Below are 131,931 nucleotides of genomic sequence, written 5' to 3' on the forward strand. Positions count from 1 at the left end.
GCACTCTCCTGGGGGGTATTGACTCGCACAGCTCGTAGGAGTTTCTTTGTGTGTAGAATTACCCCTTTCACCAGCACACAAAGGTCTCTTGATAATAATTATATAAGCTTTCTGAGCCTTTGGTGTTTTTCCCTCCTGGCTTGACAGCCAAATGGTTTTTAATCATTCTGAGGCGTGGATACGCTGGTGCTTGGGGAAATTTGACACAAGCCCTGCCCAGAGGTCCGTCTCTCAGGCGATTGCAGATCACACCCTGCCTGCCTTGGTCAGCTCTCTCAGGCCTTCCCTCGGGCAGCCCCTGGCCTCCCTCCCTGCTTAGAGTCTGCCTCTGTTCAGCGCCATGCTCTCCTGTGCTTATCCATCTGGACACCAGAATCCCAAACATGCCGGCACAGCCTGCCAGTCACAGACACTGCGGTGGTTTGCTCTGGATGTGTGACGGGGGAGCCAAGTCCACGTGGGTCTGCTCGGAGGTGTTACTGCTGCTGGTGCTGTGTACTCACGCGGGCTCCCTCTGTCTTTTGGTGTAGAGTGCTCACCAAGGAACCAAGTCAATTTCTATCTGTCACTAAAGTACCTTCCCTAGGAAGGTAAGCCCCTGCAGTCTTCAAATTCCAAGACCTCTCCCCTCTGTTGACTCATAAACTCGGTGGACATCCAGATTCAGTGCAACAGCCTGGGGCTGTGCGCAGGACTTTGTGCAGGGCTGTGGCAGGCCAGCCCTCCCCTGGGGTGGAGCCACACCTGTGTCCAGCACTTAAACCCTTGCAGCCCAGCGGGAGCCGGAGTTTGGGCACAGTTCGTGGAGACTTCAAAGGAAAGTCTCCTCGGCTCGCAGTCCCTGGCGGATAGATCCCAGCGCCCCTGGCCATGGCACCGCAGGGACGACTTCTCATCCGCGGGGGTCGCGTGGTCAATGATGACTTCTCACAGGTGGCCGACGTGCTCGTGGAGGACGGAGTGGTCCGGGCGCTGGGGCGGGACCTGCTGCCTCTCGGGGAAGCAACCCCGGGACTGCGCATCCTGGACGCAGCCGGCAAACTGGTCCTACCGGGAGGCATCGACACACACACGCACATGCAGTTCCCGTTCATGGGCTCTCAGTCAGTAGACGACTTCTACCAGGGCACCAAGGTACCCAGCTCACAGGCCTATAACCCGGGGTCTCTAGCGGGCCCACCTCACTCGCTCCTGCGCAGCGCTAGGGACTGGAGTGGAGTGAGACCCCTGAAATAGCTGTGGGCGCAAAGGACGCCCATCTGGGGTGAAGAAGCTGTATGCTGTGGTCTGTGGTGCAAGCCCAGCATAGGGCCCCTCTACTCCTGGGTAACCTGGCACTCTGGAAGCTATCTCTCCCCTTGCATTCTTTTCTCTGGGCACCATCTCCTGGTGTCTGAAATCCCTCTTGGTCATGATAGTCCATGGAGGTTTCGAAAGCGCCTACCGTCTCTATGATTGGCTTGTTTTTCAAATAGGCCCTACCAGCATTTTCTCCCTGTTCTCCAGCCCTCCAGCCCTAAACAAGGGAAAACTCCATTCACCTAGAACAGTGGTTCTCTACTTTCCTAATGCTGCGACCCTTTAATACAGTTCCTAAAGTTGTGGTGACCCCCAACCATAACATTATTTTTGTTGCTACTTCATAACTGTAATTTTTGCTACTGCTATGAATTGTAATGTAAATATCCGATATGCATGATATATTATATGCGACCCCTGTGAAAGGGTCATTGGACCCCCAAAGGGATTGCAACCCACAGGTTGAGAACCACTGACCTTGAAGTTACTGTTGTGGCTGGAGAGGCCTGGGTGAATTGGAAGCCCATAGCGTCTACATTGGACCCAGCCCAACCCTGCAGAAAATCCTGACCAGGATTTTGAAACTAAGCCTTCTAGGCGTGCTCTCCAACCTCACTCACTCCAGGGTGACCTCTCTAACACTCTCCCACCCACTTGCTCCAGACAACAGTTAACTGGATTCTTGCTGCTTAAGTACCTGCCCTTAGGGATGTGCAGGACGCAGCCAAATCTGGATTCCAGGAGAGGAAGGCTTGGGGGGGTCTCTAAAGGAAGACCCAGAAGCTCCAAACAACGAAATGGATCAGAAAGGTTTCCTCCGAGCTTCGGAAGCCAACAGGGGGATAGCAAGGTTACAGGAAATGAAAACTGAGTCCTCAGCACCTAGGCGGAAGATGTCAAACCCACGCGGTTTTTAAGTCTTGCCCCAAGCTGCCTTGAGAGAAGAGGCTTCTTCCGAAGGGGAGATACACTGATTTCCTCAAAGGCGAGGTTTTTCACTGGATTCCTCTCTGGACTGTGTCTCAGGGTGTCCAGCCATAGGGGCCTAGTATAGATCAACAGGCTCTCAGAGGTGTCCACAAGTTGTTTATTTCAGTTACTAACCTGGTTTGTGACCCTTGACCCTCCTCACACCTGCCCCCATCCAACTTCCCCAGTCCTTCAGGACTAACCAGAACAGTTCACAGAAAGGAGGAAGGCCGGCAGATTTGACCCGGGGAGAAGGGGCGGGGAGGGGGGCGGTGCAGTCTGCCTAATGCAACATTTGGAAAGCTTCTTCTTAGTTACTTATTACCAATGTCTATCAACACGATAATAAATATCTCTTTTGCAGGGAAAGCTGTTGCCTTTCAAAATTAGAGTACTGTATTTTGACTGTATCTTTTTCCTTTTTTACAAAATGTCATGAACTCATTTTTACATTTGGAATGAATCTGTCAGCTATTGGAACAAGTCATGATTATGGATAAGTAGAATAATAACAGATAAGTTTTTTAGAAAGGGGGGAGGTTGGGGGATTTAGCTCAGTGGTAGAGCTCATGCCTAGCAAGTACAAGGCCCTGGGTTCAGTCCTCAGCTCTGAAAAAGAAAAGAAAAATATCTCCAAGCATCTTCTCAACACCCACCCATGTTTTGGTGTATTCTCTTATGCTTCTTAATTTTGTTATACTGTAGATTCTTTTCTTTCTTTCTTTCTTTTTGTTTGTTTGTTGTTGTTTTTTGTTTCTTGAGACAGGGTTTCTCTGTGTAGTTTTGGTGCCTGTCCTGTAGACCAGGCTGGCCTCAAACCCACAGAAGTCCGCCTGGCTCTGCCTCCCAAGTGCTGAGATTAAAGACGTGCGCCACCCACTGCCAGGCCCCATACTGTAGATTCTTGATACCATTTGGGGCAGATGTGTGTGTGTGTGTGTGTGTGTGTGTGCGTGTGCGTGTGCGTGTGCGTGTGCGTGTGCGTGTGTGTGTGTGTGTGTGTGTGTGTGTGTGTGACTGTGGGCACGTAACCTGCAAATGAAGCTTTGTGACCAGCTGTTGTCATTGGCACTGTTATCCTTTTCTGTTATCTCAGACTCATCATTGTCAACAAGTCGCTAACGTCAGGCATGACTTCGAGAACCCCGTCTGCAGGGCAGGGAGCAGCTGCCTGTCCGCCGCTTTCCAGACTCGCTTCAGCACCTCTTGAAGGCCAGGCAGTAACTTTCCAGCCTTTGTTTCTGGTCAGGGTTCCGGATGAAGCAGCTACACAGGGGAGTTTGGAATGCCGAGGACAAGGGACACATCCTGCCTTCCTTGGGGTCAGCTGTGTGTGTCTTAGACCCATGCCTTGGACATTCGGGAATTTTTATCGCAAAGAGGTTTATAGCTCCTCCTGAGACGCTGTCTCCTCGCAGCATGTGATAGAATGCTGCCAGAGCAGGAAGGGACTTACCCAGCAGCTGCCTCTTTAGATATTTCTACATTTAAAGATTGTCAAATGTTAAACAAAACATATTTCTTAATGAGCCGAGTACGTTAAGCAGGAATTGATATGAGCAGAGAGAGTAAGGTCGAAGGTTTTGTAAGTACACAATGCCAAGGAGTACTCACAGAGGGTCTGAATTGCCAATGTTGACCTTGAAAATGTTTGATGGATCTCAGGATAGAAGTTCAGAATGGCCTAGAAAGAGACAAGGCTCCATAAGGGGACCAGGTAGGGATGGGCCAGAGGCACACAAGCAGCTGTGCACGCAGGGGCCTGAGTTCTGGGAGGAGATGCCAGGAGGTCCTTTTGTCTTCCCGCCCAGTCTTCACAACAGCTCTCAAGGTAGTGTTGATGAGCCCTTGGTTTGTGAAATTAGGAACAAAGAGATCATTTGTAGAGAACAAATGTATTACATATTTCAGGTCTAGAGAAACACCATTTTAGTGCTGTTTAACTGGCATTTATCCCATGGAGACCACACTGTATACCAATTGGGCTAAATTATGCATTTTCCTTTACAATCATAGGTGTCCTTATCTACATTTTTAACAACTGAATAAAGAAGTGAAACAAGTTATCTTCTTAAGGTGGCACACCTCAGAAGTGTCCAAGTTAATGGCTTTTCAAAATTCAGCGCAGCTGGACCCCCGTCTCTAGAGCTCTGCTCTGGTAGGCTCTGTGCTTTGGGGGAACATCCAATGTTCTGGTCTATCAGAGTGGCCAATGATGGATGAGAGGGCTGTGCAGCTGATGTGTTAATGGGAGCTGCAATTCTCAGAAATAAAGCACAGTCATCCTGAGGAGCTACAGCTGCCCTGCTCTTCACCTCCCCAATGCCGGAGGCAGTTAAAGTTATCAAAAGGAATACTTATCACAGGTATTATATTCGTAGGGCATCTGAATATACATTTATAGCCATGCCATCTTTGAGGGTATAGGAAGAAGTAAGTGCCTTATGCACAGAAAGTCATAAAGTAAATATGATCTATTATGCTTTCAGAAGATGGACCCAAAGGTTAGAGTAATACTTCTTGCTTTCTGCAGCCACGGGGATGATCAATTATAATATCTGACAAATAGGAGGGATACTGTTTGTGGTATTCTTTTTACTGATCACTTGATTGTGATGGGGCCCAATTTAAAGAATGAAAGAGGCCAACTAAAGGTGATGTGCTTTGTGACTCTAATTCATGTCAGGTCAGGCATTGGTTTAAAGCCGGTAATGGGCTTACTTAATTACAGGTAAAAGCTTTCTGTCCGATGTAACCAGTGGACACGGTGTCCTGCTGGGAGGGAGTTTTTTTCATTTTGTCATCGCTCCGCACTAGATGTAGAGTGATCTTCCGAGAACCCAGTAGCTGCAGAGAAGAACAATGTGATTTTTAATTTAGTGGATACTGTGAATTCAATAAACCTGAAGGAATTACATCTTGGCTCTTAACTACGTTCTGCAAGGGTTCAAATATATGTATTTATACTGAGACAAAGGCCCAGGTTGGGTGGGTGAACACGTATTCAAATGCAAACAGACTAAGCAGCTGCCAGTGGACCCCCTCTTCTAATAACTAGGGAAGTATCCCAGCATGCTTTTATTCTTTTTCTTCCTTTCTGATTTCTTCTGTTGCTTTCTTTTTCTTTTCTTCCTTCCTCTTTTTCTAAAGGACAGAAAGTTCTGCTTCGCTTTGGAATGTCTTGGTGAAATGCCAGGAGAGCGCTCACTTCCAAGGGGTGTGATTAAGCATCTTTACAGTTGTATTTATAGAGCTTCCTCACCTTGTAGAAGAAACCTTGAAATCCCCTTTTCTATTGTTTGCCTGAATTAGACTTTGCCAAAGAGCTGGGAGGCTGACCCAGTGACCTCTGCATATCACCTCCTCCTTTGGGGTGTTAGCATTCCCTAGGTAAATAATTCAACTAACAAAAATTGTTTAATGTCTGTTATAAACCAAATATATACTTATCATCCAGCTCTTAGAAAGTTGCTGGAGATTTTATAGACACTCAATATGTATTAATATAATAAACTGCATTTAAAAATAAAAATATGCAATAGAATAAAGAAAAATAGTATTTAGATGACCTACAATCTTAAGATTTTCTACTTATCCGTTCAGACTTTTCTTTGTAGAGAGACATAAACGCACATGTTTATTCTATGGACTTAACAGAGTTAGCGGTGTGCATTAAATGCTTCCCTATGTCATTAAACGTCACAGGTATATACAACTTTGTGGCCCATCGTTCTTGTTCAGACTGTCTCAATTTTTTCTGTTTAACCTCCATATTTCTTGAATATCAAGGTGTATTTCTACCAGTCTTCAGAAGTCACACCTTGGAAATCTCAGAAGCACTTCCAAGTCAGGGCATTGTACCCATCTTTCAGGCTTTTCTTTCTGTTTTTCCAGCTATGGATGGCTACAGTCTCTTCTTCTCCATGGTGGGTCCGGGGTGGTTACTAAGGACTTCATTGTTGTTATTGTTGTTTGCTAGTATGTAACAGCTAGCCAGATAGGCCAGCCATTGTTCACATGCTCGCTAGTTGCCTGGGAAGTCGTTCTCAGGAGGCCTTGCCAGGACAAGTAAACGTTAGACACATCTTAAAGGAGCTTGATACACCCAGAATATTCATCTTTGTGGCTCTTTTATAGGCCTCGCTCTACATCCTGGCCATTCCCACATATTGGCTTTATTTTTTTTTTTAATTTATTTATTTATTATGTATACAGTATGCCTTCAGGCCAGATGAGGGCACCAGATCTCATTACGGATGGTTGTGAGCCACCATGTGGTTGCTGGGAATTGAACTCAGGACCTCTGGAAGAGCAGCCAGTGCTCTTAACCTCTGAGCCATCTCTCCAGCCCTTGGCTTTATTTTTAAAATTACCTTATTTCTTTAATTACTAGACAGGCTAAGCATTGAATGTTTGTATTGTGTTAATGTTTGGTTGTCCCAGCTCAGAGCATTTGTAATTTTGTGCTTTTTAAAAATGTCTATTTAATGATCACAGTTAGTTTTTGACTACTCAAAATAAAGAGAAATAACATCTCAAAGATGAACTTGGAACTCTGATGTTGAATAGGGCTTTGTCCTATTTCTGTGTGTGTGTGTGTGTGTGTGTGTGTGTGTGTGTGTGTGTGTTAGTAACCCTCCTTTGCCGTCTTGGGGAGTAATTGGGAACGTGAAAGTTAAAACGGCAAACGTTAGTTTGGTCAGAGAAGACAGATTTTGGTTTAAGAAAATCCATGCATGTAGGTGGGAATTCGTGGAGAAATGTGTTTCCAGCAAGTGTTTAGAACTTGGGGCTTATGTAGCATCTGAAAAGAATGCACTGACCAGAATACAAATGACTTCCTGATAAGGGTAGATGAGGAGGAAGGACACATGCATGGAAAAACAAATGAATTTTAGGAAAGAGAACTGGACCTAAGGAAGCAGATGAGGAAAAGAACAGTCTTGCCGGGATGTCTATTTAGGCTTCTAGGCCAGTGATGAGTCATCCATCCCTGGATGCAAAACTCTTGAAGAGGGTATTCAAAATAGTTGGGTTCTTTGGAATGGCTCTATTTGACAGCAGAGGTGGGAGTGCAGAAAATACCTATCCTGAAGTGTCTTTGGCTCAAAATAATTTTTGTGCTGCTGTAGCATATTTTTGATACCTAGCTGCCAACTAATAATATTAACAATTTCTTCAGATATATTTAGAAATTATATTGGTTTAGCAAAATGGCAGTAGTAGGTTTTTTTCTCTTGGGTCTATGATTTCTCCAGCCATGAGTAGTTAGTTGGCTTGGTTTACAGTCCCAAGCATGAATTCCCTCCTTTTGAGCGGCCCTAAGTCCGATTAAACAGCAGGTGGTTACCCCCAAGACCAAAGTACCACTATTGCCCACCCAGTCATTCTCATTGTGGAGGTCCATTTGTTTACACTGTCTGGGACTACCGATTGCTCTTCTCTCTTTGCAGCTTTCATAGAACCTTCTGATACTGTAAGAGACAGTCTTTAAGGAGGAGGAGGTTCAGCTTGATTCTTCCAAGTCCTGTATCCAAAGTGTGTGGCATCTTCAACAACAGGGTCTCACCTTCAAGTACTAGGAGGCAACCAGGACGGGGAGGGGAAACAGACAGTGCTGTGGCATCCTTAGAGCCCTGGTGCACATTGATCTGGGAAACTTTACACAACACTGAGCATCCAGACCTTCCACGTTCACACAAAAGGATCCAGGACTAGGGATAGCCATAGTTTTGGGAGATGGCGTTTCCTGCTATCTTGCAACATGCGTAAGTTTCCCAATTTGTGAATGGAAATTCAACCATCGTTCTTCCATCCCAAAACTTTTGAGCAGCTTGGTCCCTCTTTTTCTTCTTCCTTAAACACTTCAGAGTACATTTGTGAGCCCAGCACTGTAATGGGCACAGGGCATACAGGAATGAAGCAACATCAATAATTCTCAAGGATGGGGTCAAAGTTCCCTGGAGGTCTCTAGACTGTGACCAAGGCTGAGAATCAATCAGTAGATCAGGTAGAGAAGGGGTCAGGGGAGGGAGGAAAATGAACGGCCTTTCTCTCTGTGTCTCAGAGAAAGAAGGACAGCCCTGGTAGGGAGGCGTGGATAGGTTGGGAGGAGACGACAGCAGGAAGCTGGGGAAACAGGTAAGACATGAGACCCACCAGGACCTTTAGGGCTGTGCAACAGCTGCTCTTTCTCCATCTTAAGAGCAGAGCAAGGTCAAGGAAAGACGAGGCCCCTGTCTCAGGGGCAGGAATATGGCAGGGAGACCCCTTATCTTCCAGTTGAGAGTCCATTGTCTCCTGAGCACTCCCGGGGGGTGGGGGTGGGGGTGGAGGATCTCAAACTGCTCACAGCCCATGTGTTGCTCTTTTCCTTCCTCTCCCCCCCACTTCTCTTTCTGCTCTAGTTCATCTAGTTAGGCCAAGGAACCGGTGACACAGAGCATGGGCGGTGACAGTGCAGAGGGACACCTGGAACTTTTCAGAGTGGCCTTGTTGGGGGGTTGTTTAGGGACTGGATTAAGAATTTAGAGAAGAGGCCGGGCGGTGGTGGCGCACGCCTTTAGTCCCAGCACTCGGGAGGCAGAGCCAGGCGGATCTCTGTGAGTTCGAGGCCAGCCTGGGCTACCAAGTGAGTCCCAGGAAAGGTGCAAAGCTACACAGAGAGACCCTGTCTCGAAAAACCAAAAAAAAAAAAAAAAAAAGAATTTAGGGAAGAAGGATGATAGGTCTCAAGTGAGACACCCGAGTGTCTGGTGCACAGGGATAAATACTGTCCTCAGTGTTTCAAACATGTAGAGTTAGGAAGGCGAGGATGTGCAGGACACCTTCAAAACCCCAAACAGACGTGTGGGGTTGAGACTTAAATTGAGATTATAAAATCTGTTCTCGTACATCTTAGCTACCGATTCAGCCCAGAGCTTTCCTCCCTAAGGCCCAGCTGGACTGTGAGGTCTCCTTTTGTTTTATTTGGGTCCTGTAGTAGATTTTAGGGAACCAAAGTCACACATTTTTCAGGATGAGTTTAGACAGGGAAAATGGCTGACACCATAAAACAGAAGACGATGCTTTGGGGACTTTTCAGCAGTGGTTTACAACCTAATACATTCTTCAATAAGAACTTGGGTTATGTGACATTATGACCCAGTGTGAGATAGTTTATCTCTAGGTAAGTTCTATTGTATTTACGTTGGCAACATGGTAGGTTCTTTTATCCCCCAAACAGGGGTTTAGATAAATTGGAAGGCTTTCCAGGGCAACCGGCCGAAGAAGTTAGGAGCTGGGAGAATTGACTTATGAGCCAAGATTAGAAAAGGTTAAAGCAAAGCTGGGCGGTGGTGGCGCACGCCTTTAATCCCAGCACTCGGGAGGCAGAGGCAGGGGGAATCTCTGTGAGTTCGAGGCCAGCCTGGTCTACCAAGTGAGTTCCAGGAAAGGCGCAAAGCTACACAGAGAAACCCTGTCTCGAAAAAACCAAAAAAAAAAAAAAAAAAAAAAAGGTTAAAGCATTTTGCTTGGCTGACAAGTAAAGGTGCTGTCGATGAGGAGTAAGGACAAAAGAAATGATGGTCCCCCAGCGAGAGACTGTGCTCCCCGTTCACTGGAGTCTCCCTGTCTAGGGGGAGGAGGCAGGAGAGGGAGGGAGAGGGGAGGAGAAACAGAGTGGAGAAGAAACAGGAGATTGCTCCTCTCCGTTCTCTTTCCTGCTTCTAGTTAATTAGAGAATGTGCCATTATCCCTGGAAGCTGAGATCTGCTTTAGTTTTCCAGGAGTGGAGGATCCTCTGCCTTCTATGACCATCAGCCACATCCCTGCCTATGATTTATATATCATAAACCTGTCTGTTTGCCTCTGTGTCATATAAGTGCAAAACGTTTTTTCTAAAGACAGTTAGGCTTTTAATAGAAAGTTTAGCAGACATTAAAAATAATGTTTGACTAGAGGAAGTGGGAACTGACCCATCCCCATACCACCCAGAAATCCCCACTGGAGACAATTGTCTTGGCTGGGGCTCTGGTGCTCACTCTCTTGGGGACTTCTGTTCTTGGTTCCTGCACGTCTCTCCCAGAGCCTCTCTAGCATCTGCTACAAGATGATTTCCCTTCCTGTCTCCTGCACCTCACATTCAGGGTGCTCCATCCTGAACAAGTGCTTCTCCAAAGTGCCTGGTGGTGCTCCTCCCCTGCCCTGCCAGTGCTTGTATTCTGAGTGTCACCATCAAGTCCCATTTTAGCCCCCCTTTGCCCTATGAACAACCATTGTCCTGTCTTCCTCCTCTGGACACTGCCATTTTCTATGGTCCTGGATGGCCTTGATTCTGTCCTTTACCGCAGCCTGATGAGTTTCTGACTCTTCTTCCGGGTGCCTACCTCTTCTCCCCATTCGCTTCCTCCAGGAACATGCATGCATTCTGGAGCACAATGGCTCTTCCCTACCTCCCCCCTCATTGCCAAGTATTCTAATTAGTGTTCTCTGCTCAGTCTCCTCTATCTGTAATGAGGTTAGCAATGCTGGAGAGCTGGAGAGATGATTGAGAGGAGCACATGGCAAGCATGTGCTGTGTGCTAGATACCATCATAATTATTGACAGCTTCCATATGTACGTCCTACTCTAATTTAGATCCAAACTTGCCCAGATCTCTGATTTGAATCCCCCCCTCTGAATTTCCAATAGCCTTTTCTGTAACTCTTCCAGATAATTTTGTAAAATTTTCCCACACTTAGGATTTTCTGTAGTACCATTGATGATAGAAGTGGATCCGCTATCTGTTCTTAGAGTATATTGTATTATAATTACATACTTGTATTTCTGTCTCTCCCTCTAGACCAGCAGTTCTCAACCTGTGGGTTGTGACCCCTTTGGCAACCCTCTGTCTCCAAAAATATGACTCATAATAGTAGAAAATTATAGCTATGAAGTAGCAATAAAAATAATTTTATGGCTAGGGGGTCACCACAACATGAGAAACTGTATTAAAGGGTCACAGCATTAGGCAGGTTGAGAACCACTGCCCTAGACTATCCACACCCTGAGAGCAGAAGAAAGAATGTATGGTTATTTGCGTGGCCCTTCCTGGCTCCCTCCATTCCACATAACGGCTATGTGTGATAGTGTCTTTTTAATAACATTTTTATTAGGAAATAATTCAGATACAATACAACTCAGCCTTTAACTGTGCGGTGCCATGGTTTCTGGAATATGGACAGAATCGTGGAGATAGCACCAGTCTCTTTTAGAACATTCCTATTGTCTCTGTCTCTCCACCTGCCAAACTGTATCTTAGGACCATCCTCCTCTCCACTATGTCCTTCAGCCCAGTCAACCTCTGTCCTCCTGTCTGTCCCCATGGACTCTTCTCTCCGGAACATTTTCCACAAATTGCCCAATGTGAGCTCTTTCGTGACTGGCTCCTTTCATTCGGCATCATGGTTTTGAGAGTTCATCTGTGTTTTGTGGCAGAGGTCACTATTTCATCCCTTTTTAAGGTCAAATACCGGCCCATTGTTTATCTATTCATCAACCGATGGGTATTTGGGAACTTTCTGCTGTTGACTTGACTCTTAGTGTACAGGTCTTGAGATAGACACGTTTTCACGGATCTTGTGTATGTACTGAAGAGTAGACGCGCTGGGTCATGGTCGCTATGTTTAACTTTTTAAAAACTCCCGAAGTGTCCACAGCATTTTATCTTCTCACCACATGGAACCATTGTTGTACACCCTGACAACACTTTATAGTGGATTCATGGTGAACATATGCTGAGATCATACAGTAAAACAATTATTTACAGACCATTTGCACTGTATGAGACGATGTGAACGATCTAGGTGTATACACAGGAGGGTGTGCCTGCAATGTGTACCATCACCATGCCATTGTATATAAAGGAATTAAGCACACACCAATCTTCTCTAACCCACTATGAGTGGCGGCACCAATTCCCCAGGTTCTGAGGGAGCGCTGTATCTAATTTCTGTACATTCCACATGTGGTGGGTTTTCTCTATCTGTAGACTTAGAAAAGGTTTTTTTCTAACACTTTAATGAACTGTTTTCTACTTGAAAAATGCTCCCCATCCCTGAGGGACACTTTCTTGTATTGGAAAGGCATTTGAGAAAGGAAGAAGGTGACAAGATTAATCTCTAGTCAAATAAAAATACAAAACCTGAATTTTTTTTCCAAGTCTTGTCATTGTACCAAAAGGAGTTTCTTAGGAAATGCAAATATGTATTTTCTGCGTGAATAAGGACAATGTTATTTAAAGGTGGTAACAAAGTGTAGACTCTTATATAAAGAAGTAAGGCAGTTAAAAGTAGAAAGAAGTGGAAATGCACCAAGTGACTTCAGGAAGAATAAAAATATTACATAAAGTAAAGAGAGAGACAGAGAGAGAGAGAGAGAGAGAGAGAGACAGAGAGACAGAGAGACAGAGAGACAGAGAGGACAGAGCTGACATCCCAGGCCATGAGAGCCCTGGCTGCACCGGGGTGCAGTGTGGGAATGGGGCGGAGCTGAGGTTGGAAAGCCACGGTCCCTCTTGGATTGCCATCATCAGGAAATGAGATGTGACACGTGTAAGAAAAGTGGAACAACTCCTAATTCTAAACAAATGCTGCAAAGGCTCCTGGCGGGTCGTAGAGTGGTTCTCAGGAGGCAACTGTGCTGAAGCCTTGTCCTGGCCGAGTCCCCTCACTAGCCCAGGGTTCAGGTGCGGGCATTGCCCTCCCTTCTGGGATAAAGAGTCAAAGGATACGGAGGAAACTGCTCAAGAGAGCCAGGTAGCCGTAGAATCTGAGTGGAGTGCTGTAGAGCAGTGAACCCCCAGAGTCCCGGCTCTGACACGGGGCCACCATTCTTCTGTGATTGTGTTTGTTTTCTTCACCTACATTGTTTGAGTACAGCAATTAAAAATACATTAACCACCTTGTGATTTTCATTTAAATTAAATCTATTTAAATAATGAGTCAAAGGCATTTGTTTTTGTAATAGTTTTTAAATTACTTGTAATGTAGTGTAATATGCCACCAGGTCTATCGAGGGTTGAGGCAGGATACAGGGACTTGAGGACCAAGTTTATGAAGATTGAACCTCATTCCAGAGGCAACAAGAAGCATTAACTTTCTAAAAATTTCAGTTGGCACAGAATAACCAATGCTTACGGAGTGCAGAGCGTTGCCTGTGTAAACAGTGTGTAGTGGTCAAAACAGGCCAATTAGCATATCCATTGCCTCAAATACTTAGCATCTGTTTGTGGTGAGGACATTCCACACCTTCCCTTCTAGTTAGCAGGAAACACACACTACAATTGTTACTGATGTCCGCTCTCCTGTGCTATGGAAACCTGAATGTGTTCCCCTCCGTCACTCTACTGTGCTGTCAAAACCAGAGGGTCGTCCCCTTATCTAATTGCAGCTGTGATCCACACCCTGGTCCTTAACCTTCCGAGCCAAGCGGCTCATCTGCAGGCTGGAAATGCCCTCCGCACTGAGGGTCCCTGAGTGGATGTTTAGGGCAGAACTAGAGAGAGAAAGACCAAATAGGAACCTGCTAAAATAGTCCACAGTTAGAGATGAAAAGGTTCTGAGCTAAAACCAGAGCAGGCAGTGACCACAGACGTAAATCAAAGAAAGATGAAAGTGTCCCCAGCAGTTTCAGGGTGCAGAGGCTTTAGCCCTGACAGTTTTCCAGGGTTCTTTGGGTGCATCATAGGACTGCAGGAGATGTAACTCCCTAAAACAGACCCCAAGGAAATGGGATTTCCAACAGGGAGTATAACTGGGTTTTTTGTTTTGTTTTGTTTTGTTTTTAATTGCTTGTATCTTTCCTACTTTTCCCATCTGAAGGTTTCTGCTTGGTTGTTTTTTGAGAAATAGTCTCATAGCCCAGGCTGGACACCCACTCACAGCAACCATTCTGCTTCACCCAGGGACGGGGATTGGGGGCATGAGCCAGCACACCCATCCGTTGCCATTTTTCCTTACAGCCATGTTTTCTTTTTCAGAAGGGGCTCCAGACATTTTCAGACTTTGAATTTTAGTTTCTGGGGAATCTCTTCATGCCTCTTGGGTCTTTTTAAAAGCAACATCTTTGGCATTTCCTGGACCCATCAGATAGGCTCCGGGGCTTACTGATGTGCAGCTTTCACAGAGTGACGGATGACCTAACCAGAGATGGATGACTAATTGGCCAGAACCCTCTTGTGATTGCAGGCCGCTTTGGCTGGAGGTACCACCATGATCATCGACTTCGCCATTCCTCAGAAGGGCAGCTCCCTCATCGAGGCCTTTGAGACCTGGCGTGGCTGGGCGGACCCCAAAGTCTGCTGTGACTACAGCCTGCATGTGGCAGTGACATGGTGGAGTGACAAGGTGAGGCAGCTGGCTTCCAACGTGTCCCATTTAGTCCCCTTCTCCTTTGCTCTGCATGAGAGCAAGAAGCTGGCAATATCAATAGCAAACCCCAGTGATGCCCGTCTCAAGGGTGACAAGGGACTGGAGGAGTGAGGTTCCATTGCACGTTCTTCTGAATCTGTTGAATTCTGAGTACTGTGGAGGATTACAATCAAAACACTGAAATGTAAAAACATCATATAAAGCACACAAGGAAACCCCACCCTGCTTGTTCACAGATCCAGGAATCGTCGATGTTTCCTCTAATTTCCACAGTGCCTATACCTCTTATTCCCAACTTCAACATGCCTAGAATCTTTTTAAAATGTATTAGAAAATTTTAATGTATGAGAAAAACATCAAAGAAATTCTAAGTTTAGAATTCCTTCAAATGGAAGACCTCCATGCCTGTTCCTGACAGGGGAGGCAAGCTGGGATTCTTTCCAAGGCCCCCGAGCTGTGTCCAGGGGTGACTTGAGCTCTCCCAACACAACTCCCTACTAGATACTCAGCTCCTGTTGTCCTGAGAACCATTTACAACAGACCTCAAAACACCCTTCCGTGCCCGATTGTTATTTAGGCCATGATGAAAACAGTAAGATTTAGATAGAAAAGATCACTTTGACAGCCATTAAAATAGGTTGGTTTTCCACTGAAAACTTGTGTGTATGCCTTGGAAGAAATTTTCCTTGGGATTTAAACCCTAACTCATTTCTTCACGTTGGACTTCGTTCGGAAATTTGAGAGGGAGGAGGTGGGAGTGAATCAAGGTGATACTATTTGAGTAACTCATACACCAACCTCCCTTTTAAAACTTGCTTCGGACACCAACTGAATACAAAACAAGTGTTCAGTCTGTAACGAGTAACCCAGCAAACATCATTTCAAGGGTCATAGTCCATGGCTCAAGTGGATTTCTCTCCCCAAACAATATTCTAATCTAGGAAGGAGTTGAATCTACTTCATACCTTTAAAGGCAAGCCCTGTCTTCCTTCCTTCCTTCCTTTCTTCCTTCCTTCCTTCCTTCCTTCCTTCCTTCCTTCCTTCCTTCCTTCCTTCCTTCCCTCCCTCCCTCCCACCCTCCCTCCCTCCTTCCTTCCTTCCTTCCTTCCTTCCTTCCTTCCTTCCTTCCTTCCTTCCTTCCTTCCCTCCTTCCCTCCCTTTTCCTTCTTTTCTTCCTCCTCCTCTTCTTTCCTCCCTCTCTTATTTTGTGAGAGAGCAGAGGCAATGGTAGTAGCTTTGACCAGTCCCTGTCATACTTTAAACAGTGCAAAGATCCCCCAATACAGGCTCCGTTGCATTCCTATGACCAAGCGCTCAGTACATCCTCCAATGACAGAAACTTATTGTCTCTCAGTCTTGAAGGTTAGAAGGACAAGGTATCTTGTGATTGGTTTGTCCTAAGGGTGAAAGGCTCTGTCCCATGCTTTTCTAGGAGCTTCTAGCTCTCTGTGGTAATCTTCTGTGACCCTTGCCTTGAAGAAGGATCATTCTGACTTCTGCTTCCGTCTCCTTGTACAAGCCTGCATTTCAGGTTCCTCTTTTTCAAGGTCAGCAATCTTTGGGGATTAGAATGCACATCAATGACATCATTATAGCTAACCACACCTGTGGTGAGCCTGCTTCTAAATAAGGGCTTAGGACTTTGTGTTTTTTTTGTTTTTTGTTTTTTTTTGTTTTTTGTTTTTTCGAGACAAGGTTTCTCTGTGTAGTTTTGGTGCCTGTCCTGGATCTCACTCTGTAGACCAGGCTGGCCTCGAACTGACAGAGATCCTCCTGTCTCTGCCTCCTGAGTGTGCTGGGATTAAAGGCGTGCTCCACTGCCACCTGGCTAGGCTTAGGACTTTTAACATAAGGGTTAGGGGTCACGCAAGGCAATTTACTAAAACTTTTTCCCCCTTTTATGAAGATTCTTTGTAGTCTTCTTTTTTCCCTTTTATTGAAAATAGTTTTTTCTCACATAATATATCCTGATTACGGTTTCCCCTCCCCCTCCTCCCAGTTCCTCCCCACCTCCCCTCCCTTCTGCTCCACTCCCTTTCTGTCTCATTAGAAAAGAACAGGCTTCTAAGAGATAATAATAAAATACAACAAAATAAAGTATAATAAAATAAAACAAAAACTACTATCAAACTGAAGTCGGACAAGACAAACCAAAAGAAGGAAACGTGCCCAAGAGAAGGCACAAGAATCAGAGACCCTCTTGTTTGCACACTCAGGAATCCCATAAAAACTAACCTGGAAGCCAGAACATGCCCACAGAGGACCCAGCCCTGTGCATGTTGCTTCAGTCTCTGTGAGATCACATGATCTCTGCTCATGTTGGTTTAGAGAGCTTTATTGTCCTGGCATCTCCATCCCCTCTTTCTGTCTGTCTGTCTCCTGCAGGGCTCTCTAAGCTCTGAGGGGAGGAATTTGATGGAGACATCCAATTTAAGGCTGACTATTCCAAGGTCCCTCATTCTCTGTGTAATGTCCGGCTGTGAATCACTGTATTTGTTCCCATTTGCTGAAGGAGGAAGCTTCTCTGTTGATGGCTGAACAACCATATCTATCTGTCTGAGTCAGGGAAGTCAGTTTGTAATAGTAGGCAGGAGTATCATTCACACTGCTATGTTTAATATAGAGAGGCACTGTAGTCACATGCTGGCCTTGAACTTGCCTCCTGCCTATACCTCTGAGAGGTGAGATTACGGAGTGTGTGGACATGCCCGGGTTGGTGCTTTTTTTTTTTCATTGTTTTCTTTTTGTTTCTTTGAGACAGGATCTCTCTATATAGCCCTGACTCTCCTGGAACTCATAATATATAGACAAGGCTGGCCTGGAGCTCACATAGATCTGCCTGCCTCTGCCTCCCAAGTGCTAGGATTGAAGGTGTGTGCCACCACTGCCCAGCTGTGCTTTTTAATGAGTAGAAAGTTAACCTTTGTCTATGTACTTACTCCACGAATTGTTGATATTTTCTACCTCAGTTAATAAGGTTTCTCTTTGTGGGTGGAGAAGTGTTCTCTTTTTCTGTTACATTATAGGTGTATATAGTTGTCTGGATAGTTTAAAGAGCAATTTTTTAAAGAGATAAACCAAGTTTATTGTTTGTCCAAAAGAAAGGCTCTTGCTAGACTCTAAACTTTTAGCAAAAATGTCCATTTTTCAAAAACTAGATGGCTGGAGTCAGGCAGCTGGTCCACCTTCTCTTCACCCATTGGGCACCTCATGTTCTGAGAACTAGACCTATAGAAGAAGTGGATCTCACTAATCACCAGGGTGAGGATGAAGGAGCAGATGGACATGTGTGTTTGTCAACTCTGGCTACCATAACAGTGTGCTGTAGGTTGATGGGTTAATAACAGAACTTACATCTCGAAGCCTGAAGGCAGAAGTCCAGTCTCAATGCACCGGAAGAGCCAGCTTCCCGTGAGGCTTCTCTTTCTGGCTGTGGACAGCTGTCTTGTCTCTTCATCCTCTCTGAGCCTCCCCTCTGTGCCAAGGCTTGCTGCCCTACCCCACCCCCCACCAAGTTGGAAGAGATTTTATTAGCTATGAGCAACACTCCTGCTATGTGTAGCTAAAGTTTTCTCTGGTCCTGCCCAGCCCCATGAACCCTGCAGCTGCTTATAAAATAATCACTCAGAAGCTTATATTAATTAAAACTGCTAGGCCATTAGCTCAGGCCTACCACTGAATAGCTCGTACAACTAAACTCAGCCCATTTCTGTTAATCTATATGTTGCCACGTGTTCCGTGGCTTTACCTGTGTGCCATTACATGCTGCTCCCTAGATGGCGGGCTGGTGTCTACTGACTCAGTCTTCCTCTTCCCAGAATTCTCCTTGTTTGTTTATCCCACCTATACTTCCTGCATGGCTACTGGCCAATCAGCATTTTATTTATCAACCAATCAGAGCAACACATTCACAGCATACAGAACATCCCACAGCACCTATGCTTGTTGTACTTTTGGGTGTGTGTGCGTGTGTGTGTGTGTGTGTGTGTGTGTGTGTATGTGTGTGCATGTGTGCTCATGTGTATATGTGTATATGTAAATGGAGGCTTTTCTCTGTCCCGTCCCATCCCATAGGCATTTTCAAATAATCATTCGGAGGCTTATATTAATTCTTATCTGTGTTTAGCCATGTGGCTTGGTACCTTTTCTCAGTACAGCATTCTCATCTTGCTTCTCTCTGTATCTGGCTGGCGACTCCTGACTCCACTCTTCTCCTTCCCATCATCCTCAGTTTGGCTTTCCTGCCTAACTTCATGCCTAACTACCAGCCTATCAGCTTTTTATTAACCAATGAGGGTAATACATATTGATAGTATAGAAAAGGATTGTTCTACAGCATGTGTATGTGTGCGTGTATGTGTGTGCATGTGCATGTGAGTTTGTGTATGTATGTTTGTGCATCTGTGTGTGCATGTGTGTGTATGTATGTGTGTATTAACCTATAGACGGTCAAACCACTTTCCTTTCCAAGTCTTAGTCTATTTTGAGACTTGAGTTTGGCCTTCAAAGTCTGTTACTGGGTAGTTTTGATCTCAGTTCGCCTCTGATATTTGACAACCCTGAAGATCCCCCAAGCTGTGGCTGGTCCAGAGTCTTACCAACAGTGACCTCTCACCTCCCACGCACGCACGCACGCTGTCAGGGCACAACACTCAGTTTGTGCTTCCTCAGGCAAACCTGGTCTGTCCACGACCTTCCTCCGAGAACTCAACCTACAGATTTTCATTTGAGCCCCAGCCCTTACCGCACAGGAGCTTTGGTTCCCTCTAGATCCATAGCTGCTCCTCTGGCTGCCATGTGGTTTCATCTTCTGTTTCTGGAACAACCTCCTTACTGTAAGATAGATGCAGAGAATTTTATAATCGAGAACAGTAATGAAGTACTTTGGGGGGCGCTGTTAATTTCCCGTGATTTAAGGGGATCACAGCAGCAGTTTATCAGGTAAAATGGACTGTGACCTGGGAGGAAGTTTGTGGATTTAACTGCGTGTTTCCGAAAGAAGCTGTCACCCTCGGGTCGCCTGTTCCTTTTCTGAATACAATCTTTGGAGGAGACGTTAAAATTACCGTTTACGACAGTGAGGGATGTGCTGTTGTACCTGTCGCCCCTCCCCCAGGTGAAAGAAGAAATGAAAACCCTTGCCCAAGACAAAGGAGTTAACTCTTTCAAGATGTTCATGGCCTACAAGGGTGTGTACATGGTGCAAGATGAGCAGATGTATGCAGCCTTCTCCCAGTGCAAGGAGATCGGAGCAATCGCTCAGGTGCATGCCGAAAACGGAGACTTGATTGCAGAGGTGCGCATCCCCCCTCCCAACCCTTCTGCAGACAGGAAAATAGCTGTGCCTTAAAGCGAGGACATTCGGCCCTGCAGTGGTATTTGCTCTGCCCATGACATTGGGCTATCGGGGCCCAAAGGAGGCGGTGCTTCCTGAGGTTGTACAGTGACCTCTTATAAAGAGAGGAGAGAGGGGTCATGTGGTCCTTTCTTCTTTTTATTTGTTTATTTACTTTTATCCTGGCATGATTGCACTCCCGACAGCCTGAGAATTGAACCTGGTTACCCAGTTCCTCTGGAACATCAGTCAGTGCTCTTAACCTCTCTTTATAAGAGGTCATGTACAAGGGCAGGAAGCACTGCCTCCTTTGGGCCTCATAGCCCAAGGTCATGGGCAGAGCAAATATCACTACAGGGCCCTAAGAAGGTAGATTCAGCACTTGGAAGGGCAGAAACCAAGTCGCTCTCTGTCTGTGTCGCACACATACCTGACTTCCTGATTTTCTTGACCACTGCCTTTGATTTTATGCAGTGGGTCTACATGGTTGGGTGAAGAAGTCCCCTTTTCCAACCAGCTACCTATACTAAATTTTTAAAACGTGCTGTCATAAAAAGATGAGTTATTTTCTTTTAGACTTATGTATTATTTATGTGCATGTGTGCCTGCATGAGTTTATGTGTGCCCTGTACATGTAGATGCCTGTAGAGGTCAGAAGACGTTGGATCCTCTGGAACTGGAGTTACAGACAGCTGTGAGCTGCCTTGTGGGTGCTGGGAACTGAACCTGAGTCCTCTGGAAGAACAGCCAGTGCTCTTCACTGCTAAGCCGCCTCTCCAGACACTGTAAATCATTTTCTTCCCATCCCTGAGCACTGGTCTGGGTTTTCAGAGGCTCCGGCGGCTGGTACGGTATGCTAGTGTGTGGACCTCAGTGCGGTCTGATGAAGTGAGCAGATGGTACTTTAAAGCTTTACACTTTCCAGAGACTGGGTATTAAAATGTGCTCTGGAGGAATCTAGAGGATATTTATTTCTCATGTTAGTTCCATTACTAATGCCCAAAGGGTATGCCATCTGCAAGATTTAAGGAGCTGCTTCTAACCCTTTGTATTAGCTGATTTTTTTTTTCTTTTCCCCAGGCTTAGCTCCCATTAAAGCAAGTAAGATTGCAGCCCAGCAGCCGGGAGGCAGTGGGAGGAAGGAGAAGGGAGTGTGAGCCACAGACCCAAACAAACCAGAGTTTAAACTTGACAATGTGACTTCCTCACTGTGTGACATGGGAAAGTGGTTTCATCCCTCTGAAACTTGACTTGCAGCCCTTTTTGTGAAAGAAAGAAAGACAAATTTGAAGAAATAATGGATCTAATATTATTAGCGGATTGACTTGGGAGCAGTGGAGACTTCGATTCAGAAAACAAAACTAATTAAACAATACATTACAAGGACTCACTTCAGCAAGGGTCTGGAGTAGTTCTATTTTGTTTGACTGAATTAAGATATTAAGGCTCAAGTATGGACAGTGCTGGGCAGTGCTTCTTACAGAATGTGAGAACAAACTTCATCTTTTTCAGGGGTGGGATAGACAGAGAGACAGACAGACTGTGGAGACTAAAGGACAAACTCAAATGCCGTTCTTCAGGAGCCAGTCTACTTTATTTTAGAGACAAGTCTCTAAATTGGGAATTCACTAATAAGGCCAGACTGGCCGGCGGTGGGTCCCATGGTTCCACCGGTCTCTGCCTCCCCAGCATTACAGTCGCACTCCCCACCATGTTTGGCTTTTTCACACGGGTTCTGTGGATTGAACTCAGATTCTCATGGTTACACACACACAGCAAGCACTTAACTGGGCCGTCTCCTCGGCCCCTCCCTTCCCCCACCTTTTCAAATCAAAAGATGCTAACGGTAAAAGGATGCACAGGGGATACTATTAATGTATACCAAACGCATATGTGCACTCTGCCCCTACACACCTACAGCTGACAGATCTAAAAGTCTATCAGAACTTTTAATTTCCAAAAAGATAATCACACTTGCCATTAGCAATCCTTCCTGCTATCTTTTTACATCTTTTTTTTTTTTTAAGATTTATTTATTTATTATGTATACAGTGTTCTGTCTGCACATATCCCTGCAGGCCAGAAGAGGGCACCAGATCTCATTACAGATGGTTGTGAGCCACCATATGGTTGCTGGGAATTGAACTCAGGACCTCTGGAAGAACAGCCAGTGCTCTTAACCGCTGAGCCATCTCTCCAGCCCCTCTTTTTATATCTTTGCTGCCTTTTTAGGGGGCAAAGAAGATGCTGGCGTTGGGGATAACCGGCCCCGAGGGGCACGAGCTGTGCCGTCCCGAAGCAGTGGAGGCGGAGGCCACGTTGAGGGCCATCACCATAGCGAGCGCCGTGAACTGTCCTCTCTACGTGGTGCACGTGATGAGCAAGTCCGCGGCGAAGGTGGTAGCCGATGCAAAGAGAGAAGGTGATCCTCAGTGGAACCCCGCCACCTCGGGCTAATGAGCTAGCAGGACACACATGCTTCTCCAGCCTAGCGCATGAGGAAGTTGTGTTTCTGTCTGCCATCCTCATCCTTACACACATCTATTTCTTTCATCCTTTCTATTATCTTCAGGGCTCATTCGCTCCCTTCCGGTTACTTCTTCCTTATGCTCAGGACTTCAAACTACTTCAAACCCATAATCTGTCCCTCAATACCATAAGCAGCCGCTTTTTAAAACATGGTAGTGAATTTCAATGTTAAAGCTAATTTTGCAGCAATTTCCATATCTCCTGATCATCTAGCTCACCCTTGATAGCACCTGATAGGGCCAGGGCAGAGTCCATGCTCAAAAACTTGTTTTTGAATCGAATCAATTTGTCTGACGGCACCTTGGATGTTGGGTCAACTGAAGCAGTAATCCCCCAAAGCATTTTAATGATTACTGTTTTGAAGGTTATTTTTTAACCTTAAATTGATTGCTGCCTCAATTCTCTGGTTCAGTCTGAATACAATCTGTCCCTGCACCAAGAAAAAAAAGTCATTTGTTTGCTAGTACTGGACAGAGCTGGGTGAAAGCCACGCATGTGCGTTTCCTTCCGCGACTTTAGGTCTCTCTGGAGCCTCCATCTTCCCGGCAGAAACACAGGTAATCCTACATCAGGAGTCATCCTGTTGATTTCCCGCCTGTGAGTGACAGCAGGTGGATAATGTACCGTTTTTAAAACCATGGATCGGATTTGGTAGGTTTGGAATAGGCACCAAAATAAGTTTTGTCAAAACTACTTGCTGCAAGAAGGTTTAGAAAGGGTTTTGTGAATCGTGTTCATTTCTAAAATGTAATCTGCCATATCATGTGTTAGGAATAAGGTTAATTTCAAATGAGCTCACAAAGTCTTACTACCAAGTACTGCTGGCCTTCCGTGCCACACCCCACCTGTACCGATTGCGGTGAACCCCCTCCCGCCCCTCCCGCCCCTCACCAAAACAAGAACAGTAAGTAGCGGAAAAACCCAGCTGCAGTTCCCACTTTTCTCCACCAGATGGTGATGTTGCCAGCTCCGTGGACCGGTTTTTCTGTGTCGCACCAGGCACACAGTGTTAGGCTAGCGTGAACACTAAAATCTGCAGAAATGCCGGTCTTAACCCACCATCAAGACATGATTTTGAAAGTTCAGGCTGGAATCTGTTTCTTGACAGTGTGTATTTGTTCTATCTGCGGACAAAATTCAATTAGGAGCCTAGCTTATAAAGACCTAGGGACCAAAGACAGCTATTCATCATAAGTAATGGGGATTTTGATTTTATTTTAAATTAGTTTTAAATACAATTTTACTTCTTGAGTGTGGGAACTGTTTACCATTTTTACATTAGTCCAAGTTTCAAAATTATATACAAAAAAACTTCCAAGAAGTTTTACTTCCTTCTAGCTCCTCATCATACCCCATAAGAAATTTTTTTTTGTACATTTATTTCTGGCTCAAGTGGACAGTTTCTCTTTAAAAAGTAAAATTATCTATATCTTCTGGGTTTTTTCTTCTTCTTTCCTTCGTAAAAATAAAAAAAAAAAAACCCACCGTGTTAGTATTTGCCTCTTGCTGATTTTTCTGTTAGAAATATGTCCTGTCCTTGAGGTTAGCCCTTCGAGGATGATGGACTTTCATCCTTCTCATTTGAAGGTCTGGAATATGCCACTGTGTTTATTCAAATAAACCTCCACTGATGGTCTGTTGAGGCCACCACAGAGGTCACCTTCTGCAGAGACCATTCAGTATTTGCAGAAGGTGTGGCTTCTCTATTGTCTCTGTAAGAAATTGCTACGAACTAGTGACTTAAAACATGACCTTGTTATCTGGCTGTTCTAGAGGACAGAGTACCCATTGTCTGGAAAGCCATGCCCCTTCCTTACCTTTCCCAGAGGTAGAGCCTGCTCAGCTTCCTCAGCTCAGGGCTCCTACCTTCTGGAATTTTTAAGGCCAACCATGCTGGATTGAGCACTGTTCATGTCATCCTGTCTGGATGGCCTCTTGTCTTTCTCCTCCACTTTAAGGGTCTTTGTATAACATTGAGCCAACTCCATCAAGTTAGAATGGCCTCCGGTCTAGAGGCTCTTAGCCACATCTGTAAGGTCCCTTTTACTACATCAGGTAGCGTATGAACAAACTGTGGATTGGCATGTGAATATCTTTATGGTTCCATTATGTGCCTAATATAAAAGAGTATCTTCTAGAAGTAAGATTGCTGGTGCAAAGATTAAATGGGCATGTAACTTTTTAGATACTGCTAGATTCATTTCCAAAGGAGCTATAAGCAACCTGTAAAAACACCCTAGTACCCAACTGTCAAAGAGACAGCAGAGCTCCAGAATGACTCAGCATGAGCTAGCCCATTCCGTGACAGTAACCCCTCCTGGGGCGTGGAGGGTGTGTGATTCAGGGGGAACCAAAAGGAAGAAGAGAGAGACTAACAGACCCAGACTTTTCCATGGTGACTGCATGTACCTGGAGAATTTTCTCTCCGGGTAATGCCAAGCCCCAGCAGTCCGACAGCCCACTTATAAAATAAAAACACAGATGCTTATATTAGTTAAACTGTTTGGCCTACTGGCTCAGGCTTCTAGCTATTAATCCATTTCTATAAATCTATACCTTGCCACGTGGCTCGTGGCTTACTGGCATCTTCACATGCTGTTTGTCATGGCGGCGGCTGGCAGTGTCTCCTTCCTCCTTCCTGTTCTTTCTTTTCTCCTCTCTGTTAGTCCCGCCTATATTTCCTACCTGGCCACTGGCCAATCAGTGTTTTATTTATTGACCAATCAGAGCAATTTGACATACAGACCATCCCACAGCAACTGCATCAATAAACTCAAGGACAGACCCTGAAAGTGCTAATGGCTAGGAGCCCATGGACCACACTGAACTTCTGTGAAGGATTCAGGTACCTTATCTGTAATTCATCCTCCTCCATCAGCATTCCTGAACACCAAAGTATAATAGAGACCTGTTATTTGCAACTTTATTTAAATGAGAAAAATTTGTCTTATGAATTTATAATATGAAAATATATAAATACTTTTATAACCCATTTCTTTCTTCCTGGGCCCTGATACTAACAGTAGGTCCCAGAATGCAGTGCTGATGTTGCCTAGAAGCAACACGCAGAGCCTTGGCGCCCATCCCAGACCCACTGAATCTAATGTGCACACCAAGCTGAGACTTCAGGCAGCTCATATGCTTAGTAAGTCAGAATCCAGGCACAAGAGTTGTCCAATCATTGATTGCCTCTATTGTCACTTAGGGATACAATGATGTTAAATTTGACTTTATACCTCAATTGCCAAATGTATACCCAGAAGAGACGGGCTGTGGTCCTAACAGCTAACACAGTATGTGCTGCACAGAGTAGGATTCTGTTTGTTTGTTTTTTTAATCACTCCAGGTTTTATTCATTTTATTTTAGTATAGTATTGTTGTTGTTTTTTTTCCAGAGCTGAGAACTGAACCCAGGGCCTTGTGCTTGCTAGGCAAGCACTCTACCACTGAGCTAAATCCCCAACCCCAGTATAGTATTGTTTTAAAACGTCACCAGACTATTTCAATTTCAACTTTACGACTGTTTTGTGACTGATGACATTGAGGCTTGGGAAAGATTGGTAAGCAAAGCTCAAGATGACTTCAATGGCAAGTGCTAGGTCTAGAGGTCCAGTCCAAGTCCGCCAACCCAAAACCAAATCTTCTCGTCTTATTAAAGAGTGCAGTCTAGCGCTCGGGTGTGTACGTACCGTGTTTTATAACTAGTTGGACATTTAAAAAAATTACCTGGTTTGGGGGGTTTGTAATTAGGTTTGAAAATTGTATTGGCGACATTATCATTATCTTAGCATTTTGGCATTGCTGGAAGGATAGAAGTGCCAGAATGGGTTTGCTAATGCGTTCCCTGGAGAGTTAGGTAGCTTGCATTTCTCTCAGCCATTCTTTGGGGCTAGTGATTATGGCCGCGTCTGCTTTTAGCTTTAAGTAGGCACCTTCAAAATTCTGGACTGTAAGTATGTAATAGTGGCTCGAGATTTGGAGCGGTATTAATTGTCTTCCAATCATGAAAAATGAGGATCTCAGCTCCTGCAAATCTTATCTGCCACCCGAGGTTTGTCCGTAATAACTGTCACTTCAAATGGCATGAGTTTTGGTGCCTAGCTAGTGCTTCTAGTGAAACCCCAGAAATGTCTTTGCCAGCCGCTTCTCCTCCCCGAGGGTGAAGACGGACCTCGGGGGCTGTCGCTGCCAGTGCGTTCTCGTCATCTTGGTATGGCAGGGTCCTCCACAGCGTTCATCTCCTTCCCATAACTTCCCTGCTTTGTCTATAGGCTAAGCCCAACATTCAGACACAGTGTAGGAGTGCGACACTAGTCTTCCCTGGCGAAGCCATCCGTGTGAAGAGAAGCTTACCCACTCAGTGAGGCGCGAGCCGGAGCTATTCACATCAACTCATGGAGAGGCAATTTCAGGCACCAGGGTCAAGTGCGTTTCCTTCACGCCAACAAGGTTCCAAAGCACACCTAATTTTAGATGGCTACATAGTTAGACCATGGTTGTCTTATAAAGTTTCTTGGTTTTCCTGGAATTTTTCCAGTTAGCTCTTTTTTCAATAGGTTTAGAAAAGAAACGTAGGCCTTCTGGACCGTGGCCAGCAGTTCCAGCTTTTTCTCCTGCCTCCCATTAGAGATAAGCAGCTCCAAGGAGGGGTTTTTTGGGGAGGGGGGGTAATCTCTCCCCCCACTCCCTGCCTGACTCACTTTCTCTTTCCCCTCCTTCTGTCCTTTTGTCTGTGGTTGTTTTGTCTGTCTATCTGTCTGTTTGTTTGTTTTGCTCTGGCGGGGATGGAACCAGGGCCCTGTGCACAGAACGCAAGCACCGCTGAGCTGTGGTGGATGTGTCCACAGTCCCTCCCTCGGTTTGATAGATATGGAAATCTGCTATGTGGATCATACCGTTTGATATCCTAGGCTCAATGCATGACTTCTTGTGCTCTTATTTCTACTTTCTTGAATCCTTTGAGAATTCTCCGGTGATTTTTTTTTTTTAAGTAAAGTGTGTAGAAGGTGGATTTTCAAATTTTCCCCTTGCTTGTTCAGTGATGTGAATGAGCACAGAACTCTATGTCACAAACACTCCTTCTGGAAAATGACAGTGCAATTTTATTCCAGCACTGTTACCAATACAGTACAGTTTTTTCCCTTTTCTCTCTAACCAGTCTTACCATCTGGAATATTCTCATTTTTTCTCGTCATTGAGATACAGAAATTTCATTAAACCCACATTTTACGAAATGTCACAAGTGTGAAATAATCCCTTTCATGTTTAGGGCATATTTCAACCTGAAGGCTGATTTTTGATTCTGAATTTTCTTCTGCTGGTATTTCTTCCATACTTATTGTTCCTATTTACTTATTTACTGTCCCCAGAATCAGCCCCCACCAGCATCGTTGTGGCCTTCCACTTTTTTCTTCTGTTTCTTAAAAAATGTCAAGGTTTTGCTTCATATTTTACAAGCTGTCTTTGTTTGCTTTCTCTGCCCTGTTAATGGGTTTGTCTTGCTAATCTTCTGTTTGTTCATTCCCTCCTAGTTACTGCCTCTCTCTCTTTTAATGTTCTTCTTTTAATTAGAGACATCATCTTGATATCTCTAAGAATATTAATGAGACTCTAAAATTCTCTTTCATTTCCTGTTTTTTGGTTTTGTTGTTGTTGTTGTTTTTAAATAAATTCTTTGCCTTTTTCTTCATGGTTAGGAAGATGGTTCAGTGGGTAAGAGCATTTGCTGGACAAGCGTAAGGATCTGAGTCCAAATCCCCAGCACCCACATAAAGAGCCAGGAATAGAGGTCTATGCATGTAACCCCAGCATTGGGGGTTGGGGTTGGGGAGCAGAGACCAGTGGATCTCAAGAGCTCCCTGGCCAGCTAGCCTAGCAGAAAAGGCCAGGTGAGCTCCTGGCACAGTGAGACACCCTTGTCTAGAGGCGTAAGGGGGGGAGCACAGTGGAAGACACCAGACTTCTTCCTCTGACGACCACATCTGCACAAATGGGTGTACACACTTGCAAACCCATGTGCATGCACCACGTACACACGTACCACACATACACAAGAGACACATTCTAGTCTTCCTTTTTGTTGATTCGTGTTCTTAATAATTTTCATTTATTATAGTGTGTGTGTGTGTGTGTGTGTGTGTGTGTGTGTGTGTGTACACATGCCATGGTACACATGTGGAAATCAGAAGACACTGTTGGCCCCACTCAGAAGTCAAGGTCAGCACAGCCCAGACCTGACCTACTCTCTATCGCCCAGTTTTCCTTTTGTTTTGTTTTTGTTTTTGTGGTTTTTTTTTTTTTTTTTTTTTTTTTTTGAGATGGGATTTCTCTGTATAGCCCATGCTAGCCTTGATTTCAGGGTCCTCCTGCTTCAGTCTCTGGAGTTCTGGGATTACGGTGCAAGCGACCACTTCCAGCTGTAGCCTAGTCCTTATCCAAACAGTGTGTGTGCCGGTGTGAGCCGCTGCCATCAGGGACTGTTCTAATCTCACGAGCTTTGGCCATGAGCGTAGTACCTTTTTCAGCCACAATGCTGCACGTGGGGTTCTCAGTGACCCTTTAGAAAATACGTTGTGCTCTCCTCACCACCCACCAACAGAACTTGCACACGCCTGGGTTCCGGTGCTTTGCTTTAGCTTAGAGTGGAGACGTCGCCGCTCAGTAGCTTAGCTCAGTGATCTGCTCGGATCTGCCTGTTATGGTTTCCCATCTGTGACTGAGACGTTCAACCATTCCCCCACCCTTAACTTGTTTTAACATGTCTTATTAGAATTCAACCTTATTTTATATCCAAGTTCCTGTCTTTAGGGGGCAAGTATGCCTCTTGTCTGAACATATTGATGGAACATTTTCTTTATGCTTTTCATAAAAACCAAATTACGGGATACAAATGTGCTGACGGCGCTGTGCTCTGGATTGGATTTCAAAACTGGATTGAAATCCTGTTAGTTCTTAAACCATTCACTGGGAGCTGGACCTTGTGGTGGGTCTGCTATTAGTTTGGTTGCTCGTCTGACTGGTCTTCGTTTTCCTACAGTACAAAGCTTCCTAGTTAAGCTTACTGTCATAGGACAGAAAGTTCTCACACAGAGGTTTGGGGGGATCCGCCACTTTCCAACTCCATCCTCCACATGGTCCTCTTGTTTTCAAAAGACTGAAGAGAGATGCACAAAAGGCCACATCCTCTCAAGCGGTCTTGCCTGTTGCTGCTGAAGAGCAGTAAGCTGAATCTTGTCTCTTCTACACTTACAATGCACTGACCCTCCATGACCAGGCTTGGGGAGGGTGGTGTGTGACTGAGTCCAGGGGGATCTGAATCCCTCCTTGTATCTTTTCTTCTGTGGTTTTGCACATCTGAATATCTCACTGTCTTTTAAATTTAGGAAAAAAAAAAGATCTACTTTAAAGCAGTTGAAACTGGCCTTTTAAGAACATTTCAAAAACTGGAATCATGTGTCTCTAAGGAAAACAGCACCTATGGGGTGTGTAAACATCTTAAGGCTATGATCACAAAATACTACCGCCCTTTACAGAAGCAGCAAGGATTTGTTTTCCGAAAGTCCTGGAGATGGGCGATCTGAGAGGAAAGAGCCAGTAGTGCCAGTGTCTTCTGAGATGTAGAGGAAGCCATATCCCAGATCGTGTTCCAGGCCTGTCTCCTTGGCTCCATCAGGAGGTCTTTCTCCTCTGCTTTCAATGTGTTCCTTCTATTGGCAACTGTGTTCCAACCCCTTTTTCTTACAGGACCCCCGTCTTATTAGATCAGGCTCTACCCAAGTGGCCTCACTTCAACGTCTTTATCTTCATCTAGATTTTCCTATACTTGAGGACTTCAAGACTTGAATTCTGGTGTGTGGTTGCTTGAATGAGAATGGTCCCCATAGGCTTATGTGCCCTAATACTTGGGTCCCAGTTGGTGGAACTGTTTGGGAAGGATTAGAAGGTGTGGCCTTGTTGGAGGAGGTGTGTCACTGGAGCCAGGCTTTGAGGCTTCAAGTGACCCATGCTGTTCCCAATACACTCTCTGCTTCCTGCCTGTGGCTCAAGATGTCAGTTGTTCCTACTGCCAGGCCTTTGTTCTGCCATCATGGACTCTAACCCTCTGGAACCGTAAGCCCAATTAAACATCCTCTTCTATAAGGTTCCTTAGTCATGGTGTTTTATCACAGCAATGGAAATGTAACTACTACACAGTGGGACACACAGTACAATTTACAAACATGAAGAGACCCCAGGCTTCCAGGGACATGCTTTTGTATACATCAGGCTGTTGGTTTTATTTTGTTGTTGTTTGTTTGTGTGTTTGAGGTTTGTTTGTTTTGTTTTTGTTTGTTTTTTAGCCTTCACAAATTTACCATACACATTGTAATCCCATTTCCTAGATAGGAAAACCAAGACAAAAAAAATTCACTCGTATGCAAAGCTAAAATATACAACAACAGGATTTGAACTCAAGTCTGCATAAACTGTTCTACCATCCTGCGTCTTGTGATTTTCTCCTCAAATATTTTCTTCTTTCTAAAGGAATAAGATTTTGAACCGATGCAGCCCGGCAGAGCTTCACCCTATTACTTTGTAGGAAAGTTACTTTGAAAAGTGAAGCTGTTGTCAGACTTTGCAGTCAAAGCACACCTGCACTGCCTCCCCCTACCTTTTCACTTCCTCTCGTAGATCTCAGGCCACCAGGCTCCATACAGGCAGGAGCATCCACTTCATCACTTCCCTCCCTTAAAGCTGCCTGGTGACTGAGAGTCCTACTGGTCTAGCCTGCTTCTCGACTCAGAAATCTTTAGAGTCTCTCAGAGATGTAAAGTGCAGTTAAGTGGGAGATTGCAGTGTGATGATGGAGTCCTTTCAGTTTCGGTTTTGTGTCAAAGGGTAGAAAAAGACTACAGAGAGTATCTATGGATGGGGAGCCTACAGCCTAACAAGAAAGCTGTTAGAGAGGAAACTGATGTTGGACATGTCTTTCAATCCCAAGAGTTACTGGAACACAATCAGAAGACAGACACAAGCATTGCTCACAGCCACCTGCAAAGCAGAGCAAAGGAAACCAGGAAGGGAGAGGGGACAGTTGCTTGGTCACGTCTACAGATAGCTTGTGGTTGGCTGAAACTATTTAAAAATACATGCTCTTCTCCAGGGAATAGAGATGATGCTTCTCTTTGTAACAGTGGGTATGCTCTCATATCAGAGGAGGAAGGTTTTAATTCTGCCTATGCCACTACCCACGAGTGTATCTCCGGCAAATCAATTGGTTTCACTGAGCATCAACGTCTTCATTTATCAAACCAGCATGAGGTGTCGCTGTGAGGCCAAGTGAGGTCATGGGCAAGAGTTTTGAAAGTTACACAGACTATCCCTAGGTTAGTGATTTCTCTTGCCTTATTATTAACTCAAATCTACCAGGACTTGTAATTAGGTTGGATTTTGTAGTTTGAGTCTCCAGTTTTTGGACTACCAGACTTGTTGGTTTCCTCCTCCTTTATACTTCTTTCATGTGTTTTGGTCTTTTCAAACTTGTGGAAGGGAACAACGACCCATTAGGAATTTTTAATTTTTTTTATGTTCATAAATATGTAATGGGAATAAAGATGAAAATAGACCCCTTAATGAAGAGCTTGTGTACACTAAAAAAGTTGCCTGTCACATTTGAAAGGAGCTTAGCCCTTCTGAGGAAATTACCTGTCATCTGCTTTTAGAGCAGCCTGGCAGACTCCCGACAGATACTGACATTTAATTTTTCCCGAGAGCTATTAAGATGGGAGACGCTTGGGAGCCGCACTCCCGTATCATCTCGATGTGCCAAGTGATTGAACAGAACATGTGACAAGGACCTCTCCTTGATGATGAAGCACCGTGGAAAATCCTGAGTTGGCACCTCATGTCCAAGCAACTGGGAGAAGTGCTCTTGGGACAGCAAGTTCTCCTTGGAGTTGCAAACAGACATTGTGTCTGTCTTGGTCCCTCGCAGTGGAGACTGACACCTCTTAATTCTCTCCACACGACTGCTCTTTATCCTGCGTGCCACTGAGAGATACTAAAGTTGTTCCTTTTTTCAGCAAGCAGGGTAGGAAGGACGGAGTGGTGTGGGGTTGTGTGTATCACGGAAGCAAAGTGTATCAGCAACGTTTCGGTTCCTGGGGGACCACTTGCACAGGCCCCGGTGTGGAACTTGGTTGCTTAAGAAGTCAAATTCCTAGGCTGTCTCTCTATTTCCTGGGCTAACTGGAGGAAGAGGGTAGTTTAGAGGAGGGATGGATCTGTGAGATAATAGGGTGCTACATTTCCATTTAGAAGACTTGGGCAGCTGGTGGCCATCCACTGCGTGTGCTCTCTAAGGAAATCAGTTAATTTCAGCTATATATCTGGATTGTAACTAAAATTTAGCATCTGGTTAACCAGAGTGAGCTCATTTGGCATGCTAGAATCTCCTCACCATGCACTCTTTTTTTTTGATTGCTTGCATGTGATGAGGTTGATGCCAGTGAATCTATTATTCTGACAAATGCTAATCAGATAGGAACCTGATTTTAAATTCAAATTCATTGTGCACTATTAAGTTTTCTAACATTGTGTGCTTTGGATGGCCTCATTTGCATGATTTTTTAAGTGTGCATTTCGGCTACAATTTTATTATCTGAGTGTTCTTTTATTGAATATAAGTCTTCTGCTGAGAAAGTTCCTTGTGAGGATGTGAAAAGGATATCAATTAATCTGCAGTGGAGATACACCATGGTTGGAGTCTGTATGGCTATATTGGTGGTAGTTTGTCATCTAGCTACAAGGCATAGAAGTTGAGACCACTGACTCAGAATTCCTGGGTTCAAATCCTACCTCCTCCACTCCACCTATGTACCATGTATATAAAGTAGCTGCAGAGAAATCATGTAATCCTGTAGCTTTATCTTTAATTCAAGGTAGTGAAGAGCATTCACCCAGAGGATTCTCCGATTGCATTATCAATCACAAGCAGTCTTCTGGGTTATGCCTCAATAACAGTGGGGCCCAAATAGGAGCGACTTACAACTAGAGGTTTGTTTCCTCTTCCCATTCGTGTTCATGTCCATCGTGGGTTGGCTCTGTCTTCACTAGATAACCTCTTTGCTCGGTGGCACTCCCAGCATCACGACAAAGAAGAAAAAGACATAACAGAATCAAAGACGGTTTTAATAGCCTACGCTTGGAGGCAGAACATGCCATTCTTGATCAATCTAATTGATCAAAACAAAGCAAGTAGTCAACCTGATGTCAAGTGACTAGGAGGATGAACACAGCACATGTTCAGTAGTTGTCAGTTGTTAACTATTGAGTCCTGTTCACAAAACGATTGAGCCGTAGTACCATCCCCTACTGGGACAGAGAAGACGATCCGTGTGTTTGTCAGATGGTTTTCTTAAAAGTGCGTTAAGGGGCTGAGTCCTGCCTTTGGACATTCCAGGAAAGGTGGTCTATGGAGAACCCATTGCGGCGGGTCTCGGTACCGATGGCACACACTATTGGAGCAAAGAATGGCGCCATGCAGCCCACCATGTCATGGGACCTCCGCTGAGACCTGATCCTTCAACACCTGGCTTTCTCATGAATCTGTTGGCTAAGTAATAATTTTTCAGATGACGGTAAAGTATTTGGGCGAAAGATAATCCTTTATAAGTCTCATCTTTGGGTGGAGGAAAGCTGGCCCTATACCTCCAGCTTCCACAGACCCTTCTGGTCCTCTGTTCTGTTTGACCCATGCTATCTGGGGAGCAGAAAACACTGGACTTACGATGATTTAAGCTGATACAATCTAGAGACTACACTGTTATATGGACAATAGCCCTTTCTAGTCATTCTGAACATTCTAGCATGTCCCATTCACATGTCCCCAGATTTGAGTTAATGGGGAGCTTTATACAACAACAAAAAGTACTTACCCTTTTCTAACCTCCTTCCTCCTTCACACTTCTGTATCCCAGAGTTTATTAATAACCCAAAGTGGTATTCAGCTGTTCTCAGCCAGTCTTACACCTGTGTTCAAACGGTATGGACATCTGGACCTGCCTCCATTGCCGTAGATCACCATTATGACATCTTGCATGGCATTTTACTCGTAAAGAACTTCTACCTGCATTGTTCCTGGTGACCCTGTTGTTAGTTAGCATTGTGGAGTCCATGCAACTATCAATTTCTATGTGGGACAAGCTCACAGCCATGAGCTCATCAGTCTTGGTGCAGAGTCTGGCATGCACCCTATAATCTCACAGACCATTCCTTCCTCAAACTAGCCATCTTCCTCCAGCTAGCCTGGGAAATTGAAAAGCAGTTAAAAAACGGGCTTGCTGAGGATTCTGCACGGTAATCCTTATGAGCATGTTCTTGAAAAGTGCTTCCCATGACAAACCCAGAAGAGAGGTGAGATGTGTGCCCAGAAATTCTACTCACACCCCCTCCCACTGCTTGGTGTCCCATGGAGGAGGCAGTCTGGTCAGAGGCTAAGAAACACCAAGGAGTTTCCCCCTACGTGTGCTACCTATTAGCTTCCTCATTGTTCTCTTCTTTCTCATCCTTTACAGTGGCGATCTGAGCACCACAGGGAGTGATAACTGTACCTTCAACACCTGCCAGAAAGCTCTTGGGAAAGACGACTTCACTAAGATTCCCAATGGGGTGAACGGTGTTGAGGACCGGATGTCGGTGATATGGGAGAAGGGTGTGGTGAGTTTCACAGGAGTGAGCCTGGTTCACTCAGGATCATGACCTTCATAGAAACACACCCCCCCAGAATAAACTGGGAATCACACCATCACTATCAACTCCATCCCTTCCCTCCTCCAGGACGTTATCAGCAAACAAGCAGTTGATCTTTCCTCATAGTTTAGCTCAGAAAAGGTGTTACGTCACTGTCACTGGGCAGAGACATTGGGGGCTAATTTACACTGGGTCCAGATAGGGTTATTCTTTGTATCATTGATGTAAATATTTGAACTGATGAAGAATATATGAAGGATATTGAATTCACTGTCTGAAGTTATATAGATGATAAAGTCTATGGGCATAATGATTTATAAAACTAATAATAAATGAAGAATGAATAAAATGTTTTTTTTTCCCAAGGATGGAGCAGAATCACACAGACAGGTGTTAGGTGTTAAGCCAACTATCCTTGTGACATGTGTAGTTATAAAGATCTATAGGAAAACTAGGTAGACTCCGGGTTCCCACTGTCACACTTTTCAAAGACCCCTCTCTTAGATGATACATTAATCATATTTCATACTTGAGAATTCTCTTTGATGAGTTTCTCTGACATCTACTATCGTTTCTAATTCTCATTGTCCTACTTAGAGTTTCTATTGCTGTGATGAAACACCATGACCAAAAGCAAGTTGGGAAGGAAAGGGTTTATTTGGCTTACAATTCCACATCATAGTCCATCACTGAAGGAAGTCAAACAGGGCAGGAACCTGGAGGCAGGAGCTGATGCAGATGCTGTGGAGGGGAGCTGCTTACAGGTGTGCTCATGATGGCTTGCTCAGTCTGCTTTTTTTTTTTTTTTATAGAACCCAGGACCACCAGGCCAGAATGGCACCACCCACAATGGGCTGGGCCCTCCCTCATCAATCACTAATTAAGAAAACGCCCTACATCCAGATCTAATGGAGGAATTTTCTCAATTGAAGCTCCCTCCTTTCAGATAATTCTAGCTTGTGTCAAGTTGACATAAAACTAATCAGCGCACTCGTTATTCACGGAGTCCCATTGATTTTGTTTTCAGAATGCCTCCTCATTTCTACGTTCATGGATACCGTCTAATGGAGGCTCACATTTTGTTTGGACCATTCTTATAGTCTCAAAGCTGCTTTCCTTATTCCCAGGGACCAATTGTTCCGGCTGTTCTAACCTGGAGTTGCCGCTCATAATGAAGCTCTGTTCATGTTGTTTCCTTCTCCAAAGCACTTCGGTGTTGTCCATGACCAAACGGCAGTGTAGAAGCAATCAGTTTAGTGCCAGGGTCTTCAAAACCTCTCTCTAGTTCTAACTTCTGTTGACCCCCCCTTTCTCCATCTACTCCTACCTCTAACATCCCCGATGACTCCCCCTCTTTCTCCTTGCTTAAATATTCTAGATTATAATCCAACTTTCCTCCTTAAACTTGTGTTGTTACAGTAAATATCTTTAAAACAGCAGATTTTCATAATCCATTAGAGTTCCCATCATACATAAAGGTATAGTTACATACATCTTTAAATATGATCTTTAAAATAGTTGAGTATTTCCCTAACATGTATGAAACTGTATAATTTTCTGAAACAGTAAGATGATTTACTTCTGGGATTATTATAAATAATTAAATAAATCTTAGAAAAAGTCTTTCCATATACATATATAAGCCCTATAAGGGTTCTATATTAAAATTTCTTAAAATAGACTTTCCAACATTTCTGTTTCACATAAATTTAAATTGAACAAAATTGTACCTCTTATGCTTATCTTTTATCTTCTCAAGGCATTGTCACCTAATTTATAGGCATCATAACCTATTTTCTTTTGAGTATTTGGTATTTTATCTAATATTTACATGATCATTTCACAAATCTTAGGTCTGCAATAAATAAGGCAGATCATAAGTATTGTAGGTGCTAGCAGAAAGCTTTAAATGGGAATGGAAAATGGCGGTGTCAGTATTTATACCATTGTGGGTAGTAATCTTGGGTGATGGGGGTAGATGTTGAGGAAGTACAAGGTTTGTCTTTTAATGTGATGGGATTTTTGAAAAGTCATCTTCAGGCTTCTATGTGCCATCATCTTCATCAGTGATGATGCAGCTGGTTTATACTGAGCATGCACAGATGTAGCTCCTTGATGCAAGAAATGGGATACAGTTCTAGTTGGGTTAATAGAGATGTCTTTCTGTTTGGGTTAATAGATATAAGTCGTTCACTTTGATCCCCAGAGGAGGCTTAAGTGTTTGATCATCACAGCAAATGCATCTTCTTTGAATTGGTTTACAGCACAGTGGTAAAATGGATGAAAACAGATTTGTGGCAGTTACCAGCACAAATGCAGCCAAAATCTTTAATCTTTATCCAAAAAAAGGAAGGATAGCTGTCGGCTCAGATGCTGACATTGTGATCTGGGACCCAGAAGCCACAAGGTAAGTCTGAGATCCTGCATTACCTGGTTTTACCCTGGAAGAAAGGCACTAGCTTGCAAAGAAACTTTGCCTGGGCTGTTACCAGCCTTTGCTTAATAGGTGATTTATTTCGCTGTGCTCAGGGAATTCTAAGCCTGTGCACAAGATAAAGGTTTTGATGTACAAATGTTTCTTTGTTTTTCTTGGCATGGAGGGTCCAAAAGCTGTGTAGAACTCGCTAGGAATGGATATGTTGAGAAAACCAATATGAATTTGCCATTCCGGTGCCTGGCAAGTGCCCGAGTTCACACGGAGGGAATGTGCGGAGCCCTGAAGAAAATAAAAGGCTTAATTTGAAAAGAGCTGAATTGGAAACTCAAAATAATCACAGCCTTTTAAACACTTTTAGATAGAAAGATTCCAGCACAAAAGACATCACTTTTAGTTAGCCAAACTTTCCAGATGAGCTCAGACTCAGCCTGTCATTCCCAGAAAGCTTAAGCCCTTTGTTCTCAATTTCCATAATTCTATGTTAATATTGTGGGTCCGACAAATTCCACCAAATCAAAAAAGCATTTGATGGAGGTTGAGTTTCTGCTGAATTCTTCCTGTAGAACGTTGTCCTCAACAGCACTTGCTTGCTTGTTTGTGCTTGTGCTAAACACTGGTAAGGAAGGCAATGTCACACACTTCAACATTTTGTGTGCATACACGGGAATTTCATGGGCCTCTGTCTTCACTACATGGCATTTATGCAAGGTCTAGTATGTTTGTTTCTACCATAGTTACTAAAAGAGCACAGTTTCTGGGAAGCGGTATTGTTACAGAGCTTCAACAGAAGTGCCCTTGGGCCACCTTCTGGGAAAAAGATGGCCATTTGGAATTTGGAACATGAAGGAAGCTACTATGGCTGAGAGCCTAGAAACAAGCCCCAGATGGTCTTTTTGTGGTTGGCACTATCCTCAGGACACTCATTGTTCCTACCTAGGGACCAGGTCGTGGGATTGGCAGGCCATGGTCACAGCAGGTAGCCTTTGGCCAACACTCCAGCATTACACCTTGCTGCTTTCAAATTCATGCAAAGCAATAAAAAGCTGTGTGAGAACCTTAGGTCAGGAAATACCCTGAGATAACAGGGCCTTTGCTGCTGTATTAACACAGATTTACATTTAAAGAATCAATACCTGATAAAGCTACATGTAGACAGGCTTTCTACTAGTCTGGGAATGGGAGTGGGAAAACATTGCTTGTCTTTCTGGACTCTGGATGACCTGGGTTGGCTGCAGGTTGGAGAACTCCTGATTCTGTAAGCTCTGCAGGGGCTGCTACTGCCCAGTAGTGGTCTGCAATTTAGGCCATTGCTCCAAGGCTGGAACCAGGTAGGTCTTTTGAAATACCTTGTGGCTTATGAAGATCACAAGGTTTAATTAGAAAACCCAGAAATTCTCAACGTTCTTCTCTGATGGAAGGACTATGTGGAGAGCGATGAATCCCGTTTGAGTCATCAGGATGATAATTAGTAGTAGTTTGTGCAAGTCAGTGGGGCCAAAGATACTTTGATGTCTAAGACCAAGAATGGTGATGAGAAAACTGTGAACAGTGTGTGAGGTTTACCTGCGGGCTGTGAGTCCACGGCTTTGACTTACACACCTGTGTTTAATACTTCATTCTTCATGTTCTAGTTCTTTTATCCAATGGAGAGGGGGCAGTTTAATGCTGTTCTGTGTTTTTCTGTGTCAGAGTGGAAGGAAATGAAAGATGTTCTGTTGAGCTATGAAACTCTCCGATCTACTTCCTAACCCCACGGAGAGCACCAAGAGGCCACTTCCATACCTCTTCTCCTTCCTCTTCTCCTCTTCCTCCTCCTCCTCCTTCTTCTTTTGTTGAGGGTGGTGGGATTGAGACATGGTTTCTCTATGTAGCCCTGGCTGTCCTAGAACTTGCTTTATAGACCAGGTTGGCCTTGAACTCACAGAGATCCGCCTGCCTCTGCCTCCCAAGTGCTGGGACTAAAGGTGTGCACCATCACAGTCTAGTCCTCTATGGCTCTTCTTTTTACTTTTTTTTTTTTTGCAAGTCATTCCATTTTTTTAATTGAAAATAGATTTAGATTTCTCCATATTATATATTCTAATTATGGTTTCCTCTCCCAGATCCCCCATTCCCCACCCACCTAAATCCACACCCTTTTATCTCACGCTCTCATTAGAATCCACACAGGCGTTTAAAAATAATAATAAAATAAGATAAAATAAAAACAAAGAAGCTGGAGTAGTGGGAAGCAAACAAACTACCAGGAGAAAGGGAGCCCCCCCCAAGTGAATTATGCATGTGGGGGGACCCAAGGCTGTCCAGACCAGGGCTCATGCCTGAGGGAAACACGCTGGGCAGATGGGGGAAAGTCATTTACACCCAGGCATTGCATCCACATAGAGAGTTTATTATAATAGAGAGATGAAGAGAAAGATAGGAAAGAGAGAGAGAAGAGAGATAAAGGGGGGAGGGAGAGAGAGAGAGAGAGAGAGAGAGAGAGAGAGAGAGAGAGAGAGAGAGGCCTCAGGCACACACCTCCTGGGAATAGAGAGAGAGTGTGGATGAGAGGGAGGAAGGGGAGGGGGTTTTTCCTTTAGATCAGGACCAGGATGCAGGGAGGGCTCAAGGGGTGAGGATTCAAGGGGCGGATCAAAATAGTAACACCCTCTCACCTCCAAAAAAGCACAAGAAACACAAAGATGCAGAGACACATTCACACACACATAAAACCCATAAAAACACAATGCTGGAGGCCATAATATATGTACAAAAGACCTGGAAGGGGAAAAAAGGAAGGAAGGAGGGAGGGAGGGGGGATAAAAGGAGGGAAGAAAAAGAAAGGAGACATCCAGACAAAGAATTACGAAACAAGGAACCTCTAAAATGCCATAGAATTTGTTCTGAGTTGTTGGGGCCCTCTTTTTTAAGCCTCCACCTGGGTGACTCCAGCAGGGCCGGAGTTGAGAGTCCTTGGCTGTTTGAGTTCTGCGGATCACATCAGCTCAGGTACAAAGTGTTGTCTTCCTCAGACAACTGGACAAAGAGAAATGACCGGAATGCAAGGTTGTGACTAATTCCCTCGCTTTCTTTTCCACATTTTGCTGCTTGGAGGGTATTTATAGGCTGTGATTATGTCCCCTGAGTCATGCCTTAGGCTATACAGATTTAAATCACTTTCTCCCAAGCTCCAGTTACTAATCTCTGTAACACTCTTGTCTCTCCTCTTCTAGTTACTTGCTTCAGCACAGTGCATAATGATCCAGATGTGTGGCTATTTTTTTTTATCGTCTATATGTTACTTACTTCATTTCCCTCTGCTCAGTCTAAGAATGACTAATATAAGGTCAAACTCAAAGGTGGCTTTCTATACTACATAGGCGTTTATTCATAACCGGTTAGGCATAACTATTCAGGTGTTCGTCTTCCCTGTTTGTTCTTTACCATTTTTTTTTTTTACATAACAACTGCTCTTTATATAATAATGACGAAAGAAAGCTAAATATCTAAAATCTTTTTTGGTATTGAATATATGTATTCAGCCTTTAATTTTGAGTGCTACGTCTTCATTAGTATAGCACGTATCCTTTAGCACGACCAAGAACTCTCATGCTTTCGCTCCAGGTCTGCTCATCATAAATACCCCAGGGCCAGAAATAATGAAAACCAGCACAGGCCTGTGCGACTGGCACTAGACCTGAGGTCCAGCAAGGGCCACTTAAAGTCTCTGCAGAGCTCAGTGGCAGAGAGCTTGCTGAAGTTCTGGGCTCCATCCCTGACACCCTGCACACCACATAAAGAGCAGAAGAAAGTAGGTCATTGTATGTCTGCTCCTCTTTTACAAAACAAGGTAACTAAAAATGACTACATCTACCACAAGATTACCATGAACCGACATATGTAAACATATTTTGTAAGCTAAGATTGCCCTTATAGGGTGCTTGTTTTATGTAGGAATCCGCAGGTTCAAGTCCCAGCACTGCATAAACCAGATGTGATGTCACATACCTGTAATTCCAGAACTTGGGAGATGGAGACAGGAGAATCAGAAACTCAAGGTCGTCTTGGGATATATAATGAGTTTAAAATCAGCCTGCTAAAAAAATGAGGGGGGGAGGGGGGTGCAATTAGCATACGTTGTTATTGTGACCTTACCCGTTTCTACTTTGGCTGTGATTTACTTTGCCCGGTATTTCGGCTAATTTGCCTGTGTTGACCAAGCAGGCAGGTGAACCAAGGGGTTCCATTGTGCTGATGCCCACATCCTCTCAGAAACCTACAGAGCTTCTCATTTTCTCTGCCTCTGTTATCCGATCACAGGTAGAAAAATACCATCAGGCTAATGAACGAGCTGAGTCCCCTTTGGAACCTGACTTTTTAAATCTGTCCGATTTTTCTCTAATTCATCATAGTAATATTTTGCACTTACATGAAATTTGTAGAGTGTGGAGAAAAGTGAGAGGGGGTTGTTGAGGGGGAGGCTTCATGGGATGAAGGATTAGATGAACATTTAAACAATGAGAAAGAGTGTTTTTCATAGTTCGCATTTAAAGGGAGAAACCACGCTGTGTATCTGGGTCGATGACAACACCCGCTTTCTCTATTCTTGGCCTGCTTATTGTGAGAAAGGTACTCAGTTGGGCTCTCTGTTCCAACCAAAGTTTATGCAGATGACCTCAACTGGAACATTTCTAATGCACCACAGTATTCTTAGCCTCTCTGCACTCATCATCCACAGCTTTCTGCTGTCCTTCAAGGTGGAGAATGGTCACCATCGTCGCTGCCTACCTCTCCCCACCCTGCACCCTGAATCCTAGTGATCCTGCACACCGGCTCACAATGCTGCACCATGGTCTTGCATCACTTTCTGAACCTTTGCTATATTCTTGAGGTGTAGGTGCATTTTAAAAAAGGAATAAGGAGTCACAGTGATGGTGGAGAGGACCCCTCTGAGCCCCCCAGCTCTTCTCCACTATTATTACCTGACAGAATGGCATGGTTGTCACAGTTAATGAGCTGATACTGGTTGTTAGAGCCTGTTCTTCATTCAGGCTTGCTTAGCGCTTACCCAGCATCCATTTCTGCTCCAGAATCTCACCCAGGATCCCATATTACTTTTAGTCCATGTGTGTCCTGAGGCTGGTCTGAGGTGTGGCAGTTTCCCCCTTCATTTCTCATTGCTTTGCTGTTTTTGAGGAATGATGCTCAAGTATCTTGGAGAATGTCTCTCTATTGTGTTTTTCCTCCCGATGTTTTACCCTTACTAGCTCAGGTTTGGGGAAAGAATAATTCAAAAGCCAAGTCTTCCTTTCCATAAGCCATAAAGAGTAAATGAGGTGATGTGATGCCACAAGGCCGGGGCTGAGCTGGGGTTCCTGGCTGAGGCAGTCTTTGCCGAGTTTCCCTAGAGTCCTGCGTCCTCTGCGTCCTCTGCGTCCTCTGCGTCCTCAGGAGAGGAAGTTGCTGCACGCAACCCTAGCTTAAAGAGTGAGGTGTTGTGCTCTAGACTTCTGTTTGAACTGATACTTTAAAACCAAGGCTTGGTCCAGCTCAGCCCAGAGTAGAATCTCAGCGAAAGCTGCTGAGCGAAGTGGACGACGGTGGTAACCTTCCACACTGCCCAGGGGGCTGCTGTGACGAGGCGGTGGCTCCAGGGACCCTGGGAAGATTGCCTTCAGCTACAGCTGTGGCCTGGAGGAAGTCAGGGGTAGCATCCCTCACTTGGGCTCTTAACTTACTAAAGAATGAAGGGATGCAGACAAATACCAGTAAAAATAAGGTTTTCTAAGTGCAGAAGGGTGCCCCATTTTACCCTTTCGTTCTCTTGAAGCAACCTTTTGACTTTCGTGTTGAGAGCGGTTTGTTCAGCAGAAGTAGATGGGCTAGAAGAGAACGGCTTTTGTGTGCTCACAAATTCACTCTGAGCCATTTCCCCTTGGGAGTCAGGCTCTGAGAGCCGAGGATGTACAGGGTCAGTCCATGGAGAGGAGATATAAACTGGAATAGTCTCAGTCTCAGAAAAGAAGTGCTTAGGATATCGTATGAGAGGCAAAAGTGTGATGTCATAGAAGTTCAAAGCATAGAGATCCTGTGTGAGAGCAGACAGGGGCGTAACATCGCATGACATAAGGGTGGGTAAGCCATTCGTCCTGAGAGTCAAGACTGAAGCACAAGCAAAGTAAACTGAGGCACCCAGGGAGGAGTCCGGAGTGAAACCATTAAAGCTGAGGACTGTCTGAGAGAGAAGGCCGTCCAGGCTGCAGAGAAAGGGAAGATGAGGCCGTCTCAGACTGCCTCATTTGCCATAGAGTGAGGTGATTTTTCACAAAGTTAACCTTGGGAAAAGCGTGATTTAATCAAGGGAAGAAATGGACTGGTCAGAAAGGTGATACTCTGTCTTGCAAGAAAATACCCCCCTTTATCCTATGAATGTGATTTTACCTACCACCACATGTTGTGTATGCTTTCTGTTTGATCCTATCATTAGACACTCGATGTTTTCCTGCACAATTCCTCAAATGGTTTTAGCAAAAATGTTTGCCGGCATTGATTAGTTATTGCAGATGACAGCAATGTGCATTGAGCCCTGTATCCTGAAGGGGGCGCCCACAGCCCACACTGGGCCATCTGAGCTGCTGATTACATAAGCCCAGGGCAGTCTCTCCTGGGTGGGGGTGCATTTGCTAATGATCTGGGGACGTCCTGGTACCTAGATGCTTCCGCTTGTTTTGGGTTGGTTATTAATGGCATGTTGAAATAAGTGTGCTTGTCACATTATCTGCTGCCATTAAAAATGAGCTTTACTAAAGGCACCAAGGGAGATCAGTAGAAAGAAAAGCAGGGAATCCGTACTTTTCTCTTTCCTTTCTTGCTTTGTAAGTCTATAAAGAAGCTGCATGCCTCCAGAGTGAGGCATTTGGCTCGCAGTGATGGATAGTGAGAGAGGATTGGAGTGGGTGTGTGAGGGCAAGGGTTAGATATTCCCGTGAGAGATTGATTACCTCAGACATAACTGGCCTGTAAAAAAGTTCCTACAAAATCAACTGCAATACTTCTTCTGTGTCATTGCACAATAATATATTAAAAAAAAAGAGAGAGATAGTGCAAAAGAGCATCAACCTTTTATTTTGAAAATGAAGCGTTCCCTGTATTCAGCTTGACAGCTCATTGAGCCAATGTCTATCCCTTGTGACAGGAGTATATGTCCTAACGCTTCACTACTCAGGTCAAAGCTGTAAATCTAAGGACACAGTCCTTATCTGGTTGTTTGACCTATTTTTGTAGAATATTCTGGTTCTTCGATTATGAGGAAGAAATCAGGAGTGTGATTTTCATATGGTATGGAGACAGACTCTTATGGTGTCATATGGTCAAAACAGAGATCAGCGGAAGTGGCCAACCTGTTAAAAATCTGATTAGGGAGAAGGGCATGTAAGCTGCTTGGAGGCCTGCAGGAGCAGCAGTAACTCATGCTCAGGCAATTGAAGGCTATCCTCTGAGCTCCCGTTCTTCGGCATTCATTAAAGAGCACTTAGTTACCATGGCAACTGTCCCCTTTCAGTATTTATGAGCGACAGGGTATCTCACAGCATCTCAGGCACACAGGCACACAGCTGACTACCGTGTGCACTGAAACATTTGATGAAGACTTCTAGCTGCTCTGTATGCTGCAGAGGAGGCATATTTTTGTTTCCAGTTATTTTGGGTTTATTATTTTTTTTAAAAAACACAATTACAGCAAGCTTTGACCCTGAATACACGATCCTTGAAGGCACTGTGCTGCCTCTCCCGCTTAATTTCCTTCCCTTTCTCATGGAAGATGGAGATAAACGAATTGAACTTTATATTCGGGGAAGAGCAGCGACTTGAAGATTGTGAATATGCCCCTGGCATCTACTGGGGAGCTTTGTAGGAAACTGAGCTGGAGAGGAATGCTTTCCACCCTAGTGAGCGGGGATTTTAGGGGAAATGAAGCAATGGGCAGTGAATAGCAACGAGACTCAGTGGTGCCTAGGGTGTGTGACTCCTGCCATGTCATCAGGGGGCACTTTAAAGAAGCTACTGGGCATTTTCCTTGAAGTGGCGCACTGTGTGCCATCTAATTTCAGAACCATAATCCTCTCTTCTCCCTCTATACACACACATACATACACACACACACACACACACACACACACACACACACACACACAGCAGCCCAGCAATCGGTGATTCTGGTTTGAAAAGCTGGTCAGCATAAAGACCGCTTTCCATGCCTGTTGCTAAGAGAATCTATGAGGAGCTCCTCTCCCGAGCTCATGTTATCCCAGCACACATGGGAAGGGACGGGGAGTGGGCACATGGGGCTCGTGTAGGTGCCTAAGTAGGAGCAAGGGTGGGGGGCACCTTGCTGTGTTGTCATGGAGACAGCATGGTGTTGGGCACTGCTAGGGGGCCTGCTTGTGTTCTTGCATGTCTGCAGGGCCGTCCTCCACACACTTGTTACTACAGATGCACATGGTTCCTGGGACAGCTTCTTAGCAAATGATAATTTATAGTGATGTATGTTGAGGTGTGAGGGTTTTGTTTTGTTGTTTTGTTTTGTTTTTTGGTTTTTCGAGACAGGGTTTCTCTGTGTAGTTTTGGTGCCTTTCCTGGATCTTGCTCTGTAGACCAGGCTGGCCTCGAACTCACAGAGATCCACCTGGCTCTGCCGAGTGCTGGGATTAAAGACGTGCGCCACCACCACCTGGCTTGTTTTTTGTTTGTTTGTTTGTTTGTTTGTTTGTTTGTTTGTTTTTAATTGTTAAGCCACACAAAATCCAGCCCACTATCCAGGCAAATGTGGAAGTAATAATGTGGTGGGAGAAAGAAAAAAACCTTTCTGGTAAAACCTCCTCATTAGAAAGACTGGAGGCTAAACAACTTCTTTGCCTTTTCTGAGCTGGGTGTGACATTGGGAATGCTGCTTGGCTTAAAACAGCATTAATGTTGTTGTTGTTGTTGTTGTTGTTGTTGTTGTTGTTGTTGTCGGCCACCCTGCTGGGCTTAGGACCCTGTACACAAATCCTCCTGGGCATGTAAGTGATGCTGGAAGCACTTGGTCCACAGCAGTGCTCACTCATCAGCAGGGGGTCAGTTGTTGAATAAGTGGGAGCTGTACCTAGCCAGAGTTGTGATTCAGAACTCGGTTGTGTGATGACTTCACCCAGGCAGGGACTGGAGAATGCTATTTCACGTAAGACAGCTCACCTTTCATAGACACCTTCAGCTTTCACCAAGATAGGCTAAAACTGAGAAGATTGCTGGGTCCTCCTGGCTAAGACAGCCCGATGAAATCAGAATTCTTCGGTGTCCCCAAGAGCTGACCTCTTTAAGATTAGTTCCAGGGAAGCCGCTCAAACACACTACCTAGGATTATTTTAAGGCCTTCAGAAGGCAGTTGCTTAAAAAGAAGTTTGTACTGCATGAAACAAAAGTTTCACACACACACACACACACACACACACACACACACACACACACACGCATGCACACATGGGTAAATTATCAACCGCTATTCACTGCACATTGTTTATTTCAGTGTGTTCTTGTGCAGCTGAACCTTTCACGTGAACTAGAAATGATCTGAGGACTTTGCTAGCTGTACTCTTCGCCGTGTGCTGAAGGAAACACAACTTAGCCAGGAGTCACAGAGACCCACCCTGTCCCGAGCGTTTTCCTGTGCAGAGTTTATGTTCAGCACTAAAATAAAACACATCAGCCCCAAACAGAGGCCGCAGAAGGGGGTGAATGAACACTTGTCTTGTTATCCTCCCTGCCCAGTACACATTCGTGTTTTCTTGTCTCCATACTGGCCTCCATCCCGCTGCAGTTCCGGGAAAATACGGGAGCTCAATAATTATTTGTTGAGTGAATGAAGGAGATTTTAGTGCCCTCAGACCGGTGAACAAATATGTGCTTCTAAATGTTTTTGTTTGTTTGTTTGTGGTTTTATTTTGTTTTCCTTTTGAGCTTTGTTTAACAGCTCTTGGACCCATCTCAAGATCCACATTTTGCAGTTTTTCCCCCCTTGGAGTTAAGAAAGAAAGAAAGAAAGAAAGAGAGAGAGAAAGAAAGGAAGGAAGGAAGGAAGGAAGGAAGGAAGGAAGGAAGGAAGAAAGAAAGAAAGAAAGAAAGAAAGAAAGAAAGAAAGAAAGAAAGAAAGAAAGAAAGAAAGAAAGAAAGAAAGAAAGAAAGAAAGAAATCCCAGGCATTTCTGTCATCATCCCTAAAGCTGCGGAGTTCCACAGCCAAAGGCTAGGGAGCATCACCAGCTTGTCTGTTACAGGGGCTTCTTCCAGACTGCATCCTTTTGCAGGCCTCAGAGAAACTCCTACTTCCGGCTAGTTACCCTAACAACCTGGGCTCTAGGTTATGGAGAAACACAGCAGGGTTCATGGGGAGCAGTGGAAATCTGATGTTGTTGCCTACAGGGACTCCCAGGTGTCAATATTCTGACCCACCCCTTGGAAACCAAAGTCGGTACTCTGACCCGCCCCTCGGCCCCGCCCTGCATCCTGACAGAAAAGCCCCATTTTAAGGAAAATCCCTCTCCTTCCTCTCTCTCTTCCGCTTTTTCTCTCCATTCCCATGAGGTGTGCACCCTCGACCCCCTCTCTCTCTTCCTCACTCCCTTCCTCTCTGTCTCCCTCTTTCCCTACCTTTCTCTTTATCTCTCTATTATAATAAATTCATAAAGAGAAAGATAGGAAAAGACAGAAAGAAGAGCGGAATGGGGGAGTCAAGGGTGCACACCTCGGGGCGATGGAGAGAAAAGATGGAGAGAGAGAACAAGGGGAGGGTTTTTCTTCAAAATGAGGCTTTTACATCCGGATGCAGGGCCGTGCCAAGGGGTGGGTCAGACTATTAACGCCAGGGACCCTCTGCTCAGCGTGCCGCCTCAGCAGAAACGTACCACTCCCTCCAGGAAACGATCGCAGGGCAGTGATATTTGGAAATTAAGTATTTCAGAGAAAGGTCGTTTTTGTTTTTTTGTTTTTTTAATGGCTTGAACAAGACATCGAAATACATAATTCAAGCCTTTTGTTTACTCTGTTTTGTTTATTTGCTCCTGCTTTTTGCAGAGGAGAGGTTTCCAAAGGCGGTCCCTGGACTAGCCATGCCACCACTGGGGATTCGTTTCGAGTGTGAGTTCCTAAGTCCTGTCCCACATCTGCTCCTTCAGGGGCTCCGGAAACAGAGCCCAGCAGTCGTGTTTCAACATACCTTAAGGGGCTCTGACACACGCGGCGGTTGGAGAAATTCTGGTTTAGACGCAAAGACCTGGGTAAGATTTAGAGACTCGTGAAGTTGACTGAGCTCAGCTGACCCCGAAGGCAGAATGCTTCATCTCACTGTTGGTTTACTCCTTGAGAGTCTGGTTCTTTCTGAACAGAACTTTCCTTCTTCCACATTATATTTTGTTTTGTCCTTTGCTCATTGATTCTATTGCTTAAACCAGTAGATTGGGCCCTTTCCAATGATTAATATACAAAGAAGAAAGGCAAAGTGATAAGACCTTACCCTCCTTTTTACACCCAAGTTGTGAAGGCAGGGTTGCTAAAGAGGTTGTAGCTTTTTTTTTTTTTTCTCAACTCCTGTTTGGATTCTTTTTAAAGTTTTCTAAATTTCTCTTCATTGGAAGAGTGGGTTAAGGCTAACTGTGATAGTTCAATAAGAAATGCCCAGGCATAGTATAGTAATCACCTTCTTGACAAAAACAAGAGAGACAGGATTGGTTTGGGCTCCTGGTTTGAATCTCAGTTACCATGGTGAGGAACGAATGGCCAAGCCTTCCAGCTCACAGCAGCAGCAGTCCGGACAGGAGCTGTTTACCTCATGGTGGAGCAGAAGGCAGAGAGCAGAATGCAAGAACCAGGGCCAAGCTACAGCTTTTAAAGGCTGGACCCCTACTGACCTACTTCTGTGAGCCAGGCCAGGTCCCAGCACCGAAAGGTTCCACAGTCCCCCTTAAAATAGTGCCACCCACTGGGAAACAGACATCCAAGACATGAGCCTGTGGAGGAAATCTCAGATTCTGACCATGACTCATGGCTCCTAAACCTGTACAGACTTCTGGAGGCCATCCACGCTGAAGCGAACTGAGAAAATGTATGGAAGGCTCACATTTCAGTCAATGTGGAGCATGACTGAAACATCTCTAACATTAAAGGGGAAAAGGTAATGGCTGATGGTAGAGGGCAGAAAAAGACAGACAAAAAGACAGTCATTAACTTAGCAATCATCCTTGTCATAATCATGCATCTACTCCCAGAATACCTTACTGCCATAGCTCCACTGCACATTCTCTGAGGTTTTATTTGTTGCTTTATTGATCAGAAAAATAGTTAGCCAGGCTGCCATGTCTGTTGCACAGCCATAGTCCAGCTACTTAGGAGGCTGGGCATAGGAGGTGTTTGAGCAACCGGGCAACATGGCCAGACCCCATTTTAAACAACCAAAAGCAAAGGCCGAGGCTGTGGTTTCGTGGTAGAGCATTTGCCTCCAATGCGTGATGTCCCAGGTTCAATCCCCAATATGGCCAAAAATTAAACTATCCCCAAACAAGCACACTGAGTATAGATGTGAATAAAATACAGTACAGACCCCAGGAGCTTAGGGACTAGGGCACAAACGAAGGCACAAAACTTCATAGATGTAGTAGGAGTGGGTGATACATAGTGGAGACAGTGGAAACATCTCTTAATCTCTGTCTTTTGAACTGTAATTCCCACCTGCCCATATCAACCAAGCCAGAGTCACAGAAACTAAGCCTGGGGAAGCAACTCACTTTTAGACTCAAGTCTGAATCTATTTTTGTCGTTCTAACACTTAATCCTCAAAATATTGTCTCGTTTTCGAGACACATGAACACAGACAAGGGACTGCTTTCTGTGAACCAAGGTCATGATTACAGACATGCACATTCTGAATAAGCATCCACACTGACCCTTCAGTTCCTGACTCTGGTCACATATAAGCTGGGATTCCAAGGTCAGGGCTTCTTCCCTGTGTTCCTGGGCAACAGACTGCATGTCTGTCCTTGGTTATAAGAGTTCCCTTGGCTGGTACACGGCACAGATCCCTGCAGATCTGCCAGGGCGCCTGGACCCCAGCCCAGAGCACATCCGGCTGGCAGCATGGCTTCTCTGGACACCAGAAGGCAGCTGACTTTCCAGTTTGAAAGACTTCATGCTACTCAGCGTCTGTCCAGAGAGACACACAGGAGACAGCTAGGGAAGGAGTTGGGCCAGGGCAGGTTTGTAGCTGTGACTGGAGTTGCATCAAACCTGTTGCCTAATTTCCTCTGTCTAATTTGATTTCTCTTCGGCAGGGGGGCAAATAGATCAATACTGCTTTTTATGCTGTGATTAAGTGGCCTGAAGGAAGTTTTCCATTGGTTCATCAACCCTGCCTTTAGTACTGTACCTGGGGCTGCAGAGCCTCCTTGGACATGGTGGAAGGCTTTCCATCTGTCTAGAGCCCACAGAAAGCACCTTCTGGAGGGGGGTCAATTAGGCCTCCCCTCTTGGGGCTAAGTGCGGCACTTATGCATGGGATGTCTGTCCATGTTTCTTTGCCTGTTGTCTGATGCTGATGGCTTTGCTGTGGCTCCATGGGAAAGCATTTGCCTCTAATGCATGATGTCCCAGGTTCAATCCCCAATATGGCCAAAACATTAAACTATCCCCAAACAAGCACACTGAGTACAGATGTGAATAAAATACAGTACAGACCCCAGGAGCTTAGGGACTAGGGCACAAAGGAAGAAACAAAACTTCATAGATGTAGTAGGAGTGGGCGATACATAGTGGAGACAGTGGAAACATCTCTCAGTCTCTGTCTTTTGAACTGTAATTCCCAGCTGCCCTGTGAATCCTTCTCTAGATGTTTTTCTACATTTGTAGTGCTCTTTGTCTCTCCAACTCTTTGAAAGGTGGCTTCTTTACTATGCCATTATATTTTCTCGCTGCCTGACTCCTCATCTTCTCCCCCTTTTCTTTCTCAACGGGAAATATCCTGACTTTGCCCTCAGCTCTGCTCTTCTGCCAAGCATCTCAGAGAAATTAAGCCTCCCAAAGGAAAAATAATGAAAAGGCAATTTATCCATATTTTTTAAGTGGAGTATTTTGGTACAGAGGGTTACTGAGTTCCACATGTCAGGGGAAAAGACAATACTTGTAGTTACCTATGAACATAGATTCATTGTAGGCTTACTATGTATAAGAAATTTCTGAGCACATGGGAGACGTAAATACAAGGTATAATATATGTTGTCAAAAAGGGTGTGTGTTAATGGGGCAGGCAAGACACAAATGTGGGAAATGACAAATAATATTTCAAAAGGAAAAATGGAACCATTCATATTAGTACAAGAGACAGGAAAGAACTGAATACTGGTGGGAAAGAAAAAAAGAGGCAGATGATAATCCTGAGCTGGGTTCATCTGCAGTGGCTCCACACAAGGCTGGGTTGTGCTTAAGCAAGGGCACTGGATCAAGAGACTCCTTGAGGGTGGCTCGAGGTTTGCAAACAGAGGGCAGACAAACTACCGTGATGAAGAAGTCCAGTCAATGAGGAGAGTGGGGGAGGTTCACTGAACACGTCATAAAGACACTACAGGGTGAGGTACAGACAGCAAGGAAGTGGGAGGAGGATTGCTCTTGCTCATACAGCCAAGAGCTTTGAATGCTGAATTAAGTACAGAAGAGTTTCTATGATGCAGCTCACCCAATTGAATGTTTTCAAGCGATAGTTTGAGTTGATCTAAACATGGGCTTTACAAGCTTATTAGTTACTTTTCTGTCGCTGTGGTGAAGTAGTGTGACTGAAGGAATTTATAGAGAAAAGAGTTTATTTGGGATTATGATTCCAGAGCAGTAGGGGTCCATCATGGTGGAGGAGGGAAGCAAGCTGCAGGTTTTGTGATACCAAAACGGGAACAATATACCTTGCAAGGTAAAGTGTCTGTTTGTAGTTAAAGAATGAGCTCCTGTTTGTCCTGTGTTACTTCCTTGTAAGTTAAGGTTTGTGTTTGTAGTTAAGAATAAGTTCCTGTTTCTTGGATCTGATGTAAACTGCAAACATGTTTTTCAGCCTACACTAAACTTGGGACCCTATTTACATGATACACCGGCCCCTTATGTTGTTGTTCAGCTTTCTATGGCCCCACATTGGGGGCCAAAATGTTGTTGATGTTTAATTACTCTTTACTCTTTTTGGCTCTTTGGTTTTTTGGGGGGCCTGTCATCCAGCTACCAAATAAATACATTTGGAGGCTTATTCTTAATCATAAATGCCTGACCTTAGTTTGACTTGTTTCTTGCCAGCTTTTCTTAACTTAAATTATCCCATCTATCTTTTGCCTCTGGGCTTTTTCCTTTTCTTACTTCTGTATATCTTACTTTCACTCTTACTCCATGGTGATTTGGCTGTGTGACTGGGTGGCTGGCCCCTAAGTGTCCTTCTCTCCTTGTTCTCTTGCTCTTCTTTTTTCCTCCCAGATTTCTCCTTCCATTTATCCTCTCTGTCTGCCAGTCCTACCTGTCCTTTCTCCTGCCTTGCCATTGGCTGTTCAGCTCTTTATTAGACCATCAGGTGTTTTAGACAGGCACAGTCACACAGCTTCACAGTGTTAAACAAATGCATCTTTGCATCACCAAACATATGTTCCACAGCATAAACAAATATAACACATCTTAAAATAATAGTCTACAACACCCTTGTTCATTCCCTTTCATTATATTTCTTTAATAATGTAACAGCCAACTCTCTTGTCCTTGTAAACACTTTATCTCTTCCATAAAAGAGACCTCAGAGGCCAGCAGGGGTTGCTCTCTAAAATCCTGACTTAGGGAGAGTTACACCCCAAAACAGATTGCTCTAACTGGACAATAGAGAATTTGGGTTTGTTTGTTTGTTTGTTTGTTTCCCCCACAATTTTCAGTTTAATACAAGCCCAGCCTGGACAACCTAGTGAGACTGTCTCAAAATACAGAAATAGAAGAGTTGGGGAATGGCCCAGTGTTGAATGTTTACATAACGTGCAGGAGGCTCCCGGCTCAATCTCCAGTAGCCAACAAACAAACACCCTCAGAAGCCATGAAAAGGGGAGAGAGAGAGAGAAAGACACTCATTTTAGAGATTTTTTTTTTCCCCTCTCAGGGAAACTCTCTTCAAGAAATTGATGAAACACTGGAAGTGGAGTTAAAAAGAAGGGACAGTTGTTAATCCCACCGATCAAGAATAAGACCACTACCACAGTTTAAAGCCAAATTTGAAGCAAGCTTTAATTAAATACCGGCCAGGTCGATGGGCTCTGGCCAGGTCCATACCCAGGTTCCTGGGAAATAGCAGGTCAAGTATGGCAAGGGCTTAAGAAAGAAAACCCATAATTCATTGCATTTCCCATCAGGTCCAACCAGGGGCAAGCAGGCATCCTGACATACCTCCAGTTTGTGAACCTCTGCCCATGGGAAGGGTTTGTAGAAGGGTCAAACAGACCTGTTTAGGGGAGTGAAAACATGTGGCTTGTTATCTCCCATGAACAATAGCCTCCAGCATTTCAGGAACTATCTGTCCTGGGGCAAGGGGCTTACAGATCAGAGACATTTTTGTTCCCTGGATCTCTTGGGCATAGTAATTAAAACTTAAAATGTAACTTTGGCTCTCACACAGTGTTGCTTATTTGTGACCATAATTAAGTAAATGCCACGTGAGAGTAATGACTGCACTCAAAATCAAGGGGCAGGTTTTAAACTTAGGATCTGATTGAGCAGATAAGAAACCCCCTTGGGCAAGGAACTCCTCTGACCTTGGTAATATGTAGATTTTCTCTTTGATAAAAATGCAGATACAGTAATGATAGCACCAACCAACCTTCAATTGGAAATAATGTCTTCAATTCGGAGTGTAGCATCTAGTAAAACAGAAAGAAACACTAATGCAGTCATCATCGTGATAAAATAATGCCAGCACAAGAGGGTTAGAAGCTAGCAGGAAGATACCAAAGTAAACAACCGGGAATGTGGACTCCTACAGGCAAACAAAGCTTAGGAAATCAACAGCAGGCCCAGGGTCCCAGTTCAGCTTGTCAATCACAGCGCCATTCCAGTCCTTGCATTGACAGGTCAGTCAGGTGCTGTTTTGACCACAGTGCCACCAGAATGTCCCTTGGATACTGCAGTGGGCTGAGCCATTAAATAGTTTTGGGGTGATCCAAATATATTTTAGAATCCTTTGATTCTCAGGTGATCAGCTGGACAGCATGAACTGTGGCCTCGGGGAAGATTACCTAGAAACTTCTCTGTGAAGATCCTCTTCGGGGTCCCTGGTAATGAGCACCTTTTACGATTTTTAAAGATTTGCTATTTTAAAACTGAATCCTCCAGATTATTTCCATTGTCGAAACTACTAAAGGTAGACCCATTCTAGCAAACAGCACACCCCCACAACAGCACCATTTTTCACTTCCCTTGGCTTTTTTGCTTCTTTTATATGTAAAAATTATTACCTTTCAGCTGCAAATTGCCTATATTTGAGCACTAACGAAGCTGAGCACCTTTTCATTTGTTAGTCACCAGGTTTTTGTTTTTTTCTTATGAAGAAATGTCTATTCATGCCTATTGTTACTTTTTCTTTGGATGATATAATATTATTTGTCTATTTAAGGGTTCTATCACATTTCTTGCAAAGCTCTCCAAACTTTTGAGAAATAAATGCTGTAATTATTTTACCCAGAAAATGTTCTGGGTAAACTGTGAAGTGCCATGTGCCTGTTACTATTACGGAAATGCTGACCTTGTTCATTAACCTAAGTTAGAATCCTGTTTCTAGCAAAGAAAACCTTGTTAATTCAGAAAAGATATGACTAGAACGTCAGCTGCATGGGCCAGGGGTTTTCATCTGTTCTTGGTGCATCCACGGCACCTAGAACAGTGCCTGGCGTGCAGCAGATGGGCAATGCACACAGAGCAAATGAGTGACAGGGGGCAAGTTTTTAACTTTGGATCTGATTGAGCAGATAAGAAACCCCGCTTGGGCAAGGAACTCCTCTGACCTTAGTAAAATGTAGATTTTCTCTTTGATAAAATGCAGACACAATAACAGCACCATAAACAGTTGTGCTACATTCTTCTGTGGAGAGGCCCCCAAAAAGCTTGACTACACAGCAGCCATGACAGGCTTAGGGGCCTAGACACAGCTTCTGTGACAGACTTACTGGCAGGTGTTACCACCCAGAGATCCACCCAAGGCTGGGGAAATACCTGACATCCCAAACATTCCAACTAGTATATAAGATGGCCAGATGTCCTTGAGCCTAGTACATATAACTATTTCCCCTTCTTACCAAAATACTCCTAGACAATTGTCAGCCAATCAGGGTCCTGAACCCTGGAAATCCCCTCACCCCAACCACTGCTATGATAAAAGCCCCACCCCACCTGAGCACAGGGCTCTCTGCTCTCTACAGCTATGTGGGACAGACAGACCAAGCCCTGGAGCTTGAAAATAAAGGCTCTTTGCTTTTACATACAGGATTCTGTCTCCGTAGTGGTCTTTTGGGGGTCCCCACAATCTGGGCATAACACTTCCACCAACATAAAGTTTGTTTGGTTTTCCTTTTTCCTTCCTTCTTCCTTCCTTGTTTCTTTCTTCCTCTCTTCCATCCTTCCATCCATCCATCTTTCCATCCTTCTGAAAGGACTGGTATTGGCACAAGATACTCCAAGACCAAGTTCTCAGCCCAAAGGAGATTTACTTGTCCCAGAAGGACGAAGGGAAGAGATTAAGAGACAAACATAGGAAACAGAGGGCAAGAGAGAAGTGGAAAGGGAGTGGGAAGGGGAAGGGATATTTGCCTTTGGTTAGAGAGGAGACAGAAATGGCCTAATGCAAATGGCAGTTTATAAAGGTAAAAGGGGAACCACCATCCCCTCCCACCACCCCGTGCTAGGATGAGGTGGTTACTTTTGATTGGACAGGTTAATTATGATCACTAAAAGGAGGCTTTTGATTACTGGACTTCAATAGTTTGATAGCTGGACCTTGGTAGTCAACCTGGGGCTAAAAGGGGGTGGGGAGGGAGGAAGTGGCCAAGTACAGGAATAGACTTCGGTGGCTAGCTTTAGGAATGTAATCTAACAGTTTTTAGCAAGGAAGAGGGAAGGGGGTAAGGGCAAGGCCTGTTTGTCATGCTTGGGCCTGCAAGAGACCCTTCACCTTCCTTTCTCTTGAAACCAGAGATGAGTACAGTGGTGCAGATAGAGTTCACAGGCCACAGCTATGAAGTAGTTATCTTAAAATCCTCAACATACAAAACCCATGTCTTAAAACCTAATTTCTCTATGGTAACCTCACAGGCCTAATTAGCAATCTAACCTCATTTATTTGAGAAATAAGAGACAAGAAAGGTTTAATGATGCAGGAGTAGCATTCAATGATTTGATAAAAGACTCAAAGGTTTGCTTTGTTTTCAATTTACCAACATCTAATTCCTGAATACACGGCAAACCCGCCCTCCTCCTATGCCCCATTTATCACTTTTCTGGTACTTGTGAGAATACTGTGTATGCAAGGTCTGGAGAAAGTACAGTGATGTGCCTTCATAATGGTGGAATGATTATAGTCCTCCTGTCAAAGCTGCTAGGTAGAGCCAGGGAGTTAATCCACAGGAATTCTCTGCAACGGTGCCCAGATTTCTAGGCATCCCGTGAGCTATTACTTCCCCAGTCTGTTCAAGTCAGCGGATCTCTGCGTATCTGGCTGTGACTAACGCCCAAAGCCCTCCTGGGTGTCTCCAGTCCCACGCCAGCTCTGGGTGAGTCTGCCTGTGGAGAAGAAGCTCAGTCAGACCGGCAGTCTGCACTTCCGCAAGTTTGCGATTTTTGATGTTGTTGTTTTGTTTTAAGTTGTTTGGCATTGTTCCCCCTCATCCTGGAAGCCTTGTACCTGTTTGGGAGAGCCACGTTCACTGGATGCCCCAGGAGCCAGCAGATCATTAGCTGTGCTTCTTAGAAGCAGGTGTGCCATTTGGTCTGGGTCAAGCTCAAGCCATGCAGTGTGTGTGAGATTCGGGCTATGCTAACTGGGATTCAGGCTGTGCTTTGGGATCTGATAGAGCCTCAGAGATGCTCTCTATCAGGAGGGGAGATGAAGTGCTAGAATGCACCAGAAGAAGAAGATGATTAGCTATCTCTGAATTCCCACCCAGCTGGAAAACAGCTAATTACCATCAGAATCCCCAGTGTCCTGCTTGTTTTTTTGCAAGGAGCGAAGAGTGTCCAGCTATCTTTTTTTCTTTTCTTTTCTTTTCTTTTCTTTTCTTTTCTTTTCTTTTCTTTTCTTTTCTTTTCTTTTTTTTTTTTTTTTTTTTTGAGCAGGGCCTGTGGTGCCCGGAGAAGGCACCCTTGTGCTTGGTTTCTGTTCCTGACACTTAGGCCCTGGGTGACTCCTGAAAAGTCGTTCATCTTCTGTCAGCTTCCATTTCTTCATTGGTTACAAAGACATAGTCCTGTGACTGCTGAGAAATCAAGTAAAGCAATGCTCACGAATGTGCCCGGGGGCTGGCAGGTGATCCGCCCATGCCTAGAACTTGTTGAAGTGGCCACTAAGCCCACAACTTTTGGGTCACATTTGCTATTACTGCCGTCTTCCTTTTAGTGTGGTCTAATTGTTTTTTTTTTTTCCTTTGCCCCCTCCTTTCCCCCTTTCTGTTCTTACCCGCCATCTTTTCCTGCCTGTGGCTCTCCTACTTGCAATGCTTTAGTCAACCCCCGCCCCACCCCTACACTCACCCCCTACACCCATCCCCCCACACACTGTGCCACCACGCTGTGCTGCACTGTGCATCCCCAAAAGCATGTTCTTCTGTTCTGTTTTGCCCCTGGAGACATTCAAAGGATCAGAAAAGTAAAGTTTTTTGGTAACTGTCCAAATACTTCTTGCAAGCTGCATGAACCATGGGTCTCTGCTGCTGCTGCTCAGCTTTGCCCCTGTAATGCAACCACAGATAAGAAAGTGAATGAGGGGGACTGTGCACATAACATTTCCCTGAAAGAAGCAGGCTGTGGGCCAGATTTGGGCTGCAGACCAGGGGCTGGAGTTGATTGGCCTACAGATTCCTCACACTGGGCATCCATTCTCTGACATCCTGATCTCCACTGAGACATCCGGGAAGCCTTTAGTGCCTCTTGGGCTATGTTTTTCCACAGTACAGGTTTCAGACAGCAGTTCAAGCAGTGATTGGAGAGGCTGGCCTGGGCTACCTGTCAAGTTAGAGGTGGTCCTGGGTTGCATAGAGAGACCCTGATTCAATTAAAAAAAAAAAAAAAAAAAAAAAAAAAAAAAAAAAAAAAAAAAAAAAAGGAAAGGAAAGGAAGGAGAAGAAAAAGAAGGAGAAGAAATGCTCTTTGTTTTTACTTGCATACCCCGTGTTTGAAAAGTCTAAAGAAGTTCTGTTGGGTACTTGGATTATAAGTAGCACCGTCAATTTAAAGCTTTGAATAGTCATCATAGGCAAAGAAATATAGAAGCATATGGTGGCCCCTGAATATTGCAAGATTGCTGTGTCTCCGGCTGTTTCCAGATAAGTGTGCACCGCCTTCACTGAGCTGTGAGCAAGCGGCTTTCACTGTTGAGTGGCAGTCTCCACGGGGTTCCGGATCTACCTCTGTCGAGTGCCACTTGACTCTTGCATAGTCCTCTGCTCCAGCTTGGACTCAGTCGCCTGTAGCCATCTTAAATCATGGCAGCTGGAATCACTGAGACCCTCCCTACATCAGGCCTGTGGTGTTTCCTAGTGGAGGGAGGAGTTCCAGGACCTCTGCAGGATTCTCCCTGGGTGGTTTCTGGGGTGAAGGGGCTTGCTTCCAACCCTGACAACCTATGCAATTCCCAGGACCCACCAAGGCTGCTTTTAAAGAAGTCCTAAGAGTCCCCTCCCCGTTGAGGTTTTTAAGCCTCAATGGTCGTGCTAAGATTACTGCTGTCACATGATTACTGGGGGGTTAAATGAGGTAACGCTTTAAATCTTACTTCAAACACAGTATTAATCTAAACTGGACAGTGACTTGGAACTCTATTGCTACTCAGTAGATGACAAACAGTTAATTTAATTTCATCAAAATGCGGCACACACATCGCCTGAAAGGAACTAAGGGACCATGTTTAGCACTTGGAGCTATGTTGTGGAGACCATAGTCTCTCTCCACTCCACTATCCACTTTTTTTTTTTCTCCAAACCCTCTGTGGATTTCCTCCAGTTCTTTAGCTTTCTGGTACCTGCCTGGTTGTACCTATTCCATATTCCATTCCCTCTGCCAGCACATCTCTGCCATCAATTATGCTCACTGACTTTCTTTTTCTTGTCTCCTGTGGTGGGAGAGAAGAAAAAAATAGGTCAGCTTCTTCCATCAAAAAAGAAGAGTGAATTTTGAACGCCTCAGCTATTTCTCGGCCCGTCTTCTCTTTCCCTTTCCCTTTGCGGAGATCTTAGCTGTTTGCTCTTCTTACTCCAACAATTCCCTTCTGGGCCTACGATTCAGAGCTAGCACCAAGTTTAACAGGCACCCAGCCCATTGGGTACTCTTAGGAAGGGTACTGCACAGTGGTAGCCCAGTGGACTCCTGGGTAAGGAGACAATCCTTTTCCACTCGGGCTGTGCCTGGGGAACAGGTCAAGAGATGTCATCTTCTCAAAGGCAAAGCAGCTCCCCAGGAAAGTCACAAAATTATAAGAGCAAGCCCACGTGCCGCCCAGAAAGCTATTTCTAACTCTTACTGACTGGCCACGCCAGTAGACTAGCCTTCCAAAAACCTAATAACCATCCCTCATCTCTAAGCACTTACCTGTTCAGTATTCATAGGATGTGCCTCCTCATATTCTGATAGCTTGGCTGGCTCACATTCAATTCCTATTTCTTCACAACATTAAATTATTTTTAGTTTCCCACTTCCTGAAAGCTAGTGATTAAAATATGCAGTATTTATGTTAAGTAGCAATACAGAAATTTGCTAATAACTTACTTTTATATAAATGAGGATGCATGCAAATGCCTTCTAGATGCTCAGCGCCACGTGAGGTACACAGGGTGAAGGACATGGTCCCTACCCCAAGGTCAGGCTTCTAGTGTCCAACACAGTTTATCCTGTCACAGTCTATGCCACCATCCATGGCCTATATTGCAGCCAAGAGCAAAAGAGCAGGGCACAGGATCCATTTATTCCTCTAAGTCAATGTTTGGACAGCATTTTTAGGAAGCTGCGTTAAGTGTTTTGTCATCATTGAGTATCAGTCAAGTTCCAAGCAGTCGTCCAGTTTAGATTACTAATGTGGTTGAAGCGATTCCCATCTTCTTTGCTGTGGGAAGCTGGTGTAGAAGTCTGAACAGAGGAAAGCGGATTGATGGAGCAGCAACTTTGCTTCATAATGACAATGTGCTCGAAGCAGCACCAGTTAGCATTTCCAGAGATGTGCTTACTCTGCTCACCGTTTATATAACTTGTCACGTCCATGAAGCTGACAGAGGAGGGAGTTGGAAATAGACAGCTGGAACACGTGTCTGAAAGACAGAACTCTTCCGCTGTGACGGCGCTGAGGATGACTGGCCATCTCCAGCCAAGGAAATTTCACTAGCCTCTGAAGTCCTTCGACACCACACAGAAAACAGACCAAGAAACACCAAGAAGGGTGGGAAGAAGTGAGTTCCTATTTATTTTCTGGGGATGAAGAATGTTTTCAGCACCCGTACACTTTTTGCGGGGCTCCCCATAAAGCTTGAAGGGCAGTTGTTCCCAGCTTCTGAAGCCACACAAGATCCTATCATAACTCATATCTGTACCTCAGCTACATGAACATAGGCTGTGTACCATGGGTGAAGTATTAATCCTTTTTATACCCAGCCTCCTTCTGTAGCACAGGAATAATAATTGCACCTACCTCCTAGACTATAGGAAAGATCTAACAATGAACTTTAATTCACAAAGAAATGAACTGTGTTGTGTTGAGTGTACAAGGTGTCATAATGTAGAGAAATGAGATATGCTTTTAAAGATGCCACTAATAGCACTGAGATGGCTCTATTGACTTTCTTTTTGTCTTTTGCTTCTCCTGGCGATCACATAGGAATCCATTCATGCTATGAATAAAATGAAGGAGTTAGAATACAGCAGAATGCCTAGACAGGTCACTTTTGGGGGTCAGGAAGACCCACAATGCTCTAAGGAAAGTCCCTTCTTCTACAGTGCTCTCTTGGGATGCTCACGGGTGGGGCTGCTGCCTGGGCTGGCTTTGCTTCAGTGATCTCATCTGTAAGAGCAGGCAGCTGGCTGCTTGCTCGAAAGCCATTTGCAAAAGGACACACTGTTTTTCTGCAGCTGTGGTGTGAGTGGCATCGAAGCTGTTGGCTAAATCAGAAAGCAGCCTAATGTTATCTTTGAGGCCTCTGCTTCCCTGTGGGCATCATCAGCCTTAGATATGTGTAAATCACAACTGGGACTCAGTAAACAGAGGCGACACCCCTCCAGAGTGAGACCTGCCTGCCACTCTTGTGATGCAGGCTCAGGGTGAGCTTGTCAAAGGTCGGCTTCCTCCTGGTCAGTGACCAGGAGAACAGGTTCACTGTGAATCTGCTAACAACCCGGGACAGGACAACCTGGGAACCCAGTTCACTGCAGGGACAGAGGGGTGTTAATCGCTGAGCAGGCAAGACAGCTATTGGCCAGGAAGGAGACAGAAGGATGTGAACAAGATCCTTCGCATGCTTGCGAGGTCAGAAAATTCCCTGATAGATTGTCTGCCCCAAAACAGAAGAAGGGTCTTGCCCACATTCGTATCTGTCCTCTAGGCAGATTTGCTTGCAATCCTTTTCTCCATTCTGGCCCCTTGCACTCTGCCTCACAAACATCTGTGCAGATTCAGCCTCATTGTTTCCCCTGCCTGTCTGCACCATTGATGTCTCTAATGATTAATATTCTATTTTCAGTTAAATGATTTTTGTTGTTGTTATTTATTTGTGTTGAACTTTACATCTGAGGGATGTGAGACATTAGTGCTGAGCTCACTCTACCTAACATGCCTTCTCTGGTATCCATTTTGTTGTAAATAACAGTATTTCCTATTTTGTGGCTGAATAATATTCCACTGGGCATGTATACCAGGTCTTCTGGATCATTTCAGCTGTTGACAAGCATTGTGGCTGATTCTATTACTTAGCTGCTATGAATTGTGCTGCGATAAATATGATGTGCACAGCTCTTTGTTAACTGGGCTGTTCTCCTAAGGACACACTCTCTGTCAGTCTTTGACTATAGTAAACAACTGTGCTCACTGATGTAAAGATACAGTCTGTGGAAGGCCAAGGCGAACCCAGAGGCTCAGTCATTGCTTTCAAAGGAGAGAGTCCAGGCTATCGTGTGGCAGCCTATAGCAGGGTGTGGTCTGTGTGGGGGGTTGTGCCCTCTAAACATTTCAGTTTTTCTTGTAAGTGGGAAAGAAGACATCCCCTCCCATCTCTTGGTTAGGGGGTAGGAGTGTACCATGGCTGAGCGTCTCACCAGATTCTCTGCATTGAGGAAAAGAGGAACACTGGTGTTCTGGCCTTAGAAGACAGGAGGAGACTGCTCAGGGGCAGTACCCCAATACTCACCTCCACCCCATCCCCGGGACTGTGGGTGGGGCCCACCTAAGAGCAGAATATACTGCAAAGACACACAAGGCTTCCTCCAGCTGTCTCCCAGTCTGCTGACCCTCACCACGCGTTACTTTTGACCAACCCCCTTGTAGTCAAAGCGAGGACTTGCGTGTCACCTGCCTCTGTCCTTGTTGTGACGCTGCCCATCTTGCCATAGCACGGGACCAGACTGGCAGAGGAGATTCGGAGTCTGACCTTGACCTTCACACCAAAGGCAGCCTCTTTTGGAAACTTATAAAAGCTGAGGGATGTCACGTGACAGTGAAATAACGATGCAGGGAGGCCTTTGGAGAAGGAGGGGACTGCTTCCCTGTGCTGTGACAACAGCCTTAGATGAGACCCAAAGACCAGGCCTAGCACTCGTCTCTTTCTTGAAGGATCAGCTTGCAGGTGACCTCAGACTCGACATTCAAGGCGGACTTCAGATTTATACTTTTGTGATGGTTGTGAAAGGAGATTTTTGTCAAAATCCCAGAGGCCAAAATGAGCGTTTTTTTCCTTCCTTCCCTGGAGGTATTTTATCATAGTGGCAGATAAGTGACTAAGAGGGCGGGGCTGTATAGACAGACCGTTCTCCAGAGGTGAGAGTGTTTCCTAACCCCTGCAGTGTCTCTGGGGATTGAACTATGTGAGCCTCAGGCACGTTCTTTTAACAGCTCCACAGCAGAATCACCATTGGAGAAATGGAGGAGGAGTAAGACTTTGCTTATACCTAGGGCTGATCACACTGTTATTGCCAAGGGCTGATAGTGCCAATGAACCCCTGCTTCGTGTAAGTGGCTGAGATGCTACTAAGGATGATAGCTACAGCATGTTTACTTATTTATTTCTAATTAACGTGGACCACTTATCAGAACTGTTAGGCACTCAGCAGAACTCCTGGACTGTGTATTTACTTCCGGTTTAATTCAATGTTCTGTTTACAGAACACAGCCATGTCACCAAGGTTAAGAAATAAATTGATCTGAATAAGCAGGAGAAAAATCCTTCTATCATTTTGTTTGGCCATTTCATATCCATAAAGCACCTACTATGTGATGAGCATCGAACAATCTGTCCTACGACTCACAGTGTGCACCCACTAGGAAAAGAGCCTGTTCAAGGGATCCTGTCCATCCACTTAAACTAGGGCTGGGTTGTGGTGGGGTGCCGGCTCAGCATGTGTGAGGCCCTGGGTTCCATCTCCATAACTGCAGAAATAAAACTGAAACAAAATGAAACTCAGAGAATTTAGGCTACAAGGGAAGAATTAGTCAGTTTCACCAGAGCACTGGGGTTGGATTCTGGGGTCCACAATTCTTTCTGTCACTCATTCAGAGGATCTAGTGTGACATTTGTTTGCACGTGCGTATTGTGTGATAATTAAAGCAGGGCCATCAATTGTGCCACTTATCATTTCTTTGTGAGAGCATGAGCAGAGGCAGAGTGTTGGGGGCACCCTAACAGGAGCGAGGAGGGCATTCAGGGTAAAGAGCTTCAAGGGCAAAGATGCAGACACGTGAACACTCCTGAGCACCGCAGAACTGCAGCTCTGGCTGGAGAAGTTGGGTGCCAATGACACTCTGTCAGACACCTGCCTTGCGAAGGTGGAAGCGATTCTTTTAGCTGCTGCTGATCATGCCCGGAATTTACACCATGCGCCAGTGTGACTACATTTATAGAATGCCTTATGATAAAGACTGTCTTAGATGCTGTCTGATTGCCCCTTTCTCTTGCTAACCCCGAGGGTGAGAAAAATCAAAGCCACGACCTTTATTTGACGTGGAGCAGAGAAATCTGATTTGATATTTTTCCGTGTCAACCTCCTTTTAAAAGTCCCACGGCAAGTCACAGAACCGGTGTAAGAACCCGAGTTCTCCAGATCCTTGTCCTCCATAATTGCCGATGTGTGCATATGTTTTCTTTCTAGAGGTGGTATGCACACCCAATGCCTATTCTCTTCCTGTTTAGTATAAAATACTCTCTCTCCCCTGGAATAGTCTTACTTCCCATCTTTCACAAATGTCAACTATTCAGTTGAAGAACCACTGGGAAAGTGTTAGGCTTCAGCTTTTCAATAGTGTGGACAGTATTGTGATAGCAGCCATTGTGCGTAGATCAGTTTCCTCCGCCGGCGTGTTTTCCTTCATTTCAGAGATTCTTACTCTCAAGTTTTCCCTTTTTTCTCTCCCATTCATTTCACAGAGGCATTTTAGTATGCATTAAAGAATTCTTTTGAGATTATAATTTGATCACATTTCTCTCTTCCTTTTCCTCCCTCTGAGCCCTCCCATATTCATCTCCCCACTCTCCTTCAAATTTATGCCCTTTTTTTAACTGATTATTATTTCATCAACATGAATTTTTTTTCTCAAATAGTATGTCCTGATTACAGTTTCCCCTCCCTCTACTCCTCCCAGTTCCTCTGACCTCCCCTCCCATCTTGGTCTACCCCCTTTTCTGTCATTAGAAAACAAACAGGCTTCTGAGGGATAATAATAAAACCAGATAAAACAAAAACTAACATCTCGGAATAGGACAAACCAAACAAATTGAAGGAAAAGAGCTCAAGAGAGGCCACAAGAAACAGACACAGTCTCAGAGACCCATTTGGACACACACTCAGAATCCCACAAAAACACTAACGTATATGTGATGGATCTGTAGGGTAGAAAGAGAGAAAAAACATGTATATATATGCATATTTAAATAAAAAATAAAAATAAAACATAAGATAAAATTTAAAAAAATTCCCTGGTGTAAGACAAGGAACCTCCTCCAAACATGCCATTGAGTTCACTCTCTGCTGGCCATCTGCTGGGCATGGGGCCTACCCTCAAGAGGACTTTGTTTCTCCAGTGAGACTTCCTGGAGAAAACTAAGTTTTCATTTGCAGGTGGTTGTCAATTGGAGATTGCTTCTGGGTAGGGATGGGGCATGTGTCCGATTTTCCTTCCAGCTCCCTAGGGCACCATCTGGTACAGGTTCATGCGGGCTCTGTGCATCAGCACCCTGTGCATCAGCACGAATTTTTAACCCTTTTGCCTTCTTCGGGTAGCAACCTCAGCAATGCATCAGTCCAAACCTTTGTTTTTGACTGATAAGCTTCATTTATGTTGCAATATAAACTTAACAAAGTCTTTACAAAAATGTCCATCTTTAACATCTTTGAAAACACAAGTGAGTCAGATCCCAACTTTAACATTGTACTGATAGGAATGATTTAACTCGGATGAGGGCCAATCTAGAAGACTTGCACAAGAAAAAATGCTCTTGGTCCTAAATCCTTCACCAGGTATAAGCCTTTCATCCATCCCGCCGAAAGGCAGAGCTTTGTCCCCTTCCCTTGTGATCTTTTGAAGCAGCCATGTGTCCTTTGAGTCCCCAGTGAAATGGCTTTCTCAGAAGCGGCTTTTACAGCCGGCCTTCGCCTCCTTGCTCCTGGTACTTCTTGAGAGTGCTTTGCTGCTGTTTAAGCTGCTTCTTTTTAAAGCTTGTTTTTAAGTTTGACTTTGCTTGATTTTATTAACTGGTGAAAGCTTGGGACCAGTTTTTTTTTTTTTTTTTTTTTTTTTTATTGCTTCTGGCCTTCATTCTTAGGCTGCAGGAAGCCTGGTCTGCCAGGTTCTCCGGGGGCAAGGGTCCCGTGGAAGTGCTGGAAAGTGCCAGTCCAAAAGCATCCGTACAGTAAGAACCACAGAACTGTAGCCTAAGTCTTAGGAGGGTGGCACCCGGGCTGTGGGAAAACTTGACACACCCTGTACGAGCCCAAGAAGTCCCTCAAACCTGAAAGTCTGGCCCTCTCTAGGTTGTTTCCTTCTTCTTGTCGTTACTTTCTTTCTCTCTTTTTGATCTTGCATCATCAACATATATTTCATCATAACTCATGCCCAAGGTCTTCATTGTCCCATTTAGGAACCGGACACTGGACAAGCGTTTTTCCCTCCTCAGTGTGTGAGGCTGTGGTTGTGTTTGCGTTTCCTCCTACTCAGCATTGACCTTTAAACAGCCCCTCCCCTGTAAGAGCTTTTTGTTGAGGCATGAGAGTACCACCTGATCCAGCAATCTCACTCCTGGGTCTTCACGGTGGAGAAGCCTTCACACAGCGAATATACAGCATTCTTTCCCCAAAATGCCATGTGAGGTAACGTATGAGTTAACTAACCATTTAGTCAGTCCATAGTGTTTACGTCAAAATAGCAAGTTGCCCACAGCAAATACATAGTTTAATCTATCAATGTAAAAAGTAAAGCTAAAGCCAGGTGGTGGTGGTCCACGCCTTTAATCCCAGCACTCGGGAGGCAGAGCCAGGCAGATCTCTGTGAGTTCAAGGCCAGCCTGGTCTACAGAACGAGATCCAGAGCAGGAACCAAACTACACGGAGAAACCTTGTCACCCCCCCCCCCCCCCGCAAAAGTAAAGCTAAAATAAGCTACTGGGGTTGATAATGAATATGCAAATATGTGATACAAAATGCTAAGTAATTATTTTGACATATCTATTCCAATTGTTTTCAAATTTCTAATTTTGCCATTGACCAGGGGAAATTTCTCAAAATGTATTTCTTTCCTTGATAGCTACCAAATTCATTTTGATAAGTATCAAGTGGTAGTTACTCCTTGAGGAGTGAAAATGGGATTTGGGAGGCGGAATCAAGGGAGCCTCATCTGTGTTTGTCAAAGTCAACATTCTGTAGAATCGAGTGTACGCCCAGCATGCTCATCTGCGTTCAGAATGTCCTGTAACTTAAAAGTAGGGAAATGCTGTTCTTTGAAATACCTTTTTAAAAAGTCTCAGCATGACAGACAATGCCCTTTCTCAGTCTGTCTTCATTTGTCACCTTAAAGATGGGTCTCCTGGGTTTTCCTCTTCAAGAGTTTAATAACTGTAACAAAATGTAAGTGGTCTGTTCTGTTCTGGAAGCCAGGCCCTGGTTCCGGGATGAAGCCCTGCCTAGTGGAGTCGCTGAGCTAAATCAGCCCTCTTGTAGTATTCTGTATTTGCGAGATGAGCCAGTGATGATCTGAGTTTGTTCTGGTTTTCCAAACGCAGGAGAATCTCAGCCGAAACTCACCATCAGGCCGTTAACTTCAACATCTTCGAGGGCATGGTTTGCCATGGGGTGCCCCTGGTGACTATTTCACGAGGCAGAGTGGTGTATGAAGCAGGTGTTTTCAGTGTCGCAGCGGGAGATGGGAAGTATATTCCACGCAAACCATTTGCTGAATCCGTCTACAAGAGAATCAAGCAGCGAGACCAGGTGAGCCCCCCCACAGTGACCAGTGCTGTTTCACCGCCCTGGGTGTCAGGTTTGTTGTTCATTGCTCATGGTGGTGGCATCGTGTCACAGTGGGTTCAACATGCTCCTGGGGCATCAAGATTGGCCAGAGAGCACAGGCACACTCCAGCTTTCAATCAAAGAAGTTCTAGCTACTTTCACAGACATCTCTCTTATAGCTTTCTTGACTTTTTTTTCTTTTCCCCATGATAGGGACCTATTCACCATTTGGTAGTCAGGGTCTTCCAAGAGCCAGCACAGATGGACCAAGGTGCTGGTTGGGGGATGATTGGAGATACCTGTAAGAGAGAGGAAAAAGGAGCTGGGAAACACTGAGAGCCAAGAATGTGATTCAAGAGTGACCTGAGAGAGGAAAGAGGACAGGAAAGAGAGGAGCACATTCTAGATGGCTGGAGTTCAGACCAGGCTGGGCTCTGGTTAGGGGGAACCTTTGAGCCACCTCTGAGTGTCCTACCCAGTCATTGGCTGGGAGCTGCTGTGGGAGGAGGCATGGCCTGTTGGCACACCACTGGGGATCTTAACTCAGCCACTATGCTTGAGGAATTGTGCTCTCTTTAGCTAAAAGTTTGCAAGGCGCTTTCTCAGGGTCACCACCAGAGGTAGAGTTTGGGGAAAGGGGATCTGAATATGAACACTCCACATTGCCCAGCGGTATGGCCAGAGCAGGTTCCTTGTCGTCTCTGGGCTCTGCTTCCTCACCTGAAAATTAAACATTTCTATCCTCAAATTAGATTTTTAAATGTCAGAATTAATATATGTCTGTCTTGTCTCTTTGCTTTCCCATAACTGATTCTGTAATGAAGGCTCACAATCTTTGTAACAACTCAGTGATAAAAAAAAAAGAGGTTTTTTTTCTTTCTTTTGGTTTTTTGAGACAGGGCTTCTCTGTGTAGCTTTGGAGCCTATCCTAGAACTCGCTCTGTAGACCAGGCTGGCCTCAAACTCACAGAGATCCGCCTGGCTCTGCCTCCCGAGTGCTAGGATTAAAGGCATGCGCCACCACCGCCTGGCTGAGGTATTTGTTTTTAATTTATTTTCATGTTTCATTTGTGCAAAATTTTAAATTTCACCAAATGCACTAAAATATTGAAAAAAAAAAAAACAACCAAGTTTAGATGAAAAAGTTTAGAATTCTGTAGTTTGAGGGTGGGCAGGCAAGCCTGTCCTCTCCGTCTGCACTAACCGTCTCCCGAGCCGCCTGGCTGGCCCCATGGAGCGTCCCCTCCTGTTCCAGGCAGGCTTCACTCATGCCTGCCCCACAGGATCTCTGTAACCCATGGACGCCTTCCGGAACTCACCCCTCTTTCCACTTTTCAAATGTGTACCTCTCCCCAGAGTTCTGTAGCTGTTTTTAATTCATTTCATTCAGTTCGTATAGCCTCTTTGGTTTTTGTGTAACATCTTGTGGATTTGTTTCATTTGCAGATTCCCAGAGTCCATTACACAAAACACCTCCACTTTTCAAATCATTACCTAAGGTTTTGCTTAGGTAAACCCGTGCTCTTAAATACTTTAAATTCCTCCCAAATGCCACAAGTCTATTTTTATCTTCCCCCTTTCCTTTTTTTTTCTCCCGTGCTGGGTGACACCTAGGACAGATTCTCTAAGGCCTACCTTTTCCCACTGAGCCACACCCTGGCCCTACAGTTCTCTGTCCACTGTCTCTCAGTCAACAGAGATGATGTTTAGGATGGTGCTGAGTTTGCCGCGGGGTTAATTTAGAAACGTTGACACTGACAGGTGACAGGGAGTAGCTGCAGGGATCCCAGGTGTTTCTGCTGGTCTGTGCAGTGAGGAAAATCCCTTCTGTCACTTGATGAGCGCTCCTGAAGGCAAACCACGCTGCTAAGGACTGACCGCAACAGACAGACAGTGAGGCAAAAGCAGAGAAGTCCCTCATTTTGAACATTAGGGAACCGAATAGTCAAGGAACCAAGAGGCTTGCTCGGGGCTTGGAGGGAAGTCGCAGCCACTGAGAGCATGTGCTGATCTTTTAGAGGACTCAAGTTCTGTTCCCAGCAGTCTCATCAGGTAGCTGATGACCTCCTGTACCTTCAGCTGTAAGGGATCCAATACCTTCTTCTAGCTTCCATGGGCACCTTCACCCATGTGACATACACATGAAGACAACAATAAACGCCTTTAAAAACAAATCATGACTGGGGCTTGAGAGATGGCTCAGCAGATAAGAGCATTTATCGATCTTTTGGAAGACCCTGGTTCAGCACCTACATGGTGGCCCATAACCAACTATAACTCCAGTTCCAAGGGATCTGATACACTCTACTGGCCTTCCTGGGTACCAGGCATAGCACACAGACATACATGTAGGCAAAACATTTATACACATAAAACATTTTAAAAAAATTTTTAAGTACAAAATAAAAGATTATGAATCTAAAGGGAAGTAGAGGCAATTTTTTTTTTAAATTATTATTTTGGAATATAGGTAGCTAATCTTGCCCAGGACTTTTAAAATAAGAAGATGAGACATTAAAAAATACTTAAATTTTGCATAAAAAGCCATTCAAGGAAGAGCTCTGACAGGAAGGAAGGAGAAATGAAAGAAAGAAAGGGAAAAGACAAAAGTAATAGAAACTTAGGTATTTCAAGTCTCCTGAATGAACAGACTACATGTTATTAATTCCTTACCAAACACAAAGAAAGCTCTTTGATTTCAAATGGATTCTGTCCCTGGAAGTTTTGTGTATTTAGAGTATTATGATTTTCAACCAAAATTGAAAATACGAGCCTTCCCTAAGCTCTTCTCAGATCCTTTTCTCTCTTCGTATTAAGCCACTGCCACCTTTCCTGGAGAACACGGTCACACTGCACTTTACAGAGAAACCAGAACAGCTTCCTGCCGAAATATACAACTTCAGAATACTGCTGCCAAAGCTTTTAAACTGCCTTGTATCTTTGCGGCGATAAGCATAATTTCCCTTCTAGATAAGAAAAAAAAAAAAAACCGAGTGGATGACTGACTCAGTCCTTGAAATGGGTATTTTCCATCCCCAGCATCACAGTTTGTCAACGCCCTTCTCAAGGAGGCAGTGTGAGAAAGGCATTTAATTCATGTCGCCGACTGCCACGCAGTCCTGATTCACCGGATTGATGGCGAATAACCAGCAAGGGCGAGGCTTACGCTGGAGCGGGCTCTTGGGCCTGAAAGAGACACTTGGTACGTCTCTGTCCAAGTCCTGGTTCGTGTCAGTTCGGAAGCTCGAAAGCAGACGTAAGGGCACATTTGCATCGTAGACATGGGCAAGCGCTACATCGGCGTGTTAAGGACGGGAGGAAAGAAGAGGGCTCACTCTTCGCCAGACCACTGCTGCAGGAAAGCTGTTTTCCCTGAGACCTGAGATGTTCCAAAATCTGAAACACCAGGAAATTTCAAATGCCAAATTTTATCGCTAGGACTGCCCAACCCAAACACTCCAAAATATAAAAGATGTCGCGTCTCAAGAGTTTTGAGGGGCCCTCAACCTGTGTCTTTCTTTGCTTTGTCTAACCATTCAACATTATTCAGCCAGTCATATTTATTGAGCATCAATTAGGTGTCCTAGTTAAATTCTTACAACCCTGGAGAGAAGTGGTGGTGGTCCTATTTTAGAGATTAAGAAATTGAGGCTCACGGTAAATCACATTAATCATCAAGTTTCAAAACTACTCGGTGCGTAGCCCCCCCCCCCCCATGGGTTCTCAGTCATCCCCCTGCAGTGTGTAGAGTCTCACTCCCCCTTCTGTTGACAAACGTAACAGAAGAGCCAGCCCCCAAGTAAGAGTGTTCAACGTTGTTGCACTGTCCTTGGGCAATGCTCGAAGCGTATTTTAAGAATGATAACACACATATGTCATGTCGAGGCCGCTCTCTTCTGTTGAACCCGGGAGCTGCTCACATTGTGGTGACTCACTGGGAACCCCTGGGTAGCTCAGGTTAGCGTGTCCAAATGCCCTCTGACTTCACCAGGGCCAGGCTGGATTTCATCCTCAGGGTGCTGTCATTCATTTTGTCTGCTACAGGTCAGGCCAGTATGGGCTGCTTGGCATTTGGAGTTTCTGCTGTTTTTATGGATATTTGAGTGTCTTGGTCCCCATGGATGACATGGTATCAGTTATTCCATTGAGGTCTAGGGAGGCTTCTCTATTCCTATTGTTCAGAAATTCTAGCATCTCCCATTCCATCCTCAGTAAAGAATACAGTCACATTTTCTATCAATTTACATGCTCCTCTTCCCCTGATCAACTAACCAAAAAGCATTTCTGTAATTATGTAGATATAATGATGATTGCAATTAATGTTTATTCATAGCACTGCATATAATTCTCATTTTGGTCTTTCTATTAACACATCGCAATGACAATCATAATTAAATATGATGAACTCAAATTGAACTCTCATCTGCTAAAGTAATCCACCCATATTCTGTCAAGTGAGGGGCTATTTTTGCTTTCTATGTCATTTAGGACACCCTTTCACATGTGTTTACCTTCAAGCCATCTTACTTGATGATAGTATTGCTGAGATGTAAACCACTGATGCTGAGTGTGATTGACAAATCTTGACTAGGGTGTACTGGAGAGAGGGTGTACAGGTGTGACCCATACCTGATGTGTCCTCAGGTCCCCAGTGTCTTGAGATGTAACTTGAGGAAGTTGATGAATAATTTTAAGTAATGTTGCTTTCAACAGAATGATAAAAAGTTCCCGGAAGTCCAATAACCGAGCACCCTCGATTTGTTTCGCAAATATTTGTTGACCCTCAGGCATGATTCAAGGTGCTAGGATACAGGGACCAGTAAGCCAGCGGTCACCGATGCCAGAGGGCTCGCATCCTGCCTCTTTCAGCCCCAGCTCCTCATGTGTGCATAAGTCTTTGTTCATGACCCACTTTTCCACACCTCCCTGCTGCGGTTTTCCAGCGGTTTTTATCAGGGAATCTGGAACAGAAGAGAGAAAGGCTGGAGAGCAGGGGAAGAGTCGTCAAATAAAGATTTAAATTCCCAAGTCCAGGGTCACCAAGGCAACTGTCAGACACAGAGAAAATAGGGCTCCTACGGGTCCTGAGGGACCCCAAACCTTCAGAGATCAAGGCTAAGAGAAAACATCCAGGGAGCTGGAGAAAGTTGGCCAACGAGGCAGAGCAAATGAGAACACGATTCCCTAGAGCAGGAGTTTAAATCCACTTTCTATGTTCAGCCCAGATCATCTCTCCTCATATAGGCCTGTATGTTTTATGCTGCATTAAAAATCTGCTGCGAATTAAGTATGATAGCATTCTTTTAGCTGGAGAAACTGGGATGGCGTCTGTGAGCCAATAACATAATCTCTGAACATTGGTCCCTGGTCCTGCTGGATCTGGGGTCCATACTATGCTGGTATTTCATGTTTCACATGGTAAATTTGTCGCTGTCATTAGAGGAAAGACTCAAGACTCAATTTCCTAAGCGTGGTAGGTTACGTTTACTTGGAAAACAAATGTTCACCTGGACTTCTGATCAATAGCATTGACGGTGCCGCAGGGCGAGTGCTATTTTGTCACAGTGAATGTCCTTTGAGGCTCTAAGATGCACATGAAGTAGGATGTCAGGGTAGAATATGATTTGAGTCTAGTCAGGACAGAGCTTACACAACCCACCTCTAAGGAAAGGAAAATGTCAAAAGGTTAAAAGTTCTGGGAAGCATAAGGCTAGACCTTCACTACCATAGATTCCTGCAAAAGCCTGAATTGAGATTTCTGCTGCGGGCCCTGAGTCTGCAGCTGGGATCCAGGGAAGGGATCTTTAGGCAGCTGACCAGCCTGTAGGACACTGGTTCTCAGGCTGTGGGTCGCGGTGACCGTGGGGGAGGGCACCGAATGACCCTTTCACAGGGGCCACCTAAGAACATGGAAAACCACAGATATTTACATTATGGTTTATCCCAGTAACAAAATTACAGTCATGAGGTAGCAGTGAAAATAATTTCATGGTGGGGGGGGGTGGTGTCACCACACATGAGGAACTGTATTAGAGGTCACAACATTAGGAAGGCTGAGAAGCACCTCTGTAGGACAAGCCCACTGGGAATGAGGAGACCCCCCTACACATACACTTGGCCTGAATCATTGGTGTTGTGGTCTGTTCTGGAGGTGCTTAGGACAGACAGGAAGGTAACAACTGAGCACAGTTGTAAGTAGTTAAGGTCCAGGAACTTCTGTAGAAAGAGGTAGATGGAGCCGAGGCTGGGGAGGGCCAGGTTGCACTCAGACACATGCACAAATGTCTGCCCACTTATGTTAGTTTCCCTAGAACACTCCCTGAAATACACCATGCAAGCGGAACAGAGAGAAAGGCAAGACCTGGAAGTAGGAAGCAAGACGGGGTGGAAGGAGGGTATGGGGGGGAAAAGTCTTGGTTTGTTTGCAGGGCCTGGGTTATGGCTCTTTGGTGTCGGGTACCCTTTCCACTTTGTCCTGCTTTGGGTGATAACTACGTAGGCATCAGTGACACGTCATACAGCCTAGCTTGACAACAGAGCCACATGAGGGAGAGAAAAGTGTGTGTTTGAAGACCTGAGATGGAGGATGTCATCAGACACCATGGGGCTAGATGACCAGAGCATCAGATGTGACCAGAGCATCACTTGCGTGGCACCTATGGGAGATTGACTCTGTCTGGATGTCTCAAGATGATGACAGGACCAGGGTGAAGGAAAGCTGGGGATCCAGCAAAGCCTCTGACAGACCTAGAGAGGGCAGAGGCACAGCCTGGTGCTCAGAACCCAAGCTGTCTGTGCCCTGCTCCATGAATGGGTGAAGAAAATGTGGGGCCTCTGGAACTTCTCACGTTTCTGAGAGATGGGTTTATTTACCATTCATGGGTAAGGATGCAGACCCAGGGGCATTTATTAACTTGTCAGTTCTCTACAAATAATGAGCAGAAAGAGAAAGTTCCAACTTCTATCTGGTCCACTTCAAAGCCCACACACACTATTGGTCATTACAGTATATTAGTTTGCGTCACCAATGTGGCATCCATAACAATTGGTGTGCTTAAATGTGTCTTTGCATATTATCATATTGACTGAGAGCATATTCCGTGTTAGGCACTATTCTGCGTGCTTTATGTTTAACCCTCCTAACAGCCCTAGAGTGTAGTGCAGTCTTTCACACCAGCTAGTGCTAGGGGAGCTGAAGCAAGGTGTGAAGAACTGTTCGGACCACCCGGGCCCAGAACCCGTTCTTGTAACCGCTGAAATTGACATCCTCTCGGTTCATCAATAAAGTTATGTGCAAGCTTGTAAACACCATGATTTAGTTCCTTCTCATGAATTCTTTTGCTCATAAGTTCAGAAAACTTTTCAAGTTCTGAATTAACTCCATCGGAGTCTGTTGCCTAGGGGGTCACTGAAGAGGTGAGAGTCTGCAGAAGGCCTGTTATGAGGCAAAGCAACCAGGAAAACGAAGTGCATATGAAAATTATTCTACTGTGCAGCCAAATATCTGAAGAGTTGCTGGGGAGAAGAAAGCCCTCAGGGACTACAGGCAACTGGGATGGGAACAAGAAGAACAGGCAGCTGGGGCTGGAGAGATGGCTCAGCAGTTAAGAGCACTGGCTGTTCTTCCAGGGGACCTGGGTTCAATTCCTAGCACCCACATGGCAGTTCACAACCATTTGTAACTCCAACTGCAGGGCTTAAAAAGCCTTCTTCTGGACTCTGTGGGCACTACGTGTATATGGTGCACAGACATTCATCCAGGCAAAACATGCATACACATAAAATAATAAATTTTTATATATTTTATAAAATATAATAGTTTTTTTTTTTTAAAAAAATACCACTTTGTTAAAGAAGGAAGAAAAGACAGAATGAGAAAACAAGCTATAGGGAATGGTGTGAAGTTACAAGAGTGTGAGACCAGATGGAACATTTCCTGGCTTTCTTTCTTTTTTCTAGGAATTTATTTATTTTTCAATTGTGTATATGGGTGCTTGAATATGTGTGGACACATGTACGTGCGTGTGCACATGTCATTCACATTGAGACCCAAAGTCTACATCTTGTGCCTTCCTCCCCGTACTCTTTCATTCTTATTTAATGAGGGAGGATCTCTCAATTGAACCCAGAACTCACCGATCAACTGGTCTAGCTGGCCACCTTGGCCTGGAGAACGGTTGTCTCTGCCTCCCTAGAGCCAAGGGTAAAGAACATAGGATGCATATGATAGACCCACAGGTTACTGCTCTCACAGTTCATAAAAGGAGCTGCGGCTAACTTGGGCATTAAGTGAGTAAACCAGAAGAGAGAAATGATATGTGTTCTGTGGTCTGTTTCAGACCTGCACACCTACGCCAGTACAGCGTGCACCCTACAAAGGAGAAGTCTTCACGCTGAAATCCAGAGAGACGGAAGAAGATGACAGAGCTGGGACCAGGATGCACTCTTCATCCGGGTACTGTGGTTAAGCAAGCGCACAGTAAGTGTTCTGGAGTATCAACATATGATCACCAGCACATAAAATTAGTATCTTTCTTTCCAGGCCTATGAAGAGTCCAGAACTTCAAAGTGGAAAGAACACTGATAAAGGCCTTGATGATTTAGAACGTAAGATGGGCAATGGTGATTGACAGACCTTGAGCTACCTAGAGATTCATTCTCTAGAATGTTCCAAAATATTCCAAAAGAGCCCCAGAGAATCGCCTATGAGTGCAAGGCGACAGGCTAGTTGTAGGCAGAGAGCCCTGCCTACTGTACTAAAAGTATGTTCCATGGTCAATACTTAAAAAACAACTAGAACTTTATGTGGAAAGAAATGAAACTTTGCGTTGTAAATGCAGTTATGGCCTATGATTTAGAATGCATAACAAATGAATAAAATTGAGGAAGTAAAGGAAAGTTACATAACTTTGTGAGAGAATTTTCTAGAAGTACTTGGTAGTATCTGACACTTCGTTTCTGGAGAAGCGTAGCTGTCACTATGCAAAGACATGTGAGCACTGGTCAGTCCTGCGCTGCCCTTTGACAGACAGATCTTCCTGTTTGGAAACTCCTACGATTTCCAATTTTTTCCTTTTTTTTCTCCTCCATTGTTTTCCTACTCCATCAAATCTCTACTAAAGGATGGTGCTATAGTTTTAGCATCTCTATTACGTCACTTCCGCTGATTTAGTAAAATATACACTTTTCCCCTTTTGGTGATTTTACTAGATTCTGATTATTTTTTTAAAATTGTGATGTGTATTTGTATGTCTCAACATGTAGCAGTCTGGGAGAGTCTTACACTAGCTGGCATGTTCGGCTGACAGCCTGTGGGCCACAGAATAGCCGTTAGTACAGCCCAACACACAATTATAAACGTAGTTAAGACGTTATGAGATGCTGTTTGCAGTTGTTTTTGGTAACTTGATTGTGTGGCTCTTAGTGTAAACTTTAGAAATGACGAACGTCACAGGGCAATGTCAAAGGGTCAGACACTGCTGTTGGAAGTTGACCTGATCAATGAAGGCACGTGTGTATCAGCTGGAGCCCTGATGGATGAAGACCTGGTCGCCTACCTACTTGGGCACTGCACACACTCACATCTGACAACCTGTGCTTCCCCGATTAAACCGTGTGACAGCGGGGACTTGGATAATGAGCACTGGGACAGTGCAGGCCTGGCCCCTCATGCAGCGCGCTCTCTCATTGTTGGACGTTGTCATTTTTTAACAACACTAGCCCCAAGCTTCAGTATTTCTGTCCTTTCCACATTACTGAAATTATTCGCGTGATTCAGAAAGATTATATTTAAAATTCTGGAGATTAGCAAGAGAAAGAAGCGGTGCTGGGTGTGATCACATGCTCCTTGAAGCTTTTGTAGGCACAAGCTTAGTGTTTACTTTGATTAGAACATTTCTTGGCAGTAGCTTGAATTCAGCCTCTCTTTGTGAGGGAGAACTGAGTGCCTTTTATTCTCTTCAAAGGTAAAAGCGGAGCAAAGGCTCTGAGGGCCCCTCCCTGCCATGCTGTCAGCCCCTGGAGAAGAGCCTGTTATTTCAACTCCCCAAGATCCTTTAGGAAAAATCATCGCTCTGGGCCTCTTTGATTTTTCTCTCAGAAGCAATAGCTGTCTGCCTCACAGTGCCTTTGTTGCTGCAGAAGATTGAAGACATAAATGAATGTTATTGGGATGGGAAGTCTGCATGAAGATTCATTGATAAGTCTTTTCAAATGTCCTCTTTTCTTACGCTAGATTTCTTTCTTTGGGTTATTAAAGATAACTTTCTTGTGTAAAGTTTTTGTTGTTGTTTTGTTTTAATGGCTATATTTGTTCAAAATAGCACTGTAATTTTACATTTGATTGCAATTAATAAACACTAGGAGCTTCATTTTGTGTTCTGGTATCTGAGTTCCACGTGTCTCCTTCTACCTAGCGGGTGGGACGAGGATCCAGAGAACCGGTTCAGACAAGAGAACATGATTTCTTGAATTTTCAGTGGCTCCTGTAAGTCAAGTCCCTTGATGGATCCCAGGAAAAGAAATCAGGTGTTCAACCATTAAATGAGTCTGAGGCAAACTACCCAATCAAATCATATTGATGGGTTTAGGATTTGAGGGGATTAAATGGAATTGGCATCCTCTGGAGATATGTTGATCTGTTCCTCCCAAGCCCTTTCCTGTGTCTTAGTTCCTCTGTGCATTGAGATTGGGTTTCTCTTTCTTTTTCTGGGCAGACAGGCCAAGAGGGATGTCTTTGGGTGTACCCACACTCTGACACACTAGCCCACAAGAGGGTGTGTTTGCACCTTTAACAGATGGGGGGGGGCTCAGCTGTCATTTGTCCTGAGCACACGGAATAGAGGATGATGGTAAGATGCACCCAAAAAGAAATCTTCCAGCTCAATTAAACTGAACATCCTTTTGTCTCAAGTTAAAAGAGATCACAAAACTATGTGTTTTCTTCCTGCACTGGGTCTGACAGAGGCAACTCCACAATAGAGCACAGAATCCCATGCCAGTGAATAAGTCCATTGCCTTCTTACCCAGGAGTCAATCCTCACACGCATCATTTAGTGCTCACTTGAAATGTCACCTTCTCCCAGAGGTTTTCCAAAGTAGGTTAGGTTCTTCTTTTACACAGTTCCATGGTGGGGCCAACATCTACCCATCATCACACTTTATCTTATGCAGTGTGTGGTTACCTCTGTGTCTGTAGTTTCTATGCCCAGGGATTCAGCCAATGGGTCCAAAACATCTGGGGAAAAAAAGGTCTGTACTGACAGGTAGATCTTATTTCCCGACATGATTCTCTGAACAATACGGCATCTCAATCTCTCCAGAGCATTTACTTCACATTAGGAGGTAACAGTAATCAAGAGATGGGTTTCAGTATAAGGGAGGGCGAGCACACATAGTTCATGTGATGTCGTTCATGTGATGTCGTTTTATATAAGCAGTGTCGGCATCCTCGGATTTTGTGATCCATACGGTCCTGAAGCCAACCCTCCATGCATACTCACCGAGGGACTGACTGCTATAGCTGCTTGTTTCTCTTCTCTTTCTCCTTCTCCTCCGGAAGCTACAGGGAGGGGCTTGTCTGGTCCTCGGGCACTCCCCCATACCCAGCACAGTGTGTGGTCAGTGATGGGTAATCAGTGACTAGTTTTTAGTTTTTATATAAACAAGGAAGTGAAAGGATTCCTGCTAAGTTTTTCGACTGATACAGATGAAGTTAGAGAGCTTTCAATGCAACAGAAACAGCCCTGTAGGCTTTCCTGCACAGCTCTTCAGAAGAGGGAAGTAACCACAGGATTCTGCTCCAGCAAAGCCCTTGGAAATGCACACGGCTCTCCTTTGTGTTTTACGGATTGCCTGTGAGACCAAGCTCCTTTTCCTTGTGAAGTCTGATTGATCTTCCTAAACCTACCTCAGTTTCTTGATTACAAAACAAAAACAAAACAAGAATTTGCCCTCTCCAAAGGGTGTCCCCAGGCCTGTCATTCCCAAGCCCTACACAGTCCACAAATGCTAGCTCCCGTGGCTCTCAGTGTGCTGAGTCAGTACAGATGTGCTGTCCAGAAAGCCTTAGAGGTTTTATTCTTTCCTTGAAGTTCACCACATTTGGTAGTACCAACCCCTAAGTGGCGGCAGAAGAACAGAAGCCACGAAAAGGAAAGGGGTGCAAGTCTAGGCACAAGACAAGGGCATGTGGCCAGCATGGAGATGTCAGTGGGCATGATGGCCAGTATGGGGACACCATGAGCAGTCTGAGCAGGGATACACGTGGAAGCATGGGGATAGATGAAACATGGAGGCAGCCACATCCTAGCAGGAGCTCTTCTCCCTGTGTGGGAGAAGGCAGCATTGTGGACTTGTCAAGGGCTCGAAGTTTGCAAAAGCTGCATTTAACCAGTCGAGCAAGACATGGAAACATCCCAAGCTTCAGCTCTTCTGTTGATGAAATGGAAATTCAGTAGCCAAGACTATTTTCTATGCACGGATGCTTGAAGACTAAGATGTCTCTCTGACAGTGTCAGCCCAGAGGCACACCCTTCCTGTCCTTCCTCCACGTGGCTTTTCCCCACTTCTTTCCAAACTACCCAACGCTGGGTCCCAAAGAAGGCACACAATATAATAACCAGATTTCTGTTTGTCAAGGCCCTTCTCTCCCTTCACTTCTCTCTGGAAAATATCTGTGGACAAGTCTCTGAAACAGAGCGACAAGGCGTCACTAGTGAGCACCTGCTGTTTGGAGAATGCTGAACCAGACCCTTCCTTCTGGTGGCCGCAGCCCCTGCAGAGCTGCACGGAGTGGCACAGGGAAGAGCTCAGGGAATCTGGGTCGAAGGAATGGAATAATTGTGCAAATAACAGGAAGTGGAGGAGGAGAAAAGGGTTGGGGTGCACACATAAGGAAAAGTAACTCAACAACAAATTGCGATCTGTGTGCACAGTCCGGGTTGCATCTGGTGAGTCAGTGTTTGTAAAAATGTAAACTACCTGGGGACTGGCCCTCGGGACTCTGAGACAAGGGTGTTTGTATAAAAACTAGAGGGGTATGGCAGATTAACTGAGCTTTCTCAAACTGTGAGGGGTCTTGTTTGTTTGTTTGGTTTGGTTTTTCCCCTTACAATAGGATGTAGTGTCCACAAGAACTCAGGACCTCTGATTTTTTCTTTAATGAAACAAATGTGCTCCGTAGATCCTAAATAATAACACCTATTAGGCCTTCATTATGGGCCTGCACCAGGATTGAGCTTTGTGGACTCCGTCACCTAGTTCTGTCTACAAGCTCATGAGATGCCATCGCTCTTAGGTCACAAATGAGGAACCACGACTCAGAGAGGTTGAACAAGTGCCCAAAGTGTGACAGATGCCCATTTGGTTGGCAGGCGACTCAAGATGTAAACCCTGGTCCATCGTAAACAACTGTGTTAGTGGATTCTTCACTCCAGAGTTTCTCCATCCCGAAAACATGACACGAAAAGAACCCACAACCTCAGAGAGGAAAGAGAGTATCTACCCCAGACTGATTACCACAGAGAACACTGCAGAACATTCCGGTGGCGTGGGGTCCAACAGCCAGCAGTGATCGGCAGGGACCACGGCCAAGGAACTGAGTCACTCTGGAAGTGGAATCAGCAGAAGAATCACTGGGGTGTGGTGAGGCAGAGGAGAATGCACACAAAGCAGCCAGCACAGAGCGGGAAGGGGGCGAGCACCTGGCCAGTTATCCAGCGGGTGCCATTTTCCCGTGCCACTGGCAAGCCTGGGAAGGGACTGGAGGAAAGCAAGTCTCCCCACATCGGGCTCATTACCCAGCCATTTTCCCACTGGACCTGCTCGGATTTGGCTTTTGGGGTGCACCCAGCTCCCTCAGCCCACCTTGTCCCTCAACCTTGTTCTTGCAGCCTCTCATATTTCTCTGTCAGCGTACAGACAAATGAGTCAGGAGTTATTCATGCTGCTGGCCTCTACCTCCCCAAGTTCTGCTTTCTTTTCTTAATGGTTTTTTAATATTCTGTGAGGCTTCACACCTTGGGGCCAATCTCACCCTAAATAATTCTCTTGTCTTGGGAACTCTTGATGCAAAAAAGCTTGTTTTCCCTTTTCAAGGAACACGCAGGCACACATGCCCACTCCAATCAATATTTACTGCTCTGCACAGGTCTGTGGAAATGAGAGAGGTTCATGGCACTTTAGGAAGACAGGAACACAAGCCTGGGGGGAGTGCATAGTGAAAACATTGCCGTGGAGGCATCTGGGAATGCCTGGACTGGACTCCTGGGGTGCAGCAGGCAGCCCAACATGTAGGCCTTGGGCTTCAGGGCCCATCCTGAGAAGGGGGAGCCTCCAAGGATAGTCTTGTTGCTTTGTGCCATTTTGTTTGTTGGCAATTGTCTTAGTTTAGTTCCTATTGCTGTGAAGAGACACCATGATCACGCCAACTTTTTTAAAGGAAATATTTGATTGGGTTGGTGGCTGACAGTTCAGAGGTTCAGTCCGTTATCATCATGGTGGGACTCGGCAACATGTAGCCTGACGTGGTGCTGGAGAAGGAGCTGAGAGTCCTGCATCTTGCAGGCGACAGAAGTGGTCTGTTTGTCACACTGAGAGAAATTTGACCAAACGAGACCTGAAAGCCCGCCCACAGTGACACACTTCCTCCAACAAGGCCACACCTTCTAATAGTGCCTTTGGGGGGCATTTGCTTTCAAATCACCACAGCAACAAAGGGCAAATGAAGAATCTTTCCATCTTCTAGGGTCCTAGAATATACAGTTATGGCCCTGACTCTGAAGGCTAAGGAGGGAAGAAAGCAATGTCTTGGTGTTTTTGTTTACTGAAGTTCTTTGGTGGACACTGGCTTACCCGTCAACAAAAAAGGACTCATAGGAAGAGCAGATGATGGTGACTCAGAGACTCAGCCACAGCAAGCAGTGCCTCCTGAGGTAAGAACATACAACATAGGGCTGGAGAGATGGATCAGCAGTCAAGAGCACTGACTGCTCTTCCAGAGGACCCGGGTTCAATTCCCAGTGCCCACATGGCAGGTCACAGCTGTCTCTGACTCCAGTTCCAGGGAACCCGACACCCATGGCAAAACACCAAATACACATAAAATAAAAATAAAGAATATATAACATGGACAAGGTGGCCATTTGGAGAAGACTTCGTATCCATGCATCTAAGGATGCGGATACAGCCTGGGGAACATCACTTACCCTCTCTGAACCTCAATTTCTTGATCTATGAACTGGAGACCGTAAGAGTTCCTCTGCTTCCTTGGCTGTGTTGTGAAAGGGACCCAAAGAGATGGCATGTGTGAGTGAAGCAGGAAGGGTGTAATGAATGCGACATAACGGTAGTGTGGATGGTGTGCTCAGTCGGTTGCTCTGGAAGTCAGTAATAAGGGAAGGCATGGAATGGGAGCAATTAGAAAGCAGTGGGGGGGGGCAGTTAAAAATAGACGAGTGAGCTCACAGTCACACAGAAGGGCCCTTCTGCGAAGAGAGTGCCAAGCACTGGAGAGAAAAACGTGGGCAGAAAAGGAAGGTTAGCTGTGGATCCGGGAAGTGGAGGTGTTGCCCGCCCCGCTGGAGGAAGCTAGGGCTTTTGTTTAGTGGTGCACAGAAGCTTGGGGTTGGGGTGACAGCTCATGATGTGGCGTTTTCTGAGTCACGATACCATCCACACTGATAGTCACATGCCCAAGCCAGAGCCAGATGCAAGCCTAGCAAAGCCAAGGTCAGGCTGAGCTCAGAAATGAGAGGGAGGAGGGTGCACGTAGGAGACCAGCAGGGTGAGTAAGATGGGCGTTAGAGGTGAGTTAGAGGGACAAGGCTAGGACATGCAGAGGAGGCTGGCTACAAGGGACGTGTCCCGCCACTGGGCTAGGGGTCAAGGCCAAGAAGACAAGAGTCCTGGGCAGTGTGACAGTGCAGCCTGTTGGCTGGGAAGGAGGCCTGGAAGAGACGGTGCACAGAACCAGAGCTACAGGGCAAAGGGAGGCTGGTTCTCTGGAGTGGGACAAACTGTGCTCGGACTGTCGTCACACAGAAGTCACTCTTAGTCCTGTTGGAATGAACTGACAAGATGGACATGGCCAAACTGAAAATGTTCAGCAAACCGGGCCTGGAGGCACAGGCCCAAGACCCCAGTTATTCAGAAGGTTGAGGCAGGAGGATTGTAACTTACTAGAACCCTATCTCAAAATAAAATATAAGGCAGTGGGCTAGGAAAGGTAGCTCAGTGGTAGAACACTTGCCTAGCATGTGCCAGGCCCTAGGTTCAACTGCAATATTACAAAGAGAAATAAATTAACAATTTAAAATTTTTCAGACAAGCTCCAAATTTGATCCCTTTTTCTGGCTTTGGCAACAATTAGCTTTTTTTTCCGGTACTAGAGAGCTAACACGGGACACTTCTCTGTCCCTCTTGGCAACAATGGGTCATCTGTCTTGTTCTTTGTCTCATACTGTGGATTCAAAACAACAACCAACAGCTTTCACCTTACACAAAATAAGAGAGTTTATTCTAGAGCCAAATTTGTGTGACCATGGCCCTGGGACACAGACTTAGATTGCCCCAAATTCCACGTTCCAACACAGAAGCAGTTTCATGAAGTATTATAGTCTTCCACAACAAAGAAAGTCATAAATGAGCCGGGCGGTGGTGGCACACGCCTTTAATCCCAGCACTTGGGAGGCAGAGGCAGGTGGATCTCTGTGAGTTCGAGGCCAGCCTGGGCTACCAAGTGAGTAGGAAAGGCGCAAAGCTACACAGAGAAACCCTGTCTCGAAAAACCAAAAAAAAAAACCAAAAAAAAAAGAAAGTCATAAATGAAAATAAACAAAATACATCAGCAGGTGCATCCAAGAGGCAGCAAGATGGGGAAACCTTTCTGGGGCCTCAGAACTCCCTGATGGCTTTCTCAGCTTTGGGGTTGGTGGGAGCTAGTGGTCAGCCAAGTTCATACATTTCAAAGGTTTTGTCTGTTAGTCATAGGATGTTCGTTCTATCACAGAGGCAGGCAAGGAATGGAACTAAAGCTGGCCTGAGGTAGGTAGTTGGCCTCTGGACCTGAAATATTCCAACCTCTTTGCAGACATGGTTTCTTTCCATAAATATTCTCTCTCTCTCTCTCTCTCTCTCTCTCTCTCTCTCTCTCTCTCTCTCTCTCTCTCGTGTGTGTGTGTGTGTGTGTGTGTGTGTGTGTGTGTGTGTGTGTATGTGTGTATGTGTGTGTGTGTTCAAATCTGGGGCAATCCTCCTCCAGCTTCCCGGGTGCTAAGACTGGAGGATTATGCTGTCCTGTCCTACCTCACCCCTTTCCTTCTCTTTATATCATACAAGGTTTAGAATTGCCACGCTCCATTTAGTGGCCTGTTTCCATGGCAACTTGTTTCTGCATTTTGCCGTTTTCAATCCGCCTATAGTGCTATGGCTGATTCCAACTTCTAAGCACGGCAGCCCTCAGCCATGTTGACATCCTGTCCTGACGCATAGTGTCTTGAAAGGGAACACTGTCTTCCCAAATAATTAATTTAAAAATACATTTAAACACGTTAAGGCATGATCTTTAAAATGTAGAAATAGAGAATTTCTTCACACCTGCTAGTCAAGAAGCAACTTTTCTTGTCAGTCATTTTCATTGGCTCGTTCCAGGCTGTTTGCTCCGGGCATATGAAATGAGGTGGTTTGAATGAGAATGGCCCCCTTAGACTCATGTATTTGAATGGTTGGTCCCCAGTGGGTAGAACTCTTTGGAAAGCATTAGGAGGAGATGTGGCCTTGTTGGAGTAGGTACGACATTGTTGGAGGAAGTGTGTTACTGGGGGTGGGTTTTGAGGTTTCAAAAGGCCATGCCACTTCCCGGTTAGCTCTCTCTCTGCTTCCTGGTTGTTGTCTCAACACATAACCTCTCATGGATTGCTCCAGGTCCTGCTGCCTGCCTGCCTGACGCCACACTATGCACCATGGTACTACTAACGGACTGACTCTATGACACCATAAACAAACCTCCAATGAAATGCTTTCTTTTATAAGTTGCCTTGGTCCTGGTGTCTCTTCACAGCAACAGCACAGTAGCTAAGAACTTCAAAGACAACCAGGGAAAGGGTCTCCAGGAGACCCCTAGGCTCCAAATACAATGGCTGGCTCTGAGTTTCTTGACACACTCCATGGTGATCAGACTTTGGTAGTGTCCCCACCCTTAGTGATGCAGGCTGGGACTTGATCTCGGGCACATGCAAGAACAAGAGTCATGGTGAAAATTCACTTTTGTCTCACTAATATATATAATTATATATATACATATATATATATATATATATATACATATATATATATTTAAACTAACAAATCATTACAGTTTTTTTCTTCTTTTCACATGTATGCATGGGAAAGCTGAGGTTGAGATTGATGTTAGAAATCTGCCTCCATAGCTCACTCACCTTGTTCTTTGAAGTAGGATCTGTCAATCAACCTCAGAGCTTGCCAGTGTGACTAGTTTCATTAGCAGCTTGACTCCCCGTCCCTTCCTTCCTGGACTGAGATGACAGAGAGAGCTGCCACATCCACCGGGTTCGCTCGGATTGTAGGGATCCAGACTCTGGCTCCTTTCGTGCGTGACAAGCACTTTACCTGCGACGGTCTGCCCAGCCTCGCTTTGTGTTTTCTGAGTCCCTTGGCATCGCTTCCCACTTTAGAGAGGCTGAGTCTGCAGAGCCATTACCCTCCACCTTATTGTTCTCCTGGGTTGATTCTGGACCATGGTCTGCATTGGGTTTTGCTCGTTTTGTTTTGGGCTTTTTAGCTATAAAATTGCAAGACTTTTAAGAGACGCTTGGATGGAGACCCACAGATGCTGGTTGACAGTCAACTTGCCTTTTCAGAATGAATTTTCTAGCAGTTCTGTGTGCCATTTTCTCTTGGCAGTCAGTGTGTATCAATGACCTTGTATTCACAGTCTACGCCCCAAGAAGCCAGGTTCAGACACCTGGCCTCAATAATAACAATTAGAATGAACAAATTAATAGCAAAAAGCAGAAATATGAGAGTTATTCGATGTGGCCATATTTGGAAGAGTGATAAAGAGATCCAGTGGCCCTCTTCAAGTTCATCTTTGGGATTCTGAAGTGAAACCCAGGTTTAAGTATGGGCCAGAGATACACATCTCTTAAGTAGCCAGTCAGTATACATTACTGTTCATCATTGTCTGGGCTCCAGTGTCCCAGCTAGATGATCTGACAAGTTCTTGGTGCTGTATGAAATCACTTTTCTGGGTGGCAAGTTCCTCCTTTGGCTGGCACCAGCCTTTAGTAGTTCTCTTCCCCCATGTAAGTTCCTGGACGAATCCCAGCTTCTTGGGGTCCACTGTGTCAATAGTCTGTAAGTCACAATAAGGAACACTAGTGTCTCTTCAAAATATGATTCCTGCCAGGCCAGTTACATCTCCACATTGGTGTCATTCACAGGCACGACTTTGTATTACTCACTTTTCTATTGCAATAAACACCGTGACCAAGTCAACTTAGAGAAGAAAAAGACTATTTGGGCTTATGTTCCAGAGGGTCAAGAGTCCGTGGTAGCTGAGTGGCGTCATGGCACCAAGCCATATACATGGCGGCAGGAGCAGGAAACCCGAGGGCTGACGTCTTGGATGGCAAGGAAGCAGACAAGCGATAGATGATGCTTTATCCTCTCAAGGTTCACCTTCAGTGAAATACTTCCTACAAGGTCACACCTCCTAAGCTTCCCAAACAGCGCCACCAACAGAGGGGCAAGTATGTAAATGCCTGAGGCTACTGGGGAGCCCTTGTTCAAACCCCCACAGCATTTAAGGGCATGGCTCAGAGTAGTGTGAAGGTCTCCTCTTTGGGTTGGTTCCTCACTGCTCCAAGAGACTCCAGGGAACAGACCCATCACTATGTCTAAGGGGCATTACAAACCTTTTAGGACAGCTGTCTTCTGATTTATCAAAACCTGAATCCTGACATTTCCTGTTCTTTCCATGTCTGAACTTACAGACCCAGGAAGATAAACAGCGTTCTCTCTAATGGTGCAGGTCCGATGCTTGTGAGGGCGTCTTTGCTAGCTGCTTGATGACTTCTGTTCCTCACAAAGCTGTGTTCAAACTCTTAAAACTCTTATCCCCGGTTTCTTAATATAGCTGGCCCTTTCTATTCATGGGCTCTGGTTTTTTGAATTACACAGCATTTTCACGGTGTCTCAAGGTAATCTAGAGATAATTTACAGAGTCAGGGAAGACACACACAGGTTATGTGCAAATGATGTGTCATTTTGCAGAGGGATTTAAGAGAACGTTTGCAACAGAATGAAGACTATGAAAACAAGCAAAAACTGAAATCACAGTGCTGTAAACACAGAATGCCAAAGACTTCCGCTGCCACCAGATTTTGGAGGAGGTAGGGAAAGAAGTTTCTAGAGATTCTGAAGGGAGCAGAGGCCTGCTGACATCTTAACTTGAGCTTTTAGACTTCAAATTTATGAGGGCATAAATTTCCGTCATCCAGTGTCTGGTTTCTGGTTACAGCCGACCAAGGAAAAAGTAGCACTCAGCAAGTCAAACACTAGATAAAGCTGAGAGGTGTGAATCCTCCAGAATCTCCTACTTTCAAAGTTCAAGTCTTCCAAGGACAGATGGAAATGTGCCCAAGTTGCTTTTATACTTCTGGATGAGAAAAAAAAGAATACATTTTTTTCTTTTCAGTCCCCAACGGTGAGTGATAGAATTGACCATGATACATTCAACACAGTATTTTAGAGACGGCTGGATATTTGTAGCACCTCCAGGGTTTGAATGCCTGACATGCTGATGTGGGGACTACTTGAGACCTGACCTGATCCTGCTGTAAACCTCTGCCCCTCCGCCCATGACTGGAACATGACTGCTTGGAGTGGCCCCACACACCTGCAAGGGCATTAGACGATTTGGGGGTTGGCTGTGATGAATGACGGCAACCATATGTATTCGTTACAAATTCTCCTCCAGGGAAAACCCCTGAGCAAAGTGCTTCTAAATTGTTTTTTGTTTTGTTTCTGGTGAAAAGGCTGGGAGGACTGAGAAGCTGTGGCAGAAATGGAAACAGATGTCGTGGTAGCAGTTGGTGAGGGTTGACAACAGCCGCTAACAGCTTATCCCGAGGGGAGGAGACTCAAGGAATGCTTAGGTGGTGGCACTGATTGGGCTTTAGACACAACAGCGCTACAAACAAACCTGGCTTGTGATCTGAGAAAATTGGAAGGTACTTGGATCGCCAGCTGCTGTGGGGAGCTGATCTCCAAGATGAAGGGCGAGGAAGACAGTGAGGATGAGGGTCTTCTTGGCTCACAGGGTGATGGAGTTTGGTAGATGTCTCAGGTTATTGCCACTGAAGCAAATTAATATGAAGTTCCATAGCTAACACAGAGCCAGACAAACACCAGAATCCAGGACTCCTGTCAGAGGCCCAAGGCCATTCCAATTTAGAAGTCAAGAATGAGAAAAAGCAGACAGTTTTAACCCAAAACTTCTACATTTTGTAGAGTCCCATTTTCTAGCTGATTAACATACAAGATCCCCAAAGAGCAATGGAGCAAAATTCATGAACTAAAGTTTGTGGTTTGGGCTCCATTCTATTTTAAAAACGCATTAAAATCCGATTTTATTTCTAACATTAACAATTAGACGAGTTCCCATAATAATCTGGGACTCTGGCTGTTCTGAGAAAAGTCATTTGCTCTGTGGGAAATGGAGTAAGAGCTTCCTCATGCTGAAGATGAGGTACAAGTGGGCTGCCCTTACAGACCTGCCTGGCTTTGTTAACTTACACCGTCTACCTGGCCTGTGTAGCCTGGAGTTTGCAACCCCTGGGACTGGGAAAAAACACAGACTCTCAGAGCCCTGGGCTGACAGTTGAGATTTCATATTGCAGAAGTGAGGGGGTGGAGAAGTGGGCAGCAGAACACTGAGGGAGAAGGAGCAGAGAGCCAAGGTCACAGAAGCAAAAGGTCTTGTCCAAAATCCAGGGACAGAGTTTTCATCTATTTCTGGATGAAAGAACAGGATGTGGGAACCAACACTGTGGTCAGCTCTCTTGTGCCACACACCAGCCGTGACTGAGGCAAAGCATCCTCTGTCTATTTTTAACTGGATCTCGGAGCTGCGTCAGAGGACCTGGCTGCTGACTAATCTTGTCGAAGCATCCTTTTCTGAATTGCATAAATGCCATCTACACAGGCTGAAAAACATTGGAGAGAAAAACCATAAAGACACAGGGCATGTTATAAATAGTGTCTGAACAGGAGCAGGGTGTTCTGGGCCAGGGCTCTTTGGAGGTTCTCTAGGATTTCATGGTTGAGCCACGCAGACAAGAAATGAGAAGTCATTTGTTTGCTTAAGCTGACGTAATGGCCGGTGGTTTTTTGTTTTGTTTTGTTTTTTTTGTTCACTCCTCCTCCTCACTTCATTCTGAAGTACAATGAGAGCAGCTTTTTTACATTATATGAAAAATGTATGCAGACTTTTCAGCAGAACAAGTTTTTACTTGTGTATCCCTGCGCCAGGAGTAGGCATTTCATTGGAGGAGAGTAGTCAGGAATGAGAACAAAGATCTTTATGGCCAGAGCTCCCTCCCAGCCAACAAGAAGACGTTAGTGGTGAGCGAGGTGGCCACGGGTTCCAGCCCATCACAGTTCTCTAGTGGGGAAACAGAGGGTGAAGCATGATCCTAATTAGTCTTATCAATAAAAACCAGGAGTCAGATATCGGGGTGATAACCTGCAAGATCAGAGAAGCAAAGGAGCAGCCACCAGTGACTTCTTACCTCCCCTGATCCTCTGACAGGATGGGGCCTGAGATCCTGTCTCCACCCACCTTATATTCCTGTCTCCACCTCCCAATTGTTCTGGGATCAAAGGCATGAACCTCCCAAGTGCTGGGATTAAAGGTGTGAGCCACTACCACCTGGCCTCTATGGTTAACTAGTGGCTAGCTCCACCCTCTGATCTCCAGGCAAGAACACAAACAAAATATCACACAAGAGCGCACACTGTTACTGTGAGAACCTACTCCAGCATCACTGCACTGACAGTTTGTGTCTCTGCTTGGGGTTTATTTCACAGGTAGGGAAAGCCCTTGGTGCAGCCTGGAGCTCCAGGGAAGAGCCAGTGCCCAGCACTCAGCTGCCCACAACTAGCCACTGGCAGGAGCTGGTGCATTCTGCCTTGACCCTTAGTGCCGTTTTTAAGCTCTTCCACTCTGAAAGGGCGAGGGGCAGGTTATGCCAAACACGCACTTAGAAGTGAAAGATGTGATAGTATGGTTTGTTTTCCGTGTGTGTGTGAGTGTGTGTGTGTGTGTGTGTGTGTGTGTGTGTGTAAAACATACGTCTATAGTTCGTATATGTATAAAGTGTAAAAGCAACTGGCTCTCTCCCTGTTCCACCCAGGTAACCACATACTGGAAGGGTTCAGAGAAAATCACATGTGTCTATAGGACACACATACAGAGTTTTTGTTGTTTTTGTGACTCCCTGAAACAATATCGTACAAATACACACTGCTTGTATTGCATAAGATAGCATTAGTAATCTAGAGAAATTCTTTAAGTAAAAATGCTGACTTCACTCAGGCGATGTTTAAATAAATGATAGATCAGAGCCTATGTAAATATGATTAAAAAAAAACCCGTGGTGGTTGTTCATGAATGACTAAAGCTGGAGCAATGTGGCATTGCAAGGGGACTCATCTGGGGGCACCCAAATGTCCCCAAAATATCAAGGAGTATGTTGGCTTTACTTTGAAACAGATTTTATTCAAAGAAGCCATGGAGACAGCACCCCTGGTGTTCTGCATGGCCTAAGTCCTTCATCTCCTCATTCAACATGTATTTACTAGGGTTTGGATGATATATGTATATTTAAGATGGGGTCTTGTCTTAGTTAGGGTTTCTACTGCTGTGAAGAAACGCCATGACCATGGCAACTCTTGTAAAGGAAAAACATTTAATTGGGGTGGCTTACAGTTTCAGAGGTTTAGTCTATTATCAGCATGGTGCAACATGGCAGTTTGCAGGCAGACATGGTGCTGGCTACATCCTGATCTGAAGGCAACAGGAAGTCAACGAGAACACTGGGCTTGAACACATATAAGACCTCAAAGCCCACTTCCACAGTGACACACTTCCTCCAACAAGGCCACACCTACTCCAACAAAGCCACACCTCCTAATAGTGCCACTTCCAGTGAGCTTATTCAAAGGACCACAGGTCTCATTCTGTAACCCTTATGTAGACCAGGGTCTGACTTATGTATGTAGACCAGGCTGGTCTTGAACCTACAGCCATCTTTCTGCCTTTTTCTCTAGGTGCAGGAACCACAGATGCACCCTGGCATGCCGAGCTGGGATGATGTCCAGGTGCAGGATCACAGGTGCACCCTGGCATGCCCAGCTGGGATCTATGTCCTTTATGAAGGTGCTGTGATGTGTGTTATGCATGGGCTGAATGTAGTAATTACCATGGTTGATAACCAAAGAAGTAAAATGTATGTTCTCTCTTCATAAGAATGAAGCCAAGGTAAATTATTCACCCATGTGTGATATATTATTAAAACCACACAACATCTGAATTCAGAGGAATGAGTTATTTTCATAAATTGGAATAATCTGGAACATATCCATTTCATTGCTTTTCAAAGACAGAAGAAATTCTACAGCTATCGTGTTCTCTTGCTTTGTGTTTTGATGGCTCGGGTTTCTGAGAAACAGCCAAGAGGAAGCAGGAGGAAAGGGTGGTTTCAACACTCAGCTCCGCTCCAAGCCTTGGCGGATTGGGAACTGTTGTTCCGAAGAGCTCATTAGAGAAAAGGTGTGAATACACCACACTTTATAAAGCAGCACAGGAGAGAGGACCTGGGTTCAAATCCTGCTTCCGGAACAAGCCACTTAGCTTCTGTGTGACTCAGTTTCCTCATTCATAAAACCACAATACACGGAGAAATTTGGTGAACTGTGACACTTGGTGTGCCAGATACCCAGTAAGGACACTAACAGCCGCCGTGTTTTCTGGGAAGAAGTGATTGGAGTCTGGAGGGAGGTATACTTGGTTATGCCGCCTCACAACAGTACCTGAAGAATAAACTCATCCTCTAAATTTTGAGTTCAGCATTTTTTCTTCATTGCATCAAGTGTTTGTAAAGAATATATTTATTTTCTTCACTGTATTAACATGTCCACTTGTAAAACACAGGGCACTTACTGTTTCACTACAAGCTCTTTTTTACATGCTTTCCTTTTTAAAACAATTTTGATGGATTCTTTTCTCCTCTTATTAACATATCACGTTTACAACAAGTGCACTGCTTGCTGTGGAAAATCAAGACTTTCAATTTTCAGGTCGTCCGCCGCTGACATCGCAGTCCGACTTTAAACTGTATGAAATTACATATGACATTTAGAATTGAATAACAGTGCTGACTGCCTCTGTGTCTATGGAGAAAAAAGAACATTTCTTTTGACCTACTGTTATCTTTTCCCCTTTTCCGCAAATAAATCACACCCATGAGCTGAGAGCTTCTGCTGTTCTTTACGATTCATTGACCAATCATGAAAGAGCAAACCAATCAAATGCCAAGAGCTTGGCCAACATCCGTGCTCCTCTCCAGGGGACTGCTGTCTCCCCAGAATCCTAGGCTTCAGAGAGAGCTGCTTCCTTGGAGGTTCCTGAGCTCAACTCTTTCAAAAGCTGACCTCTAAGTCGTGAAGCTAGCTGGTGATTGAAATGGGGTGTAGGGAGGGTCTGAGCACCTCTCTGTGTGTTTCTGACTTGCAGACTCTCCGTGCATCAGGTCCTGTGTCAACTCCTGGATTTCCCAAATGACTTTCCATATTATCAGGTGTTCTGTTCGCTCAGTCACGCAGGCTCAGTACAGCTTGGTGCTTGTTCTTGCAACAGAGTTTGGCTGGAACACAGACAAGCTCAGGCGGGTATTGTCTTCTTGCTGTGATGAAAAAGTTAAGTCCTTGCACCAGGGACCACATGAAGGCAAAGCCTCCCCTCTTTCCCACCTGGCCTGTTCCAGATCTCAGCTATAGATCAAGCCTGGTTGAAAGTCGTTCGTTCTTTGCTGTTTTTACTCCGTGTAGTTTATTGTCTGAACTTTGACAGAACAGAGTTTGGACTGACAACATTGAGAAAGAAGAAAGAAAACAGGAAGGACCTACATCTGTTTATTTAATGTGGATGGGAAGTGTTCACTGGGTTTTGTACATGTCGTCTCACTGCGTGTCTATGAGATGGATGCTCTGGGTCTTAGCTTGTACATATGAAAACAAGCTCAGAAAGACAAGCACTAAGCTGCTTACGTTTGCATCACCAATCCTTAGCACAAGGACTTAGATCCAGCCGTCCTCAGTCAAAAAATCTGTTCAGTCTACTATATTGTGTGGTTTGTCAAGATTGTCTTTCACTTTAAAAAACGATGTGACCTAGCATCCTCTAAATTTAACTAAAAATTTAATTAAATCTCATCATTTAATTAAAAATATTAATTAAAAATATATTTAGTAACAAGTCATGTTTAATAAATAGCTAACAATAGACAAAGTCGTCTTGTGCATAGCATCCTCACACATTCGTACGAGTGGATGATTGGACTGCAGAAGAGGAACAGGACATTGGCTGGCAGGCAATTAGCATCTTGTGTTATTGAAGAAACTCAATGTCTCTTCAACAGTAGGTAGAAGTCCTGTGTGTATAACCAACTACACAATTAATTACACAGACAGCATGTAGATGTGCTTTTATTTAATCAACAACCCTCTTCTCCAAGGCTTATGAAAATTCTCCAGATAAATGTGTACTGCGCTTGCGTAACCACCTCAGTCACTGGAGTTCTTTACAACATAGATTTCCAGGCCTTCGAAAACACCTCAGTCAGTACACCTGAATGTGGGTTTGGAGAGCTACAATTTTCTCTTTTTTGCCTATGCAGTTGATCTTTTTTTTTTCCCTGTGTGTGTGTGTGTGTGTGTGTGTGTGTGCATGTGTGGGTGTCAGAGGACAGATTTTAGGAGCAGGTTCTCTCCTCACACCCAGTTGAGGTAAGAGCTCCCCTGTGTCAGTAGTCCCAACCGCTCCACGCTAGTTGGCCTGCAATCTTCAGTGACTCTGTCTCTGCCTTCCCTATGGCCTTAGGAGTGTGGGGGGTTGCAAGTGCAAGCCACCACATCTGGCTTTTTCTGGGTTTAGGAGATCAGACTCAGGTTATCAGGCTTACATGGCAAGGGCTCTCACCTCCTGATCCATTTCATCAGCCCTGTGCAGGTGATTTTGACATTGAGCCAACACTGAGGTCCAGGACTCTGGAAGAGTAGGTCAGCAAAGGCCACATCCTTCTCTCCGTCCTATAGAGCCCTCCCTTGTGTCTGATTCTACCCTCTTCCCAGAGAGCCATGTCATGATCATAGAAGCATCGTTCCTAGTCTTTGCTAAATGAGGCTGGAGGAAGGTGTTGGGCAGCACATACCACCTTGTGTATTTTCTGATCATCCGTAAACATGGGGGACATTCTGTTTTATTTGCAGTGACCATGGCTAGTTGTAATTTATTTCTGTCATTCATTTGTAACTTGTTTGCATTTGTACAAATTGGTCCACTGACAAACTTAACCTGATTTCTTTGAGTATAAAATGAGGTTCACAGACATTCAGAATTTAGATAATAGAAGGCAATTGTCTCCCATATTGTGTTATCATCTTTCCTTCATGTCTAGCTTTTGAAAATGTCACTAAAACCACTCTAGATTAAAACCAAGAGGAGATTTGAACCCTGATCATTTGGAAGCTTACTTGGTCTATCTTCTGATTTGAATCTTACCTCTGCAGTATCAGGGCATTTAAGCTAATAAAACAGATTTGCAAACATGTATATGTAACTACATTCAACCACCTTTCATTTTACCGGCCAACTCCTCTGTCATCTTTAATTTGAATAAATGACCTCAGTTGTATTTGCTACATGTTGGAAATCACTAGTGTTAACTTCGGGTGAGACAGTGAGCTCTTACTAAGAATGAGATGTGTGTGTTTCTTTGTCATAGATAAATTAAGACCAAAACTCTCTGACAGCTTTACTACACCCCACACTGTAATTGTGGCTGATTAGGTCCTAATGGGGAGCGCAACAGGCACAGAATCTGAGAAAGGAAAGATGTCTAACATCCCAGGAAGAATCACGAAGATTATGAGGCGCTTAAAATCACTACAACTGGTCCTCGAATGATAGCAAATATGGAGACAGTGAGGACAAAGGAAAGACTCCAATAAAGCACTGTCGCCAAACTGGGGTTCAAGATGAGAAATGATGACTTAGTCTGTAAATACAGTTGACTTCCTAAGCCATCAGAACTAGGAGCAAAGAAAGGTAGCTGTGTGGAATCACTGTAGCCCAGGGTCTTTCTGCCTCTATGAGATCAACAGAGCACATTTCACAATAGATGCCCCAAAGAACAACTCACCATTCTCAGCCTAAAGTGGATTTGCTACAATTAAATAAGCATCTGATGTCCAACTTAGACTGACTGCAATGAGCAGTCTAAACCCTGTTTCCAAAGTCAGAACTGCTCCTTGTGACTATATGCTGTGGGATGTCCTGTATGCTGTAAATATATGTTGCTATGATTGATTGATAAATAAAATGCTGATTGGCCAGTAGCCAGGCAGGAAGGATAGTGTAGGCGGGACAAGGAGAGAGGAGAATTCTGGGAGGTGGAAGGCTGAGCCAGAGAGAGGCTGCCAGCCGCCACTAGGAGAAGCATGATGTAAGATACCGGTAAGCCACAAGCCATGTGGCAAGGTATAGATTTATAGAAATGAGTTGATTAAAGATATAAAAACAGATAGCAAGCAGTCTGCCATGGTCATACAGTTTATAAATAATATAAGTCTCTGTGTGTTTACTTGGGGGACGCAAATGGGAAAGATTTGTCCAGGCAGGACCAGGAAAACTTCAGCTACAACTGTATCTCCTTGTCATCTGTCCTTCCCAGGGAGAGCCCCCTTTCATCACAGGATAAATGTGCCCAACAGAGTAAAGTCACAAATTGCATGTCCTATGATTTGTTGCCAGAGACAAGAGAGGGAGACTGGATTTGATTTCCGTGAAATCAAGACACCTTTACTTGTGACGCCCTCTCCACATAGAATAGGCTGAACTGGACTTTGTGGTAAGGGAGGCAGAGTGCCAGCCATAATAGTCTAACATTGTGTTCCCTGTGCACATGGCACTTATTGAAATCTACTACACACTTTTATTTTGGGCTGAGTATATGTGCAATTCCCCATTAGATTGAAAGAATGCTGAAGGTGGGAAGCAGGTGGACTCTAATTACCAGAAATTAGATGTTTAAAAGCAACCAGGTCTCTCTAGAAACTGACCATTTGATCGTTTGTCTGGGTCAATGTGAGCGTGATCTCTATTGTATAGAGAGAATAAACTAAAAAGTACATGCATAAAATAATTCATTATATAAATTTATTAACATATACACTTGTTTAGAAAATGCGGCAGGGCCAGGCAGTGGTGGCACACGCCTTTAATCCCAGCACTTGGGAGGCAGAGCCAGGCAGATCTCTGTGAGTTCGAGGCCAGCCTGGTCTACAGAGCGAGATCCAGGGCAGGCACAAAAACTGCACAGAGAAACCTTGTCTTGAAAAAACAAAACCAAAAAAAACAAAAAACAAAAACCCAAAACAAAAAAAGAAAATGCAGCAGGTCTAGGGATATGACTCATCGGGAGAGCACTTGTCTACCATGTATGAGATCCAGGGTTCAATCCCTTTTGTACAAAAGCCACTCTACACAGGCACATGAAAACACAGGGACACATAAAATCATCCGTGTTTAAACAAATCAAAACTACATCTTTGCCTCCCCAAGTCCTCTTTTGGTTGTCGTTCCTATCACTTATGTGTACCTTTGCTAGAACAGGGCCTATAGGACTGATTTCTATTTATGATAGCTACAGATGCGATTGTTCTGTGGTCTAACAGTATAGGGAAAATCCTGGGTGACCCGGGTTAACAGGGATTTCTTTACTGTGGAGTTTCTCAGAGTTTTTTTGACTATGCCAATACACTTTGTGATTCATCTATGAATTTATTACACAATATTCCCCAATAGCCCTCTTTTCATGAAGTGACTGTGGGGCAAGAGGTGTGTGAGAAACCTGATTTGAGAAATGCTGAATCAGACACATCTCTAACATCGGTCCCTTAAAGATCTCTAATTCTGTAAGATTCTGTGGAGTGTGGTTCCGAATTCCAGCTACCTTCAAGAATCACTAAGTAGCTTCAAACATGCCGATGTGGGAGTTCCTGCACTAGCAGCAAAGTCAGGGCCTCTGAGGATGAACTGAAAATATATTACATGTTTTAGAGCTCCACACATCATAGGAGTTATAACTTGTTGCCAGCCTGGGGACTGCTGGCCAGTCAACGTGAGCTCTTCTTAAAAAAATCAGTGCCAATCAGTGTACTCCAAAGTCTCTGCCTTCCAATCCTATCAAACACCGACAGTATTATGATACCTCATTTTCAAATGTATAAAAACAGAGATAGGCCTGATGGTTTATGCCTTTAAACTCATCGTTCTGGACACACATGCAAGCAGATCTCTGTGAGTTTGAGGCCAGCCTGGTCTACAGAGCATGTCCCAAGTCAGCTAGGGCTGCGTAGTAAGACTAAGTCTTTAACCAGGCATGTGGCACACACCTTTAATCCCAGCACTCAGGAGGCAAAGGCAGGTGAATCTCTGTGAATTTGAGACCAGCCTGATCAATATAGAGAGTTCTAGGACATCCAGGGCTACATGGAGACACCTTGTCTCAAAAACAACGAAAACAAACAAACAAAAAAGACCAAAGCAAAACATTTTAACAGGCTTCTGTGAAGTTCTACAGACAGTAAATAAGCCCCTGAAAAGATATGCAACATCTTCAGTCATCAGGAAAATGAAAAATTTAAAAACCAATGCCACTACACACCTACTATGGCTAAGTCAGACCAAGGTCATGTTTATGGGACTAAAGCTTGCTGTCTTTAAAACAATAAATAAATAGAAATAAAGAATAAAGAAAAACAGAGATTTGTAGACATCTGGGGGCCAAATCTTCAATGGGGGGAGAGGTAAGATCAGAAGAGGCGCTAATGTAGAGAGCTTTATTCAAGTGTCGGTCGTAGCACAAGACCAGCCAGAGCAGTGAGGGAGCCTCAAAGCAGAAGAAAGTTTTAGGACACTCCGGGGACAGTGGGAGCCAGTTCCATGAATAGGTGATGTTGCTCAGTAGCATGGCAGAGAGTAACATTGAGTGGGCTTGTAGGGCTTGCTGTCTGAGGACCACAGGGCCCTATCTGACTGCTGGACAGTGAGAGAGGTCTCCACAGATGTGCAAAGCAGATAGCCTCTAGACGGTAAACAGCTGCTCGAACATGGAGAACGTTAGCACTGAAGGCCAGGCTTTTGACATATGAGCTCTCAGCTTGTGAGGAAGAAACAAGCAACCTAGGGACTCGACAGAGAAGGCTCATCTTTTTTTTTGTTTGTTTGTTTGTTTTTCGAGACAGGATTTCTCTGTGTAGCTTTGCGCCTTTCCTGGAACTCACTTTGGAGACCAGGCTGGCCTCAAACTCACAGAGATCCGCCTGTCTCTGCCTCCCGAGTGCTGGGATTAAAGGCGTGCGCCACCACTGCCTGGCTGAGAAGGCTCATCTTTCGCGCCCATTTCTATAACATACCTGCTTTGCAGAGTTGTTGAAAGGTTGGCAGGTATACGATGCTATGCCTAGACAGAGCAGAAAGTGGTCTAGTCAGAAAAGCCTGCAGGTGGACAGGGGACCTGAGACTAAGGTCATAAGCTGCTTGGAAGAAGTCCTAATCAGACCCTTTCATCACCTTCCAAAGTGCCAACAAGTGTTGACTGGCTGTCCCTTAGGTTCCAACTCCTGGAGTCTCATGTAGTCCTCGGATCATGTGGTGGTCCAAGTCATTTTGCTCTTGAAATGCTGAGCTAGCCCCCCAGCCTTCCCTAGTAGGTATGAGTTGGGAGAGACGGGCGGGCGTATGTGAGAAAGAGTGGGCATGTGCAGACATTCTGATCCAAAGCCTCTGGGAAGCAGAAGAGAGCCCATCCTTTCTAGCTCGTTTATTTTCTGGGATGCTTTCCTCACCCACTGCAATCTTGTTGTCCGTACAACACCTACCTCACACAGCTCCAAGCATAAAACGGACAGTGTATGTAAAATGTTTGCTCTTTTACAAAAATGTTCCTTAGAGGGAATGATTATGCCTTATGGCAGCATTATAAATAAGAGACATATAAGAAATGATTAAACTAGAAAATACCTACTTAGTCACCATGGTAATAATTTTTGCATCCACGGATGCTAAAATTAGAGAGTAAACACATGTTAGACAGGATGCATGTGTAGTCTCAAAGTATCTCCCCACAGGTGCTTATTAATTAGAAAGGAAAACAATAATTACAATGGGAGAATTCACCAGATGTCACCTTGGTCCTGTGATCAAAAGCAGCATGTCAGCCGCGTGGGCCTCCTGCTGCGATGCAGGGAAGAAAACACAGACTCACATTTGTAGAATTCTCAACTAAAAGGCATCACCTTGGTTTAACTAGGAGGGAACCTTTGCAAATCCAGCTGGAAGGAGATAGAGTAACAGACCATGATTCTCCAAAGGTGTCAAGGTCCTGGGACAAAGGAGATGCTAAGGGTTTGTCCCTGGTTGGAGCAACTAGAGAAATCGCACCATTACTGGTGATGTGAGATCCTGGCATGAATCAAGGGTCCAGAAGGGGGTGCCAGTCCTTCAGTTGGTAAAACTGCAATAAGAGCTCGGATTCTGTATCTCTCAGTCATTTTTCTGATTTTGAGACGGTTATGTAAGATGTTAATGTTCGAAGACAATGGTGAAGGGCAGGTACAACTTTATACTGTTTCCTCAACTTTTTATAAGCCTGCAAATTTTCAAAATGAAAAGATACAAATTAAAAAAAAAAGAAGAAAGAAATGGTTTCCCTATTCTGGTGCTTAGAGATAACAGGATCAGTATTCAAGGAGAGTTCCCCTCTCCTAGATATTTTGTGATAGAAAAGGTGAGACGAGATCCAAGATGTACACTTTAATAAGCGTGTCCTAGGAGGCTGTGCAATGCACCATCCCGTCCCCAAACTTTGTATGGAGGAGATACGAAAAGAATCAACAAAGCAGACATAGAGGGTGTGAGAGAAGAGGAGGTGATGGGAAGGGATTGGGTGTTCCTGTAAACAGGCTTCAGAAAGTGTCTCTGACGAAGGGGAACGGGTTGGGGAAGAGGCAGCTGTGGGGTGGCATTGTTAGAGACAGCATATGGAAGACATTGAGAGGGCAGAAAGACTAGGAGATCAATAGATACATGCTGGCTTTGTATACATGAGTTCTTAGCATCTGCTGGTGAGACCAAGGTTGAGACTTCATAATTGTTTTTTGAATTTTTTTCTCTGAGTAGTGCTCTGTGCTGGGACTCCTCAGCAAGACGCCTCTGTATTACTGATTACTTGCCTAAGGCAGTGATAAATCAAGGCAATTTGCAGGAGGAAGGGTTTATTTGGACTTAAAGTTCCAGAGAGATACAACTCCATCACCATCACAGTGGGGAATTGTGGTGATGGGCACACACAAAGGCAGGACCAGCTGAGAGCTCACATCTCCAGCCACAAGCAGGAGGCAGAGTGAACGAGAATTGGTGCATAGCTTATAAAACTGCAACGCTCTCCTCCAGTGACACACTTTATCCCCCAGGCCATATCTCTTAAGCCTCCCCTAAATAGCACCGTCAATTGAGGACTAAGTCTTCAAACACCCGAACCTCTGGAGGACACTTCCATTTCAGCTGTCACAGTCGCTTTAGCTGAGGTACAGTCTAGATACTGGGTTTAGTTTGGAAGAAAAACTGGAAAACCATTGATCTGGGAGCCACTTGGCATTATGATGGACAAGTAGCTTAAAAAATAACCAGAGAGGAAAGGGACCCCGTAAACTCCAACATCTCATATAGTCCTCTATTGTTGAGCAGACAGTGACCAGCAGCAGCTGATCCAGGAAGAGGGACTCCATGTTTCTCATGGGTCATCTTCATCTGAAGGGTTCATATGTTTCTTCCTAATCATTGTCAAGATGGGAAGCCAGAAATGAATCTGAAAAATGGATGAATAGACACTGGAATCACTTCAGATGCCTCTGCTAGAAACTTTGAAAAACATAGAAAATATCTTTCTGGGTCTTTCATTGGCTGTACCTATTTTCTAGCAGTGTGTGTGTGTGTGTGTGTGTGTGTGTGTGTGTGTGTGTGTGTGTGTAGGTGTCTGATAGCAGCCATGCAAGTGATCTCGTGCTTGAGATGAAATGAATTTCTCTCTAGAGACAAGAGATTCCTCCCATCCACCCTTGAGGAACGATCTAGTTTGGCTTTGTTTGTTTGTTTGGTTTTGGTTTTGGTCTTCAAGACAGGGTTCCTCTAGGTAGCCTTGGCTGTCCTGGAACTCACTCTGTAGACCAGGCTGGCCTCGAACTCAGAGAATTGCGTGCCTCTGCCTCTTGAGTGCTAGAATTAAAGGCATGCACCACAGCTGCCTGGCTTAGTTTGACATTTGTAAAGCAACTTTACTTTGTTGTCCTGATGACCTGATATGAGAGTTCTTTGAACTCTTCTTTCAACCAGTTGCAGTTTCTTACTTTTCTCCCACTAATAAATAAGCCAAATAAAATCAGTAATGTGTAGAGGAGGCATATGGATACAGCGATGATAGATAGATAGATGGATGGATGGATGGATGGATGGATAGATAGATAGATGATAGGCAGATAGCTAGATAGATGATAGATAATAGATGGATGGATGAATAGATAGATAGATAGATAGATAGATAGATAGATAGATAGATAGATAAAATCAGTAACGTGTAGAGGAGGCATATAGACACAGAGATGATAGATAGATAGATAGATAGATAGATAGATAGATAGATAGATAGATAGACAGATAGACTTAGTAGAGAATGAGCAAAGTCTTTAAAGTTTACTAAGTGGCAACTATTTTCTTCCATGTTTTTACTTTATCTTTGGTGTAAAAAGGTAAAAATTAGCCATTGTTCCACAGTAGCCAATACAAAAGATCTTCCCAATAGTCAACTACAAAATACTTGATTCAATAGGTTCCCCCAATCATATTGTAGTTGGCCTCCTGACGTGAAGTTGTAGAATGCTTTGAAATCCACTATCATTTGCCTTTCAGACACAGCATTAGCTTAATTAGAGGCATACCTCCCCTTGACCTTACCTTCTTAAAGTACAGACTCAGTTTCCTTTCAGCTTCTCCCAGTGGCTGCTTTGATCTTCTCTTAAGGAGCTTTGCATGGAGGTATTGGATTCGCTCCCTCTCCACTCCAGGGTAGAAGGATCCTGACACCAGAATTTTAAGCTGCATCAGCATGGAAGACAACAGTCCTAGGACTATTAGTGTTACAAGAATAATGCTGAGAGGAACCCAAGTCTCAGACACGCTGAGCCGTGGTTTAGGGAGGCAGCTGGCTTCAAACATAGATATATTAAAGGAAGAGTCATGGATGATGTCTTGAGTTCCTTGCCTCTAAAAGGAAAGAGTAAAATAATCAGTAGATATGCCGTCTTCTGTCTCTGTCTTTCTACTTCCATGCAGCACACTATTTTTCTGCAAATATTCAGGGAGCTTTGTCTAAAGCGGCTGTCTGTCAAATCTTCTTGGATGTGTCATGACTAGAGTAGAGGAGAAAGGATGACTTTTATCTATAAAGGTGACAGTATTTTCCAAAGTGGATTTGTGGAGTGAATCTGAAACAGAGTGTCTGCTCTGTCGCTTCTGGTGAGCCACACGGCCATGGAAATGTCAGGTTCTTGGAAGGCAGAGAACTATCTTTAACAAACATAACCACACACCCATTTTTTAATGGAATACTTGGTCCTTTACTTAGGGCACACCGAGGTGATGAAAGATGAGGAGTCAGCTCAAGTGGAAGAGAGGACTGGTTGGTTATCCAGCCATTCAAGCCCCAGGCGTAGCCTCCAGGTAAGGACAAATTACCCTTCCTCAGACCACAAAGTTAAAAGATGTTCATTGAGTCAGAGTGTCAATCAATCTTTTGGAGTTCAGGGACTTATTCTTCTTTAGACTCTGATGTCCCTCTTTAGGGTAACATGTTAACCCACATCACTGAGGGAGACCAAAAGTCTTGTTGGAGGAGATTTTTAAAACAGGGCATTTTCTGGTGTCTCTGGGTGTTCAGAAGGGGCTTGAAGGATAGAAAACATGCCAATTGTTCAGCTGATGACACAGAAGACAGAGGGTGACATTGAGCCACCCAGCTAGCCACCCGAGTGGAGAGTGCATGCTGATTCAGCTCTTTTCTCCTCTGACCTGAGAAAGTCATTTAATCTCTCGGTGGATTTGTTTTCTAATTTGGTAGAGCAGGAATTAATGGACCAGATCCTGCCCATGAATAAACTACTCCCAGTATAAATTAAACACCTTGGGGATGAGGCATTAACCTTACAGACTGGAATACTTAGTAAGTTATTATCACCCTTGTGCCACAGAGCCCTGGGGCCAAGCAGAAGTAAATGACCTTTCATAAAAAAAATAAAAATAAAATAAAATAAAAAACAACCACACCCAGAGAACATCTTACATCTTAGACCTACCACCAAAGCTGGGCCCTCTGTATAAATGCCAAGTCACATTTGTGCCTAAGCGGTGAGAAACATTTGGGGAGCCTCTCTTCTGCCTTTATTAAAAAGCCAGCCAGTCTACAATGAAATGGAGATTGCGGTCCCTGGAGCAGCAGCATGCACTCTTTTTAATACGTTGGGAGAAACAAACACATCGATTGAGTCAGTGCTGAGCAACCGGCAATAAGAAAGCAGCGGGGGATCGGTCTGGGCAGGAGCTGTTTAGTCTAGAAATCAAGCTGGGGATTTGCAATTGGGAGTCGGAGCTTCAGAAAGATTGAGTCAACATTTGTGTATGGGCTTGGTTCAGGGCAGTGTGGAAGACACATTCGCTCTTTCAGAATGCCAAGCAATATCCGAGATGAGACCCTGATGATTTAAAATGTGTTTACTTCCCTTAAGTAAACAATTTGCTGAGATGGTGTTGCTGTGTGATGGATGAAAGTCAAGCCCTGCTATTGGATTGTCCTGGAAAGTTAATGGAGTCCAGAACCTGGCCCACGGGATGTGTTCACTAAATAGGAACTCGGGCTATTATTACTTATACTGCCCATCCATCCAAGCTCGTCGGATCATTTCCCACATTCTTTATTTAAAACATTTGTCTAAAATTGTATGATAGTGGAAGAGAAAAACTGGCAAAACCTTGTACCAATGTTTCTCTTCCTGTCTGATTTCTCTTTCACAAATCCGCAGCAACAGAGCAGGTGAGGAGCCTTCAAGGGCATCCTGGGATAAGGGCAGGGCATTGCCAGTCACTCGAAGGGAGGCTAGCTCTTGGCACAGTCTCCCAGGTATAGCAGAAGAAAACTCAGGAGATGTCACCGAAACCTTGCACTCATATCTGACCCAGCACCCACCACTCAGCTGCTGTTATGTGTGTACACAACAGCCTCTTCCACTGGCATAGGAGCTCTGCAGTAGAACTATCATGGTCTAGACATTATGTCCCTGGTACTTGACAGGGTCCAAACACACACACACACACACACACACACACACACACACACACACACACTCCAGTCTAAACCAGTGAGAATTCGCAGAACAGGCATGGATGTTGGGTATTGACTGAGAAAGAAATACCCAAGAGAAGCAGCAGAGGACGGGGGCGGGGGGTGGATGCTATAGGGGAGAGTGAGGTGGAGAGGCCTTTGGCTTCTAGGCTTCTTATTTGGTTTCATCTGAAGCGCGTCTTCCATTATCGGCCTGTTCCAAATATCTAGAGCAGCAGAGAACCTTATAATTGAGTGAATTCTTCAGGGGCAGCAGAGAGCTCAGAGTAATCAACTCTAAGAAGCAGCTCAGGATGTGCAGGGCGAGAGCCCTGAGACTGTGTGCACTGAACCAGCAGAGAGGGAAGAGGTGCGTGGCTGGGCCAGGGGGATGTGAGGCACCCAGAAGCAGAGGAAGGGAGAAGAGGGTTCAGGGTGGCCCTTCTCCCAGCATCTTGACAAAGAGGGGACAAATCAGACATGTGGAGACAGTGTTTACACTGGCCTGCACAGTATACTTAACCCCGGCATGCATCCCAACCTCTCTCTCTCTCTCTCTCTCTCTCTCTCTCTCTCTCTCTCTCTCTCTCTCTCTCTCTTTCTCTCTCTCATACACTACACCTGGTTCAACTCCATAATTTCAAATGTTAGAAAACAGGCAAGTGTCTGCCATTTTCCAGATCCTCTGAAATGTTAGCATAATCACACATATCCATAGGGAAAAAAATGGGAAAGAAAAAAGAAAAGAAATGATGTAACCCTAGTCTTCTCTACTGGCTCATGGCTGCCAAGAGAAGAGAGAGGAATTCAGGAAAAGCCAGACCCCCCACGAAACAGGGGCACCAGGTCCAAAAAAGACTCTCACAGAAGCCAGGACGTGGTGGCGCACATCTTTAATCCCAGATCTCTGTGAGTTTGAAGCCAGCCTGGTCTACAGAGTGAGTTCTGGGACAACCAGGGCTGTTACACAGAAAAACCCTGTCAGAAAAAGAAAGAAAGAAAAAGAGAGAGAGAGAGAGAGAGAGAGAGAGAGAGAGAGAGAGAGAGAGAGGAAGAAAGAAAGAAAGGAGGGAAAGAAGGAAGGAAGGAAAGAAGGAAGGAAGGAAGGAAGGAAGGAAGGAAGGAAGGAAGGAAGGAAGGAAGGAAGGAAAGACAGTTTCTTGCAGAAGCTTCTGGTAGGTATCAAGTTTGGGGCTCTGGCTTTGTTCCTCAAGCGGTGGAATTAGAAAGGGGATCTCAGTCTTGGCTGCACACTGGAGTTACCTGAGATGGGGCTGGGAAAAAAAAACCCACTTTAATCTAAATAAAGTGGATTCTGGAAAGGAGGATGCAGTTCCTTGTCTCTTCAATTCCGCCATGACACTGCTCTTCACCCCAGGTTTAGAAGGTCTTGCTCTTTAGACCCTACGCCCGACTTTCCTAGTGTGTGGGCTGTAGCTCACCTACTCTAAGATCACAAGGAGTGTTTGCAGAAATGCTCTCCCATTCAAAATGAAACACTATTAAAAGAGACCTGAAACTGTGTGTCTACCCATAGAAATTCTAGACACACACACACACACACACACACACACACACACACATACACATTCACACGTGCAGACACACACAGAGTCACTGACGGAACTTATGTTAAAAATAAAAGTTAGGTGTACATGGGCAGCATTTTGAGCCAGTTTTTGGGTTCCCCAACATCCCACTCCTGAGGTAGAAGCCCTTTTCTGTTGACAAAGACTCAGGTTACATGAGAAAGATCTCCATCAAAAGAGTTTGAAGTCTGTCTGCTCAAGTCTTTGCAGTGGGAGAAGTCGAGCCTCAAACCTCCCTCTTAAGTTCATTTATACCCCTTGAGACTCAAACAAAGTGAAATTAAAGTTTAAAACCAGAGACAAATCTGTTCCTACCCTCTAGGCTATGCTGAGTGTAAGTTCCCCAAAGATAAAACGTCCTAGCTCTGGGAGCCCGTGATACTCCAGAAGTTGTGATACTCTGGGAGCCTGAGATGATAATCCGGGAGCCTGTGATACTCTGTCTGGGAAATAGATTTCAGCAGTGAGATTAAGTCAGCTGGCTCAAGATGGAGAAACTGTCTGGAGGCACCATCATGTGACCATGTACCTGGTTTGAGAGAGACATAACGATTTTTTTTCCCATGCACAGAGAGATGTGTGTGATGGCGCCACAGGCCAAGGAATGCCACTGGCCAAGTAAAATTGGATGAGGCAGAGTGAATTTTCCCAACTTTCTGAAAGGAAGATGTCTATGCCAACAGAACTTGGACTTCAGCCTAGCAAGACTGATTTTAGACTTCTCACTGTCAAACTAAAAGAGAATAAATGTATGCTGTTTTAAGATACCAAGCCTGTGATCATTTGCTATAGTAGCCGGAGAAAAAATAACATAGAATTCTATTCTAACACCGGGACCTGATTTAGCCTATACCTATTGGGCTCCTGTGAGCCAGGCACCCACGTGATCTGAGGGCACTGATTGACACAGAGGCCCACCAATAAAAAGCCCCAGGACACCACAAGAAGTGCCTGTGAGCCCCTACCTCTCCATGCAGTTTCAAGTGAACTTCAAGCCCTGGCAAGCTTTGGAACTGCTTGCTCACGGAGGAAATGAGTCGGTACAGCAGATAATCCACAGCTGCGAACAGCACCCACATGTAGAGATGGGTCAGGATGGGAAGGAAAAACAGCCCCAGTTTTTTCCTGTCTTTGGGAGTCAGCTGCAGAGACGGGATGATGATGTAGTTCTTCCTTTCCTTCTTGTTCAGAGGGAGGACACAGGGCCGCTGTTGGTTCCTCTCCTTTTCGTCAAACTGAACAAATTGTCTGGTGATATAGACGTTCTCGTACTTCCAGCCACAAGGGCCCAGGAATCGCTTCATGAAGAGGCCAGTGCTGACTAGAATGAGCAGAAGCCCAGTGAGGGCAAGAAGCTTCTGGCCCAAGGAAGACAGAAGCTCTGTCGTGACTACCATATGGGACAGGGCACCCAGGACTTCTCCTTTAGTGTCATTGATATGAGCCTCCAGGGTACGGCTGGGACTAAAAAGGGAGACCACTAGAGTCTGGTTCCAAGAAACGAGGTCATCAAACAGATTCAGCGGAGTGGCGAGGCCATAAATCCACCGAAGGGCTTCACTATACCGTGTTAAAAGTGGAAAATGTATTGCAAAGCTCTTCGCCCTGAGGTTGCAAGTCATGCTGTCCAGGAGACCTCTGAAGTTATGAAACGTATTTTCCACGTGTCCGAAGATCACTACCCCCGTGCCTGCCGCAATCAAGGCGTTTCTGCCTTCACGGAGGCCGCAGGACAGAAAGGCCAGAAGAATGAAACACCGCGCATGCTTAGAACAGCACAGGAAAACACAGAGGATCGTCCAGACGGTAGAGAGCACGGCGATTGAGGCGATTGATGGGAGGACCCAGTAGCAGGCTGCTGACAGGAGGCTCACTGAGAGGAAAGCCACAAAGCAGCAAACTCCCAGATGCTGGATAAAGTCCAGCCAGCCAGTACTTCCTGGAAACACATATATCCCCCAAAGCCTTAGGAAGATACTAGTGCCCCAGGTCCAGAGCCTCATACTCCCTGTGTCCCTAGAAATAAAAAAGAAACCAGGTTCAGAAATTGCTTAGAGGTCAGAGAGCAGACTAGCTGTAAATACATGTCATTTCTTTAGCCTCCATTTGTCTGCTCCTTCCTAGTGGACTCCCACCAGAAAGAGGGAAGTGGTGGCACACGCCTTTAATCCCAGCACTCGAGAAGCAGAAGTAGGCGGATCTCTGAGTTTGAGGCCAGCCTGGGCTACAGAGCAAGCTCCAGGAGAGCCAGGACCACACAGAGAAACCCTGTCTCAAGAAAACCAAAACAACAGCTAGAGAGTGAGGTGTTTCTGCATCCTTTGGCTCAGGCTGGCCTCGTGATTGCTTTAACCAACTAAAGGCCGTGTGACACCTTTGGGCCTGTGACTCACATCTTCGTACTCTATTCTAGCCCTGCCCTCTGCTGAATTGTAGTAGTTAGTGTCCTCTTGACGTGTTAACAAATACCACAAACTCACCAGATCGAAGAAACACCCGTTTTTTCTCTTGGAACTCCCCCTGGAGGTCAGTAGTCTAAGATGGGTTTGTGATCCATCGGAGGGTCCCGAGCATTGCGTTACTTCCGGTGCCGGCTCCCGGAGGGGCCTGCGTTCTCTGGGTCACAGCCCCTCCCTCCTCCATCTCAAAGCCAGCCAGGTTGATTTTTCCCTTTTCTCTGGCCTCCACTTCCATCTTTACCACTTCTCTCTAACTCGGATCTTTCTGGATTTTGTTTCAAAGGAACTTTGTGACATTTTAGGGCCACTCACCCAGATAGTCTAGACTAACATTCCCTCTCAAGACCTTTAACTTAAGTGCATCTGCAGGGTCCCTTTTACCATGTAAGGTGGCATATTCAGGTTCTAGGCATTGGGACACAGGCAGCTTAGGAAAATGTTGTTTAGCCTGTCACGTCAGGTTCTAGACGCGAGCAATGTCTTGCCCTGATGCTTCTCTCAACTGAACAAAAGGCCGGGCAATTGTCAAATTTGTAAGACAGCCCCCCCCCCCCCCCCCGCAGCCAGCCTTCCAGCTGATCACATACACTTGAAAAATAATAAATGCTGTTTTGTTTGGTTTTCTCCCCACCAAATTTTGTCCTGGTCTGCTTGACTGTAATTGTTCATTGACAAGAACAATGGTCCCGTGTCGTGGGTTCTAAGAGTTGACGGATGGGCTGCAATGCCAATAAAGTGCATTATGCAAGAGCATCTTTAATACTCATCTATTTTCTGTGCTCTCATTTTTTGCAGACCAGAAAGCGTACCCAGGGCATCCAGACTTGAGTGTGGAGTTGGACTGTTGCCTCGGTGGCACGCTTCCTCCTCTGCCGTCCCTGCCTCATGAGTACAGGTCCCTCTGGAGACTATTCGGGGAAACTAAGAATATTCTTGTCCCTAAATTAATCATCTTTTCCAGATCTGGGATAATTAAAATTAAGGTGTTATAAGGCTGATTCTACTCTGCTCGATACGCATATTTAGGTCTGTGATGTACTTACAATGAGTTGGGTTCATTTGGACTGATATAAATAAATTTGAGGTTTTCCTCTCTCAACTGACATAAAAATATCTAATGAACATTGTACCATATGTATAAGATTTAATGGGGACACTGAGAAGCCTTTAAACACTCTCAAATATACTTGATTTCATACAAATATGGAATCGGATTTATGGTGCAGCTTGACACTGAGAACCCATGCGTTCATTGCACTGGGTGTGAAAATGATGAACTAGGTGGTGGCTATGGGGCATGAACTGAGCAACCAGAGGTGAAAATCTGACTCTTTTTCTGTGTTCAGGCTGAATGAGGTTAACAAAAGGCAGAATCAAGATGGAGGAAACAGGCACCTTAGTAATAAGCACATGTAAATTTCCAGTGCATGACACAGAGAGCTTGCGGGTGTCATTCTGAATGGATATTAGCAGAAAAGAGATGCGGAGAAAACTCTCAAGTTGAAGAAAGGCTGTGCCTATTGCTTTTGTTCAATGCTGCAACAAAATTCCTAGAGAGAAAATCTTGGTAGGCTATTTAAGGGTGGGCATTCAGAAGCTTCAGTCCAACTTGCTTGACCCAGGATGTTGGGCAGAACATCCAGACACCAGGAAGGCCTTGCAGAGGGCAGTTGTTACATGCAGACAGAAAGTAGAGAATGAGACAGGAAGTGAGCAGGGATAATGTACCCCTAAGAACTTTCCCCCAGTGGCCTACCTCCTTAAGCTCAGTCCCACCCCTTAAGTGTCCATATCCTCCCAAAACAGTGTCACCATCTGGAGACCAAGCATCAAATCAAGAGCCTACGCAGGAACATCACGTACTCACTCCCATAACAAGGGTCATTGTCACCTGGACTAGCTTCACAGAGATCAGGGTCCTAAACATGTGGAGGCAGGAAGAGGGCCCAGATAAGGGCATTTGCTTTGTAAGCCTGGTGTTTTGATTAATTTTTGTCAGCTTGACACAGACAGGCTAGCATCATTGGAGAAGAGAGAATCTCAGCCGAGAAAATGTCCCCATCAGACTGGCCTGTGGGCAATCCTGTGGAGCATTTTTTATTATTGACAATAGACATGGGTAGACCTATTCCATGGGAGGGGGTGGTGCCAACCCTGGATGGTAGTCCTGAGTTATACAAGAAGAAAGCAGGCTGAGCAAGCCATAGAAGAAAGCTGGGAAACAGTACTCCTCCATGGTCTCTGTTAGAGTTCTGCCCTTACTCCAGCTACACATGTGCAGTTCAGGGTATTGCGTCTTACATCATCAGTGTGATCACGCAATCAGCGCACGTGAGGTGTAGCTCCGTCTGGGGAGCCCTAAAAAAGCCAGATGCAGACCCCACCCTCTCTCTGCTCTCTCTCCCCTCCCCCATCTTTCTCTCTTGCCCAGACCTGGTCCTTTTGTCCCCCCCCCCCCCCCCGCCCATTCCTCCTAATAAAGCTCTCTACTACTAAGTATCCGGGTTCTGTCGTGACCTTTCCGCCGGTAACCAGCACCACCAGCAGCCATTTATCATTCATTTCAGTCTCTGCTTCAGTTCCTGCCCTGATTTCTCTTTATGATGAACTGTAATTTGGCCACAGAAGCTGCAATAAGCCTTTTCCTCCCCAAGTTGCTTTTGGTCATGGTGTTTTGTCACAGTAATAGAAAACCTAACTAAGACATATGGCTACCTGAGTTTTGCTACATGGAACCTACATAAAAGTGGAAGGACAGAGCGAACGCCACGATTTGTCCCATGACTGCTACATAGCAATACATAGTAAATACACTCCACTCCCTCCCCACTAATACAATAAAGTAAAAATATTTCTTAATAAAAACTCCCCACAGGAGGCTGTTCTAATTTCATCAGGGGAAAGGGAATTAGAAAGGAGCTTAGGGTGGGACCATGAAGAACCATCATTCTTGACTCCTGCAAACTTGTGTCATTTCAGACTCAAGTCAGATGGAAGGTGATCAGTGTTTGCATGTTAGCCAACATCATCAATGTGTCTGTGCTCTGGACACTTTCCTGCTAGCCATACGCAGGAGGGCTTGGTGGACATTGGACAGTGAGCAGAACATCCACCCCGGAGCAGGTCAGGAGCTGTGTCTCTCTCCTCAGACATGGCCCCAAGCACTTCCCTTGCCGTTAATTTTAGAATAACAGCAGAACTTTTGGATTCCATCCCATGCTGTTATTTGACTGATTGGCACGTAGAAAAGTACTAATTGTCTATTACATCAAGGGCACTTTGCAGGAAGCCTCCACATCCCCTACCTCAAACGCACTTTGCCTTTTACACAGAGGAAGCAGAAGTTGTGAGCCTTTACTGAAACTTGCCGGCCAGCACGCAGAGTGGCTGGTGGAGTGGAATTCAAAGCGTTGTAGCCATCACCTCTGCATCCTGCCTAGATCTCACAAGTCTGGGTTAGGGGACGGGGCACTCAGCTGTCCAAGCTTGTTCCTACCGGAAACATGTCACACTCACTGCCCGTGACTACTCAAGAGCTGACCCAAGTATCACAATCCCATCTCCACTATCTACTCATTCATTTTTCTCTTCTTCATCAAAACAGTTGACCCCGTGAGGTTAAGATGTCTCCAACCAGCAGATTTGTCTTTAACCTAATTAGAACACCCAGTTTCATTTTTTCCCTAATTTCCTCTATGAGGGCCCAATTTTTCTCGTCTGCTGAAATATTAATAATGTATATTGTAGGCTCATTTCTTCCTTCTCTTGCTTTTATCCTCGTACAGCATGTTCTTAATACAGACATTCCTCCACAAGTATGAAACAGATTTATAGACACATTAAAATTTTAGTATTCTACAATAAAATCTAATATCAATTAAACGAGATCTATGGCTGTAATTTCATCCCGTAAGAGGCCCGTGTTTACTCAACAAGCGACAACTCCACCCTCATCCTCCTTGTCTTTGTGCTGAGAACAGAATGTTACCAAAGACACCAAGCCTTAGGGAGGAAGGTTGGAGGCATTCTCCTAGTCCACAAGGGACAAAGCTGAGCCCGACCTTGAACCTCCCCTTCTCTTACCCTCATGGGGCTTAGACTTCTTCCCTGCCCTTGGCTTATCATTTTTCCTCATTTAGATGACCTGATCCTTCTTGTTGAAGCTTGGGGAGAGAAACTTCTCCCAAAACCTGGACATTCCCTGCAAAATGATGTGTCCCATCAACACAACACACTTCCAGATCGTCGTGTGCTTCCATAGAAAACTGAGACTTTCTATTTTCTGATCTAGGCAAAGCTTGAATGCTCAACTTCATGGGAGGCTGAGTGGCAAGATGGCCGCACCATTTACCTGGTACTAGGATGTTATGTTATACAGTAGACTTTGGCGATCTCTTCTTGCTTCACTGTGGGCCCCACCATCCTGCTAGTCTTTCTTCAGGTACTCTGATTCTCTCCTTTCCTAGGACCAGTAAAGTCCAAAGTCTGACAAGCTATTTGCTTGTTTCTTTCTCAGAGACTTGGAGTCAAAATTTCCTGCATGCGTGTCATGATCAGCCAGGGACACCATAACGAAATGCCTTAGAAAGAAGCGGGAGACATTTCTTTTTCACAGTTTTGGAGACTGGAAGACCCTGTTCAAGGTCTCACAGGACCAAGATCTGGTGAAGGCTTTCTTCCTGGTATGCAGGTGGCTGATGTCTCTCTGTTTGTCCTCACCCAGCAGAGATGGGAGAGAAATCTCTGGCTTCTCCTCCTCTTTCTATACCTCCTCGTCTTCTCCTTTTTATTCTTCCACAGTTTATTATCTTTAATCAAATGTGAAGACTCACCCTCTCTTCAGCAATGGCAAGCTTTCCCTCTTCTTCTGAGGACGTCAGTCATGTTGGGTGAGAGCGGTACCTGTAGACCCTATTAACCTAAACTTCCTTAGAGAGTGCTTTTCCTCACACAGCCACACTGCGTGCACTGGGCTCGATCCCTAGAACCTTTCTTTGGGGGACAGCTGACTTTAAAAGATGTTGGCTCAGTCTGGCGGATTTTGGGCTCAGCTGTTAACTTGCACTTGACCTTCCCGAAGCTCATCACTTCCTCCAGTCTCCCCGCCCCCTCCCCACCTTAGCTCACTTCCCAGCCTCGCCCTGGGGTCACTCTCCTTCCTCTTTCGTTCCTTGGCATAGTTTGAGTGTGCTGTAAGCGGGTGTTTATTTGAGCTCCGTTTGCTTCCCTTCCTTGGTGTTTACAGGACTGAGTCCTTCATCCTCTACGCCATTTCTTTTGGCAGCTTCTAAAACCCTACTTGATCCCTTTAACCTATCATTTTGCTTCCATTATCAATAATGCTGATTGCCTGACTCAACAGCCTTGTCTCTCCAACGAAAAGAGCCTGCTTCTCGCTTTTACAGCAGCAATTTCCCAAAAGCAATCACCGCTTCCTTGCTTTTATCTCTAGCCTATAGTTTGCGTCGTGCCCCAAGCAGGCAAATCTTAGCTAGAGTGGACAGCAGAGCACCACCAGGACACCACCTCCCTTTCACAGGGTTAAGGTGATGCTCATGAGACCCAGTGAGAAGACACAGAAAAGAACAGGGCTGTGGTGAGGACCCTGGACCAAACCAAGTGCCCTACGGAGCTGCACAGCCTGTGTATTTAACTTGAGCCCATGTTTACCTGCTTTTATGCAGAGCTGAGCTGTTGCCGTGGAAACAGGAGCATCAGCCTTTCCTATCCACCCTGCACATGCAGCTAGCAAACACAGCTGCCCTGGTTTTCTCTGGCACTGTGTGACACACACACACACACACACACACACACACACACACACACACACACACACTAAATTCCAATGTATCAGCATGGCCTGGCATGGAATTCAGAAATTCCTACCCATATCCAGTGTCAACTCTGCCCACCTTACTGGGAGGCAGGGACACCCCTATTCCTGAGCACCAACCTTTGAGCACAAAGCAAACTTCAATATGCAAGTATATTTCCTATCTTACCTCAGATACAAGGCCTGGCTGGATCTCATAACAAATAGAGTCATGAAATAATGATGACAACTTGCACGTGAACAGCCAACCCTACGAGTGCCCTAGATTGCTCTAGAAGATGCACATCCCATTGGGGCACACAGAACACTTGCTGCTAGAGAGAGGCTAGAAGGAGTGAACATGGTCTTCTTGCTGGGGAAGGCCAGGAGCGTACAGCCTCAGGAACCATGCTATTCTTGCTGGCTCTCTCTCTGGCAGAGCACCGGACCGCTCTGTTATCTCACACTTGCCAACTCACTCTGACCCTGCTTCTGGACAGAGGCCAATGGCCTAAACTCAGCCAGCCCAGATAATCTGCAGACACCTGGAGGAACACTAACCCAAAGAGACAATCTCTCCTCCAGGGCACCTCCAACCAGCTCTGCCTCCAGCTTTCTTCAGGACCTGACATGATATGAAACTCATTCGAAAAGAAATTCCAGCAAAGGGAAGAGTGAAGTAAAGAAGACACAGGCCACGGAGGCAGGTGGCCGGCTCTCTAGCCTGCATCTACCTACACAGACTATGTGGCTTTTCATAGGTCATTTCACCTCCTGGGCCCTCTCCAAGGTCCCTGCTGGCCCAATGGTCTCTGAGTGACAGATGAATGAGAGCCACAGACGCCTGGAGTGAGCACTTGGCAGCCGCTTCTGAGGCAGAGTATCAGAGCCCAGAACGGGACAGAGGAGGAATGAAAGGCGGCCGCTTCCTTTTTCCTCCCTCTTTTTCTCTCCCCTCTTTCTTTCTTGCAAACTTATCATTTGCTTGGGAACATGCTGTTCTCTCAGGCTGCCAAAATAGCATGAGCAGTGGCTGCGACCTCTCCTGAGGTGGAATGAATTCCTCACCAGCCTGCTTTAATCATTCTTGCCTTGGGAAGGCCAGCAACTGCCTTCTCTGAGAAGGCTGCTGCCTCCATACAAGAAGGGAGATTAATGAAAGCTGAAGGGTAAACAGAAGAGCGTTTAGGGAACAGTTCAGTCCGTCACTGTGTGCTGCCAAGCTGGGAAGCTCACCGTTGGCCAGGCCGGGCCGCTCTGCATTAGTGCAGCACAAACCAGCTCCCCACGCTAACCACGGTCAGGATGCCGGGCCACAGAGATTCACCCTTCCTTCCCAAGCCAGGTGGATCCGAACACACTGTGCCTTCAGCAGGCCATCCCTGGGCAGCCTTCCCGAGATTCTGAGTAGCCAGGTACCAGCCCCCCAAAGCTGTCCTCCTGTTCCTTCGCTACGTGGGCAGACAGCTGAGGTACAAGAGCAGTTTACAGTAGTACTCTCTAGTCACGGGCCTTGACTCCAGTTTGCTAGTATTTTCTTTGAAAAGCAACTTGAGAAGCAAAATTATTCTGAAGGTTTACTTACAAGTTTCCCTCTGCTTCCTCCACGAGCATAAAACACGCCCTCCTGGAAGCTCCAAGGCTTAATATAGAGCAGGGAAAGGGGAACTAGACATGACAAGGTGGCCACATCACCCTGAATCAATCTCTTCATTTCCCTCACAAAGTGACTAAGTCATTTAATATCACCAAGGGTAAACCGGTGTGAAAGAACCATGGACTTCATTCTAGCACTTTCCTTAGAAGATGTTCCAGGCATTAACTCTAGGAACACAAAGATTTGTGAAGCTGAGGACAGCCTCTCTCTCTCTCCCCTCTTTTCTCCTCATTCACCCAGGAGTAAGGGTGGGGTGACAGGCTAGTTTTAACCCCAGGCTCCATCCCCGACTGGAGTCCGGTTCCTGGATGAGCCCAGGGTCTGAAGCACTACTCAGTGTCCTGCCTCAAAACCCTGATGTGTAGGACGCATCAGCTTAGACCTTTAGCTCCGTGGCTAAAGGACCACTGTTGTTTAAGGGAATTAGGAAAACCTCAAAAACTCTTAATTAGTCTGTGAAAGCTTTCATCTGAAAATTTACAATTCCTAGTGAAATTTAAGTGTCACTGAGAAGGGTGCCACTTTAAAGGTTATTATTAATTATTAATAATAATTTTGATCTTATGGCTGAGTGAAAAGCAACAGAAATTTCAAGATATTAAGTCATATTTTCAAAACTATTACTCATGTAATAGTAACAAGCTTGGCCGTTTTTCAAAAACACACCTCCACATCAAATGTGACATAGTAACACTGCAATTAGTCTCCTGATTAAATTATCAATTTTCTCCCTTCTCAAATATTTTTGTCTATTTCACATATGCTATCTGGACTCTTCAGCAACGCCAACGTTTTCCTGTCTCCCTAAAACTGCGTATCATCCATTTTGATTCAACTGAATTATAAATCAATAAGCATTTATTGAAACTCTACCAAATGCTTAGACACTGAGAGATGTAGAACCCTAATAAAATTCTAACTTCTGATTTTAAAGGGCTTGAGATTTATTAGAGAAACAAATATATGTGTCTATCTGTGTGTATACATATGTATCTATCTACACACACACACACACACACACACACACACACACACACACACACACATTGGGGAGGGGGTGAAGGAGTTGGCTCATTCAGTTGTAGACTTGCAATTCCAAAATCTACATCCACAAGTATTTTTCCTTTCTCCATTGAACGTTTGAGAGTGCCATTCATTTTGATTCAGTTAAATGCAGTTGAATCTATCGAGGGCAAGTTGAGACTATGAGACTTGAACTGATAGACTATAGACCCTGGAAGGAGCTGGCATTGCAGCCGGGTTCACAGGTCATTTCTCTGCAGAATTCCCTCTTCCTCAGAGACCCCAGTCTTCACTCTTCAACTGAGTAAATAAGGCCTGTCTATTTAACAGGTTCTTCATGCAAAGTTTATTGATTCAAATGTTAATCTCACTAAAAAAAAAAAAAAGTCTTCATGATATAGAATGTTTGACCAAAGAGCTGTATGTGATGACCTAGCCAAACTGACATCCAGAATTAACAAGCACACCCAGATTGGCATAAATGGGAAAGAAAGACAACACAGATTTGTTTGTTTAGTAGCTGGGTAAGGACAAGGAAAGAGAGGTGATCCGAGTCTTTCTGTAGGAGCCATTTAAGCATGGAGACAGCGGCTCAAGGTTGCTATGGTTCTGATGAGGTGTCAAGATAAGCCCGTCTACCCTGGTGATCTGTTCAGGGATATATATATAATGGATAAAGATAGAGAGCTGGGAATTAACCAAATCAGCACGATTTGGCCTCCCCAACCACAGGGTCACATCCAACTTGAAACTATGAGGTGAATTAACTTTCTGAGGAGCACTGTACTGGAACAGGATGGGAGAACAAAGGTCTCCCTTTATTGGGAGTGGCCGTCTGAGACCACTTGGCACTCAGAAAGCCAGGGACTGCCTCAGGTTCCTAGAGCAAAGCTCTGGAGCTGACTGCCTGTAGCAAGTCAGAGGTGAGTTCAAGCTGGAGAGCTGAGGTGTGGGAAGATAGCCCTGCAGCCGGGAGCTCACACGCACGTCAGGGAGACTGGAATAGTGGAGTGAGCAGAGGATAGAAAGAAGCGTTGAATGATGGGGAGAGGCACAGGGCTGCAGCCTGGACGGCCCTTCCGGTGGGAAACTGACCATCCAGGTTTTCAGTTGAATAAGGAGCAGGCTCCCCTGAGTGTGTCTGGCTGATCCAGAAACAGTGCTGGGGGCCCCAGGTGAGGAAAGAGCAAACAGTGAAGATCTCAGGTAGGGACCTTGAGAGCAGGCACAAAGGAGACCCAGGAAATGGCCCTGGTGTTTGGGACTGGGGGGTGGGGGGATCTTTAGTTCTTTTGGAAGAACCATTTTCGTAGAGGGCTGAACAAGAGTCCGGAAGGGAGGAGTCTGCCAGAGGTGGACACTGTTGGGGATGGAAATGAGAAGAAGGCATCAGTGGGAGGTCCAGGAAGTTCAACACCTGTGCCTGTGTGGACAATGAGTCCAGGGGGAGCTGTTGGCATTTTCCGAAGAAAGGAGGAAAGGGGAGGGCGGGCCCAGAAGAGGTAGAAGGTTGACGGTTCCTTCAGGGCAGTCTGTCTGGAGCCGGTTCCTTCAGGGCAGTCTGGAGCCGCTGAAGAAGATTTCAGACTTGTGACTCTCCAGTACCCCCAGGAGTGTTCCAAGAGTCCCTCAGAATTCTCAAGATGTGCAGTGGGACTAAATGGCCAAGCGAGCTTCTACCTTAAAGACTCCTCCAAAAGGGCTTTTCTTGGGGTGGAGGAGAGGGGTAGGGACATCTCAAATTCAGCTGAAAGATGTTATTTTAGTACTTTCTGTGAATTTAGAAAATGAAAAAGCCATCCCCAGCTGGGGATTTTAACCTGGTCAGCTCCAATGTTCTTTAGTGACTTGGAGAGTGCACATTAGTATCAGCTATAGTCCTCAGTTTAACAGCTTCGGACGGCAAGACAAGGGGGACAAAGGTGTAGAGTCCATTCTGATCCTACAGTGTTATTGGAATCAGGAGCTGGGCTTGGGGAGCTCCCTGGGATTCTGCCAGCAAGGAGCAGCCATCATGAAAATTGCTGTAGTATCCTAGAGCCAGGAGCATCCCTTCCCCCAGCCCCATCATCAAGGAATCTCTGCCATTTTACATGTGTTGAGTCATAGAAGCAGAGATGAGTCCAAGTTCATCTCAGCTCAGGAATCCCTCTGAGAACCAAGACAGGGACAGGGTGGTTGTGGAAGGTGTGTGGTCTGGCATAAACAAGGACTGTCACAACAGCCTTTAACCTTAAGTTACGACAGAATTTTCTGCACAGCAGGCAATACAGTGTTTCCTATGCTGAACGAAGAACTAGAGCTCTGTCTGAGTGTCCAGTTGGGCTGGTTATGCCTCTCCTCAGCTCTGCAGGACCACACGCCCAGCTGGGCTTTCCTGGAAAGATCTGTTAGAACCTTCTCGTAGATGCTGGTTATTCCTGTGACTCTACTACTGAGCCTGCATCTCACTCACCTTGGCCTTTGGCACCCACTGCATCATCTGCTTTTTCTCTTGATTGAGTGCACTTTTCAAGCATATGGCCCTGTGCTCGGTTCCCAGGTCTGCCAAGACTTGGGACATATAAGGAAATCTAGATAGAAGGTGTGAGTCAGCTTCTCCTTCCTCCTAACTTTAAGAGTAGAAAGGTTTCTTTTGGCTCCGGTTTCGAGGTTTCAGTCCATGGTTGGCTGTCCCCCTTGCATTCGGGCTGATGAAAAGGCAATACATCGTGGTGGGAGCATATACATGGTAGGAGAAGCTGCTCGCCTCATGGAAACTGGGAAACAGAGAGAGAGGGAGGAGGAGAGATTAGTCTCACAATTCCCTTCAAGACTTAGTAGCATAACCTCAGATCTCTGTTTGGGCGACCTCTCAAAGTTACCACTACCTCCCAATAGCTCCAGGGATGCGGATCAAGCTATGGGACCATTTAGAAACATTCAAATTCTAAAATATAGCGTAGAGACATTGGAGGATGAAGGCAGGAGGCTTTCTGAACCCTCCTGGAGATAGAATGTAGAAGAAATGAGAATCAAAGAGAGAAGCAAGAGGGCTATGGAGATTATGACTTGTTGGCAGATGTTTCTTTCCCACCTGCCAGTTCCCAAATAACCAACATGGAGATTTACTATTAATTACAAATGCTTGGCGAATAGCTCAGGCTTGTTACTAGCTAACTCTTACATTTAAATAAGCCCATATTTCTTACCTATGCTTTACCATGTGGCTTGGTGCCTTTTTTTAGTATGGCATGGCTGTCTTGCTTCTCTCTGCATCTGCTGGTGACTCCAGACTCCACCCTTCTCCTTCCCAGCATTCTCAGTTTGGCTCTCTCGTCTAACCTTATTCTTTTCAGCTATTGGCCAGTCAGCTTCTTTATTAAACCAATCACAGTGACATATATTCACACAGTGTATGAAATATTCCACAATGACTGATAACTTGATTGGACAGAGAAGCTCCTGGGAGATGCTTAAAGTACAACTTTTGGGTCTGTGATGGTGTTTCCAGAGGCAATTGTATCTTGAGGGCTCTGGCATAATGTTCAATACATTGATGAGCTCCAAGTTCGATAGGCTATTGGAAGATGGTGGGACTGTAAAGGGAGGGGAGTGTCTTTGAAGAGTGTATCTTTCTCTGACCCTTTCCTTTCTGGCTCTACTTCCTGAGTGCCGTGAAGTGAGCAGCCTCCAACATGTGTGCCTGAACCATGACATTCTGCTCACCACAAGTTCATAGCAATTGAGCAAGTGACCCTTTGACTGAAGGCCTCTGAATCTCTGTTCCATACTAAGTCCTCCCTCCTCTGAACTGTTTCAGATATTTTTCACAGTGATAATAATCGAACAGAAAGATGAAGACAAGTTTACCAGTTGGAGAAAAGACACGGAGCCCTGGGAGTGTCAGCATACCTGGGCAGGTGCTCACCCTAGCCTTTGCCCCCAGACAGCCTTGCATTAGATCATGGGCATGTGATTCACTGTGGCCAATGGGACCCACAATGATCTTGTAGGGGAGCCTGTAGAAGAGTTTCTCCTTCCTTTAAACTGATGTACTTTGGAAGGGATGTGTCCCCAGCTGGACACAAATGTGCTTGCGTGTGGTACATGAACAATAGTACCACTCTTATAACAACAAAGCTGAGCAATAGGAAATGCTGGGTCCTTGGTGGCATCTTTGATCCTTCTCTGCCCCAGAATGCTGATGTAAGCAAATATCCCAATTAAAAAAAAATAGTTCCCAAAGCTGGGATTAGTAAAAGAGGCCTGAAATTCTAGCTACTTGGGAGGATAATGCAGGAAGGTCACAAGTTAAGCCTGTCTGGGCATTTTAGTGAGGTCCTGTCTCAACAGCAATGATGATGGTGGTGGTGGTGGAGAAGAAGAATGAGGAGAAGGAGGAGGAGGAAGAGGAGGAGGAGGAGGAAGAAGAGGAGGAGGAGGAGAGAGCGGAGATAGAGATTGTTGATAGAGCACCTGCCTAGATTCAATCTCCAGTACCACAAAAAGCAAACAAAAAAAGCAAAAGCAATCTTTCTATATCTACCCATCTCAATATATGCATATAAATTTAGAGGAATTCCCAGTTTCGTAACCCAAGGAGGATTTTGCACACATCCCTGCCCATGCACGTACATAATCTGCCCCATATACTAGAAGGTGCATCTGTTAAGTTTAAGAATCAGCACTGTGACACCATCACTGTCAGCCATCGGGTGTACAGATGACCATCCTGTGTGTGCCACTGTGGCTCCACACAGAGCAGTCCCAATGTCCTGCAAGTGCTGTGTTCTCTGCTGTTCATCTTTCCTACAACTAACTACAGCATCATTTACCTTTTCCTGTCCTGTGGATTACATAGTTTGGGATTTTTTTTTCCTTTTCCAGAGATTACATATTTGGGATCACACAGTATGTAGCCTTCCAAATGTCTGCTGTCTCTTATGGCCAAGCTACCCTGAAATACATTTTATTAAGACGTAATTAATGTAAAACAAACTACATGTTTCAATTGCACTATTTGATGTTTTTACACTCACATATTTTCCTTTTTAAAGATTTAAATTTATTTTTTAGTTATGTGTGTGTCTGTGTAGGGGCATGTGCATATGAGTGCAGGTGCCTGTGGAGGCCAGAAGAGGGCACTGGACCCCTTGAAGCTGTGAGCAACCCTACAAGTATGCTGGGACTAGAACTCTGATCCTCTGGTGAGGAATAGTAAGTGGCGTGAGCACTTTAGAAGCTGATGGCCAACTCTTAAAGATTGAATCCAGCACTCATTCTTAGGTTCAGAACCATCTCCAAGCCCTGTGAATACTTTAAAAGTTGGCTGTTATGTTAGCATTTATAAAGAACTACCATAGTATTCACCTTGTCAGACAGCAGAATCTGGTCACGTCCTCCAGGGTCCACACCTACACTTGGTATAACACTTTACAGTGGTCCTTGGCAAAGCTGCTGTAAACAGATTTGAACTCATATCAAAGAGGCTGTCTGCTACCCATTTGCATATCCACATCACTTGTTGGTAGGAAATGCTGTGGTCGCCTTTCTGGTTGGTACAGGCATCTTCTCTTGCTGTTGAGTTGTTTGTTCTCAAACAAGTTGCCTACTCATTCTGTGTTTCTGTAACTACAACACGATGGGACTGGGTAAATAAGGTGAGCTCTGATGCCTTCTCTACCTTTAAAATCCTAAACCACCTGTCACTGCAAAATTATCATACGTGATCTGGGTGACACTAAGAATTCTAACATTTCCCAGCATCCTCTTTGCACACTCACAGGACATGTGATCTCTTGAGTCCTTGAGGAAGCACTGTGTACATAGTGGAAACCCTACAAATGCTTCCTCCTCACAGAGGGAGGTAGTGTCAGGCACACGGAATGCAAGGAGGGAGCCACTCTGCTGACATCTGGGTGTCTGGCTTACAGCAACCTGCTGCTCAGCCCCAGAGCCTCACTCCAGAGTCTGCAGACCCGGATGCTGATGAGCTAGATCAAAGATGCAACCCAGTGCATCCGATGGGAATGAGCAGAGGGGGAAAGTTGCCTCTGAGATTAAAAACATAATTAATAGTCTTCTAATCGTGGAGCTATAAATAGATCAAGGCAGTTCTTTGTATGCTGAGATGGAGTGAGCACAAAGAATTTAGAGGAAGGAAGGGGGTGTGGGCAGCAGGGGGGTATGGACAGCAGGGGGTGGGGTATGGGCAACAAGAAGGGGGTCACAGGCAGAGAACTGCACAACAAGGTCAACAGAAGTGTAGTGGCTTATTATGTTTGTCTCTACTGCTATCTTATAGGAAACATGACCTTACCTAATTGTGGTTACCTCTAAGGAGGGACCTGCTGCTAAAGGACAGGAGCTGAGGAGGGAGCCTTTATGTGGCATTCTTTTTGGTATATCTTAAATTTTTATTCACACGAACAACTGCTTATTCAAAAACTAAATCATTCAACCCCAATAACAACAATAATAAAAACAATTAGCTGTAAAATTATGTTAATATAGGATTATAGTCATATAATTATATGTTAACTGTATTATTTTTGCAGCTGTATACACCAATAACTTACTATAATATAAACACCGGGGGAAAAAAAACAAATAATAAAACAAATGGACCTGAAGCCAGCTACTGGCTGGGTAGTTGTGGCTTGGAGCTTCCATTTGCCTATAAAGCTAAATAGCATTTTTACCCCTACACTAATTACCAGACGGGGCAGTAAATGGGGTGGGCACAGCACACAGGGGTGTGAGTGGCTGGCATGTTCACCAGCTCAGGACCCATCTGTGAGTGGAGGGCCAAAGCCATGGGGACACTGGGCAGAGGAGCAAGGGGACAGAGTGGGATATCTGGACTAAGGTAAGCAGCTGTGCCCTTGAAAGCAGCTGTGCCTGGCTGCAGAGACAGAAGTGGTTTGTAAATTCCGGACTAAACCCCCAAAGGATGTGTTCTGCTCTGGAGCTTTCTGAGCCCCGGCTTCCTCTTGGCCTCCATTGCTTTGGCCTCCACAGGATAAACACTGGATTTACACAGTCCTAAAGGCTGGTCCTGGCCAAGCCTCTCGGGGTTTCTTGGGTTGACCTTGTTTGAGCAGCCCCGGGGCTTTAAACGGCTTCGCTGTGTCCAGCTTCTCCTATTCACTCACACGTGGGTGCCTCTGTCGGGCGGGGTGACGGCTGCTGCTCCGATGTGAGCCAGGGTTGCCTCATCATCCCCACGCTTCTTCATTTCCAGGAATGAGAAGGGGTCATGGGACAAAGAAGTGGTTAGCTCTTCCCCTTGTTTTTCTGCGGGGCGACCCTGCAGCTGGAACTCAGAGCTAAGGGAACAGGGCTGCGACAGCCAGTGTCACCCCACACAACTGCAGTCTTTTCTTCCTGTGGCCTCTCTCTTAAACGAGAGAAAATCAAACCCAGAAATACAAAGACTTCAGGGTGAGCTTCAAGTGGAACCCTTGTCTTCCAGCTGATCTCGGCAGGCTCCCTCCACACTTGACTACTTGAAACCACAGACTTAGTAGAAAGAAGAAAACACTGTGAGTTCCCTAATGTTACTGTCCCCTCACTGCGGGCACCAAGAGCTTTCTCTGAGGGACCCCTCCCCCTGGTACCTCCCAGTGGCGCTGCTCTAGAAGAAATAGGACTTTAGCGTTAGAGATGGAAAAACATCTTGCCAGGAGGCAGAGACTCTGGAAAATTGCTAATAAATTGCTACTGCTTGCTATTAAAAGGATCGGTAAGATAAGGCTAAAAAGTGACTGATGGAGGCCCTCACATTTTGAGTATTAATGGGGGACATGGCGCCTGGCAGCTAGGAACAGTCTCAGAACCAGCGCATGCCATTCACCTCCTCCCGCAAAAACTCCAACAGCTTCATTCATTGCCTTTAGACCTGGAGTTACGGATGTTAGTTTTGAAAAAGGAAGTTATTTGGGGGAGAACTAGGTATCAGAGAAACTGCTTTTTGTTAGCAACATTGAAAATTTTATTCACAAGAGTCTCATGGGGCACCATTAGAATGGGGTGTATGCTCTTTGGGGCTGTGCCAAGACAGAAAGGAACCCAGGCATGCAGAGGGCTCCATGCTATTGCAGCCCTGCTCTGGCGCCCTGAGTACTGCTTGACTGAAAATCTTGTTCAGTGCCTCTCTTCACCTCAGCAGACGGCCCTGAGGAGAACAGCAGGACCCCACAGTCAAGTGGACACTCAAGGGAATGGGAAGCAGGGTCTTTGGGGGACTGATCTCTCCCCAGTGGCCTTCCATCATCCAAGAGGGAGGCACCAGGCATCCACAGCTGAGCTTTGAATCACAAATTTCTACCTGTCTTCTCATTTTCTGGCTGCCAGATAGGCAGCTCCAGCCACAGAGAAGCCTCTAGTGAGATCCAAGGAGTCTCGTTAGTGGGGAGTTCAGCTCGCCTTCCACTTGTCCATAGGATTTCCCACTCGCGGGCCCTTCCATATAACACAACTTCCCATCCAAGTGTCTGCGAACTTGTAGAAGTTCCCACATTTGCCTCCTCAGGGATCACCCCGAGTTCACTGCCTCTGTAAAAAGCAAGACTCTAAGGCAAATGTTGCCTGAGAGGGCTGCCTGAAGGGGGCCCAGTGTCACATAAACGGCAGCTCTGGTCGGGGATTTAAGAATCTGGGCCTTATGCGAGCGCAAGCCATCTTTGGACAAATGATTTGGGCTCTCTGGCTAGCTCCTCAGTTTCCTTCCCCAGGTGCCCTTTGATGCTCCATTTTCTCCCGCTCCAGGGAGCTCTGAATTTGCTGAGTGTACATACAGGAAAGTTGGGGCCTGAGGGAACTGTGACTACAAAAGGCCAGAACCCAAACACTCCTGAGATCTACATGAGTCAGCCTTGTCTACCAGGAACAGCTCCTCTGCGTCTCTGACTCAGGACAACCAACTCAATACTGCTGCCGGCGTCTGAGCAGAACTGCAGGCCAGCAAGGGGCTGGCGGCGTGGTGGAGGGAGGCTGCAGGGCATAGACAGCTCTAAGTGGGTTGGCATACAGACAAGAGGTTGCTGATCCCGTTGCCCACCCTTGTGGACTGAGGCCAGCCTTTTACTTTTCAGGCCTGTGGCAACTTACTAAGGGCATTTGCAGACTGCACCTCTTCTGTGCCCTGCAGCTTTCAACCAGCATTTCTGTTCTGCAGAGCAGCCATAGACTAAGGCCACTGAAAACATGCTACGAAACATGTTTTTAAAAAATGCAAAAGGGTACTGCTAGAAACAGCTGTGTCCTCCTACCTGGGACCTCGCTTGGTGGGGACAGATAGATATCTGTCTTCTCACAAGGATACTTACTTAGGCAGTCGGCAAGGTACAGACTCTAGCTTGGAGCTCCTGGCCTGCCAATGAGCACAAGGTACTCACTGGACATCCGGGAGGCACCTCACCTGAGCATCTTTAGGGGACCTGTCATCCTCAGTTGGCCTGAAGGTGGCAGCTCTTCCCAGGTCTGCAGTGCACTGAGAATTTGCTTTTCTAAAGCCCTTGAAAGTAGGCCAGCTTCCCTCTCCCTGCCTGGACCGCAGCCAGCCTTAGCAGATTATGAAACAGCCTCACTTCTGTTTTCAGAGATCTGTTGGTAGAACCACCCCACCGCCCACCGCTCCTGAACTGGGATGGCACAGAGCAGGCCTGGAACCAGGACAAGCCTCTGAAGGGCAGCACAGGATTCTGGGCAAGCCCCCGGGAGTCCAGCTGATGTGATAGAAATGCACACTGGGGTGCCTGTGAGGCCTGTGGTCTTGGCCCAGCATCCAAACCCATCTGAGGAAAATCAGAATAGCCACGACTTCCTCTCTGACCTCCTACCCTTCCGTCTTCCTCCTAAACTAGTCAAATTGCTGAGTCACGTAGCCAGGTGACTTGGAATAGTATAGGTGGAGCCTGTAAAATAATGTAGGCACGTACAGGTCCAGCAAAAATTCAAAGCTGGCTGGGCGATTGGTGGCACATGCCTTTAATCCCAGCACTCGGAAGGCAGAGCCAGGCGGATCTCTGTGAGTTCAAGGCCAGCCTGGGCTACCAAGTGAGATTCAGGACAGGCACCAAAACTACACAGAGAAACCCTGTCTCAAACAAAACAAAACAATTCAAAGTTGGCGTCCAGTGTGGCAGGAGTTGGTAGCCACAGACCACACATGCTGCAGTGAGATGTACTGCATACGCTGCTGAACATGCTGAGGACATCAGCTCCAGCCTTTGCATCCTGCATGAGTATCCCAGGAGTGTCTGATAATGACGAAAACAGTCTGAGCTAGCATTGATCTAACTATGTGCCCATCATCCTTCCAGGAGATTTTGTCTACTGGTTTGTTTAATGAAAATGGCCCTGGACTGCTGGTATTCAATGATGAAATGATAAAACTGAGATACATAGAGTTTGCACTACTTGTCCAAGGCCATACAGCAAAAATGAGTGGTTCTAAGATTCAAACCCAAAGCGATCTATCTTGGCTCAAGAGCTGAACTATGGTCATTGTTGATGATACGGTGTGCATTGCCTCCCACACAGACAAGACACAGAATCTCAGATAAGCAGGTTTCTGGGCCCCAAGTCTGCCCTTCATCCAGAGTGTAACATGTCATTCAGTCATCAGCATAGAATGGAAACTCTGTGGTCCAAGTAACAGCCACGCAGAGCTACAGGAAGTCCACTTTGGGGGCCAGAATAAATGAGGCCATATTTAATTCATTCCCAGGGTGCCAGGCTTCTCCTGGACCCCTCCCTCAACACCTTGGCTCCACCATTCTGTCTCTAGCCCCTAAATGAGTCGGTGCAGCCCCTAACAAGGCAGCAGACCCCAGGGAATAGCAGTAGCAGTAGAATAATGAGTGCACAGTGCCGGATGGGAACTACAGAGACATTAGGATGGAAAATAAGCTAGAGAAGAGATGGATTGGAATGGACTTGGGAGACTTATTTTTTTTCCATTCCACAGATTGCTTTTCTTTTTTTTTTTTTTTTTTTTTTTTTTTTTCCGGTTTTTCGAGGCAGGGTTTCTCTGTGTAGTTTTGCGCCTTTCCTGGAACTCACTTGGTAGCCCAGGCTGGCCTCGAACTCAGAGATCCGCCTGGCTCTGCCTCCCAAGTGCTGGGATTAAAGGCGTGCGCCACCACCGCCCGGCCAGATTGCTTTTCAAGGGGAAAAGTAAACAGTAATAGAAAACAATTGTTCAAGGAGTGAAAGACTCTGTTTTCCTGCTATGAGCTTGACTTTCTGGCTGCGTCTGCCTCCCAGGGCTCCATCAGTCTTGAAGCTTGGTGTCCTGGCCTGGGTGTCCAGGACCACTTCGGCGGACTCTGTGTGAATAGGGCGGGGGCTGACAAGGATGCATTTCTTCATCAGTAACCTTTTCCGAGTTGGAGTATGCGGAGTGCCTGGGGGTGAGAGTGGGCATGGCCAGATTGTCTCTGCTCCAGCTGTTAGAACTGATAATCGCCTCCTGGAACAATCCAAGCTATCCCTGGGGCTTTTTAAACCTCCAGGATTTCCAGTACTCCTGCATGGAAGAGGCATCTCAGTGTTCTCCTCTTGCACGGCCAGAGCAACCATTTTATTCCTTAGCCTATCCTCTGCCTGCCCGTCCTTGTTCCTTCCCTCAACCACCTCCATTTAGTTCACATCTCAGCGTCTGCAGCTTAATGATTCCTGGGTGATGCCAGGCGCGTGTGGAGGCTGGACTCTTATAATTGTATTAAGGCCATTTGACAGGACCAAGCTCTCTGTCTTCTATTTCTGTCTGGTTCAACATCTACCATTCCATGTTAATGGCTGAAATAAATGTGAGGGAGAGGATTCATCAACCTTTTCTGGAAGCAGGCGACAGCATAGGGTGTCATGTGCCTTGTGTTCACATCCACGAGGAGATTGATGACCTACACTCTTGACTAATAAGAAGCCTGCCCAGACTTAGATGGACCCAAAAATTCTTTTTTTGGTGTTGTCCGACTTTGAGTTAAATTTATTGCATTCAATATTTTATCTCAGTATCAAATCATAAGGCTAAATGGAGCCTCAGATGTCACCTCTCCGGCCCTGGCTCTTATGGGTTGGCTCTCTCCTTCAACCCCTGCTGGTGTCGTGACCTGACCCAGGACATTTGCTTTGTTAGATATGAAAAGGTTAGTGCTGGGAAGGTCGGGACCACTGGATGGAGCGTTTGACTGGCATGTTTAATCAGGCCATCTGTCATGACTCAAGAACTGGACCTGACTTCTGCGCACGCCCGGCCGCCATCTTCTCTGCCGTCACGGAGAGCTGGGAGTTGCAGAAGCATTATGGCCACCACAGAGGAGCTCCTAGGGAACCCAGAATGAGGAAGCAAGGTGGCCATGTGGGTATGAAGAAAGCCCCATGACAAGGAGCCTCCTGCCCTTACCAAAGAGAAGCAGTGAGGACCCCGTCTATCACCTGTGTGGTGTGGTTTGTGTGATTTAGGATTGTGACAACTTAGGCCTCAGGTGTTATTAGTAGCCTGGTTTACAGCTGGGAAGCCTAGGCTTAGAGAGTTTAAGGACCTTCTCCAGTGCCGCGTGGATAGTTGGTCATAATGGGATTCTGTCCCTAGCTAAGGGCTGAACCGGACTGTTAACAGTGAAGCCTGGCCACCAGCCCCCTAGGGACACAGCTAACTAAACACTCAGCAATGGAGAAAGAATGCAGCACCATTTCCTTTCCTCTGGCTCCTGAAAAACCGCACTCCTCTCTGTCTCCCTTGAGAAGGCTTTTCTCCTGCATGTGATGGGTTCCTGAGGGGTTTTAGGGAGAAGCTGGTGTCCTTGGCACCTTCGTTCCCAGAAGGACTACCAGGTTTATTTCTTATCTGTTCCTAGGTCTGCTGTTCACACACTAGTATGGGGAATGAAACCCCAATTTTACACGAACCTGGCCGTTCTAACAGCTTTATTATCACATCTGTGAGCTTCAGTTTGGCAAGTGAGTGAA

At 45.3% G+C, this 131,931-nt stretch overlaps 2 protein-coding genes across 2 annotated transcripts; one reads left to right on the plus strand and one right to left on the minus strand.

Moving 5' to 3' along the window:
* Nucleotides 1-870: 870 nt before the first annotated feature.
* Dpys (dihydropyrimidinase) lies at nucleotides 871-77,268 on the plus strand. The gene is made up of 10 exons (XM_059247027.1): nucleotides 871-1,134; nucleotides 14,479-14,637; nucleotides 19,778-19,957; nucleotides 22,229-22,418; nucleotides 33,966-34,122; nucleotides 35,080-35,221; nucleotides 37,519-37,661; nucleotides 68,413-68,620; nucleotides 76,978-77,093; nucleotides 77,181-77,268. Exons 1-10 carry the CDS (start codon nucleotides 871-873, stop codon nucleotides 77,266-77,268), a joined length of 1,647 nt encoding a protein of 548 aa, XP_059103010.1.
* A 25,527-nt stretch (nucleotides 77,269-102,795) lies between these two features.
* On the minus strand, nucleotides 102,796-110,023 carry Dcstamp (dendrocyte expressed seven transmembrane protein). Its single transcript, XM_059247028.1, has 3 exons — nucleotides 108,986-110,023; nucleotides 104,013-104,321; nucleotides 102,796-102,870 (listed from the first exon to the last, which is right to left on the minus strand). Exons 1-3 carry the CDS (start codon nucleotides 110,021-110,023, stop codon nucleotides 102,796-102,798), a joined length of 1,422 nt encoding a protein of 473 aa, XP_059103011.1.
* Between the last annotated feature and the right edge of the window lie 21,908 nt (nucleotides 110,024-131,931).

Source organism: Peromyscus eremicus, chromosome 20 (assembly GCF_949786415.1).
Source record: "Peromyscus eremicus chromosome 20, PerEre_H2_v1, whole genome shotgun sequence".
Classification (NCBI taxonomy): domain Eukaryota; kingdom Metazoa; phylum Chordata; class Mammalia; order Rodentia; family Cricetidae; genus Peromyscus; species Peromyscus eremicus.

What these genes read in the sequence shown, in the direction of transcription:
- Dpys (XM_059247027.1), top strand. Translation starts at nt 871, where the DNA reads ATGGCACCGCAGGGACGACTTCTCATCCGCGGGGGTCGCGTGGTCAAT. An exon ending in ACGGAGACTTGATTGCAGAG is followed by an intron (nt 19,958 to 22,228) that starts GTGCGCATCCCC and finishes CTGCCTTTTTAG; the next exon opens with GGGGCAAAGAAGATGCTGGC. An exon ending in TGATATGGGAGAAGGGTGTG is followed by an intron (nt 35,222 to 37,518) that starts GTGAGTTTCACA and finishes ATTGGTTTACAG; the next exon opens with CACAGTGGTAAAATGGATGA.
- Dcstamp (XM_059247028.1), bottom strand. Translation starts at nt 110,023, where the DNA reads ATGAGGCTCTGGACCTGGGGCACTAGTATCTTCCTAAGGCTTTGGGGG. An exon ending in ACTTGAAACTGCATGGAGAG is followed by an intron (nt 104,322 to 108,985) that starts GTAGGGGCTCAC and finishes CTTTCCTTTTAG; the next exon opens with AGGCAAGGAACTCAAGACAT. An exon ending in TGAGTCTGTACTTTAAGAAG is followed by an intron (nt 102,871 to 104,012) that starts GTAAGGTCAAGG and finishes TCCATTTTTCAG; the next exon opens with ATTCATTTCTGGCTTCCCAT.